Here is a 144,179-nt window from a genome sequence, read left to right on the forward strand (position 1 = left end):
CAACACCTTAACTAACTTAGCCTCATCATAAGGTAACAAAATTTGCCTTCTAGGTCTCCTAATATGTTACAGTGTTGTGTGAAAGTCTTGAGCCACCACTCGTTTCTCTATTTGATTAATTAAAACATGTGCAAAACATATAAGGCAAAGACAGAGTTAGTATGACTGCCTTTATTGTTCAACATAGTCTGATCTGTCTTAGGCAGCTTTTTTGTCTTTTCTTTAAGTAGTCTTCAGGAATAGTTCTCCAGGCTTCTTGAAGGACATTCAAAGCTCTTTCTTGGATGTTGGCTTCCTTTTGTTCTGTTCTTTATCAAGATGATCCCACACTGCTCCAATGATGTTGAGGTCCATGACTGATAGTGTTCCACTGTGTGTTTTTCTATCCAGATATATTCTATGGACAGTGTGTTTGGGAAAATAATCAAGATGAAAAGTAAAGCATTGATCAGCTTTGACAATATCCCCAACATGAGTGTCTGAAATGTACGCCTAAACCTTGACGGAGCTTCCCTTGCGTTTATGGATGGCTGTAGACCCTCACTGTTGTCCCTCTCTCTTGAACTGATATCAGTGATGATTTAAACCAAAAATTTGTCATTGGATTTGTCATGACATGACCTTCACTTGTCCAATTTCCTCAAATATTTTAAGGACACACTGCACACCATGTTGAGATAGATAGATAAGTTTTCACCTAATAACTCTTTGGGAATCACATTGTTGGTGAAAAGTTCTTATTTTATGTCTATCAAACTGTGTCACCTTTGGCATTTTTTACAGATTAAACTAAAAACATGGAAATTGTTGGGACTTTCCTCTAAAAACGATCAGGTATAAGAGCTGCACTGAAAATGAGTGAAAAAGCAGCCAATGTCCAAAGAAAAAACTTTGAAAGACCTTCAGAAAGTCTAAAGAACTACTGCTGTGATAAGTTATTGCTGATCAGATAAAACAAAAGAAAACAAATCACATGAAATCTTGTTTCCTTGGAAGCAAAATATAGAGAAATGAGGGGTGACTCAAGACTTTTGCACAGTACTAAATATCACAGTGTAAAAAAGGCATGGTGCGGGTGGGGGGAGTCAGGCGCTGAACCATTTCTTAGCGGAGTGCAGTCACTTCCTGGAATTTGTGCTGTTTGCCTGGTGATACTAAGAGCTAGCCGTTTCCCGTTTCCAGCCTTTGGGCCAAGTTAAGAAAAATTACTTTTGTCTGCTGCACATTGTGGCACACAAGTCTCCTTAAAATATTATAACTTCTACACGTTATACTTAATCCATTTCTACTAAAGCTGCCAAACGCTCAAAGATAACCTCAGTTCAGCTGCACCGTGCACCACGAACAAAACTAGAGCGTAAGTGCACCAGTTATCTTTGATCTACAGCATCATCATAAAAGTGACACGTGAAGTACGATGCATTTTTAAAGAGAATCATTGTTTCATACATATGAAACACATATGAGCGCACAGACTAATCTCCAATTATCGCAGTCACTGCGGTTAGTACAGAGAAAACACACACACAGAGTGTTGCTGCAGTACCAGGAACCTCTTCACTTTTACGCACACATCACCAGACTTCTCTGAAGAGAGGAACCGCGATAAAGAAAAAAAAAAGTTGACACGTACAGACCACACAATGACTGAGGGTTCCTGCAGCAGCCACAGGACCATAACATAAAGGTGCGAAGCGTAACGTCATAAGCTCCAGCAGATTACCTCTCACATGCACATTCAAGTCAAAAAGCCTCATACTTGGAAACATCCTCATTATATCTGCTAGAATTGCGGAGCGAAAAATGTTTCTTTTTAGAGAAATGACAGACATCTCCGTCGAAGTTTCATAGTGACATCGAGGTGGCTGTTTCACCTCTCTCCTGATGACTCCCCAGATTTTAGGACCAGATTTTGAGGGCCTGATTTCTCAGAAATCACCATGTTTCAAAACCAAATACATCTGAACTAAAATTGAATCAAATGACAAATCAGCCTTAAAAATATTCTGCGAATTCCTTGTGTGTGTGTGTGTGTTACTTGACACCAAACTCAGTCGGCGGCAGAAAGGAAATGCAACCCAAACATCAGTGGAAATCTTCCCACACTCTCAGAAACACAGAGGAGAACCTCCTCTGCTGTGCTAGAGTATTGAGCTGTGATTCTGTGAAGAGGGGAAAGAAAACCACAAGCAAAAGAAATGAGCACCATCCTCTCTCACTTTCTGTCTGCAAGTAAAACCTGAAGGGCACTCGGAGAGCACAGACCTCGACCAAGGCCGGTAGTCCACTATTGTCATTAGTGGACTGGGCTAAATGCATTTTTTTTTTTAAAGTGGATGCCCAAAGTGATCAAAAGCCAGACAGGTTTTTTTTTAGCTTTCTCAAAACAATGTTTCGATTAAGTGCAGTGGAAAAGTACTTTTTAAAAGCCAAAATCCATATGATAATGTGACTTGGTCTAGGGATCATCTGTCAAAGCTGAAAACAGACTGATCCACACACAATATAAAGTTTGTTGTATGGGGGTTTGAACACAAGGTCATGGACTGCCTGGTGATATAAAATGTATTTGTCTTGTCTTGAAGTGTAAGTGCTAGCCTTTTTATAGTCTGTAAATATCCATCAATGCGTCAACTTTATTCCACTTATCAGAGTCATGTCTACCAAGTGGACATGTTGGCAGTCTATTGCAGAGCTAGCAAGTCTGAGGATAATCTGTGCGCATTTTAGAGACATGTTTTCATGAAATCCAACGAAGGGATCTGTGAACTTGCCCTAATTAATTGATTTCAAAGGTACCTCATGTGCTACATTGCTTATGGCACAGAAAACACCATTTAATCAGTTCAACATTTGTAGCAAGAACATATTATATAAAAAGTGAAGCTAATGCTAAAACGCTCAGCCTAAACAGCCAATCAGTCGGCAGAGGATTTTTTATTAAAGTGACTACCTTTACTTTTAAAACTCGCCTGTTTAAATTTTAATATTGCTTAAAATTATACATAGTTAAGCCTGTTGCAACACTGAGTAACAGGTGTGGGCGGACTTGGCTGCTAGCTGGAAGCTAGGTGCCTCCTCAGCTAAACCCTCGTCAAACACAGGCCCAGAGAGTTGCCAGTGACTCCCTGCCAACCACCAGTTGGTAGGGAAAAATTTGTAACTCGCAAGTGGTTGGTGAAAGGTTGCTGGAAGTTCCGGGTTGTCACCAGGTGATAATTGTCCCAAAGCTGGTGCTGTCCAAACTACTACTGTGGTCACCAGTAGCTTGTACGGAAGGCGCTGATTTGTCGGTAAAAACTTACCTATTTACTCTCAGAGCAGTAGTGAAACTTGAAAAAGGATGACACAACGTAGGGAAGTATTGCTCAAGACCACTTAAAAAAAAACACACACACAAAAACAAAACAAGTCTGGCGCCTGGGATGTGAAATTTAAAGAAATGAAGTGCCATTTGCACAATACTGTAAATTACAGTGTAAAAAAGATCTGGTGCGGGCGAGCAGTCATGTGCCGAACCATTTCTTAGCAGTGTGCATGCACTTCCTGGAATGTGCAGTTTTCCAAGTGATAAGTAGAGCTAGCAGTTTCGCCATTACTGGCGTTGAACCAGGTTAATAGAGAAGACTTTTTTTCTGCTGTATATTGTGGCACAAAAATCCTTTAAAACGTTAGAAGTCAGCACCTGCCTGTACTGTGCTAATTATGATGCATTACTTTAAGCGTTAATGAGACTTAAATGCGTGGGTTTGGAAAGACGGTTTATCTTCAAAGTGCCTTCAAAGGAAGGCCTCAGCACAACTTTTACTTTGAAGGTGAAAGTTCTCCATTTATGTTTTTCATATTTTCACTGCTTGTAGTTTGTAGACAACTCTTCCATCTTCCATGCACGCTACTGGCAAATGGAGCTACTGACCAAACCAACCCCAGGCAGATGTTTGTTGTAACAGTGTGTGCCTCTATGCAACCAGTTTTATTCTAGCAACTACCAGCAACCACTTGCCAACTAGTTGTGGAATACACACTTTTCCCTAGCGACGGCTGGTTACCATGGAGTGACTGACCAGTCTGTAGGCCTGTGTGAATGGGGCTTTAGTAATCAATTTTGAGTGACTGCCAGCATCTTACATCTGGGTGGGAAATGCACATTTCTACCTTGCGACTGGAGGTTGCTGGATTGTCGCCGACAGGTCTCTAGGCCTGTGTGACTAGCAACCCGAAGGTGACCTTTCTTCTTTGTGGTGCTCATTCCTTTTAAAGCGTCATCATATTCTGCTGATGTGAAATTGGGATGCAGTGGCAGAAGGCTAAGCAGATTATTCCAGATATCCTCCTCCATAAAACACCTCTTTCTCCGGCACTCCCAGGCCTGATAAGATAAGATTTCTCAAATATAACCAGGGCCTCCTGCTTGAGTGCGCAGGGAAAATCCCAACAACTGTGTGTTTAATTGTAAAAGGTTGTACTCTGTACTGTTTTACACCATTTAAGCCTAATTTGCAGTATCTGTTGACCTAAAAAGCTAGCTAGCTTTAGGTGATAAGTATAAATCCAGCTTCTCATAACCTCTGGCTTTACAAACCATTGGATAATGCACATCTTTTATATACAGCCTGTGGCTTGCCCATCCGCCACCTTTTCCCTGACTCGTGAGTCAGTCAGCTACATAATCTCCTTGGCAGAGATAATATTAAGGTTCACACTGCAGTGTCACTGTAGTTAAGTAGAATAATTTATTGCATTTCTTTATTTAGTCATCTGTTTCAGTTCATTAACAATAATTACAGGTTTAAAAGCTCATAGCATTTACAGAGCAAACAAACTTGTCTCTCTCACACACACAGACACGCACACAGACACACACACAGACACACACACTCTACAATCAGAGACTTATGGAAGCTTGTGACTGCATGTTCTGGTAGAGATTGGTAGTGGCTGCAGGGAACATGAAAATATGCTCCCTACAAAGCCTCTTATCAACTCTCCAAACTGTGCCAAGCCTCTTCAGCATGTCCGTGAACTTCACTATCATTCGCCTGCTATTTACAGTAGCAAGATGGAAATAATAAGAGACCGTATTGCTCCGAAGTTCTCATTTTAGAAACTTGTTGAGGACTGTACAGTTAAAAAAATAAGAATGTTCCGAGCATTAAGACTTCAGCTGCGTGAGGATGGCACAGAAAAAGATGGTGTGTGAGCGAGGAGGAGGTGAATGGCAGGAAATTATGGGAATAGATGGACTGAAGAGTGTGCTTTAATCCTATAATTTACAAATCAAGTCACAAATTCAAGTTAAAACACACCAGTTTCATTCAAATTGATCAAACACTGCTGTTTGGAGAGACAGGTTACCCATTACATTCATTTCTCCCCTCGTTGGTTAGCTCTTAAGATTATTGCAGTAGTAAAGCTTCATTCATCTGATTAAAAGAAAAAGGAAAAAGAAGAGGAGCATGTGAGGGTTTCCCCCCGTGACACTCATGTGAGAGCTGTGACTTGTTCCTGAAAAAATTTATCTGTAATGCCACAAGAATAACGAAAAAATCCAAACACTGTGTTTTAGAAATTTTTGGAGGCAGTAAGCTCTTTTTAAAAATAACCCTCTTTTTCGAATTAAGGTGTGAAAGCATTCATCTAGTCAAAGCCAGATCCATGGAGAATGAGCTCACGTTAGCGTGTCAGGAGGAAACCAGCAGATACATTCAACCCAAGTGTTGTTTTGTGCAGACTTGAACATCCAACATCACTAACATTAACCTGTGAGTTTAATTCAACAAACCAACTTTTACTTTTCTAAAATAAACAATAAATAGCTTCTCAGTTAGCAACCTGTGTCCCTACAGACTCTCAGAGTGAATGAATAACTGAATGAACAGACTTGAGCTGTACTATTCCAGTTATTTTACAGCCCTTGAGCGATCCCGATCAGATTTCCCATTAATTCTTTTGGTTAGTCATGGCACCGATTGGTTATTCAGCTTTATGAATTAGATGAGATGGTGAACATTTACAATTTGAGACCTGCTCCCGCCTAGCTTATGCTAGAGATGACTTGATAAAATTTTTAAATGCGCTGCTCACTAAATGGAAAAATATGTAAAACCTACAAACACACCCCACCCAACCCAGCAGCAGTTGCACGGTGACAGAAACTGCTAACCCATCTGACTTGCAGTGGTGTTCTGTGTTTAGCATAGTCGTGAACACCACCGAAATGCATGTGGTGACCCGGTATGTGAAAATATGACACAAAAATAGGTCTTCGAAAAGTGCAGCTCGCAGAAGTAGCGTGTGGTATGTGTTTGAGCTCATACACAATCAGAATGAGTAAAAAACGTTGCTGGTTGCGCGCCTCGACACACATGTGCCAAATAAAGAAGAAAAAGAAGAGAAAAACACGAGTTTAGAAAGCACAGAAAGCCAAATGTGCTTTGAGCCCTCGTTGACCAGTGTCTGTTTTGAGTCTTTCTTCATGTGCAAATACAAAATGTTGAGATGCCTCCGAAAGCCTCTTGGACTATTCACATCACTTTCTAACCTACAGTTTCCATCATGAGCTTGGTATATTATCTATCACACTGGTGACTGCACGAGTACTGCATGTTCCTTAATCCAGCTCAGGTGAGTCTGGTGTTTCAGTGTCTAACTCTGCATTATCAGATTCTCCTGCTGTCACGCCTTCTCTTTCTTGCTCGAGGTCCCCATTGAGCTCTTTAAGTGTGCCTTCACCTTGTATTTCATCTGTTCTCTCTGGAACCTCATCTGTGGGTGTGACCGTCTCAGTCGTCTCAGTGGTTTCCTCTTTTACCGTTGCATCTGTTTCAGTCTCATCTATCGGCGAGCCGTCCTCCTCGTCTTTCCTAACCAACTCGTCGTCCCCCTCCTCCTCCTCCTCCTCCTCTGCAATAGAGGCATCTGGTCTCTGTAGGGACTGAGCTGCTGTGACGTGGCCGGTGCACAGGTGCAGGTGAGGTGGGTCGGCAGGCGGCAGCAGGGTGAGCGACTCGACGCTCAGGGTGTCTGCGCTGTTGTCGGTAAGGAGTGAGATAGTGGGCTGGGAGGCTGGGGTGAGGCTCGGGGCCAGGGCTGGAGCTGGGGTTGAGGGAGCAGAGGAGACTAATGTTACTTCTCCACCTCCTCCTTCACTTTCTCCGCCTGAGGATGAAGGCGGAGTGTGCTCCAAAAGTATACCGTCATCTAGGAGAGTGATAGAGAAGACAGTGAGGGAGCTAAACTCAGAGGCAGACATTTCTACGGATTAGCACTGGGGTATGATGTAGCTTGTAGCACAGTCCACACAGGGGAAAAGAGCAGCTTCTAATTAAAGGAAACAGATAAAAATACAGAGGCACTGGGTGAGTGTATCAAGGTCAATTTAAAGAAAGTTCATATCGGAAGTCTTTGCATAACAGACAAAAACCTTTCAGTGCTCCCTTATTCACAGGGTGTCAGAACCACCGCTAACTCTGCACGTTAGATTTGGCAGATTTTCACACTAGTGCCCTTCCTGATAAAACCCCAAATGAATCTGTTTCCTCCTGGGATCAAACCAGGGATCTTTCACTTGTTGGTTAAATTTGTACAACTGTACCATATTCCATTTCGGCAAAATTCAGTATTTTCCAATTCTAAAGGTTTCAGAAACCTTTAGAATTTTGAATATACACAGCCAATAGGAACCTGAGACCACTGAGGATTTGCATCAACTGGAAGTTGAGGCACACAAAGCGCTCTGTTTACACTGTAAAGAATCTGCCAGTCCCTGCTGACAAGGTTAAGACTATTTTCTAAGCCTCTTAGAGCCTAAATGTCCTCCATCATGGAACCACTGCACAATCTGATTTTAGTAGCTGTGGCAACAGGAGCAATACTAACAAAAACCCAGCCCTGACTGTATACTATAAACTACGATGTAGGCATACTTACATCGTAAGAGTGTGAGGTATGTTTCACAAGAGTAAACAACAACAGAAAAGCTGTTTTAGAGCAATAAAATAAACTAGACGAGTAAGTTTGTATGATTTGGAAACATTTGGTCTAGCCTACTCCATCTCCACCCACATTTGTCTTTAAAAAAACAAAAACAAAACAGTTTCATCTATTCAACTCCTGCATCACAAGCATCGCTGTTCTACTGTTATCAATCCCATCAGTGAATCCGATCAGAGCAGCCTTTACCTGCTTTGGTATTTAATTCAATGCTTCCCAGTTTATTATGTGGTTGGTGGTTCAATCATGGGCCCTTACATATGACAGTGTTATTGTGTAACTACTAAACCCCAAAAATGATCAATATATCATCAGACATGTCTGTGTAGAGGGTGCACACGCAGATTATAGCTTTTTATAATCTTCTGTGTAAAGTCCCTTAAACAGCTGATAAGCCTCACTGCTTTCTCTTTTATCTTATTCACCATTCAAAGACTGTCTCCCTGCACATTCAGAAGATGGCCATGCTGGAGCACCTCTTTTCTGACGCACAGGTCGTCATGCCAACGTTGCTTTGCAAGCTTGACTATTGCTTGGAAAGACATAAAAGTGGACTCATGAGCAAGAAAATGGCTGTTAGTCAATTTTATTTATTCGGCACCAATCCACAACAACAGCTGCTTCATGTAGCAGGAATCTACTGAATCTGCAAGGGAACAGTGCTGTGTTGTAACTATTTAACTGACGTGGGAGGAAGCCAATATGATTATTTACATTGTCACGTCGACCACACAAAGGCATCTATACGACACAGTGAAACACCACTGCCAGCTACTGTGGTTTTGGAGGTTTGTGTATGTAGTTGTATTATAGTTACACCCAAAACTCTCCATATGTCAAGGAGGTGTGTGTGCATGCATTGTAACACAAATATAGTTCCTCGGCACAATGGCGTGCTACAATAATTTGGAAAGGACTGAGTTCCTTTGTCACGTAAACGTTTTATTTAAATTCAGAGCATGTGTAATATAAGTTTGTCTTTATGCTTATGCCTGCAGGAGCTGTGGTGGTTTGTGTGCGTCCGTGTGAGCGTTACCTGCAGGACTCTGAGCTGATGTCGTGCTTGCAGTAACAGAGTCGCATCGCCCCGTGCTCCCGCTTCCACTGGAGGGAGGTGAGGGTGAGGAGAGGGGTGAGGGAGTGTGCTGGGGCACGCAATGAGCCACTGCAAACCCTGGAATGAGTCCAACAGACAGACTCTGTTTACCCTTGCCATGAGCAACTCAAACTGTCTCTTAAGTGTTCTCTGCTACAAACACACATAAAAAGAGGCGTTTTTAGTCCAATATTCTACAAAATAAACTAATTAATGTGGCTCGTAAAAAAGCTTGGGTAGAATTTAGAAACCTCTACGCTTGGGCAGATCCCACAGCTTGCAAACATTTCCCAAGAAACAGTGTCTGTTCTTGATTTAGAAAAGCCTTGGTTTTAACTTCATCTGCATGCTACGTATTTCCACAATGAATCCAGCTCATTCAGATGTTATTTTGCTTAACCTACATATTCCTCGCTCAGTTTCTTAGAAGCCCGTGGCTGTTAAATATTAGCATAAGGGTCAGCGTATCACAAGCATTTACTGATGTCGTGATAACTTTTACGTACCTACTGGGACACCTGTGGCCAAAGCCGATATGTTTTTGGATGTCTCCTTTTAAATGTGGAATCTCTTGAACATCTGAAGAGAATTTCTTCAAGTGTGACACCAACTTTTACTTTCAAGGATGAACTAATTAGAATTTAGTGAACAAATAAATAATAAAGTCAAGGTCACAGTGACCTCGAAGTTACTGTGGAGGGAAGCTTCATTATCTTGCACGACACTCCATTTGGATATGAGGGTGAACTGAGTAAAATCTGATGGTCAGTCAGACCTGCGGTCGTACCTCAGGATGTTCAGTGCTATTCGTTACACTATTTCACTGCAAAAAACGATGAAACTATGATTTCACTGCGACACTTTCAGGACATTATTCACCACCACAACACAGCAACAGAAGTAGCAGTTGTGAGCATATTTAATATTTGGCAGATACAGATTTGGTACCACTAGCCCTTTATACCTGCTTACACACTGCACACACTGGACTGACATGGTAAGGGCATACAGTCGTATTAATTCAAGCTCTAAACTGTTTCAGCTGAGGTAATGATACCGTGTCAAGATTTAAGAACAGGCTTCTTAATCTACCCCACGTGTTGCCCTCTGGAAAAATAAAACTATTAATTGGGTGTCTTGTAACTCCAGAGGAGAGTCTCCTGCTAAGGAGGACAAAAGAGTCGTATTCAGGAGCTGAAGATACAGTGAGTACAGTGATATAACTCACAGAAATCCATTGAAAAGGGATTATATTAGTGTACTCAGTGGGGATTTACTCACAGGGATTATATTACAGGAACAGACAGAGCGACCGCAGTAAGGCACAACAGTACGAACAGTATTCACTGCTTTATCGAGTGAGGAACCATATACAGGGAACTTCACAAGATCTCAAAATAGGCCTTGCCACATCACTGTTAGGTTTTAGAACCACATGGATTTCTCTAAGCCAATCAGCATAGATCAGGCTATGTAACAGATAGTGACATCATTGTTTCTAACCAATCAGCAGTAACCCACAGCATTTCAACTTCACAGTTCTTTTGGAATTTGGGAAATTCGGTTTTTCGCCCCTGCCCACTCTTTCATCTGTGGTCATAATACTGAAACTAACAGTGGTGGGTTGATGAAACTCACACATTATGTGGTTGAATAGTTGCCCTAAATGTTCAGATATGTGTTGTTTGTGTAGGATTTCTTGAAATGAGTGAAATTTTGGAATGAAAACGGTGGCGCCACATTTGATCGTTTGACACTTTCAACTAAAACTGGAAAGTCTATTTTTAGATGTACACCAGATGCATGCAGTAAGCCATACTTTGGGTATTAAAAAAAGATATCGCACATCATAATGTAGCGCTCAATAAGTAAATCCCAGTAAACTGGATGTTGCCAGAGGATTGTGTACTATTACACAATGAGAAATTCAACATATTTAGACATTTGCAAGCCACGAATAGTGAACAGTGTCATTATGTTTAGTTTTATGAGCTTATAACACCTTTTATTGCACTTACATTGCCTACACTGGTATCTTGTCTGCTAAAGTTGATTTAATAATTTAATATGTATGATTTATTTAGTTAAGATTGACTTTGTGTTCTATATTTACAATTTAGATCTCAGTATTTTTCAGTAGATCTACACTTCACTGTTAATGTTTTGTTTAAAGTGGGCTCAGTATAGACTTCAAAACGGACACTCTTTTTCTTTAAAGCCGTCTGCTCGGCTTCTTTATGGAATAAGGGAACTGCAATTCAATTCAGGTTTATTATAGCAGAAATCCCAACAATACCCAAGGGAACAACTTCTATGCTACAGAATAGAACATCCTGTATTTGAGAGTACACACATACTCAGTTTTAGAGTTGGAGCGATCTTAACGCTTTGAATATGAGTATAAATATCTCAGCTGGGTTTGATTTCTCTTGAACCTTCAGTTGTGTCACATTACAGCCTCACTAAGAACCATGAAGAAGTTAAGTCACTGGGCAGGACTGTACTTTGATGTGTGTGATATATTTGTGACAAGCAGACATGTCAGTTAAGGAAGTTAAAATAAACATTTCTATGTGTTTTCTTGTACATTTAACATGTAAACAGTGTATATTAACTTAATTGACCTTCATTTGTAACATAAAAATGTCAAAGTATTTCGATGAGCGCCTTGTAAAGGATGAACAAATGCAAGTAATATGAAGGGACTTTTCAGCTCAGTTCTGAAGAATCCCTTTTCTATTCAAAGCATCTAATCTATGTTTTTAGTGAAACCCTTATCTAATGTTCAACCCCAACACTAAAGAAATAAAAGCAATAACAAAACCATAGTACCACTGGGTCAGACGCTATAAACAGCTGGTCTGAGATAAAAGCTGAGACGGTATGTGCATCTGTGTGTTACCTGGTACTTTATCGACAGAGGCAAAAACTGATCTATTTGCTGTGGGATCATTTGGTGCCCGCCTAGACTGCTCGTAGAACCGGAAAGGCAGGCCGCTGGCTGAAGTGTTTGCAGTCTGAGCGAAACCCAACACCTCTGTTGCACTGGGCTGCACAGGCAGGTCCAACAAAGCTAAAGAGAGAAAGAAAAAGTGAAAGTGTAGCACTGACCCGTGGGACAGGTTCATGTTACAGTTAAGGATCTAGTGCAAACTCCAGGACACAATATACCCACTTGTCTTTAATACAATGACAGAATTGCACAAGAATCTTGAACCACTCCTTTTTATAATTTGTAAAGCCAGTGCAAAGACGTCATAACATGCAAACATACATGGAAATAGTATAAAGGATACAAGGAAAAAAATGCAGCTGATGCCAGGCAGAAGCTTTTCAGATGGTATTGCATGGTGGTACAATTGTTCAAATTTGGATTCATCACTCCATCAGACCTGTTGCCACTGACTTTCAGTCCAATTCTTGTGTAGGCACAACTCAGCCTTTTCTCCCAGTTTCCCTTCCTTAAGAATGGCTTCTTGGGAACTATCTTTCCACTGACATCATTTCTGATGAGGCTTTTTAAAGGGCACATTACACACCATACTCCAAGGGTTTGGATAAAAGAAAAAAATACATTCAGCAAGCCTGGAGAACTGTTGCTCAAGACTTCTGCAAAATTAAAAGCGAAAGTCTGGCTCCATGGAAGCAAAACAAAGTCATGAGTGACGGCTTTCTGTACAGTACAGTAAATTTTATTTAAGCAAGAAATGTTTTTGTATGCACAATTATATCGGCAATGAGTCAATCTGACACTGTTGTTGTGACCACACTGGCTATTTTGGTGAGGATCACATCCTCCTCAACTTTGCTGCATTAGCAAGATTTTATATTGTTATGAGTTTTGTGTAATTCTAAAGAATCTGGACTTCGGGGGGGGGAGAGTACAAGGGACTGACGGGTAAATCCATCCATATTTGCCAAAGGACTTTTTAGTAATTTTTGTGTTAAAGGAAACACCCACCACTTTAGCCAGAAGATGGTCAAACATATCCTGGCATAACAGCAGGCTTATTATAGCAATGTAAGAAATGACTTTGAGATCATCAGAGCGCCACAAAAAGAAAACAGACATACGACTGACAACTTTTTAAAAAAGGGGAAGAAATCACTTTTAGAACTTAGAAGAAAGCCAGAAGCTAATTCAGGGAAATGACCTACACTACGTCAGTTAAGAAAGAGATGAAATTTCACTTCTCTTGGACTGAAGTTTCCCAAACACAAAATTTAGTAAATTGAAATGTCTTTTAATAACTAACTAACTAACTAAATGTCTCAATTTCAATTTTGCTTAAATTGAATTTTAGCATTTTGTTGAGGCTGTGAAGCCTTCCTAATGTTTGCTTCAGTTCTGGATTACTGATTTAATTTTTCACTGTTAAATTCTCACTGTAGGTTACTTCTGTTTTTTAAGTTTCTGTTGGCCGTTTTACCATGTTCACCAGAAAGCAGCGACTTTCTGTTTTAAATAAAGTGTGTTTTCTTGTAAAAGTTGCTGTACTGAACAGTTTCACAGCAGTTTCTGGAAGACTTTCAGTCTCAGCGAAAACAAGCCACTAGCTTAACGAGAAAAGGGTCATTTTGGGTAAAAACAAAAGACTTAAAAGGTGGTTTTTCATTGTGTGATTTCTAACCGGCAATCCTTTGCATCTTCATCCGCCGGGCCTGGATACGGCCTTTGGCTAGCCTCTGTTTGGCGATGATGCAGCGAATGTGGTCTGCAAAGATGAAGTTGGCCTGCAGAATGGGCAGGGGCTTGGCGTGGGGGTTGGAGCTGGGCTTATGAATGACTATGTTTAACGCTCTGCTGTCGTCCTCAACGCCGGACACCTGCATGTCCTGTTGAAAGAGGACAAAAAATGCAAGATAAGATGGATCAAATTGTGTGAAATAGATCTGCATTTTAGTGTCCCCAGACGGACAACAAAAGCTGATTTCACAAAGAGTCAATAAACACTGAAACAGAAATAAATCCATCTGTAATGTCAAACCACTCAACATAGTAACAACAAACACACCACAAAACCCATCCTGCAGATATGTTTTCAACTCTGATTTAAAAGTTCAACATATTTTGGGCAAATGCATTTTTGAAGCGATTCAGCACGCTTTTTAGCACGCTCTTCAGTCCTCCCACCTTCATTGCAGACCGCACCAGATGCGCCAGCTTTGATTTCCCCTGGACAGAAACAGTGCCATGCCATACCTTACCAGAAGTAAGTAATTGATGTGAATGCCAAAAACCCTTATATGACAAAATTAATTAGTTTTGTTTTAAATGACATTTTTATAGGTTAGCATTCCTTTAATTTCTTCATTTTTGGGACATAGTTTATGACTATTTGTGTGTATGTTGGAATGAATGTCTGACAGTAGGGCTGATTATGTGTCAGTTTACGGTTCTGTGTGTTTTAATTTCTGCTGCTGTGTGGCTACCCGTTGATGACCGGATGGAAATCATCACACCAGCAGACAAAATTGTCAATTGGCAGTGTCATCCAAAAATGTAACAATTAAGTTACCTTGGTTATTGCTAGGACATCTATTTGTATAGTAAGTAAGTATAGTAGAGATGGACTCACTAAATTACTGGATCGGATATTGGAGAGAAATGAAAAATGTAATCCAATCCGAAGTATCACAAAATCACCTCACAAAACGCGCTACTTGGCGTAACCCAGCTCGGTGCATCAGAGCAGTATGTGTCACGTGATAGAGCGGTTGTTGTCTGCGAGACCTGTCGGCGGTCTGTTGGAGCATTTGGAGCCTCGCTACATGCTTCCTAACCGCAGCATTTCATCTCGGCGAAAACTGTCCCAGAGAAGTAAAGCAAGTGTGTAAGTTCATCCCTGAATGTTTGCATAGTATTTCCACGTTAAGCTTAACAACTGATATATTGAGCCACAGCTGGACTGGCCGTCGGAGTTCCATATTGAGGTGAAAAGGAAGCGATTTGTCCCGTACTTCAGCTAGAATTAAAAAATAGACACAAAGCTGGAGTTATTCTGTCTTTGCTGCGCAGTTGCATCTACTTCTCTCATTCTCTCCCCCTCCCTCTCCTGTTATTACTTCAAACATGAAACTGATCAATGATCAGCTGATCGGCTTTTCTGCCGCAAGTCCCGTCCACTTTGCCCACTTTGCGCTAGAAAGAGGAGACCAGCGGATAAACAAAAGCAGCGCGTTTAAGCGTGATCAGCTGTTGTTAGAATGTATTTAATATTACTTTCTAGTATCAACTGATGTTTGCTGGAGCCACAGCTGTAAAAGCTGCTGGTAATGACCTTGGTTTGGACATCTGGAGAGAGGGAAACATGAAGATGAAGCCAGGAGATGTCCTTACTGAATCATCAGAGCTGAACAGGTGATGAAGAAACAGGTTTACCTTTTAGGTGACATGAATGAGTTGAAGGGAAGTTATGAACTGTTTCTGAGAGACAAATAACACCATATTGGTTCCCTAATATTTTTGCTGGGAGTTTGCAACCCTATTAGTTAGGTAGGTAAGTACTCTTTAAAATACCAGAATAGGGAGGATGGTGTAGGTTTAAATTTATTAGACTGATCAATGTTGCTGAACTATAAAATGTTTTGGGTGGAGTGCATTTTTTGCATACAGGTATAACAGAATAGCTTCAGTCTCTTGTTTTTTAAAACTTGAGTATGAACTTATACAAAATGCAGCAAGATATTTATAAAAAATAGTTTTATTGATTACAAAATACACTATATCGGATTCATATTGGTATCGGCAGATATCCAAATCGGTATTGGACATTAAAAAGTGGTATCGTGCCATCTCTAAAGTATAGTAGGTGAACTAACACAGCCCTCAGGTATACGCCAGTGCTGATGGATTTGAAGATGGAGAGCGTACTATTAACCGTAAAACTTTTACCTGTTAAAAAGGATTAAAAAAATTAAATAATAAGAGGTGAGACAGGTATTTGACTCTTTCTGTGCTTTCTGTTAAAGCACGTGAGGCTGCAGCATGCTAAAACAATCAACAGACAATATACGGGCGTAAGCCTTGGGAATTTCCAGGTGTAACGAATAAGCTGAGTCATGCTGGTGCTTGCGTCATCTGTGTTCCTTTCATGCCTGCAAGCAAACTGTACATTGAGTTTAGCATTCTCATTTTACTAAAATGCTTCAAAACATTTCATGACAAGTTAAAGCCACTAGTATAAAATCACTATTTTCTTTAGGACACGATTTCTTTGTAATTGGAATTATGGTTATTTTCAGAGGACAGGAAGCGTATACGAGTCTTTCACTTCAGCTGCTGAAGACTTACCTGCTGGCAATAGTACGCGGAACAAAATTCTTACTCAGCATGACTAAGCATTTTCACTGAAACAGGTGAACTGCAACTGCACAAACCCTCAAGGTAACACTAAGAGCTTTACATGTCTCCTGTAAAAAGGACACAATGAACTGAGTATACAAAGAAAATGCCTGAGTAATGAGAACGCAACAAGACAGCAATACGAAACATCCTGTGCTAGAGAACAAAAGAGCAGAATTACACTGGAGAACAAAAAAGAGATAAATCAATATGAACAAGAGTGAGTAAGTAATGAGTACGATATTGCAGAAAAGAATTCATTGTTTTCACTCAACATTTAATTTCAACTGAAAAAACAAAACAACAAACGCGTACACTTTTTTTTCTTACTTGCAAGAGGCCGGCAAATTTGACGACACCCCATCCAAGGCGTTTGCTTTCTGGTTCCACCAGACTCATCTGGTACACATCTACAGCGAGGAATCTCTGGGCCTGTCCCCCATCTTTACTGACCACCATACAGGCTATCAGGTCACTGTTATCTGAAAAAGGGATCACAAACATAAACATCAATGTTTTTTTTTTTAAATGTTTTTTTAGAGCTTTTTTTTTTTTAACATATATAAAAAATGTAATCCATTTTTAAACTGTTTACAACATATTTAATATGGCATTTGTAGTTTGAGCCCAAAACAGCGTATTAATAATATGTATATTATTAAATAAAGGACTATTTACTTCTGCCAAAGTGTTTCAAGTTAGCTCTGAGGCGTTTCACACACACCAGTCAATGTCATGACTAGGGATGGGTACCGGTATCCGGTGCCACGATGGCACCGGTTCTGACATAAACGGTAGTAACCAGACCGAAAAGCAGCGCACATTTCGGTGCTTTTTTTTTTCCTGAGATGTCATACACTTTGAATTCTAGCCAATCATTTTACCTTTGCAAGCGCAGTAGGCGGGCCCAGGTACGTACGTTCTTTTAGAGCAGAGCTACAGATTAAAAATGCCCAAGGCAAAGCGGTCAAAAGTCTGGCTGTACTTCACAGCAAAAGATGCAAACTCAGCAGCCTGCAACAAGTGCTTTAAGGTGATACTGTGCAAAGGAGGTAACACCTCGAATCTGATGAACCACCTGGCGACGCATAGCGGGTTTTTTTTAAAGCCGAGAAATGCGCCGTATTTGATAGCTTGCTGCGAGACCTCACATCAAGCACATCTACTGCGGGTGGGTTGCCTGTTATCTGACCCGGAGTAACATCCCCCAAGAACCCGAAGAGTAGAGTCCTGGCCCCTAGCCCTGCCAGTGTAGCAGAAATGATGACGGATGATGATGGCAGCAGCAGCCGTTCTTCTCTGCGTGAGTAGCTTAATGTTGTTCGTGTGTAATTTACCTTGAGTAGGCTAACCACGTTATTAAATTAATGCATGTAAGGTAAACTAGCAAACACCGTCATAGTTACATGCGGCTGTCTTCTTGTTTGATGGCAGATACTCCCTTCACCCTGGCCAAAAAGGCTAAAATGACCAAAGAAAAAGTGGAAAACAGCTAAAAAGGGAAGGACCATGTCTATGGTATCAGATAAGAGCAGCAAGCTTGGGAAAATGACCTTCACGCAGATTAAATCCTGCAAACACAGATATCAGCTAATTAGTGCAACACAAACAGCTAAACATGAGAGGTTTTTAGACAAAGTTTGTGTTTTTTCCCATTGATTAAGCACTGCTTCCAGCCAAGAGTGATGCCATAAATCCCCTATAGCTGCAGAAAAGGCTAACATTGTTATCTTTTTACAAAAAAACAGCTAAACATGAGAGGTTTTAGGACAAAGTGTGTGTTCTCCATTCTTTAAGCACCGGTTCGAGCACCGTTTAAGCACCGGAACCGTTTCAAAAGTACCGGTTTGGTACTGGTATCGGATAAAACCTAAACGATACCCGATACCCTAGTCATGACATGTCTGTAGAGACAGATCAAACATTTGTCATGTCTCAAATCTTGGTATGTACTGACTCATGTCAAATGTATTTGTGTAGCACTGGAGGGCCTTACAGCAGGATAGAAAGAGGAAAACAAACATTTAAAAAAATGACAAACATATGTATATAGGTTATGATATAAATTACTTACTAACTTTGATGAAAATCACAAGCAAAAAGCAACCTCGACTAGACTTGTTTCCATGTTCAAAGACGTCTAGTTATTTACATCTGCCACGCTAGTGTTTACTATAGATGCGATTGTCACCACCAGTCCAGGTTGTTTCCACTACAACCTTGGTAGATGCAATGTCAAACACTGTGAGAGGACCCAGTCCTGTTTGTTATGGCCCCAGGACAGCTGCTTTACTCTGCAATGTGCATGGGAAGCTACCCACTAGAAATATAATCAAACAAAAGTTTAAGAGGAGGATACAGACATGATTTATTGATAAGCCACTTCAAATAATAAACTCGCTAAGTTTTAGCTGATCGCAGGTGTTCAGGAAGTCTTTTCATGCTCAGTAGAGCACGTGCTCAATGTTCTCGAGAAAAGTGAGAACATTGCAGTACTGGACATGCCAACTGGACACGATTACACAATGCAACGCAGTAGCAAAGCACATGACAATAATTGTTGGACAGGTATCGAGGCAGGTGAGATCTAATGTCAGTAATCCAAGTATTTAAATACAGTCATAGTAATGTCATAGCCAAAAGTAGTTGGATTACCATGGGAAAACTTTTCCAAGAGGTAATGAGGCTCTCGGGGATTGAGGTGAACACCCCAAGTAGTCCACACACCACATGCATGTGACTGTTTATTCACCAGAGTTCAGTCCCCAGAGTAGTGGGAAATAACCGTGCCACCCCCCACGCCTACCTAATTTCTTTTGGAAAGCTTGCCGGGTGAAAAGGTTTTAAAATATGGAGGACATTTAAAACAAGACAGTTTGGCCACTTAAAAAATAAAAAGGTGTTTCCAGAAAGTGTACCAGACAGCGTACAATATTTAGCAATAGCAATAGTTATAATATTTCATATGTATTATTAAACGCATATTGCACAAAGTCTAGGTCCTTAAGTATTTGGATAAGAGGAATTTTTTTTTGTAATTTTGTCCCTGTATACCACCAAACTGAATGTTAACTCAATGAATCAAGATGCAATTTAAGTCCAGACTTGCATCTTTAATTTAAGGAATTTAACAAAAGCATTGCATGAAGTGTTTAGGAATTATGGCCCTTTTTATACTCAGTGTAAGGAAGAGGGCTTCCCTACAAGTATCATTTGTATTGTGGTAACTTGTCCAGCACTTTCGGAGCACCTCTGCCCTTTATTAAAAGCACTTTAAAACTAGAAATTTATTTAGCACTACACTCAGTACCCCATTTTAAATCAGACATCTGACTGACAAGCAGTTTCATGGCCAGAAGAAAGCTGTTACCGTGTTATTCCATTATATATAAAGCTTTTAAATGACCTCGGATTTAATGGGCAGACAGTGGCAGTGAGTTGACGCACACAAACACACACAGTCAAAACACACAGAGTGCTTTAAAGGACAGTGAAGAAGCTCTGCTCCCACGCCTGGAAAACACATCAAGACACGATAAGCCCACATGTCCAGTTCTTCATTTCAGTTTACCACAAAACCTACTGTAAAGTAAACACGAAATACCGAACTGATGATCTGATGTGACACCACTGGTTTTGATCTAATTATCACCCACCTCGATTGACTCTAAATGTAAACCAGTAACATTAGACTGACGTACAACCCCCATGAGGAATTTCTCTTGCAGTCTCTCACACATCCCTTCCACTTGATATTTATGTTTCATTTTTATTCCTTAATTTGAATTCTCAAGTATTCTGACTAATCTACTTTTACAGTGCAACATGACTAATCCTATGAACTTAAAGCAACTCAGATTCACATATCTGAGAAAACTAGTGGCTTTAAATTTAGGTATTTAACAACAATATGCTTCTTACACAGGGCCAGCAAGCTTTTGTTGCACATTCATTCATACATGCGGCCTATTTAAAGATCAATGGGGATTGCCAAGAACTCAACAGTTCCTACTGAAACAGTGAGCAGTGAAAGTACCTACAGCTGGAGATACAGTCATCAATTTTCGATGGTAACACAAGGGATGCCGACAACCAAATGGTCAGAGAAACTAGGGGAAGTTCTGCACACTCAATCCCCAGAATAAACGGGGGGAAAAACCGTGCCACCCCCCATGCCTAACTAATTTCTAGTGGAAAGCCTGCCTGGTCAAAAGGGCTGAAAACATGCAGGACATTTAAAAGAAAACAAGTCGACTCCATTCATTTATCACTGAACTTAATCAGACTGAAATTACTTTTATTAACACAGACAACTGGCAGAGAAGGACTTTTCTATGAAAGACTTGAACCTTTGATCTATTAGTCCAGAAGAAGAAAGGTCTTCACAAAAGCAGTTCTTGTCCTACTTTTCTGATTTAGATTTTGAGGTAATTAGAATGAGACACGTTGGGCAAAAAAGCAAGATATGACTTGAGATGTGCAGCCAAAAAAAACAAAAAAACTCTAAACAAAATCAAACAGCATATGGCTGCCTAACTTCAGTATTCTCTTCAGCTTTTAAGTGTTCCCAGTTGGCTGTAGGCTGCATGAACAATACCCCTATTCACCAAGGTGAGAAGAGAAAAATGCAAAACACGTGACTCCAGTTTCGTTACAGGCCGTCTTACCCACAAGCAACAGCTGGTCACATTTCCAAATAAATATCAACATATATCATCAGTTCTGAGTTACATAAACGTATAATAATTTGTTTTACTCATTTTTTTCTACGTTGGTTAGGGTTACGAAATCAATACACCTACATGACATGTTCTCCAGCAAACTTGAAAAGTTTGTACTGAAAAAGGTCCTCCGTGGAGGACCAGTTTAGACTCGACGCTGGTTTCTGGAAACCAGAGAAGCACGAAAAATGAATTGTGAATGCAACTGAACATTGTTCACTTTAACTTTCAAAGGGTTTGGTCTTATTTCTTATGGCTGAGGTGATAAGAAGGATTTTTACTGTGTGGACCTTTACAGGGATAATAAACATTAAGCTCCATGTAAACACAGCCCACGTGAACTCTAAAGGCAATAGTAGAGCGCAGACATTTATCAAGGTTAAAACAACTCCATGCACATGCAACTGAATATTTGTGGCCTTACAATAAAGCACAATTATATACTCTCCCACTCTGCAACACAGGGTGTGCTTTGAAATTCACCAAAAATGTGGCCCAATCAGGAAGCTTTTTTCCTCCATTATCCATTGTTCAATATAATAAAGTTTGTCAGCCCTTAGGGGGCTAATTAAGAAAACATAAAGGATCCAACACACACACCCTACATTTTAGGCAATGTTCATGAATGAAAATGTCACACTTCCACTGTGTGTGTGACTATACAACCACAGATTTATTCCTCCAGAGAATATATATACTAAAATACATATATGCTGTGTAATTTAAGAGTTAGTAAAAAAAATGTTATGAATGGAGGCGGAGGCAGCCTAATGGTCAGAAAAAGAATTTTGTGGGTGGAAGGTGGCAGGTTTAAATCCCCCGTATACAGGAAAAACCCTCCACCCTGCATTATTACTCTGAGAAGTTGTGTTCTTAGTCAACCACCTTGCTTTAAAGACAAAGCAAACACAGGAAAATCTTTTAAACCATACTAGAGTAAGATATATGACAGAAAATCAAGAGGCATAAAACTACTGGGAATCAAGTCAAACCTGATATGATCAAGGCTCTGTTAAAGGCTATCTTTACCTTAATCTGCCACAGACTCTTGACTGGCATTTGGAATCATCAAAACATTCGTGGTTTCAACCACTGAATTAGACTTGAAAGCAAAAGCTAAAGGGAGCCATTTGGTTTCAATAGCTGTATTGCCATCTATTTGTCACGAGTGTGTTTGAGGCATCAGCCCGGCTTCCCAAAAGACGAGCGTGAAGAGACATCTTTCACTTATAGCTTGTTCACACAATCACAAGATAAAGAGATCACTTAACATAAGCCAACTGCAGCACAACTGTGACACTGACTGAAGGCAAGTTAAAAAAAACAAAGAGAAAAAAAAGACAAATTGCTGAGACACTGGTTTGTTCCATCCATAAGGCCACAGGTTTACATCAACGTGGTTTCCAAGCACCGACGGTGCAGCTGACTCAACAGATGAAATGATAAAACTATAAAGGCCGCAGCTCACCAATACTAAGGTAACAACCCCGGTGGAATTTATTAAGCCCTCCCCCTTTCCGTGGTAATTCTAAGAAGTCGATTATTGGTACTATCTTTTTAAGGCGATTAAGAAACACAATGTAAAAAAACCAAATACACGCCTGTGCAATATCAGAAAATTATCATTACAGATAATAAGACGTCTTGATTGTCTTAATCAACGACAGCAGTAAAGCCGACTCTGTGATAGACAACCTGAATAAAAGCCCCAGAATTTGCATAATAGAGCAGATATGCAGAAATGCTCATGTTTGGGGAACTACACATGACTACATAAACAAAATAAAAATAAAAAAACTACTTATTGATGAATAAAAATATAAAAATGGAAAGAAATCAAGCAAATACAACTTTATATCAAGTTTTTAAATACATTTATTATGTTATGTTTGCCCTTAATATAATTTTGCTGCTATGATTGTAGTAAAGTCTGCTTTTACTGACTCATTTTATCCTTTCTGTATGGTTTAGGGAGTTTCAGTCTGGCGTCTTTACTGGAATGTGTTAATTTGTAAGGGTTTCTAATAAAGACATGGCAACTGCATGCAACTGATATTGGTTTAATGATAAGAAATGGATTTGCCTTTGTCCTGGCTCAGAAACAGTATTGTGTCATTTGGCCTTTTCTAACATTCAAAGTATTAATGGCTTTTGCACATGCTGCTTAAGAAGCTATGCTGATGATTTAGTGTTTAGCAAATCTGTGTATTGCTTTTGGAATAACTCTGATCTTCATAAAGATTTCATGACGTGTTTATACTGCAAGCTGTTGTTGTGACTGTGCAGATTGTTACTTCTCTAAAGGTGCGCTTAGTCTCTCTCGAACTGTTTTCAGATGTTTGGTTTTCATATTCTGTTTAGATACAAAACCTGTACCAGCTAAAGAATACAGATTCTGCAATACTCCATTTCTTGAAATGCAATGTTTTTAATGCAGCTGCATGTGCACACGCACACACACTTATGTTGTTGTTGGTAGAAAGCGGACTTGCATCGAGAAGTGGTTTGCTATGAGGTTGACACCTGTACTCAGAAAACCTTGCAAAAAAAAAAAAAAAAGAAGAAAAAAAAAAGAGCCACAGATGCATACAGAAACACGTACACAAGAAATTCTTAAGTATGGATTTGCACAGTTTGAACATTTGCCGCGTGAGACACTGTCATCACTCTCGCTCGCATTACTCTGCAGTTATACTTGCGATCCTCAACAGCAGAGCAGAGCTAACCACGTGTAAGTTTCTATTACGTCTGCATGTAACAACTACACACCTGTGCACAATATGAGAAGACGGTTCAGGTTATCTCTGTGTAAGATGAACCTCTGTGCACAGGTGTTTGTGATTGTTCCTCAAGCTCGTCTCTGTGTTGCTGTGGTTGCGAGTGCTTGTATGTGCATTTACCCACAGTAGTGTGTTGCATCTGTGCTGTTACCTACTGGGTGAAGAGCGTGAGTGAGAGAAAGAGGGTGAGAGAAGAAATGTGACAATCTCGTGTCGTTATTCTTTTATCCTGTTGTAAGCATGGGAATAAATCTGCACAGCAGCTGTAGCTTGTGGTCTGGTATTACACAGTGTACAATGAGTATGCCTTTGTGTCTCTGTGTGCGTCTTACTGAGGTCTAAGACATCGTCTGTCTTGATCAGATCTTCAGGTCTGGTCAGAGGGAGCTGTGTCTCGGGTTCTCCTTGAAGCTGAAGTGATAAGGACCGCAACATGAAGAAAACCCGAATCGCCTGAAGAGAAGAGAAGGCCCACTCATAAACAAACAGGCACAAACACATACAGAGAAATTGCATGCTACAATAAACCTTCTGTCTAAAACTGGCAGTTTTAAACACAGGATAAGAATAAACACCCAACAGTGCTCCTCTAAAAATCCTAATAAGAGTTTTTTAGATGACGGATGCAAACCTTTGATCACAAAAAAACCTCCAAACCTTTTCTAAAATTCTTCTAAGTGAAAATTATTTCACTGGTTTGCTTCGATGTGCCACAACCCTTCAAGAAAAACTCAACTACAAGTCCTGATTGTCTATGTATGTCCACTGAACTTGGGTGTGTGAGTGGATTTTCTTTTGCCTGTCTGCTTCTTATTTGTGAGGACTAAGATTTCTGGAAGAGTACCAAGAACAGCCAGCATGAGCTACAACAATAGATTTCTCCAGGAAACTGTCACTGAGCTTGTGTGTGTGAGCGGACGCACCCTGCGTGTCTTCTCCACGTCTCCACAAGGAAGTCTCTTTACAAAGTCAATACCGGTCAGAGGAGTGCCAGTGGGTGGCAGCAGTATTGAGGCATCCATCATTAGATACTCCACATTCAGTGGCTTACTCTGCAACATAGAGACGACATTGTATGAGAACACCCAGACCTAATAGCAGAAAGAGAAATGTGCTTGCAAAGTCGGGCTGATGTTTCATTTTGAACAGGGAGGGGAGCAAAGCAAATATTAAACCTAACCCACCGTCATGCTCCTGTATTCGTCCTCAAACATGTCCAGAAAGATTTCTTCGCCCTGTGTTGAAAGTGACATTGAAAAGAAGTTTAAAAACAAGAGAAAACGGGGGCAGAAAATAAATACATTCAGTATTAAAGAAAACCATTTTGGGTGAAAGGCTTTCTGGGGATTTTTTTTTGTGGGTGCAAGTCTGTGCATGCAGAGTGTGAAAAAAAACAAACAGCATATGCAAGTGCACATTTTCCCATAGATACATGTTAAGTAACACTTTTATATATAATCCTGTGCTTGGTTTATTTGGGTCCACGGTCAACTGACCAAGATAAGGTAGATAAGGTTTCAACAGTGTAATGACATTCTTCTACTGTTGCACACAAGAAACAGAAAGTACTGTTCCCAAGCTAATATAACAAGCTTATGCATGCCCTGTCATAATAAACATGCTATTAAGAGCACAGGGCACACGTCCATCTCATCTGTCAATTCCCATCAAAAAAATTAAGGTGTAATATTAAACAGGATATCCAGGCCAGAAAGAAACAAGACACCGACACATGTTTACGATCTACAGAGTTCACGAGGACCTTTTTTGAGACATTTGATATGGTTTCGGTTTCTGTTTGACACCTTTACCTTTTGACACATTTGCATTACCTGCCTATGCAAAGAGTTTCTCTATGACAGTTTAATAAGAACAAGGTGTTCTTCTTCAGTGTAAAGTACATTCAGAATTGGCAGACGTAGAAAAGAACTGGTGACTTTTCTGACGTGTTCAAACACACCACCATCTTCTCTTTCAAACAGTGTATATTAATAGTGATATAATCAAAATAAATTGAGATTTTAAAAACTGAAATTAATATGCACTAAAAAAAAAACCTCACTTTGTAGAAAGCAAGCTGTTTCCTGCCCAAAAAGAACAATTTGTCAAACAACTGAAAGGCAGGTCTTTTGGCATAATGTACTATAAACAGAGACACGGACAGACAGTGCTTTTTTCCTATGCCCAGGTGTTTTTAACGTAACATTCACACAGGCACACTCCAGTGGATACATCAGGGGCAACTCTGGGTTCAGTATCTTGCCCAAAGACACTTTGACATGCAGACTGAAGGAGCCGAAAGATCAACTACCGACCTTCTAGATCGATACAGAAAGCTCTAAGATTTAAGATCATTGATCTGAAAGTGATGTTCAAACAGAAGCAGACTTTTCAGCTGAATAATGATCCAAAACACATTAGCCAAACAACCGATGAATTTCTCAAAAAGAAATTAAGTAAAGGTCAGATCTAAATGGCAATGGCAATTATATTAAATTATATAAAAGTATTATATAATATAAATTAGTAATTGTATTAAATTAAACTTCCTGTGCTTGCCACAAAAAATAAAAATACTGGCAGGTGCCAGTGCTACCAATCAGTCTCTAAGTAGACACATGAATGGTATAAATGTGAAAATCCTTCTGGAGTTACTGCATTTCAAGACTGTCAGAAGACTTGACCTTTGACTTTGACCTTAAGGTTGAGGACACTGAGATTCGAACTTGTCTGAGATTTTAAGTAGATGCACCGATGGTATCAATTTCAAAATCAGTCGTCTCATTCTTGATTTATCACATTCACAAAAGCGGGTGTCCACGTCGGCTCATCCAGCGGGGTGACAACAATAGCCTACCAGCCTTTAACAGCTGAAGGGTAAAAACACAAAGACCTGTGTAGGTTGAAGGTATTGTCTTTTAACATACTTAGCATTAACTTGGTTAATTAGCAGCACAGACAGAAAGCAAAACACTCAAATGTGTTATTTTCTGTTACTTTTTTTAGCTGAAGGATGACACAGACATGACTTTAACGGACCTAAAATTGATTTTCAAGTCAAAACCGTAGTGTGATCCATGGAATATTGATATTAAATTATCAGTATACTGCCAGCTTAACTGATTTTATTGCTTCAGCTTTATTTACCAAGTGTCTATGATTGCAAATAAAAGTGTGGAAAACTCTTGAGCTGACTGTTTGTTCTTTACTTTTTGTGTCCACGCGCATAGTTTTCTTGTCAGTTTTTATTTACTCATATTATGTGCCTTTCTAAAAGGTCTTTCAAAGCCAGTATCTGATCATTTTCAGAATCTTTTTTTGATTAACCACTTAACACGGACCAATGAATCATTCAAGAATTAAAAAAAAAACACCTAACTCAAGCTATGCCCCAGTGTTGTGTCCACATGAAGAACCAATTTTAATATTTATCTTTAGGCGCTTTGTTACTAGCAACCAGTCACAAAAATGATTTGTTCCTCTTTTTTACAATGCCTTAGGGCAGTAAACACACAAAATCAGAATCTCACTGAAAAGCTGTGGGGGGGGGGGGGGGGGGGGGGGGGGGGAGTACAAACAGGAAGGCCATATGAGAGAAAACCTAAATCACATTTCAAATGAAAGACTATGTCAGTCATTAATAAAGTGGGCTGAGTTTCCAGTTTCTAAGGCCAATGGTGTACTCATTTTTCCTCCAGAAGAATATTATAGCACTGCTGAAGTTTTTGCTCTTTGAACAAATGGCTTCCCCCTTTAGTTTTTGTTTAAATACACTAAATTTTATATAGCACTGTTTTAAAGATGATCAAATATCCTCTTGTCCAAATAAATTAATCTCTTCAAATTTGTCTATGTCCACTGGACATGTTAAAGTATTTAACTACAATTTTGTTTTTCTTTTGGTTTGTTTTTTTGTGGTTCATCAGAAAACCCTGTTCAAACTCACAGAACCATAAAAATTTCCGCTCTGACCTTGTAATTGCACCAATAAATTTTTTCTCTGTGAAGGCAAAACCTCCAAATGAACAAAAAACCAGCATTAAACATTTCTGAGTGGTTTTCCTTTGTTTAGTCACCAGATTTAAACATTTTTTGGTATTATTTTCAGTCACTTCTCTTCAACGTTTTCCCAAATGTCGCAAATAACAGAATCATGACTGATGCCAAAACTGATATTCAAATTATCAAAATGAAACAGAAAGCCAGCTACCGGCTATTTAAGCATGCAACTATGACATATAGGGTATGGAAAACACTTTCAGTTTTGTCTCCTATACAGTACCTTCAGAGAAATGGCTCCAGTTATTGTCAGTGTCTCATGCACCTACAATAAAGTCTTATCTCCAGAAGGTTTTAGTTTCATTTGTAAAGTTTCACTGTCAGACAAACCAGAATTTACCGGCAGGTGCTGATTGAACTTCAGTTCAGAGACTATTCAAGAAGGACTGGATTTAAAACCAGACTTTTTTTTAAACTTCCTATTTAGACTCCTTGTAAATTATCCTTGTCTGTCTGGTAGAACAACAAACTTTACATTGTACGAGTGCCAAAAATCTCTCGTTGCAACATTAAACACTTAAATGTTTAACGCTAATGTCAATGTTAATCGCCGTGCAAGTTCTTTACACTTTTTTCATGTTGATATACAATTCAATGTGGGGGCAGGTGAGACATAAAAGCAAGGCTCTTATTTTTGTAGGTTAGCATATGAATGAGTGAATCTGTGTTATTATGTACTCGCCTTGTAGAACTGTCGCAGTAAATGCAGACTCTCCTCTCTGGCACCCTGCAAGCACAAACATGACAGTCTGAACAGTCATTCGGGTATCTCACACACACAGACAGACTCACAAACACATACAAAGACTCACAAATAAACATGTAGCATGCAAAAAGCACAGTACAGATAACAGTGGAGGATACAGGGTGAGATAAAACTGTAAAGGATTTGCATTATATTTTGTGCTTCAACCGAAAGCAGTTTTTCCTCTACTAGAAGCTCAAGTCCGTATCTGTGTCAGATATCTGTGGTTTCATCTGCACAAAAACACTAAAAAACAAATTGCAAATCTTTTTTTTCTTTTCCCCCTCTTCATCTAACTATGTATTGTCTCTCAGCTAGCTGGTAACAGAAAGACCTATCATACCTCATATCAAATTTTTCAAAGCCAATAAGTGTATTTCCCATAACATGGCTCAATTCCTCTAAATAATTCTGCTATTGCCATTACTGGAAAATAACGCAGTATAATAAAATGTCAAATCTGCAATGGAATTTTCCAGATAAGTTGTTCTATGGACATTGATAAGATATAGTCTCAGTGAGCACCACTTATCCAGCAGCTTACTTTACTTGTAAAGGCAAAAACTGTGTTACTGACTGCTGTTCCTGAGAAAGACAGACATGTCAACAATACTTAAAAAAACCCACTAGTGAATTACATTCACAGGAATCTGTAAGTGTAATTCATAGGGGTGGGGGAAAAAATCGATACTGTGTAGTATCGTGATATTTTGTTTGCTAATAATGTATCGATACAGGGACAGCAGAAATCGATATTTTGTTACAAAAAAAAGTTTTTGTGGACTGGAACATGCTCTGACTTCCTTTTTCTGAGCAAGAATCCTGACATTCCTTCACTGTCCAAATGTGTTTAACTTTTTTTATGGCAGCAATAAACATGACAGTTTACTTATTTTCATTTAAGACATGTTTTATTTTAATTAAGTTTAAAACTTTTTTATTTAATGTAAAATTATATTTTGTTTTAATTTACTTTCAAATTCTTCAGTTGCTGAATGGGCTGCATAGTTTTCACAAATTTCATAGTTCAAAATAGCTATAATTGTACCAGATGGTTGCATTCAGTTAAGTTGGACTAGACTGTAATACAAACCGTTCAGTTTGTCAACAATATAACTGACTGAAATGAGAGAAAGACTGAGTGCAAGACTTTATTAGATAAAATGAATATTGATAAAGTTTACCTTTATGTACAGAATCTGAATATCGCAAAATATTTTTAAAAATTGCAATAATATCGTATCATGCGTTAAGTATTGTGATAATATCATATCGTGGGATGTATGGTGATTCTCACCTCTAGTAATTCAACTGTAACGTCAATGCTTGTGTGCATTTTAAATGCTGCTGTGATGAAAGTAATGATCTGAAAGTTAGTAAAATGGTTGATTATGGATGATTATAAGCTCTTCCAATGAGTTTAAAATGTAAGTTTTAGATTATATGGGCCATATGGCGGTGCAGCGGTTAGCACTGCCAGCTCACAGCAAAAAGGTCCTAAGTTTGAATCTAATCTGAAGTCTTTCTGTGTTGTTTCTCTCCTGCAAGAATCCTCTCTGGATTCCTCTCAAAGTCTAAAGACAAGCATAGTGTTTGGTAAATTAATAATCCTAAATAGACTGTAGGTGTGAATGTGAATGGATGTCTCTCTCTATGTGTTAGCCCTGCAACAGACTGGGGACTTGTCCAGGGATAGGCTCCAGCTCCCCTTAGACCCTGAATTAGGGTAGGATGAATTATAGCCATGGTCAGATCACCATCTGTGTGATATTAGCCGTTAGACCTAAATTAAGCAAACAGGAGGCTTGACGTGCAGCATGTGGTAGGGTTGCTGTGCTCCTGTGAGCTGATGCCCAAAATGCCCGTATAAAGGATAATCTTTTGTACAAATTTAACAGGAAAGCCAGTCTTGGAAAGTGAGAGTTTATAGCAGTCCAAAGCCTGCTTGTTTGGCTAATAATGCTCATAATGAGCACTTAAACCGTCAACATAACCATTTAAGCTTAAACAGCCTGGACCCCCCCCCCCCCCCCCCCCCCAAAAAAAAAGGTGTGTCTTCATTACTATTAAACTGTGTCAGAGGTGGGAAATTCTCCAAGCAGAAACCCCCCAAGTGATGTTTAACCGATACCAAAAAAACAGTTAGTTTCACCAAACCCGCTGCGAAAAATAAAAGCTTTTAAAATGACCAAGATAAGGTTTCAGTTTAAAATTGTGAATTTTGTAAAAGGAAAAGGAACTCATTGACAGCTGTGCAATTTCTTCCTAGAACTTTATGTGCGTGCAAAAAAGCAAAAAACAAAGGGAGTATTTACCATGAAGTGACAGAAAAGGAAATATAACTTCCCAGAAGGATGATCACAAAAAAACAAAACCCAGATATGTAAAACTGTGGGCTGCAGAAAAAAATGGATGTCAGTGTTTAAACGGGGGGCAGATGGGAGGTCTGTAAAAATATCATCAGTCACTAAGTGGCTCTAACCAAGAAGCCTTGCAGCTGTGAATTCTACAGAAGTGACACAATTACATGGAAAAGGGTTGTTTCACTCCTATGGATGACACAATTTTCAGCATTTCACTTCCTGCTGAGGTCCCGTGTTCCCTCAAGCAGTTTGTGAGAGTCATAAAGTCTGCTAACAGGACTGTTGAAATGTCACGGGAGCATGCTTGGGTGTGATGTACCTCCAGGCAGGCCAGATGAATGTCTTTGATAATACAGTTGCTCCCAGACAACACAGACTGCTTTAACAAAAGGCAGCTCAGCTCAAGAGTAGCTAGACGCACTTTACCATCTGCACACAAGTAAGAGAAATGCATAAATAAGTATCAAATATAACACATTGTTTCCTTTTAGGTAAAAAATCTAAGAAATGCATCACATGCATCATATCATGCAAAATGTCTATACATGGTTTGTGAGCTTTAACAGCTAAAATTTCTACCTCATTTGCATTTGCTGGGTTAGAAATTCTCGTAACAAATGTTTTTGCTCAGTGTGCCAGTGCATACACTATATGTTCAGCTTAGCAATATGCAAATAAAATGAACATCAAAAGAAAAGAAAAAAAGAAGGTACTTTTTTTCTTTTTTAAAGGTATGAAACACCACACCAAATGTGGAAGTGTGTGTGCGTTACCTGGCAGTGCAGCTTGGCTCATAACTCTAATAAGTCTTTCTACGAGGACCACGCTGTAAGAACTCCTCTCCTGGTCTGGAACTGGCAACTGCAGACGCTCCAGAAGATCAAGGTTGATACCTACAAACAAATTAAACAGAAAAACAAAGTAAAAGAAAATGCTAATTCTGAGCCACGAACAATAAGGCCGTCATCTTGACTCGTCTTTATTCTGGGAATCTACCGTATGTAATATGTTTAATTGGTTCGTCAGCAGCACAGATGGAAGGCAAAACACTGTAAGCCGTAGAGTTTTACTTCCTAAACAGCTGCGACACCACTCCACCTCATTTAGGTTTTTTCAGCTGAAGGATGACACGGACATTACTTAGAACCTAAAATTATTTATGAAGTCAAAACTGAGGTGTAATCATAATAAAGGAACCTAACTCACAAGATAAACCACTGCTGTGTCCACAAATAACAGACAAACTAGCAAAGAACCAATTTTAAATTGTATCTTTAGGCACTTTGTTACTAGCAGCCCGTTGCAGAAACACATCATTTAATCCCATGTATTTAGCTGAATGAAAAGATAACAGTTTGACAGGCAGTAAAGAGTATTTTTGCACCAAGACGCTGATTCCTAAAGACCTGTTTACCAAAAATGTGGAGTGTGTTCTTAAAAACTGTGAAGAAACTGAAGAAGTGGGGGACATCTGTATAGTGAAAAGGCATTTAATTCTATTCTACAAGAGAAGAAACTGCATGTTTTATGAAATAAAACTGAATCCTTATATGAAATAGTCTCAGTGGAAAGGTGACTTGTCAAGAAGCCATTCATAAGGAAAAATGCTGAAAAGACTGAAGTATGCTAAATTACAAAAGAACTGGACCAGAAATCCGTGGCAACAGGTCTGATGGAGTGATGAATGCAAATTTTAAATTTCTGGTTCAAATTGTTGTCAGGATCTACAGAGGTCTTCAGGAGAGAGGTACAAAGGTTTGCAGCCATCTGTAAAACAGTGTGGAGACTCAGTTCTAGTTTTTAGGTGTCATTTTTCCAACTGGTGTTGCAAATCTGGTCAAAATTTATGGATTTTGATCCACCATGCAATACTAAAAGTATAGATTTTTCCACCTAACATCGATCTCAAACACACTGCCAATGCAGTGAAAGCATATCTGGATAGAAATACACACAGTGGATCACTATCAGTCATGGATTGGCCTCCCCAGACGTCAACATTACTGAAGCAGTGTGAGATTACCTTGGCAAAAAAACCAAACAAAAGGCAGCCAATATCTAAAGAAGAGCTCTGAATGTCCTTCAAGAAACCTGGAGAAGTATTCCTAAAGACTACTTAAAGAAATCAGAAGAAAGTTGCCTGAGAAAGTTCAGGCTGCGATGAAGAATAACAGTGGACATACCAGACACTGACTCTCAAGCTGGTTACAACACAAACTTTTTGCTTCATGTACTGCATTTCCTTGTATGCCTTCACATGTTTCAATAAATCACTGCACCTATTTCCAAGACCTTTGCACAGTGCTGTGTAACACTGAGTGCTCAGGTAGAGTAGAAAAGCACTATATAAGAACCAGTCCATTTACCATTTGCTGTATACAAACAAATGAATCTACATGTATTTTAAAGAGAACAATCATACAGCCCTTGGAGCAAACAGAGGTCAATAATTTTCTTTGTTACTCATTATTAATTTACTTAAATAGAGAGACAAAAGCCTTATTATTACATGTCAAAAGGTTTATGCCAGGAAAAGGCAGGAGGAGATGAGAAGGGAGGTGATTAAGAGGCTCTAAATAAGAAACTATGCAGCTGTAGATTCTGTAGAAGTGATAAAAGTTACATGGAAAGGGTTTTTTCATACAATGTGAAATCTAAGAATGTCAGTCTTTAATTAATTTCATTAAGAATTACCAGATGACAACAATTGTAGAGAGTTAAATTATGACTCCTAGAACCTATAGAGCAAGATAAAAACCATCTTATTACAAAGTAAACATCACAAGCCTGCAAAGGAATATCTGGGTATGACAAAACCTCCTTGGAAGTGCTGTGGACAGATGATGTTAACAGTGAGCTTTTGCTTACCTTTGCTGTGTGAGACAGCGTAAAGCAGGCAGAGGACAAACAGCGCGTGGTAGTCGTCACTGGTGCAGTCAAGGGCACTGTACACCATGTCTAAGAACGGCCTGCAGGGAGCGAGAAATAGACAAAGAGAACACAGCTTCAGTTAACAATTCTGTCTTTCCCATTTTCAATTCTTTAGACTTTTAGATGAGGTTTACATCGCACTGCGCTCACGTATGTTTGTGTGTGTGTGTGTGCGCGCATGTACCTGCTCCTCTGTGTGTGTGTGCGAGTAGCTGCAGCTGTCTTCTCCTCATCAGTGATGTTCTGCTCTGTCAGCTCTGGCACCTTACACTTCTCCATCACCACCATTTCTATCTCTGCACAGATACACACACCGCGAGCTACATACTTACTACATAAATCTCCACATATTTGGAGAACCACCTACCTCACAGAGTATCATTCACATTCACATCACAAATTTAGCACACTTACAGACACGAAACAAAGAGGCTCTAAAACGTATGGACCAACTGAAGTGTGAAGGTCTTAAAACGTACTAAAGCTGCCAGGAAACCTCACATGTGTTCCTCACAGTATTTAGAGCAAGCAGGTTAAAATTACTAATTAATAGTAACACATCAATAGACAAAGGAATATTTAAATCTATTATGAAGAAAAACAGGTCTATTTTTAAACTTATTCTTTAAAATGTTGGTAGTTTTATCACTTGTTTTATCAGTCTGTTAACAGTGGTAGGTGTCTTTGTTCCATCCTAAATGGTACTCATGTCATTCTGAAACCATCTTCCCCTGCAGCCCATGACCACATTTGTGCTTTTAAAAAAATGAGTAAAGAAAAAAAAAAGGTTGAAGCTGTTAATGCCTCAGTATAAGTCAAAGCATAAAAAATAAATCATTTCAGATGCGTGAAATGGTCACATTTTAATATAGACACACACACACACACACACACACAGAGAGAGCAGGAGTGAGAGACAGGCGGAGAGATGAGGAGCACAGGATGGATGGTGTATCGCTGTGGGAACCGATACTGCTACATGGATTGTGCTCAGCACAAGATCAGTGGTAGCCATGATAATCATGGGGAAATTAAATGGTGCCAAGAAGAGGATGCAGCAAAAAGAGGGAGTCCTCATCTTAAAACAAGCTAAAGAGAGGGTTTCTGTTCTGATTGTGCAGCGTTGCCTGTTTTTTACTCTTGTTACTTTTGCCAGGAATCTTTTATTTCCTGAAAAAAAAAATGATGAGGTTGTATAATATAAATTTAAACACAGCTGCAAAAGCATGGAGATCACATTTAAGCATTTACTTGTAGCTGCAAATGAAAAGCAGCAAAGCCACCACATTTCCAGTGAAAAATGTCAGGTGTTCTTTCTTTAAAGAGTTCTCTCTCTTTTCTCTTAAGGATAATCAGAGTGCATGGGAGACCACATTGGATTTATGGCGGTGAAGAAACACTCACAAACACAGTCCTGTACTGCTGTGTCCAACGAGACACACACTCACCTTCCGCCGTCTCACCACTCGCTCTGCTTCCCTTAGAACTCCCACCTGCTCCTATTCCCTCTGTACCTTTTCCCTTTTCCCTCTCTCCTCCTCTGCCACTGTCATCATCCCAGCCCTCTTCTAGTCCTCCTCCTGCACTGCTGCTTCCGCCCCCAGCCCTTTCATCATCTTCCTCCTCGCCCAGGTTCTTGTAGTTTGGCCTCTTCTGTGTTCTTTTGCGGCCACGATGGCGGGACAGCTCCAGTGAGCGCTCCAGAGACTCCGGAGGCTTGATGAAGCGGCGCATACCTCCCGCACTTGCCTGGTGGATAGAAGCAAAACAGGACAGAGGCATGAGGAGAAAAGGAATATATCACCTGTGGATCACTCAGTTATTATTTTAGTCAACAGCACATAACCTTCAAAACTGTTTTAAACATAACATCACAAATGTACGAGCTGCAATCCAAAAGACCGATACAAAACTTTTCCATAAAAAGCCAAAGGAATTCCTGATGTTCTGATTTGTGGTCGATCAAATTTTTAAGGTTGCCTCACTGTGCACCTCTAGGCTGTTTTCAGTGCTGATGCTATTTTTAAAACAACCTGTGGAAGTCCAGTTCTGACAAGTTTCACATGTGTATCTGCAATGCAAGCCTGAACTTCTCCACTGTTTCAAAACAGAGAGCCTCAAGAGTTTCCTTTTGGAAAAGAAAAAGAAACTCAAGCTCAAATCAGAGGACCACAGCTGGTGTTGAGAGAAGATTCCATTGGTGCAGCTTAAAAATTCTTGCACTTTAAATGCAATGCGATTGGGGTAAAATGTTTTGATGGCTTGTAACAAAGTTTGAGTCATTTCTTTCAGATGCTTCAGGATATCAGAGTAGTCAGTAGTTATTACTCCGAGTCAGCAGTCTGACTCTATGCATAACCGTGTGAGCTGTTGAAAATGTTCCCAACTGCACTCCTCACCTGACCGAACATCTTTAGACTCATAAATTCTTGACTCCTATGCTCAAAGCTGCTGTTTGCTCTCTGGGTTCTAAGCTAGAGACCCAGCAATGATGACTGCTGATATGCATGTCAAGTATGTAGACTTCAAACTTCTGCAAAACAGAAATTTGACTCTGAACACTTGCACTTGTGTTCACAACAGGGCTTCCATCTAAAACAGCAGAGGCACAGAAAGCAGCCCAGAGGTGCACAAAGAGAAAGCCTTGCAGGTAGGGCTGTGCGATATGACCAAAATCTCATATCCAGATATAAGACATCTATCGTCCGATAACGATATAAATCACAAAAATGTAACATTTTCTGTAAATTCTGTGAATCTCGGGCAGCTCGACTTGCAGGAAGTGTTTCTAGCTGCGCGTTGTGTAGCTGGAGTCGAGTGTCTTAACCGTTGCATGAAACTACACATTTTTAGACATAAGTTGTAACAGCCGCCATTTTCTTTGTGAGTATTTATTACACGCTGCAGGGAAAAGCCTGTTCTAACGTTTGAGTCTAAGGTTTATTTTTTAGCACCTGACGGCTTTTTTTTAAATTCTCATCCGTAAATAATCTGCTCTTTCACGTGATACAGTTTATTTTGAAAAGTCTCAACAGGATCTTGAGCTTTATTGTGAAAGGTTTATGTGGAACATAAACAAGCGGACACGCGATGCTGTTACTGTCGTTGTTGCTAACCACAACGCATAAAAACAGGCGCTTGTCCGTCCGTAGTGTGGTTATATTAAATATAAGAGAAAGAGAGAACTTTAAGAAATTAATATAGCCACTACAGTGACCATCAAAACGATGAAAAAATATTGCCGTAAACAGTTTATTTTGCGACACCACAAAACAAACGATAGCGTAAAATGAAACGATGGACGTTTTTATATCGTCATCCGATATATATCGTTATATCGAACAGCCCTACTTGCAGAGCAATTAAAATCAGTTATGTAAACTAGATATCATGTATTTAAGTCTTTTTGGCAGGGCAAAAGATAGGCAGTGGTCCAAACAAGAGAAACAACAAAGGAAATCTGTCAGGTGGTAACAGGAAATGAGATAAGCCCCCCAAAAAAAATTAACACATGAACACAAGTATTTGCAGAAATTGCGTATTTAATTCTATCTATATATACTCTTACGTGTGTCTATTTATTGTCACACTAATTACAAAGTCTTACAGTAAACGTACACTGATGTTAATCAAAAAGCCACTTCCCACTTCATACATTTTTGGACTAGTTCCTCTCTATCACACACACAAAAACACACACTTTGAGGCCCTTCTGTGTGGCCATACTCGAACTTTGAGAAACCCACTTTCCACATACAGCCCCCAAACCGACACCAAAACGCACATGCACACAATCCCACAGGAAACAACTGGTAAATGATAAAAAAAAAAATGCTGAGCAGTGCTGTCAGGGCTGTCGCTTACAGTAAGTATAACATGTGTAATTGTGACAATCTTCCTGTTGCACAGTTTAATCACAAACTCCTTACTGCTGCACATGAATATGAAACTCCCGGACGTTTCAGAGACTGCAAGTAATCATAAAGCAGTCATTTCAAAACTTGATGATCCTCTAGTTCATTTTCTACATACAGCACTAATAGTCTAGTCTGACGGAGTTATGACTTCAGGTAAGATTACAGTTAAACAAACAGCGGACCAAACAGCTACGTTAAGAGTGGAAAACAATGTCTCATATTCATGTTGATGTAACGTCGACATGTGTTACCCGTGTTAACATTTCTGCACACCATGTCCTTATAGGTCAGAGCTGTTTTAGGGTTTTATAAACAGCTTAAATTTGTGGTTGATTAGCGTACGAAGCCAATAATTAGCAAATTAATCTATTAACTGACTGATTGATATTTAATGAGCAACTACTGTTATCAGCACTTTTTCTCTTTTAGAAATGATAAGAAAATGATGACGAGGTATCTTCTGAGATCCACGTTGATCCATGTATTTTCAGCTTTATGTTCTACCAGAGAAGCTTAGCAGGATTAAGTTGAAACAGCATCCTTCCTAATCTTTTATCAAACCTTGGTGCAATCCCTCACTGTTTGAAACAAGCCATTTGGCTTCCTTACTTTTTCCTTTAAGCCATCGGTCCTCTGATTGGCTCCCCTTGCAAATAAAAAAAGATTTCAGTATCAAGTAAGAGGGGCTCATGGGGACTACTTGTACGTATACTAACTGTGCACTTGCAAATGAGCAACCACTATTTCAACAACTCATTGCAAAAACAGGAACTACGGAACATCGTAAAAGGAACTGATATATTTCATTCATCCTCTGATTTAGCAATTAATTTAGTGAGTAATTATCAGATTATTAAGGAATTACAATAATGATGGTAGTGGCTATAAAACTAAACAAAACACACACTTTAATGGCTTCAGGGATGATGTGAAACAGGACTGAATTCCAAGATAATCCTTTCTCTCTGGTTTCATTTTGTGAAAAGATTCACCTGCTCTTACACCGAGAGGAAGAAAATATGCATCTCACACTGAAACTGGGTGGCCTGATTTCACTGAAGTTCTTGTGCTAACACAAACCACCAAACACAAACATGAGCACGTGACCACGTCAAAACATACACGCACTTACATACGAGCAGGTGTCTGAAACCATCCTCCCTATTCAAATGTGTGCCTAGGATAAACCCAGTATCAGTTTCTCTGCATCAACCTCTGGTGAAAGTATTGTGGATGAATCTGCAAAAAGCTGCATATTTATATACCGTACATCATTTAAAACCCTCGCTTTGGCCCTTTCTCCTCCATTTTTTCCTTTCTTTTTTATTAATTTCTTATGACACAAAGGTATTCTTGTAACAATTAAAGTCTTAAACATGTTGCCACTATTATTTTATTTTATGCTTTTTAATTTAAAATTCAGAAAACCTTAGCTGTTAGGGTTTTTTTCCATGCTTTAAAAATACTCACATACACTGTGTGTTACTGGTAGGATTACATTGTAGTTACTGCTAAAAACACAGTGTGTATTTTGTCAGAGACAAACCACAAACCAGTATCAGTGTGTGTGTGTGTGTGTGTGTGTGTGTGTGTGTGTGTGTGTGTGTGTGTGTGTGTGTGTGTGTGTGTGTGTGTGCGTGTGTGCGTGTGTGTGTGTCACACCTGCTAGCTGACTATATTCTGGTAAACCGCTCGCAGTCTAAACCAATGCTGAGAAATTAATGGAGGTCAGGGAGCATGCACGACATATCTACAAACACACACAGCCGCTTGAAAGTAGGGTGCCATTTGCAGGTCAAAAGATAAACCCAATTTTCCTGCACAGTAAACGAACTGCACGAACTTACGTTACGCAAAAAAAAAAATTACTGCCACATGCATGCAAATATCAAAAACATGTATCTAACTGGTGCACTTGCAAGTAAACACATCTACAAAAGTGTGAGAGAAAGAGAGAGAAAACACTTCTTCCAGGAAAGAGATCTGGGTTAGGTGAGCCAGCTCTGTCAGTGTTCCATCATGTGACCTAATTTCCTGCCACATCAAAGACGAACAGGAGGTGCCATTTGACCACCTGTGCAAAAACAGAGCCCATACCTCATATGTCTGCTGTTTTATCTACAATAAACCAATCTATAACACGGTACATGTGATTTAGCAGATACGCGTGCAACTTCTGAGTATCTACTTGGTATCTTTAGGAATAGTTAGTAGCACTTCCTCAATTAACCATGGTGATGTCACACAAATGCGTGGCATGCATAACACTTGTTCGCTGCACTAATATGCTCATTAGCGTTTTTACATGCACCAGAACAAAATGCCAAATACACTGCTGCAGGGTAAATGCCAGTAAATCACACAACCTGCACCGGTATCCATCTTATCAATGTCAATCAGTCAGAAAAAGAATAATTAATGTGCAAACGCAAATTTGTGTTGCCTAGTGGAACGAAAAAAATAAATAAATTACCCCCCGGTAAAAAAAGAAAACAGTAACTCATGGATAAACACAACAAATATGATTTGTTAATCTACTTGATTTTACTTAAAAGAAAAATACATAAACAGGGAAAGTGATCTTGAATGAATATCTGGCAGGTACGTATTTGGGTCTGGCTGCCTCCTGTTGTGGTACACCAAAGCTGTGAAGACATCACGCCTCTAGTTATATTCACTGAAAAGGTAGGCCGTTTCTTACAAGAGCCAGAGAGCTCTTGCGCGCGCACGCACAGACACACACACTCAGCACAGAGAATAACCACAAGGGTTCTCAGAAACGCTCACTACCTCGGCACACCCACCTGGCTGTAAAAGCAGATGGTCAAAAAAAAATGTAAGAAGCAGGGGCGGGGAGATGAAGGAAGAGAAACTGAATCAAGAGTAGAAAATGAGAGGTGAGGGGAACTGGATGGGGAACATTAGGTGATGAAAGGGGAAGATTAAAACGGTGGCAGAAAAGAAGAGGGAAATTACAAGAATATGCAGATGGAAATTAAAGGGCACGGAGCAGTAAAAGGAAACCGAATGCTGCTATCCAACGCCGTGGCAGGAAGACAGAGAGTACAACAGGAATCAGGAGTGTTCAAAAAATGGAAAGGGAAGAAAAAGAAAAGTCAAGTAATTTGCATATTGTTGCCTTGATGTGGGTGAATCATGGAGAAAACCATGACCCTTCGATCTCATAACCACCTACGCACACTTCTGGAACACAACTGTGTGTGTGTGTTGTGTATGTGTCCATGCGGTTGCTTCGTAGGTGTGAGTGTGCAAATTTCTTGTTTGTATGGTGTACTCACTCACAGTTTTACCTGTTACAGTACAGTACAGTTTACAGTACATTAACATATACAGTCAAAGTGTGTGTGGGTGTGTGTGTGTGTGTGTGTTACCGTGCTCTTGTGCGTGCTGTGAATATCTGTCGGTGTGGTGAATACAGACAGATCTCCGTTGAAAATAACATCTGCAAGGGCATTGACCAGTGGCTGATAGTGGATGATTAGAAACACCTGAAAAATAAGAACATAAACACAAAATAAGTAAAATCAGTATCTGGGCCACTAGAGCTGAATATAAAATAAATTATAGTGTTAAAAATTCATTTAGACATGATCATCTGCACCAACATGTAAGCATTGCAAATTACACAAATATAACTGGCTCCCTTTCGTTAACACGATTTACAGTCACTGGCCACTTTATTAAGTGTGTGTTAATGCAAATACCTGGCAGGAATTCATGTAAACATGAGCAAGGAATAAAAACAAAGCATCAAAATAGGGGAAAGGGGTGAGTTAAGCTACTGTGAACGTGGCATGGCTGTTGGTGCCAGACTGGCTGGTCTGACCATTTCCAAAACTGCTGATCTGCTGGGATTTTCCCACACAAACATCTTTAGAGTTTACAGAGAATAATCTCTAAAAACAAAAATATCCAGTGAGCAGCAGTTCTCTGGGAGAAACTGCTTTGTTGATGTCAGAGGTCATAGGAGCGTGGCCAGACTGCTTCGATAACTTCGGTAACAGTAACTCAAATAACCACTTGTTGAAAACTGAGCCTACAGGAGCATAGGTTCAACAAAATTGGACAACATAATATTGGAAAAATATCATCTGGTCTGATGAGTTTCTCCATGAATCCATCCTGCCTTGTATCAGCAATTCAGGCTCCTGGTAGTTCTGGTGTGGGAGAAATTTTCGTGCACACTCCCAGAGTATTGTTGCTGAGACTTTATGACTAAAGTGCACCCTGATGGCTGTGTCCAGAAGGACAACGCACCATGTCAAAAAGCTCATATAATCTTAAGCAGGTTTGTTGACCATAACTATGAGTTCAATGCACTCAAAAGGCCTCCACAGTCACAAGATCTCAATCCAGCAGCAACTTTGGAATGTGGTGGAACGTTAGATTCATATCATAGATGTGTAGCACCTGTAATGCTGTCATGTCAACATGGATCGAAATCTCAGGAATATTTCCAGGACTTTTGTTGAATGTATTCCATGCAGAACTAAGACAGTCCAGGAGGTAAAAGTTGGTTAAAGCAAGTAATAATAAGATGTAAGTAATAAAGTAAAGTTTTATTTCCATTATTCACATAATAAAGCTAGTAGAAAAGGCTTTACAAAGAGCAGCTTGACTGTATGACAATACACCACCGAATTAAGCAGCCACAGCAAGATTACGCTCACAAGAGTGTCTGCAGGCAGGTGTGTGTGTGTATGTGTGTGTAACTTACTTGAGACAACAGATAAAGGGACACCTGGGGGTTGATCTTCCGCTCTTCAGACTAAAGAGAGAGAAAGAAACAAGATGATTTAAGCTGATATATAATAACAACAAGAACATAATGTGTGTGATAATCATTTAGTAGTACGAGTATAACAGTCATGACCCATATTGCAAACAAGTAAACATTTATCATGTCAAAAGAAAAAATATTTGATTTAAGCAGTGTTTTAACTGTCTAATGTTCAACTATCTGCATTTATAACTCATAATTACGCTTTCACCTGGAATATAATCTTTTGAGCTCACCTTTGTTTTTTTATAGATATGTTAGGGCTGTGTGATATGACACACTGGATGATGAAACATTGTGCTGTTGCAAAACATGCTGCTGTTGCATACTGCAATATTTTTTCATTGCTTTATATGACAATTTGCAATAGTCACCACGATGTAAAATAGTATGCAGAGTTTATGAATGAGAAACAAAAATAAGCTGTCAGGTGCTCGAACTAAACTTTACACTTAAACGTTAGAACAGGCTTTCTCTGTGGCATAATAAAGATCAAGATAACTGGTCATTACAACTTGCATTCATAAATATATGGTTTCATGCATTGGTCAAAACACTCGACCCCAGGTATACGATGCCCAGCTGAAAACGCTTCACACAAGCCGAGTTGCCTCATTTATATTGGGAGTGTCTGCAATGCAACATACTATGCAAAAGATATGTGGAAGAGCAGAACAACACGTCTCTGAATGAACTTAACAGTGTGCTTGGACACTCTGCATTTGAGTCAAGTTTCCCGACAACCATACAGGAGCAGTAATGATCAGCCAGAGTGAAGAGTGAAGTTGTGTGTGGTCATCTAGTGTGTAAATTTGGAAGGGGTGGGGAACTCCAGGGCTCAAGGGCCGATGTCCTGCGGGTTTTAGGTATCACCTTGGGTCAACACACTTGAATCAGATGATTAGTTGGTTACCAGGCCTTTGCAAAACTTCAAGACATGTTGAGGAGGTAATCTATCTATTTAAATTAACTGTGTTGGATCAAGGACACATCTAAAACCTGCAGGACACCGGCCCTTGAGGCCTGGAGTTCCCCACCCCTGCACTACAGGATAATGCCACATAAGGCCCATATTTATTTCATTTTTGATTATTTACTTTAAATGTAAAAAAAGAAATAGTACTTTTCATATGGTGATTACATAACTATTCACTGAATTTATAGAAAACGCATTATAATGATATATATATAGTGTTATTGGGATAGAGGGAGAGAGAGTATTAAAAGGCTTACTGACCAATCGAAGCACTTTACACCACACATATGGCATACTTTCTATGTAATTTAAGATTTTACCAAATCATATGCAGGCACAGAAGACCATGCAAACTCCACATGGAAAAGCCCCTGAATGGTTTGAACTCAAAACCTAGTGGTAACCTCTATGTCACCCACACAGCACCACCTGCACAAACTGGCAAATACCTAACCGTAACTTCTAACTCATAGCTTTTCTGAGGTGATCAAGCAAAACCACTGGTTAGTCATTAATCAAGCTAAGAAAAAAAAAACTACTACTGCAAACTGAACATTTTTCAACGTTTTAATTTTTCAACTTAATAATTAGCTTAGGAACAGAACCATACTACACTGCATGTGTGAAATGAAAGGAGGAAACATCTTTAACACAACACACACTTCAACTTTGAACCTGTGAACATCAGTCTAACCAGATGTATTCAGAAATGCACTTCAGAGTAACGTACCGTCTCAGGACTGACCAAAGAGTAAACATAGAGTGGCAGAAAGAGACGGTTGAGGAGGTGGTCGGTTAAAACGTCATTAAGGAATTCACAGTTGATGATGAGGATATCATTTAGGTAGTGGAGGTGGTCAAGGTGCTCTGCTACCAGGTCACTTAGCTTCCCCCTGTTTTTATGTCTAAGACACAGCAATGACAGACAGACAGAAAATAAATAAATATATATAACATAGAATAATAAGCATGAGCCAGAGCAAGGCTTCAAACAAGGACACTGCTGACATCTAGAGGCTACAGTGAGAAAAACACTTACTCTTCATCTGTCTGTACACACTTGTCCAGTTCGATGACGTGGCTGCCGATAAACCAGACCAAGTTACTGAAATATGGGACTGCGGTCTTATCTCGAATGTAGTGCAGCATGTGCTGGTTGTCCACTAGAGAGAGTAGAGGCATGGAGAGTTATTATCAAGGTCAGTTCCACAAATACAAAGACTCATTCATGTGTACACAAAACATGTGATCCTTGAGGAATACCATAATATAACCAGATAATTATACACATTTAAAAGCATATTAAAATAAAGGATGATCTTACTAAAAGATAAAAAAAAAGTAATTATTAAAAAAAAATACCCAAAGGGTCAAAATACTATCAATATCAATAAAGCCAGATGAATTTCCCTTTTATATGTTAATTAGTCAAGAATAAAATGCTTTGCCAATCAGTTTTTCCTCTGTTTAACCCAAGCTTGTGGCCTGAGCTTTCCAGATGCACCCTCTTGAGAGGTGGCCAGTTTAGGTAAGACCAGTTTTCACACATTAGGTGTGTTTACATATGTTGGGATTACCACTGTATTGGTGGAACGAGTTTGCATCAAACGGGTGCACAGTCTGATTTACTGCTTTAAGTTATGCTATTCAACTGAGGCTTGCAAATTTAAAGAAGAAGAAAAAATCTTTGAAGAATGGGCCTGACCTCTTCGGTTTGCTCCCAACTTCTGCTTAGAGAAAGGCAGCTCAAGGATTATTAGCCACAATTAGAATTTGACCGATATTTTTAAGGCTAATATTGACACTGATATTTGCTGATATTTTATTTCTTCCAGGCAAACAAAACAGAAAAAGTTTCCTAAACATCTGTTATTAGTAAAGAGTCATTTAAGTTGTTAACATTCTACTTGGATCATTTGTTCACGTGTTTTGTCAAGAGGCAGGTTGCAGAGTGCCCCCTGGTGGCCAAACTATGCAACATCAATGCTGAAAGCATGGCTGAAAAGTATTTCTCCTCTGTCTTTACTACTTAAATATTAATTTATTGGTCATTAAAAATGCTGATACTTCTGAATCATCAAATAACTTTTATTGATAAATCGGTCAGGCTTTAACCACTGCACTGCCTGCAGTCAGATTAGATTGAGGCTAAGCCATGTCTTGGGGAAGAATACTAGAAAATAAGAAACTATCTGTCCTATTGCAGTAATAATTTTTATTTCTATTATATTGCGAGCCTTTCAGTGTTAGAGCGCAGATTTTATTTGGGGCAAATATACACAGAACAAAGTGAATTTGTTCACAGTTAACTGGAAGGTGAAAATGTTTTTTTAAACCTGACAATCAATGCAATCAAAGTTCTGCAGGTCTGCTTATTTAGAAAAAAAACTTGTTTAAAAAAATCTGGTCAAGTCAATATGGTTTCTGATGCTTATGGGTCCAACTGCAGAACTTTAACAAGCACAGTTACACTGAACTCCTACAATAATAGACTTTTTTGTTTTTGTTTTTGTTCATTTAATCTGAAGTAAGAACCGGCTTCACTTTAACATAGAAGGGTTTTTCAGGGGAAAACAGACGATCAAAAGAAACACAGAAGTAAATGTTCTTTTAAGTGTTGACTTAGGTGAATGACAAAAGCAACATCCTGTAGTAAACACCACCAGTCGCATTATAGTAACACTTTTTCATGGAAAATCAAAATGCAAATAAAACTACATGGTTATTATACTTCCAATCCAGACAGGTCAAATTGAGACAAGTAATGCATGAGCAGCCAAATTAAATTCATGAATTACACAATGGATAGGGAGACACTGACTAAATAACCACAGTGATCAAAACTGTTGAGCCCATCACCAAAATAAAAACCAACATGTGGGGCTTAGCTGAAAATTAGGTCATTGGAACAACAAACCCAAGTAACAAAATGAGACTGTTTTTTACTGCATGAATGAAGTGGATGATACAGAATGATTGAAAAGTATTGTGATGACACTAATACCCCATACATTTAGAACAAATACACCATTAGGAGCAAGCAGGGCTGGGTAACAATTCACATTAAAGCTCCCCCCAAAACCCCCAGACTTAGTTAACAGACAAATAAAATTTGAATTTGATTTTGAATTTGAACACTATAGAGCTGAGGTGTCTTGACATCATTCAACACATGAAGAAGAGTAACTGTAAAGAAACTGAACAGGATACCAAGCCCTGAGAAAAAGACTGAATGAATGGAACCAACTTACATGAAACTGGAGTTAGGCAGATGGGACGCGCAGAAAGAGGAGGAAGAGGGAGGGGAGAGACAAAAAGAGGAAGAGTGGTTGTTGATAAAGGAGGGGGGGGGGGAAACAGACACAGGTTCAATGTGAGTAAAGGGGCGGCTGTGGAGGGGTGGAGGCTGGGAACGACCTCACAAACATTTATTAAAAAAAATAGCAAGGGCACACCTGGAAAAGGAGTTGCATATGTAATGTATATATTTAAAACTTGTTTTGGGATTTTATGGAGGATTATGTGAACAGCAGACACTGAAACAAGCAGCCCCCACCCCCAAAAAGAACAGTTACATTACTTGAAAAATCAGCGCAATAAGAAAACTTGATTCTACACAATGACTAAATGCTTCGGGTTCTGAATTAAATCCTTTTTCAGGTGGCCATCTGTTGCAAGACATGTCCTAAGGAATCATTAAGGAGCATCAATACGAAGTAACCTTCACTGCAATATTTTTAGTGTTGTGATACTCTAAAAATCCAACTAATTAAAACGATTAAATCAGCAAAGGGTTTACCACAATTAAATTATTATTATTATGCAAGTGTAGTAGGCAGTCTAAAATTCAGATGTTGTGGGTGGTACCATGACAATTCTCACAGACTTGAAGTCAGAGTTGCTACATTAAAATGATGCTTCCTCTTTCAAAGATTCCTTATTAAAGCATAGCCCGTGGTCAGTTTAGCAATGACACATCCCCTATAATACTACATTAATTCATAAATGACTTTTGTTCTTACATTGTTCAAACAAGTTGTACCTTTGGGAGTTAGAATCAGGATGTTATGGACGGCGGAAGAAAGCCATGTTGTACAGAACAAAGTGTTACATGCGGGACGAGACGGACAGATACGGACACAAAGCAACAGCTTGTGAGACTTTAAAGCCTTTACACTGAGCAGCTGTTTCATTTAAGGTGACAATAAGCATGACATGTACAGAGAAGCCAAAACCATACAAGGCAATACCAGCTTCCCTGCAATGAAATGCAGACAGCTTGGACGCACAAGGAGCGCACATTGACGGCAGGAAGGAGAAACACTGCTGCTGAAAAAGCCGCTGAAAAAGTGTCGATGTTCAGACTGCTACTGCTTTCTGTAGTCTTTCTGAAAGACCTGCAGCCCCCCGCATGACAGAGCTACAGGTGAAGGGATTTCAACACCTAACTGTGCATGGTGCTGGACTGTGTGTACTGAAGAGTCTCTTTACAGTATGGTGATTGTAACGTTTATTCTACCACGACTTATTGTGAACTTTAACCCTGTGAGTTGAAACCTCAGGTAATTTTATTAGAACCAAAAAAACAAAACAAACTACAACAAGTCTGCTATTTTGTCTAAAATCAAAATGTGTCTTGTTTATTTTTAATGAAATCTTAAGTGTAAAAGCATTCAATTAGCTTTCCAGGGACTATAAAGAATAACACGAGAATCTTAAAAACATTAAGAATAAATAGTTTTAGGGCTAATGCCTATAACCAGGAAGATATCCAGACCTTCATGTGCATCCACATTTACAAAAAAGTTTGGATGATGTACAAAACGTAAATGGTAAATGGCCTGTATTTGTACAGCGCTTTTTTTTACTAGTCCCGCCTAGGGACCCCAAAGCGCTTTACACGTCCAGTCATCCACCCATTCACTCTCACATTCACACACTGGTGGAGGCAAGCTACAGTTGTAGCCACAGCTGCCCTGGGGCAGACTAAATAAACACAGAATGCAGTGATTTGCAAATCTTATAAATCCAATCTTATTTTATTCACAGTAGAAGACAGATTCAAACCGAACACTAAAACCGAAAAGTTTAACTCTCATAAAAAACACTGAATAATGTTTAATTTGATGGCAGGAACAGATATCAAAAACGTTCGAAGAGGGGAGGAGGTAAGAAACTGGTAGAGTAATTGGTGCTACAAAGAAACAGTTGGAAGAACATTTTGCAACTAATTAGGTTAATCAGCAACAGTTGAGAATTAAAAATGTGCCGATGCAATAATGTGCACAAGAAAAAAGCAAAACAAAATAAAATCCCTTGTTAATAAATTTTTGAACAATTTCAATGTTCCTTAATGGAACATTAGTCTTTAAATATTTCACCATCTACAGCACATAATATCAGAAGATTCAGAAAATCTGGAGAAATCTTTGTGTGTGAGCGCCAAGGCCAAAACTCTGAATTCGATGCCCGTGATCTCCGGGCTCTCAGTCAGTGCTCTATTAAAAACAGGCATAATTCTGGCCTCAGGCACGCTTCCAAAAGTCACTGTGTGTGAACACAGTTCACAGTGCCATCCAAAAACGTGGGTTAAAGTTCTATCACGCAAAGAAGAATCCAAATTTGAACAGATATGATACAGATGCCCCACATTTTGAAACATGTTGCTGCCATTAGTGTTAGAATATAATTATTGGTTTATGAGATCTGCAAATCAATGGTTTCAGTGTTACCAAATTTTTACTCATTATCCCCAATTTTTTTGCAACTGGGGTTGCATGTTGACCCTAAATAAGCAACAAAACATTAAAAGAAAGAAAATTTGCCAGACTGCTTTTTAGTGTGTATTTGTTACAGTGTTACCTGTCAGTCATGCTCATGCACCAGAAGCAGCAGCAAGAAGAGGGAAGAACAGAGAAAGGCGGTGGGCAGTCCCAGCATCCCGTGAGAGTGTGTGGATGTAAGCAGCATGTGCACGTGCGTATTCACGGCACTCACCTTTGTAGACGTTGAGTGTGATGGTTCGGACTGCGATGCGGACCATGCTTTCAGGGTGGTTGAAAAACTTAATGGCCTCGGTGTACAGGGCAAAGTCATTAGTGTGCTGTGTGTGGGAGACAGAGAGTGGGCGCTGGTGAGCAAGACAAGGCACTGCACCATTTTGTTCAGGATGCAAATGACCACAGAGAGAGATAGAAAGCTGCTAAAGGAGACAACAGTGCTGAATTTTGAAGGTTAAAACTTAACAGGAGCAGTAATCTTATAACATTACTGTTGTTTTAATGAGAAAATACTTAAAAAAAAAAATACAAAACACTGTTTTGTGAGATTCAGAGGGGTCCACTACAAAGCTAGATTAGTAAGTTAGTGAGCTATGTTGATTCTAAAATCAAGAGCTTTCTGCATCATGTAAGTGGCTCTCTTTCCCCCAGGCTAAATCACTGTAGAGTTTCGTTTTAAACTGGCTGGAAGAACCACTTTTTTTTTTTTATAGATTCTCTGCTGCAGTTTCATTTATGCAATCTGTTAAACTGAAAATCACTAAAACCAATTTGCATAAATTTGGTGGTTCGGAAAATATTTTTTAAATCTTAGTATCCTTGATTCTAATCTGCTGCTTAGTAACAGCTGGAATTGGAGCTACTAGAACACAGTACACACATTCAAATTCTAATTGATTTGACTTTTACGCGCTGACAATCTAAAGCGATTTCTATGTCTCCTTTATTAAGCAGTCTGACAGTAACGTTTAAACTGGATACTATTATATCTTAAAGTTTCAAAGCTCTAATGTGCAGCTGTCAACATAGAAATAAACAGCACAGCAGAGAGTGCACTCAGTAATAAAATTAAAATTAAACTGTTATTTTATTGCTATGTGTGCTCTTCAGATTAATGATTTTCTTCAGCATTAATTTCTTGGCCTTTTGCAACACCGTTGAAAGGTTTTTATTTTTCTTTACTTTGACTATGTCTGATTGGAAGAGGTGGCACTCAAGTGTGAAGAAAGGGTCACATGACCTGTGGAATGCTCCTTTTTATATGAGCGTGCACAGAGCCTTGACTAGAGAACCCAACTTAACAGAGACCTTATAACCACCGTTGTGATACCAATCAAGCCAGCTAAGCTAAAGAAAGCCCAGCTGTGTCAAACGTCGCTTGTAGTATATCCCCCTGGACCACCTCACGTACTGCTAGACTCATAATAATCTTGTGGGCATTGCAGTGTTGTTTGTTTTGCCATTAACTTTTCAAGTTTTCATCTTTTAACTATAAAATTCTAGTATTGGCATAACAGTTCCTACAAGAAATTTGAACAAACCAATGTACTTAACTCTGAGCATAATGAGCTTAACAGCAGGGACTTCTTCTTCTAACCACAATAAGATTTTAGAAGCTCAACACGTCTCAACATACCAGCACGCTCCACTTAGCTATTCTGCACAACAATCTGATAACTCTGGATACTACTGTTATCTCTCTCTGTGCCAGTGCCCGATTGTCCACCCGACCATTCCTCAGTTGCTGTGACCTCCAGGCAGTCATAGCTGCGAGTCAAGCATTTAAACAGTCACCCAGAAGTCACAGCAAATGGGGAGTTCTGAGCCTGACACCAAACCCAAACCGACTTTTTGCAATAGTTTTAGAAATGTGACTTGTGTAGTTCTGAGAAGGAGGATAGCTGAGCAGTTATCAAACGGCGCCATCTGCAGGAGAATAAACTATAGCTAAGACTCCAAAATATGAATAATAATGATAATCAGACTAATAGATTAATTTAAAATATTTATATAACATATAATAATATAAACTGCTTAAAAAAGGTTTTAATTATTTTTAGAATAAAAAAATATATTTGACTTTAGACCAACAATGTGTCAAGTTAGTTATTAACACTAGGTATTTGTTAACACACAAATTAAAACAAAAATGTAATAGTTAACTTAAAAAGACATAAATGTTCTCAGATCTACACAACAGGTCTGGTTTTGGCTTCAGGGGTAATGCTACCATCAACAGTACACCAATAACTTTCCCCAGCACAAAGAGGCCAAGGGAAAGACTATAGATATCGCTGAAACATCAGAGGTTAGCAACATCACAAATGAATAGCGTGGTCAGAGTTCTTGAAAACAATCTAAAACCTCATTTGCAAACAAATGACACACAAACACACAATATGTATCATATAGAAAAATAGATTTAGAAACAAGACCAAGAATTAATGTGTTTGTGCCACGTTCTAAAAATTCAGTTATTTGCTGTGTGCAGTATCTCTTAAATCAATGCTTCTACACAGGAAGCCAGTATTTTGACAGAGAAAATATGCTGCTGATTTGCAGAAGCTCTGTTTCTATGTTCTGCTGCTAATCTGCATGTTGGGATAAGCACACTGATAAGCTTTACTGGCAGAAAATGCATGTGACAAATACGGTTCCAGACTGAAACTTACTTTAAGTATTTTTATTTGTTTCATTGAAGGCATTTCATTTCTAAGGATTGTGATTTTATAACAAAATCAACACAGGCACAAGTTCAAGTGTTGTGCAGTAATTGTGATTATATATACACACAAAAGAACCACTCAGATGCCTTATTTTTTCCTGTGCAGTCTACAGCTTCCTCATTAAACCACAAAAACAACACTGCACATGTGGAAACATCCTGCTCGGCCTGCTGGTGTAGCTGCATGCTACTCTCTGCCCCTCAACTGAACAGAGTTCACACAATGAAAAGTATGCCTACAGCAGGGCAACAGGAAGTCAGTACTACAATTCCTTTTGAGTTGATTTGTCAGTGGGTTGCTAAGAGAGTTTGAAAAGTGGCAAAATGTAATGACAAAGTTAACAATAAGGAGGTGAACTGAAGTTTGCACAACTGTCCCCCAAGCACTATTTGTATATAATTTCATATTAAAATAAGTGCATGTGTGTAGTAAATTAGATAAAGTATTATATGTATTCCTTCAAATTACTTACTGAGGGGTAAAAAAATTCAATTTTTATCATTTGCAGTTTCAGACAGTTGGCTGATATTACAAATTTGCTTCATTGCACACTGCTTCCATCCTTAGTGTCTTATGTTTCACCACTTCCTTCCCTCCCTCGTATCTCTCATAAAGATATGCAGACACTGAGCAGAAGGTTCTCCGTGTTTTGTTAGCCTATCTTTTTCCTCTCTCACATCATCCTTTCTCCCCCCCGTGGCCTTACCTCATTATAGAAGAAGTGCACGGTGTGGTTGTTAAGTTTGAGTGACAGGGTCTTAAGGAAGGAGATATAATAAGCCATGATCTCCTCATCCGAGAAGTCAAACTTGTGGACAATAATGGAGTTGACGTGGTTGTTTGATAAGAGATAATCTGTAATGAGAAAGGAGGCGACACGTTTAGGGTACAGAGAAGAGATGGCTTTTATTAAGCCTCCAGACTGTCATGCAATTTATCTAATAGCTCAGCATTTACAGAAAATGACACAGAGTTAAAAGCTGAAGGTGGACTGATTCATTTCACTACCTTAGGTTTTCTTTCACTGTTATTGGAGCAAAGGTGAGGTAAAGCTCTTGTGGTGACTGCAACACCTTGCTGAAATACCAACTTTAGTTTATGTTTATAACAACCCATTGTGAAACGGACAGTATATAATCTACTAAGATTTTGGTTCCCCAGTAACAGATTTAACACTGTCTGTGAAGTTGGATTTAAGAAATAAGTGCTGAAAGTTAAAGTTTTTAGAACTTCTTTAGTGCCATCTTGTGCCAGTTACAGACTTACATTAGTTTATGTTACCTAACCACCGTTAGAACTGATAACTCAGTGGAGTCTAAAAGGAGACTAAAACTTAAAAATCAGTCTAAGGGGATCACTTTTGTACTGCCCCTCACTGCCATGTATTAGCTGTAATATTCAGTTTTGCAAAGCACTTGTAACCAGCGTGAAGGACAGTCTGTTCAATCAATGTTTGACCATGTGGTAACCTGTTATGTTGTAAACTGTTTAGGTGTGCTTGGGAAAAGAGAGACTATTTTATTGTATAAAACAGGCCTCATTGACTTGGAATTTTGACTCCAGCTGGTTGGTCCAGTAAACCAACTGTCACCTGAGAAAAACAGATTCTCCTTCACACATAGCTCATTTACAAAGTGCTTTATAAACCTGAATATTGTAGCTAACAGGTGGATTATCCCATTTCAGTGCAGCTAGCCAAACAATGAAGAACCCCTTACTGCTTAACAGACAGAGAGTTAAAGTACAAAGTATAGACTTGGTTTGTTAACAACTGAACATAAACTGTAGTACTAGAAAACACAAGTTAAAAAAATGGAAACACGATTAAAGTTTATACGGTTGAAAAGAGAATAAAGGGTTAAAGAAGCTAGCTGTGATTATGTTTATTTCAAGTATTTAATTAATGATATAAAAATATAAAACAACGGCTTGCTAAAAATGTGAATACGAAGTTGTATATTATTAGAAATGGTTAATTATTAGCTGTACACATTTAAAGTACATATAGTTATATTAATGTATGGATAAACTGTGGATTTGTTAGCTAACAACACAAACTAAATAGCTAGAAACATAGTCACATGAAAGAAAGTTTTCACAGACTTTATACCGTCAGTGCTTTTTTTTAATTTTTTTTTTTTTACAAGGTAAGCAGTAGGCAGTTGCAAAAAAACAGGAAAAGAGTAAAAGACAAAAGTGGAAATGACCCCCTTAGACTTCTTTATTTTTCCCTGAGTTAACGGTTCTATCAATAGTTACCTAACATAAACTAATGTCAGTCTATTAGCAGCATTAGTCAGAGAGTGAAATGATGGAATACTACTTACATAGGGAAGTCTCATGGCTAATGTTTTCAAAAAGTATATTGAGGGTCTGGAGGAGCTGGACACACACGTAACGTCCAGACTTCTGACGGAGGATGTTCAAGAAGAAGGCAAACATGTTCTTCTCCAGGAAGAAACTGGTCACAGACGGAAGACACAAGCAGGTAAAAAAATTTAATTCAAGTTGACTGAATAACATAAGACCATCATAAAATGGACAATGTCTCTTAAAAAAAGAGAGAGACATTACCCTGCTTACTAATATTATGGTTAGGTGTTTATTTATCATTTTCATACAGTATTCTTAATTTACAGCACTGTGCACTTGAACAACCTCTGAGTGTTGGGTAAAGACTTTTGCACAGTACTGTAATTCTTATTCTTATCGCAGTTGTTCTACTCACTACACCCAAATGCATCTCAGCTGACTCTCACTTTACTTTCCAGAATATTTCAACACTGTTAGACCATCATAATTTATGTGCAGCAATATACTGACTTTCTGCACGTACAGACCGCAAACTTCACCTTTAAAAAAATGATCTCAGACTAGTTTTTTGTTTAATATTATGCTCTCATTTTAGAGAAGTAAACACTTCAGTACTTTGCATCATAGAAACTGGATAATGTTTAAAATCATCCCTTTGACAGCAGAGTAAGATGTCACTTTAACTCCCACATTAGAGTGCCACCTTCATATCTGTACTTAAAAGTGATGAATCGCACACTAATACTTGAACTGGGACTTACTCAAACACAGAGCTGTCATTCTGGTCCCCCCAGATGAGGATCTCTGTGATCGAGCGGATGGTCTCCACCAGAAGGTTCCTGTTGTGATCTGTTACTGTTGTGTTTTTTGTCAAGACGTGGTACATATACCTGATAGAGTTACAGAAATAAGGTGAAAATGTGAAAGAGGAGGTGACAAAAGCCATTTGTTTAAATTTGACTGAAGTCATTAACATTCACATATCTGTATCTAAACGTAGCAGGACAAAGATTGCACTGATCTCGTGACATTGCAGAAAGCTGTTAGATAAACCAAATAACGTTTCAAAGGAATATTGACAGATGCAGTAGCGCTGTTACTGGCTAGTGCAGTGTAATAACCACTAACCTAGAAACTTGTGCACACAAGAGGTTTCCCTCATTTTGCCTCACTAGATCCCTGGCTCGGGATTTTATGTGCTGATTCAGGTTGATCGAAATCACCTCTCAATGTCATGCACCTGTTGGTGTTAAACGAATGCATGTTTTCGTACTCTGGTAAAAGCCAGTGTTTTCCAGCATGAGCTCTTTTAATTCAGCCTCCATGCAAGCTTTATAAAATTGGTAAATACAGTTCTTCGTGTATTAATGATATTCAGATTAAAATTTAATTTAAACACTTAATTTATCGTCTAAAATAGTGTCAATTCTGTTTTTGTCTACAAGGACCACATCAAATTTTACTTACCTCGCAAAACATAATAAAAAAATCCAGTAACCCTTGCTTTATTACAATTTGATTGAATAAATGCATTTACACACATTCACTACTGCTAAATATTTGGCTAAATATAACGCTGGTAAATAACGACTGTCGTTTTCAACCAGCGACCACTTAGGCTAACATTAGCTTATTTCATGCTAACTACTCACTTCAAATGGTCCAGGGAGTGGATATTTTTCGCTTTCCCCTGTCCTCCAACCCAGCTCCGTGACCGGCCAAACATGGTTGCGGTTTTAATGGGACTGCAATTTTGCCGGGCGCCTTGTTTTGCTAGTGTTAGTGTTCGTATCTATCCATTACACCCACTTTGCCGTTCGGCTAGCTGCTTAGCAAACAGGGGGTGATAGGCGGTGATGGCAGCCACTGCGGGGTCATTACGTAATAGCGTGGGCAAAGGGAGTTGTAGTTCTTTTTCCTATGAGAGGGTTTACAGTAGAACTGAGAAAAACTACAACGAATGACTTCCCACGCTATCAATGATGGTTAAAGCACGCGACCATAACTGTTATAGTGATTGACAGCTCTAAGGCCAATCAAACGCCGACGCTTTGGTTGGTTGCTGGTTGGGACTGTTTTGATGCGGTTGGCAGAAATGTTAAGACGGGACATTATAAACTTTAAATAATTCGACGTGTGTTTTTGTGAATAGTTAGTCTCTCTCTGTCCGTAAACAACAAGTCCGCAGTAGTTTTCTTGTATTTTTTTAGACTGACTGCTATGCTACTTTTTTTTTTTGTTTTTTAGCTCTAGCCACCAGCTGGCATGGCGTGAATTCAACAAACTCACGGAGTCAATGCCAAGAATGCGTCGAGCTAACTGGCTGTGATATTTGAATGTGTTCCTCTGGTTATAATTAGCTATGGACTTTATGTTGTTTAGCCCGCATGATTTCCTGTCGTTTTCTTCTGGACCGTACAGATAAGCTACCACATTGAGGGCTTCCTCTGAATCGTCGTTGCAGGCCAGAACGGGCCGAAATGGATGCCCCAATCCCAGCTACCCACACAGACTTCTAACGCTGACAGCAACAACTTCAGGCCACATACACAAGAACCCCTATCCGTGGCTTTCTTTATTTTCTATGACACACCAAATTTATGCCCAGCTAGATTCGGTGGAATCGCTCCTGGACGAACTCCCATATATGTTTTATTTGGGCCTGTTCTTTGTCAACGTCCTGATCCTCTATTATGCCTTCCTGATGGAGTACATCGTCCTGAATGTGGGGATAGTATTCCTGCCTGAGGATATGGACCAGGCACTGGTGGACCTCGGGGTGCTGTCCGACCCGGCCTCTGTTCCCTATGATACGGACACGGAGCTGGATGTGTTTGAGGGATATCTGGAGTGACAAGGCGGACCTGGAAGGAAAAAACGGAATAATCAGATTTTGATAATAATGTTGCTGGGATCAAGAGGTCAGGCTGGTGCTCCCTGGTCAGCAGTTTGTTGGGAAAATGCCTCAAAGTGGTTGCTTCTTAAGCTTTTTGTTCAGAGAGGCATATCAGGCAAAAAGTAAGCAAATGGCACAAGTGCAGTCAAACGTTTAAGTATTTAGACAGTCATAGTTTTGCAATTTTGATTCCCTACACCAGGACACTGTGATTCAAGTACAGACTGTCAGTTTTTCTTTTGCATTAACTTTTTAGGAATTACAGCCTCTTTTTATACATAGTCACTCATTTACATAGGCTGAAAAGTAGTTCTTCAAGTGTTCATTTGGTGATGATTTCCATGGGTTCAAGACTTCTAGACAAAAGATTTTTATCCATGCAGTTCTTGCATTTAAAATTTAAAATCCAGTTACTTTCGAAGCTCTGAACACGGAGGACTGCATAAAAACAGCTGTAGTTTCTAAACTGTTAAATACTTTTGTGCAATCCCTTACTTAAAGCTGAAAGTCTGCGCATGATTGTTTGATTGTTAAAATCCACCGTGGTGGTGTACAGAGGCAAAGATTGTGTAGTTGTCCAAACACCTAAGGACTGGATTGTAACAGTCAATAAGTAAGCACCATATATTCAGTACACTTTAACAGCCAGTATATCTGTTATAAAGTCAGATTTAAAAATCAAGCTCTGCCTTTTTATGATGCAGTAAATGTTTTTTTGTGTCTCTAGGTTGTCTCGACTTAAAGGCAGGTAGCCTGAGGATTCATCACTTGCAGACTTATGATCTGTGACTGTTTAATGGAAAGAGCACTTTGGGAAGGCGTGTTCCCAGCAGAATATCAAGCAACCACAAGAGGTTAGCGCTGGCCTCTGCTACCCTCGCTTTGGATACAGCGAAAATGGAAGCACAGCATGGTTCAGGAGAACGGAGAGAGACAGCTGTTCCCTTTGGAAGAAAAAGTAATGTTGCCAGGGATGTGGATCTATCCAGGAACTGGAAGTTCACTCTAAAGGCAAAATGTGTTTGAAACTTGCCGCATCAGCCACGGTGTGATGTCCTACAATGTGACATATGTCAGTAGAACTGGTGAAGTGCAGGAAAACAATGTCCAATAAGTGTGATGAATACTTAATCACTCACAGAACAACTTAAGTCACCGTTTTATCCTCTAATACAGAATCCAATTCTCTCTTAAGAACATCCTCGCGGAGATTTGGGTCCACTAACATCACCCTTACTCTCAGAAGCACAGCTAAGAATTATGGAAGCACTGGTGAAGCATAACACTGTCTCTGGACTGAGGCGGGGAAGATGTAGGACATAAAAGCGCTGTAAACTTTTTAATATTGTCACTGCGCCATTCACCACAAGTCAGAGAGTATTAAAGTGTCGAGAAAGAGGTATTTCTTTAATGCTGTACCCCTTTGTTTAACCTGCATCGCTTCAGTAATTAGGTGAAGTGGTGACCACTGTGATCACAGCTGGCCAAACCTGTCAAATGTCTGAAAGGGAGCCTCTAAAGAAAGGCTTCATTCTTTTCTTTAAAAAAACCAAAAAAACAATTTACTGAGAGACGAGATGCATTATGCTGACCGTCTTCAGAGGATTTTGAGTCAGCTGTTTAATTCCTTGTGTTCTCCTGCTTGTGCTGTCACAAATTTAGAGCTGCTTTTTATGAAGTGTATATTCTCAACAGCAATAATAAACTGGATTCAAGCAATGGATCAGTTACATAGTTATACAAATGAAATGGTTCACAGGTAACCATTTCATCCACGAGCTTGGCCAATTGTGGATGGGGAGAAAGTAAATATAAGTTGTCTATATTTTGCTAGGCAGCTTTTCACAGAGATTGCTGGTGCTGGTGTTTTCCCTCGTCAGCACTCAGTATAGGGAGATAATAATCCACAGCCACCCTGTTTAATTAACTAATAGGGGGAAAAAGGGAATAAAAAGTCTTGCTGTGATTCAAGAACATGGATGAAAACACAAAGTAATTTAAGAATGTTTTTCAGAGAGTTGGCGCCAGAGTTTAACAAAAAGCCGATCATTGATACCTGATACCAAATCGTTATTTATGTGGATTAAGGCCTTGGTGATATTTTGGTAGTTGTTTTTGTCAAGATGTCCATAGCGGAGTTTTTTTGGAGGGTAAACATGTGTTTGGAAACAGTATTTAGATCACAGGGCACTAAAACTCAGGATACTAATAAAATATATAGTATGAATACTGTGTGTATTCCATACGTTTATGTGGAATTTAATCAAACAGGAACAGAATCAATACGAGGTAAGGCTGTGAATAGGAGATAATATTTAAGGAAGTGTGTAATCTCGCTGTCTCATGCTGTAAACAATTTTAACAGGCGGCTTTCTTTTCATTGACCAATGTCAGTACAACAGTGCTTCTTAGTTTTGGTCTGAAAACAGTAGCATCTGAAGCTGTAACAGATTTCCTAATTTTGTACAAAAGTCAGTGGCCATGCTGTTTCCCAGGCATGCTACCCTGTTCAGGGCCACCATCATCATCATCATCATCTCGCGGGCAACATACAACCTGTGCTTGTGTCGTCCCACCGCATCAGCTTCTTTGCAGACATGCACATGCTCAAATGAACTGTAGAGTTTTATTTTCCATTGTGTATTTAATAAACTTTGAGCGAATGCCAGCTTGTAGCCTCTTTCTTTAAACCATCAGCTTGTGTATTTCTGCAGGTGCGAGGGTTTTATTAATAATCATGTGCATCAGCGTGATGTCATATTGCTTTTTAACCACAAGAGGGAGTGAGTGCAACAGAGAACAGCAGCAGTAGCGTCAAATTGTGGGAATTCTTTGAAGTCTCCACAATTCGATGATGGAAATCCCCAACAATGCTAAGTGTTCAGATTTGTTAGAATTTGCAAAGCGTGGTGGGAGTACGCTCTGCATGATAACTGCCAGATGTGACGGCCTGTTATTTGATTCGACTCTGAGAAGCGGTGCTGCCAGGAACTGTAGATGGACATTTGCTTACTTTCAGGTCTATTCATAATGTGAATCCAGTATTTTCCCTTTCTATTTGTTGAGATTCAATCTCGACCCAGTTCTTTAATTACCAACAATTCATGCTTCACGTGTGAGATTAGTAATGAAGTATCTCACAAATGTAATTTTGTTTTTTTTATCACTTCGACGAGTGCGCACGCAGAGACTGATGTTCTTAAAGGTCAGTTTGCATCGAAATGGAGAACAGAAACATGCAGTTAAGGAAGTGAAAAGAAGGGTTTTTTTCAAAAAACCCACTGAATTCAGTGAACACAGGGGCATCAGTGGAAAGAAAACACTATAAAAATAGTAGTAGGGTGACAGTGTCAAAGCATTTTATTATTATAAAAGGAACCAACAATCAGTACTGTATAATTTATAGCCAGAAAAACACACCGTTATCCTCCCCCTCTCTCACACACACACACAGCACCACAAATACACAAATAAAGGCAGATAATGTCTGTGAAGGTTCTCAGTCATCCAGGTCATCGTAGTCAAACTAGCTTGCAAAGAAAAGCGTCTGGACTTCTTTAAGTTACTTGAAGACGTTTCACCTCTCATCCGAGAAGCTTCTTCAGTTCTAAGGTCAAATGGTGGAGAGTCCCAGATATAACCCTAGTGGGAGTATCCCCCCCACAGAGGGACAAAAGGACCCCCTGATGATCCTCTAATCGCCTGAGCCAAGGTGTGAAACTGGGTGTGGGTCCCAATCAGCCAGAGTTTCAGGTGAGCTCTTTGTGAAACCTGGCCCCACCTTATCATGCGAATTCCTGAGGTCAGATGGCCCAGGATGTGAGTGGGCGTTAAGGTGTCTGGGGAGGGAACTCAAAACTGGATTATAGATGGCAGAGAGTTGGTGTCGTAAACCACCGCCTCTGTTCAAAGATGGTCGCTCACAGTGGACATAGATGGCTTCTTTCACTCCTCTTTCAAACCATCTGTCCTCTCTGTCCAAAATGTGAACATTGGCATCCTCGAAAGAGTGACCTTTATCCTTAAGATGCAGATGGACTGCTGAGTCTTGTCCTGTGGAGGTGGCTCTTCTGTGTTGTGCCATGCACTTGTGAAGTGGCTGTTTGGTCTCTCCAATGTAGAGGTCTGGGCAGATAATGGCAAAAACTTGGACAGACAACTATAAAAAAAAAACAGCCACCTTTAATAACAAAGGGTGACTATAAAAGTGCAATTGTGCTTTTTGAAGTTGAAAGTACTGAAAAACAGTACACACACACACACACACACACACCTACACACACACACACACACACACACACACACACACACACACACACACACACACACACACACACACACACTTTGTAATGCAGATAGTGTAATGTTATGAAGAACCAGCAGCAGAGAACAAGCAGCAAGTACGTCAGTTGTAGTGCAATCTCAAGTTTCGCATAATCATTTGTTTGTGTCCTTTCCTTGCAAGCACACACGTTGCTTTGCATGCATTGTGCAATTTAAGTATACATCATGAGATGCATGATGAAAACAGTTCATAAGCTTGTAGAGAGGTATTGCATTTTAGTGCAATAGGATGCGGCTGTCCTGCTGAATGAGTCTCTCAAGCACACCGAAGGGGATGCACTGGTTCCACATCCTGGGATGATGAAATGAGATGAAACAGGGTAAGAAAAAAAAACACAAAAAATTGGAAAAAATAAAGATGTGTGATGAAGTAACATGAAAGAGCTCCTCACCTTAAAGTCTTAACTTTTGTACAGTTTCTTAGGCTGGCTCCTAAACTCTGTGCGCCGACATCTGTTAGTTTGTTAAACTTTACGCTGTCAAAGAAAAGTGAGACAGAAGTTAAATGTGTTTTAACAGAAAAAAGCCTATAGCACAAATCCAGACATCGCAATATGTTTTGTCTATAATATGAATACATGAACGCTAAAAATAAAACCAAAGCAGAAGTAGCAAAAAATGTGGAAGTGCTCTTTGCTTTTCACTTGAATTCCCAGTGAACTTCTGTTTGAAAATGCTTCATCGCAGAAATAAACATTTTTACAACCTGGTATAAAAACAGCTTTGGGACCACTGTACCGGGCAAAGACAAAGATAACCTACATAAATATAAAATGCAGTTTTTAAGTGATTTTTGATTTATTAGGGAAAAAACTATTCATATGTCACGAGGTGGAATGGACAAGTTTAACTGAGTGTTTTTTATTTTGCATGTGTTGATGTGTTTTATTAGTTTCAATCTTTTAATAATGTACAGCAGGGGTCCCCAATCCCAGTCCACGAGGGCTGGTGTCCCTGCAGGTTTTAGATGTGTCCTTGATCCATCACAGCTGATTTAAATGGAAAAATGACCTCCTCAACATGTCTTGAAGTTCTCCAGAGGCCTGGTAATGAACTAATCATGTGATTCAGGTGTGTTGACTCAGGGTGAGATCTAAAACCTGCAGGACACCCGCCCTCGTGGACTGGGATTGGGGACCCCTGATGTACAGTGTTTTATTCTTATGGTTTTATTGCATGTTTTTATTGTATGTATTTGTTCACTTGTCACTTGAGACTCCACCCCCCTCCTGATCACTAATTGGACACACCTGGAAGGTCACAGAGGAAATAAGAGGGCCAATAAGAGGGCCTGGCAGGACAGAGACAAGGGAGTGGACACCGGAGGAGGGCAGCAGGACGCCACCCTATCTCCTCTCACTGTGAGACTATAGTGCAGGTGAGACACAGCAAAGCAGCGGGCAGAGTTGAGAGCTCTGCCCATCCGGAGTAAGTCCCGAGTGATACCGTGCTAGAAGAAATCCAGTGATAGGAAAGAACAGTGACTGTCGCTGCCCCCTCTCTCTTCTGGCTAGGCTGCTAATAAATCTTTATTCTTTATTTTTTTGTGCTATTCGAAGGTGTACTTTGTAGTGTATTTCAGATCACCGTCCTACTGCAAAACCAAAGGATGCATGTACTTAGGGCCAGGAACTCCTGGTTGGACATTCTCCCTCAGGTCTATCTGGTAGAGAGCCGAATTCATGGTTCCATCAATTGCAGCAAGTCTTCCAGGTGCTGAAGCAGCAAAGTAGACCATCACACTACCACCACCATGTTATGTTCTTTTAATGAAATGCTCTGTCAGTTTTACGCAGATGTAATGGGGCTCAAACCTTCCAGAAAGTTTAGCTTTTCTCTCGTTAGTCCACAGAATATTTTCCCAAAACATCATCAAGAAGTGTTTTGGCAAACGCAAGCCAAATCCATCTGCCTTTAGTCAGAGCTCTACAATGGATGCTTTTTGTGCCCACTGTCTTCCTTTTTGATGAATTATGAACTCCGCCCTTAACTGAGGGAAGCGAGGCCTGCACTTTAGATGTCGTTCTTGTGACCTCTTGGATGAGTCACTCATGTGGTCTTGGAAAGTTTCATCACTATTCTAAGTTTTCTCAAGCTGTGGATAAGAAGCAAAAGCAAGCAGTGGAGTCCAAGAGCCTTAGAAATGACGTTATAACCTTTTTCACATTAATTTGTTTCTAAATTGTTGCTTTATATTGTGGGATGATGTTGCTTTTTGAGATCTTTTAGCCTGCTTCACTTCCTCCGACAAGTTCTTTGTAATTCAACAAGTCTGCCAGTAATCAGCCCTGAACGTGGGTAGTAAAACTGAACTCAGCTTTGTCATTTAAAAACTGCATTTTGTATTTACTCAGATTATCTCTGACTTATACCAAAATATGTTTGATGATATTTATTTAAGTGTGATAAATATGCAAAAAACTAAGAAGTCAGGAAGGGGCAAGTAAGGTTTCACAGCATATTAAAGTGATACATTCTTAGGGGTGTGGCCACTTTGACTGACAGGTGAGCGTCACCTACAAACCTGGGCCTCCTGTCTGCTGTCATCATGTCAGCTAATTCAAATGACTGAACTGCACCTCTCAGTCATGTTTGTCATGCTGTAGTGTAATTTTTAAAATTATGTGTACATTACTTAGCACTAAACTCGTAACTTGTCTCACTGCAATACATCTGTACAGTCTATGGAAGCACCTTGATATCCAAGCTTGCTAGACTGACTCACTTTCATCACAAGCTAAAGACCCCTTCCTGACTTTAAGTAGTCACTGGTGCCTTACTGTGAGTGAAAACATAACCAAACAGCAAGCGAAAAAGGACCTTAAAAGTATATAAAAAATTAACTAAGTGAAACTGAAAAATAACTGTCAAACAAATGAGTTGTCTTGTGGTCAGTTCCCATCCACACCCAGTCCCTGCCTGTGTAAGTGGACTTTGTCAGTCTTTTAAACGGGAAGACCTTTTCTAAAACAGAACCTTTTACACAGAAATGTATAAGAACCTAATTCTTAGCCATCAATTCCGAATAAAAATGTCAAGTCTTACTCAAGGTCAGTGAGGGAAGCCATGTGTGGGAGAACAGCTGCTAAACTCTCTGCCCCTTCATCAGAAATCATGTTGCTGTAGACACTGGAAAAAATAGCAAGATAAAGAGGGAAGTGAAATTATGTGGGTCAAAAGTAAGTGCCACTTTTAGGTTCCTCTGTAGTCTGTAGGCAGATGTTACCTTAAACAGTGCAGATTAGGCAGGTCCTTCAGTGTGGCTGCTAACTTCTTCACACCCTCGTCTCCTATGCAGTTCTGTGATAGACTGGAAACCAGAAAAAAACACACAACTAAACACACGTATCAAAACTAAGTTAAAAGCTAGACTGTGATGTTTTTTGGGGGTGTCATGGGAGCTCAACTAATTGTGTTTTTATACCACCAATGACAAATACTCACTTAAGTATCTCCAAAGAGGGGAGTGAGACTAAAGCACTGGCCAGCTTCTCTGCTCCTTCGTCCCCGATCTTGCTGTTCTCTAAGCTAAAGGTGGTGAGAGAATGAGGCTGTCAGTTACTAGAAACATCTCATAAACACAGAGCGATGCCTTAAGCGTAATACAAATAGAAAAAGTGTGCTGTATACTTACTCCAAGTGCTGTAGGTTATGCAGCCCTGGCAGGAGATCCCACAGCTTCGGAAGAACCAGAGGACCATTATCTGGACCAAGTCTACAGGGAACAGTGTCATCATTATCGTCACCAGCTTCACAGTGATAACCATAATAAATTCAGATATCAAACATCTGAGCTACTTACTCAAACTCCAGCTTGTGTAGCTCTTTAACTGCTGGCACGCCCTCAGACAGGATGGAGTGAGACTCGCTGGAGCTACAAGTGAATATAACACGTTTTCACAAACCAGTATGTTGCAATGTAAATCTGAATGTGTGTGCGTAAGTGTGTGGTGTATTACCTGTCTGATAGCCTCTTGTGAATGTGTATGTTCACCAGCTTTTCCAGGTGCTCTATATGACACACCTGTTTAGCTTTCAAAGGATGGATTGTGAACTTGGACACTGCCCTCTGGAGGAGACTTTCTTCGTCACTCTGCTCCAGCAGCTCCCAGAGGGTGATGGCGTCAGCAATGCATGACCTGGAGGACCCACAACACCGTGTTTAACACTGCTATTGGTGCTGGTAAAGATCAGTGACTATCAAGTCACAAAAAAGTTCCCAATACTATCCTTTAACCATTTATATCCTGAGGATTGAGCCATAAAAATGTAAAGAAATACAAAAGATTACAAATTTTGTATTTATCACACAAAATATAGCCACAGTTTGTGGGATAGTTGTAGCAGGGTAGGTTTTAGAGCTGTATATAAGCACTACCTGTATGTGTTGATGTTGTTGAGGCCAACCAGAGCTTGAAGTCCACAGATCTGGATGCCAGAGTCCTCCAGGTCCAAACAGAAACTTCTGCCTTCAGTTCCCCCCTGTTCAAGTGCTTTCTGAACAGTGAACACATCTGGCGGGCTTAGTTGAACTCCATGAAACGTCAGGAACTCTGGAAGATTTGCTGCCAGGTGTGTCACCAGCCGAGTCCTGCCAGCTTCTCGGCCACCATCACTGTACGTAAAACTCGCCTCGTAGACGTAGTGGCATGCCTCCAAGATTTGGGAGGGAGTAAGGTCAGCGTAAGAAAGCCCTTCCAGGTGTTTTGTTACCAACCCCTGCTTGTTAGCCACCATATCTCTAAAGGCTGTCTCTGTATGCGTGTGGAATCGCTGCAGTTCTGTCCTATTGTGGAACAAGAGGCCAACTGCAAATCGCTGAGTGAGCTCAAGTTCCTCCCTTTGAGGTCGCCGACGACCTTTCCCTCCAGACTGGAAAGGGAGAGTCTGGAGAAAGGACCGGTCTGTTAAAGTCCTGGAGAAGCAGAAAGAGAAAATGTGTCATGGGAGATTGGGGGATTCTAAAAGTCTGAAAGTGAAAGAGAAAATAGACTGCAAGTGGAAAGGCTTTCATTTTTAATCTAACAGCATATAAACAGTGGATATTATGATATTTTAGCCCTACTGGCTTTTGATGAATCTGTAAACGGTTGATTTCTACCTTGACAAAGCCAGATGTACTCCTGCAATGTAACTCTGAAGGAAAGGGTTGGCCCACAAGAGGATCTGGTCATTTTGGTGATCAGTTAAATCATTGGTGGTCCTTTCACTGTTTTCAGTCCTCTGTTCTGTCTCTCCAGCTTCTGTCTCATTTTCTCCTTCCTCCTTGGTACTATTTGAGAGGCATGGACTCGCTCTCAGCTGATGAGAGAGAAAGAGGCCTGTTCTCAGACCAAATGCCTTGACTTTGCCAGATATGTCCCGTCCTGTGGGAAGGATGGAAGAGTTGGCTTTGACCCCTTCCCAGGCCAAAGAGCTCAGCTGGGACAACAAGTCAAAGTCCTCCGTTACGACTTCTCCGCCACTGCTCCTGAGATCCTGATCCACTTTGTCTACTTGCGCCTCCTGTTTTTGTGCCTTTTTTGCCCTTTGGGTGCGAGAGGAAGTGCGTGCCTGCGTTCTGGACTTCGCCTGATTATTTTTCGAACACTTCTTCGCCTGAGAGGTATTTGAAATTTGTGTCTCAGTGTCTCTTATGGATTGTGCTTGAGCTTCGGTGTGCGTGGGAGTACTCCTGCCATCTTTATCCATTTTTAAACACAGCACCTGATGACAGAGCCCAGTTAAAGTTCTTGGTAGGACATCCACACTTCTAGACTGCTCTAAAATCAAGCACACCAGCCGGCATAGTCCGGGGTTCCAGCAAAGGAGATTTAGGTAGCTCATGCTTTTTAGACTCTCCAAAGCTGATTCTCTGAGGCCAGGATCAGAGAAGTACTGGGACAAATATGTTTCCACATTTGCTGGGGTAAACCCACACATCTCCAGAAGGCTGTCTGTACGCCTGAGCAGCTGGCTGGCAGTTCCCCGTGGCCGGGTGGAGAGTAGAAGAGTGCAGCCTGGAAGCAGGACCCTTTGAAGAATGGCAGAATACAACTGCCTCACTGTGAAAGTCTTTGCCTTGCTGTCTTTTTGCAGTGAAGCTGTTAGGTCTTTTTCCTGAGCTTGAAGTAGAGTTTCATAGTTCCGCAATTCATCAAAACCATCAAAAATGATGAGCACACGCTTAGGGGCTGCCAGGATTTGAGCATACACTGCTTCTGGGTCCACACAGGATGGGGCAGAGGAGGAGAGGTTGAGCAGGAGTGTCTGAAGACTGTAGACCGGCTCTGTCACACTGAGCTTTTTGCCATCTAATAGGAATACAAAGTCAAACTGAGGGATGCAGTCTCTGGACCAATCAATACACAGCTTCTTGATCAGAGTGGTTTTTCCCATGCCGGCATTGCCAAGCAGCAAAATGTACCGTCTGGATTTTTCTCCATTTGAACCATCAAAGATCTGAGTGGAAAAAGATAAGCAGGCAATGAGTTTAACAAGTTTTTTTTTTTTTTTTTAAATTTAATTTAATTTTTAATTTTTTTTTATTCTTTTGTGATATAATCTGTCCAGTAAAAGTGACGCTCCTACCTGACTCAGTGCCAGCATGGTTTTTTGCCGATCTGTGTCTCCCTTGATGACTAGCTCCTTGTCCAGGCATTTGTTTGTATTTTTCCCAGAGCGAACTACCTCTCTTTGGCTCACTTGAACATCTACATAATGAGAAGACAGGCTGAGGCCCGCCTCCATATCCTGGTAGGTTTGACTCATGTGAGCTTTGGCTTCTTGAATGTAGTCCTTGACATTCTCTAAAAAAAGAAACAGGACTGAGTACCAAGCTGGTCCTCCACAAACCATTGTATATTCATGAGATCACTGTAGACGAAATAAGAAGAGATCCTTAAAAGCCATGCGGTAACTTACGTGGAATATTAAGGACCTTGGGAGACTGAGGAAGAGGTGATTCCTTACATGGAGACATTTCTGAAGTGGAACAAAGCATAAAGTTTGTCACATGCCAGAAACTCATAACCACAAGGAGGAAGATTTGAGACAGATACCGATGCTCACCATTGCCTGGGGATACAGGTGAGGTACAAGTGGGAGACATGGCTTTGCTAGCTGCTTCTGACAGAGAACCCAGTGGGGACGAACTCATTTGGACCGGAGCGACTGTGCCACCGACTACAAACAAAAGAAAAGAGAGTGAAATGACTGCATCGACACACAAACAAAGCAGATGTTACAGAGAGCAGTTTCCATGTTGTCTCTTAAAAGGCAGAAGCAAAACCATAATGAGGAACAACAAATAGCACAACACCACCAGAGAAGACAAGAAGTAGAGAATAGCATGCACACATGGACAGTCACACGCAACTGTCCCAGATAAAAGATTTAACCTTTTTTTACTTACCTGGGGAGAGTGGTGGTAATTGGCATTTGGGGGGTGGTGACACAGTAGGAACTATATTAGAAACAACAGTTAGACCATGGACTACTTGTACAGGGTGTGCACAATAATCAGTACACATTAAATAATTAAAGATGTCACTGACATGAATAACACGACCACCAGTGGACAGAAACAATGATGGCAAATCAATAATTACGATTGAAAATAACTTTTTTTGCATTGTAAATAGACATGATTGTGTTACAGGTGTGTGATTGCTAATCAAGGCTGTAGCTAAGCCACAGTTTTTCAGAAGAAGCTTTATGGTCAGATTGCCAGGGCAATTAAAACTGTACATCAACTCATTTTCTTTCCATAATGCTCAACACCCCTAGTCTGCAGTGTCAATAAAAACGTAACACCAGAAGAGTCACAAATGTCACTTCCTGCTGGGCTATGACATAGCAGTACACAGGAAACACTGTTAACTCTTGGCATGCCGGTGTTTAACTCACCTAATATATATGTAGGTGTAGTGGCGCTGCCGGGGAGTGGAAACCTAATGAGCGGAGGAGGAGGAGAAAGCTGGACTGGATTTCCTGCGGAATCTGAGATAGTGATAAACTGAATGGGAATCGCAGAGCTTGTTTGGGAAGGGTAGACGCGAAAAATCCTTGGTGGAGTGGCGGTGGACATCGGTAAAGTCTCTGCCGGACTCGGCCCTGATGCGGGATCACTGCCTGCAAAACAACCAGAGCTGGCATCAGTTTCTGGAAACTGGTTTAGTCAGCCTTGAGAGTTATCAGAAAGGGAGTTGGAAAAATGACAACAAAGGTTTGTTTTTCAAAAAAATATTTACGGTCACAAACATCCTCATTGCAGAGTGCTGTCAAACTTGTTACTCAAAGACAATCGCATTACGTATTTACTTTGAAACTTAATTTCTTTGTGAAAAGGCGTTGCACTATTTACCTCCTATTGAAAGTTATTTCTTACACTACTCTGCATTACTTCACCACTTCATCCCAGATGTACTGTCACACAATTTCCATCCAAGAATGAAATAATAAATCTTACATTCAATATCTCCAAAAATGATTAACTCAATAAGGAGAGGATAGATTCGATATTTGCTCTAAACCATCACTTTCTTGCCCTTTTGTGCAACAGACAGGAAGTAGTGTTTAACCTAATCTTGAAAGGTTTCACTCTGCTCTGTCATTTCTCTTATCATCATGTTGGGTGATCATGCAAGTGCAAATGAAAAGGGAGATTAAGCCAAAGACAAATGGACCAAAGTAAAGTACATTACTCTGCAAATACAGACATGTATACTTAAATTTGAGTGTCCTATTTCTATTTGTGGCGTAGTATTTCATTCTAAGCTGAGCCATTAAATCTCTTCAGTGACCAGCAGCTGTTGATGTAAATGAAAATACATGCTCGGGTTTTTTTTTATCACATTGCGTGGTAAATCGGAACTATAAAAAGCACCAACCTCATGTGAAGCGGGGTGGGTAAGGTGCGAGTTCTTCTTCTAATTCATCAGCGTAAACTCATGACTTACAACTTCAAGTTCCTGTTTGTTTTTGTTTTTTTACAAACTAACTGGTTCATGCACATCGGTGGAGAACTATCACCCTGTGATCCAAAAGTCTAACCACTGAAATTTCATCTGAATTACCTTTTTTGTAAAAAGTCACTCTCACATGCACGTGCTGAAAGTGGCTCTTTTTCATGCTAGCATTTTACCTTGGAGCTATTCAAGGGATATTTGTAATATGATATGATATGAATTGCAATATTTGACTTTAATAACCTATCTTGCAACCCTGGTAATCCTCTTTCAACTCCTATCCTGCAGAGTTTCACTTTTTCAGATCAACGTCACTTACAGCGCTTCAAGTTTAAAGCTCCAGATGTTGCCTCAAAAACGGTTTCAGTTTTCAGGACTCACCTGGCTCAACAGCTGGCTCAGCCTGTGACACTTTGGTTTTTGGTTGACCTGCAGGAGTTGAAGAACCAACATTACAACATGACAGCAACAAAACATGCTCAGAACATCCTTAATATGGAAATCTTTTACTGTTACTAGAGAATGTTATTTGTAAACATATCCTTTTCTTTTTGTACCAGATGGTAGTTCATTTTCATGTGATCTTCTATTAATAGTATTATTCCAGATTTGATTAGCAAAAAACAAAACCCCCCTAAGCATCTCTTAATATAGTGATATGAATGGAACCCTGTGGCTGAATTTTAAGGTCTGAGTTATAGTAGGCTTAAGAATGTGTCTATTCCACTGGGTCCCAAATGTAATGTGGGTTGGAAACTCCATCATTTGTTAAACAATCAGAGGAAGACTGGGTTAGTCACCTGATGGTTTTGGCCGTTTTGCTTTGGGGCTTTCATCGGAGCACAGCTGTGGCTGAGAATCTGGAGAGGGAAAAACATGTAAGCAAGCCTTTAAACAATAAAGTGAAAATGACAAGTTAGAATCCTAAAATTAAGTTTTATATAACAAAAAGATGCTAGTAGGCTAGATGCTGTTCTTTGTGTAGTTACGAGCCAATCATTACCTCTCGGTCTTTTTCTCCTTCGTGATTGGCCTTTTGCTTTGGGTTCCTGTATCTGCTCAATGCTGTTGGCGATGGGTACCTCAGCTGCTGTGGGGAGGTCATCAAAGGTCCACGGATGAGGAACTAAAAAAAGTCAATGTAGCATTTAGCAGATGCATTTCATTACTGAATTAAAAATCAGTAGCTTTTCAAGGCATCCTGTGACAGTTAGATAAACAGTAGGATTTGATTGACTTTTAAATTATGGCATCCAGTTTTTATTTACATTGCCACAGCGTCCCAGTTTTGGGGGCAACCAGGATGTACATGGGCTGCCTTCATTTCTTCTGTAGATACTAAACAAAATGTAAAGACTGGACCAGAGTCCGGTCCATTGTCTGTGGGCTTAATCACATTTGATGATGCTGTGAGAGGTTTACATTTTATGGGCCGTGCATTTACAATATGCTGGGTGGAGATTTTTGTGTTTGTGTACTAAGATAACAACAAAGGTGTTTAAATGTATATTGTAGTAGATATTTAGTTTAAGAAGACTGTGTAGTCTAGTCACTATTGTTTATGTACAGGGGCAGATCTACTATGGTGGCATGAGGTGGCATGTGCCACCTTAAAAAAAAATCTGTTGCCACCTTTAGTGTCACCCAAGTTTATTCAAATAAGCTAGCATTAACACTTTGAGCCTAGCTACAAGTAACACTGAATATGAGTATGTTGCATAATGTTACCCGATGCAAGACCTGCAAATGTGTAAAGAAATGGCTTTGATTTTGCTGATTTCCATGCCACCCTAAGAAAATGTTTCTAGATCCGCCCCTGTTTGTCTAGCATGCTAGGTTGTTAGCACCATTAAGAAATGCTGGCATCTTTTTTTTTTAAGCTGAAGGCAAACCACCTCACATATCCAGTAACCACTGCTTCTCTGCGCAATGATCGATGTTAATGAAAATAGTTTTTTTAGTTGCATGAAAACACTGTTGCAACTAATGTAAAATTTTAATATTTACTTATTTAAAGTTTACTTAAGAAATTTTACTTTTACTTACTGATAAGTAAAAGCTATTACAGCTAATACTTGCATAAAACTTGCATACAAAAATCTATATAAATATAATTATTTGTACTCTTTATATTGGATAACACTAAATTAATACATGAAAGGGTTTAGGTGACAATTATAAATAATCATAATTACAATTATAGTGATTTATGACACCCTGTGCACATGTTTTGTTGCTGCAAAAGTAATGTGGTCCCGTTCAAAGACCTTTGAAGAGATTCTGCTAAAATCTTTAGGTTCATATTTAAAAGATAAAACAGTAACTTTGATGGTCAATTACTCTTACAGAAAAAATAATCAACAAAAGAGACGCTTATCTTATTGCTAGATTAGTCTTATGCAATATTAAGCATTATGTTGGATAATAAAGCCAAATGGGTCATGGCAACAAAGTGCCGGCCTTCAGACTGGAGCAGTAGCCTAACTCTGCTTTGTGATTAGGTCATCATTTAGATGGTTTTTTTCTTAAAGGTTAATTTATAACTACAGACTGAAATGACTGAATTACTTGTTGGCGTCACTTAAGAAACTCTAAATTTCACTGAGCCCCTCATCCTGAACGTTCAGATGAGGAAGTGAACCTCCGACTGTGACACTGAAAAAACACAAACATTTCTTTACTACTGCGTTTGTTGTGTTTTGTCTTCCTTCCTCATTATTCGGGAAGGTCAAAACAACACTGGTGCATTTCTACAACTAGATTACCACGTTGTGGTTGTAGGCCTCCACCACTCAGACCTATGTAATGTGTAAGATTCCTACACATTACATACACTGGAATTACCCAATTTAATGGTGGTAGTTTTAATGTTATGCCTTACTGTTGCTTATAGTTTAGATTATGGCTGTCCAATATAAGGCCCAGGGGGGCAGAATTGGCCTGGCAAAGACTCTGATCTGGCCCATTATGTATGACTTTGAAAATGTGAAGGGTGGCATAAATTTTGGACTTTTAATTGTATTTTGTTACACCAAAGTAATAGAAAAAATAATTAAATGCCAGAAAAGATCCATTGTTTTTACTATCCATTGTGGAAATGTAGCAGTTTTAGCTGAACGAGTCCTTGTGACAGATTTCCTTCATGAGACTCACCATGAAATGAATAAATTTACAGGAATGATTCATGTTCTCTGTATCTGACCAACAGTGTTGGGGAGTAACGGAATACATGTACCGCCGTTACGTATTTAAAATACAAAATATGAGTAACTGTATTCCGTTAAAGTTACCATTTAAAAAGGTGGTATTTAGAATACAGTTACTTTGTTGAAATAAATGGATTACACTGCGGTACTTCCCTGTTTCATATTGTCGCGGGTCAGGACTGTTTGGGTTTTGTTTGACAGCTACGTTCTGTTGTTCCAGGCGGCAGCGTTACGGTTGCCATGGTTACAGGGTGACGCTCTCTCTCTGCGTGTTTCCTGGGTGAGAGAGGCCTTTTTGTTGTTGTGCTAAGCTAATAGGCAGAATGCTACAGGTATAGCTCTAAAGAATGTAGCATCATAGGCAGTGTAGTCCGTGCTGCAGGGAGAATGGACTGCCATACACGTTATGTGTCTGTGAGCAAGCGAGGGAGGGAGAAAAAGGAAAAGTTCGAGCTGTCATCGAGCAAAAACGGGAGCTGGAAGCATGTAAATATAATAATAACCACTGCAGCCAAGAAGAAAGCCTGACGAGCCCAGTTGTAAGTAAGCTATTAAGACTCGACTGTACACCGTGTTCGTGTTTTCCTCCAAAAACAATAAGTTCCGTTGGAGCAGCCTTTCAACGCCTCTCTCTGTCTCTCGCTAGCAAAGTTGACCCAGACAACAAAGTAAAGCTAGTTTTCGGCTACGAGCCCGACACAGAACCCACCGTATTAGCCAGAGGTCCCTTTACTACGGTTCGGAGCCGCGGACCTTCAGTAACAGTAATAAAGCGCAGCAATAGTACATTCATGTAGTTGTAAACAGCATGATAATATATTAAGTAATCCAAAGTATTCAGAATACGTTACTCTCATTGAGTAACGTATTCTGAATACGTTACAGAATACATTTTGGGGCATGTATTCTGTAATCTGTAATGGAATACATTTTAAAAGTAACCTTCCCAACACTGCTGACCAAATGACTACTAGTAAATAATTAGTAATGACACTGATACTTTGAACTTTTGTATTAAATGAATTAAGTCATGACTTATTAAGAATCATATTTGACATTTGTGTGAAACTTATCATCATCATAGCTTAAGATCATAATAACCATAACCTTTGAATATCAACTAATTTTACGCAGTTATTTTATGAGTCCAAGTGATTGTCTGTGACTGACATCAGAGATTCCTGTCTTCATGTCTTTATCACTGCCATGTTCTTTGTTTTCTTCTGTTTTTCCTCATGTTTCTAGCTCTCCTCCCCTGTCTGTATCTACACTAGGATTTAGATACAAAATTAACAGTGAAGTGTTCTTTTTTTTTTTCTTTTTTTTTTTTAGGACATCAAATGAAGAACATATTTAGCCTTATTATGTTATGTGGGCTCTGTTAAACACTATGTGACAACAGGTACAAAGTAACAAAAGGAGGTTCTTACGGCTGTCGGTGAGTTCTAAGTAGTCAAAGAGGGAATCAACATCTGAAAAAGTGCACAGAGGTAATTATAGTTAGATAATTAACTTCACATACATGTGAGACATGTAATAGAAAACTACTATGTGTGTTTTTACATATAGTACACTACACATGAGTAAACACATATAGATGTTTGGCTGCCACTTACCCAGCAATTTTTCATTTATATCATCAGCCAAATCATCTGAAAAAATAACAATACCATCATCAGATAACAGAATTTCAGTTTCAAAATATAAAATATGTAAAGTTGATGTATTCATTATACAACACTGCCTCTTTTAAATATGTTGATTACTAATTACTGATGGAATAGATTGGATATTAGACAGTCAATATTCATTTATTGTTTATTATTTATTATTAGCCCTGTGTTACATGCTGTTTTTCAGTCTGTTTGTTTAAGCTTTTACTGTCCTGTGCTGCCTTCCTGACAGTAACAGCTGGTTCAGTGAAATATTCAATCATATTTTGGGGTGTTGGACCACCCCTATCTCAACTGTTAAGCTACCAGTGGTACTAGTATAGTTTCCAAAGTGGATGGATTCATCAACTTCACTTCAACTGAACAGAAAGACAATGATCCCAAACACATGAAACCTAGTTCTGGAATGATAAAGCAGGTTAACTTTAAGTCTCTGCAATGATCCTCCCAAAGCCCCCGACCTCAACCCTACTGAAAGTGTTTGGACTACTAAATAAAATTCACCAATTCTTCCAAGAATAACTGTCAGAAATCTAGCAAGAATTAGCAAGAACTGCCAAAAGCTTTTGGTAGCGTTTTAATGGTTGAGGTGCACCTTCCTAAAAGACATTTAGCTATATAATAGTGGTGGAGTATGCATGTATTTGAGCCTGTATGTGAACTTTTGACCCCGTGTGGATTTGAGGAAAACAAAGATAAATTCAAACTTGTGCACCTAATTCTTGTTTTTATAATTATTAAAGTTGCATGCAGCACAATCGTGTAGAGCACAAGTGTATATATACTGTTTAAGATTAAACTGCATTTCATTCAAAAGTTGGTGTTAAAAATGTCTGCTCACAGATAGAAAAATAGAAAGAAAGGAGTGATAATAACCATCTGTGTCTTCTATTTAGAAGTGTTTGTTTGTGTTTTCACTGCCTCAACACATAATTCACCTTTTTATTATCAATGCAGAAAAACAAAGTAGTGACAATACAAACCTATCAACAGATCCGCCAAGTCCAAAGGGACTGCGATGGGATTGGGATTCACTTCCAGCATCTTGACATCTGGTGACACGCATAGGAAAGAAATCAAATATCCTGATTGGTTATTATTATATTTGTAGGTTAGAGTGGAGTTGAGGATAAGCTGAATAAATGTTGGTAGTTAAAGATCGAGTACACGGGGATGCTTTTGTCAAAGCTGCAATTCCCTCAAGCTATTCCTAACATAATGGCATCACAATAATGGGTTGGACAAAGACACCCTAAAAACACAATGCCTGTTGTAATAATAGTAATGTGAGAAAACAACAGAGGATTTACTGAAAGAGAAGAAAGTAGGAAAGCAGGAGAAGTAAATCAGCTTCCTGTCAGTACACGATACACTACAGTATCCGGCCACAGTCTGAAAAACCATTAACACCTTGACTTTATCACTGTATGGTTAACTGTTCAAACTGTGTCTACAAATATACACTTTAACTCTGGGGGGAAAAAAACACCTGTGCTGGAATTTTACTTGTGCAGGAAGCTCAGGTAAACCTGCTTGCAGAGATGACTACTGAGATCTTTTACAGCCTAAAGACACCTTTAGGATAACCACGATGTGGACAGTAGAAAAAAACCCAACAACACCAGAAAAACCAAAAAGCAACTTTTTGCCCTGATGAATCATTACTTGTACAATAAAACACTACACTGACTAATTCTACAAATCACCCAAATTTGAGCAGTTAACCAGGTAGTTCACGACACACACCCACACACACACCTTGTTTATTAAACCGGACACAGAGGTCTACAGTCGACTATGGACTTTCGACTCACACCCTTGTTTAAAATTTGTCACTGTTTTTCTGAGAACCACTAAAAATAAAGCAGTATATATGTGCCCATTACCTCCCTGAATAAACAAACAAACAAATAACAGTGCAACCAGTTGAGGCACTGATCGCACACAAAATATGTCTCTAAGGAGGAACTTGGGAACCTGAAGCACACAAAGCACCATGCTGTCTGCACAACTAGAAGAGCAAGACCTTAAAAACTAACAGTGAAAAATAAATATTAAAAAGAAAAGAAAAGAAAGAAATATTTTGTTTAGTCCTGAGTGAAATTCTTTGTCCCTGCGCAGTCCCACACTAAATGGCAGCCAACTACTACCAAAATATTTTAAAGGTTACATTGAAAGAGATTTTCAACAGTTAATGTACTTCAGTTGCCCGGAATTCCCCGCAAACCCCCAACTGGACTTACTTTCACTTACGACAACGTCTGATCTGTTATTTTTGTGCATTGTACACGTGTGGGGGTCTATAATGGTGGGTGCGACTCCATCTGGTCACACAAAAGCATAATGGAGTTGATTCTTCTTGTCATGGCTGAAACTTTCAAAGCCAAACGCAGAAAATCAATGCAGGTGCTGAAGCAACCGCTCAATTAAAACTTTAACCTAAATTTGCTTAAAAATTATTAAAGTGGCCCCTGTAAATTAAAGACAAAAAGTGCTGGAAATCCCCGAGAAATCTTATTATTCTTTGCCTGCGCACTTTAATGAATGCGCAAACCCAGCCCCACCGGAGCGCACCGTGGCTGATATTCCTACCTGTCGGGTCTCTCTGGGTGATGCTCAGGTCCTGTAAACGCCCTGATGTGATGTATAGTCTGTGCGTCTCATATAAGTTCCATCAGCCGCTGCATATATCCTCAGATGACCTATACACTGAGAGCGCGCAACCTGCTGTGGCTCACAATGCTTTTGCTTTCACTTTGCCTAACATGCCTTACCAAAAGCACCAAGCCGTTAAAGGGCGGTTCTGTGTGCAGAGTGGAGTGCACCCTGCATCTGTTTTAGGTCTGTTTTAACAACAACGGAAGAAGCAAAGAAAACGGCGCGCCACGAGGGACCAGTTTATGATGAGGAACAAGGGTGATGTAAAGCAAACAGGTCACTGTGCGTTACAGTCCACAACATCCTCAAATATCCCTTTGTTTTTGTTTTTCCCCGGGCAACATGAGTGTCAAAGGGGGGCTCAACTATTTTGCAGGCTACTTAGCTTCATGTAGCCTGCATGGCATGTTTTGATGGACTTTTAATTAACCTCCTAGGACCTGGCATCCACATATGTGGACATCACATTTTGGGTTGTCTAGACCAAAATACTACATTTTGTTTTACAAGGGCCTGATATCTAATTACGAGGACATTATACTGCCACTGTTCTATCGAAATTTAAAGCCAATGTCCTCATATGTGGATGTCAGTTTTCTCAGAAACCAAAAGTTTTTTTTTTTAAATTACGTAAATATTTGTTTTTACATTCATCAGGTCCCAATCAGCCCAAATAGCAAAGAGAAATTAAAAATGCATACAATGAAAGAGTTCGGGTCTTAGGAGGTTAAAGCTTGTTGTTTTAGTTAGGTAAACTATATTTCTCCCTCATTCCTGCATCGGAAGTCTTTAGATCTGAAGATATAACTGCACTTGACCTCAAATCTAAAGCTTGACCTTGCACGGGACAACAGGCATCAGTAGCTCAAAAATGGATCACATTTTGCTTTAATCGCTTACTGTTTAATTTTCTTATTAATATTATTATCATTAATAGTCATCCCCTTTTCTACATTCTACAACTATGACATTGTTTTCTATCCATTGCTAACAGTATGCTAAATACTGTATGTTCATAGTTTGCCTTTTGGGGATCACAGTGAGGTGTTGTTCAGTTTCTGCTCTGTGACCACCTTAAGATAACCGAAAAACAACATCAGCGTTCACTGCCAGGCCTTTGGAATTGACAAGGAAACATGGGTAGTTTTCAACAGTGGAGTGGAAAGTACCCGCTCCACCTCCACCTCCACCTCGCCGCAGCCAGGCAGATAAACCAAATAGATTGTGCCTTGTTGCCAGACACAATTGCATCAGGCTCATACCATTCATGTCAAGCTTGATACCAGTTTCTCCACACGGTTACATAAAAGAGGGAAGGCATTTTAAAAACAATGCATTCGTTTTACAGAAAGTCACATGTCTGTAACTAATGTCGCACTGGACTACATTTATTTCCTTGAGACTTATCATTACACTAAGTTAACCAACTGGATTTTTTGTGTTTGATGCTTTCGGAGAGATTTCTGTTTCACACAGGATGAGTAATATAAACACACACAACACATTTGAGGTTAAGAAATATGTGGGTAAAGACAAAACGAGGGGGTGGAGGAATTAAAGTTGGGCCTCTGTGTAATTCGGTGGGTTAAGCAGGTATGCCAAAAGGCTATTCCAGTAGGCAAGGATCCATTGTGGAGCATGCCACTCCCTTTGCTCTTTGTCCCCCCTTTCTTATCATAAGGAATTCTAAATGCCAAAAAATGCCAACAAGACACTCAGGTACATCCTTTTCTTTCCATTGTAGATTTGTGTGGTGTGGTAGACAAAAACTTGATCTTTTTATTCATTTTAAAGCTGCAGCAGTAACAGAACTAAGCAATGACATCTACCTTTTAACAGGGCAAAGTTGTAACACAGAAACCTGAAGCTGAAACTAAAGCTCCACCCTTGTAACCGACTCAAGGTGGTAACCTCTACCAGGCTAAACATTATCAGAAAGCGTTCTTTGCCAAACTGTGTGCAAACCGAAAGTAGGTAACCACAGCAAAGCTGAACATGGCCGATTACTAGTCAGACCGGCTTCACCTTCATAACAAATCTAAAGAATAACCCTTTTGTCAAGCCCACGTGAAAAAGTATTCACACCTTCATAATGTCTTAGCTTTTCGTTGCATACGAATATGACAAAGATAACTCAAATGAACTTTTAAATGATGATTTAAACGATTAAGGGTAAAAACGTATTGGCCGTCCATTCCACCACTCTTCGAGAAGATAAGGCTTTTGTGGCAGTTCTTTAGATGTTGTTCTGGACCTCCGGATCTCCTGGATGAGTCGTTGATGCCCTCTTGGAGTAAGAGCATTTGGTAGGTCGTCTGTTTCTGTGAAGGTTCACTACTGTTCCACGTTTTCTCCATTTGCGGACAATGTCTCTCACTGTGGTTCAGTGGAGTCCCAAAGCCTTAGAAATGTCTTTGTCTCTCCAGGCTGACAAACCATTTCTTCAGATCGTAACATGATGTGTTGCTTTTTGAGATGTTTTAGCCTCCTTCGGTTTATTGGACAGGTTCTATATAAGTAGAGTCTTGATTCAACAGGCCTGGCAGTAACCAGTGAAATTAAAACTAAACCTTGGGGATTATGGGGATACTTTTTCACATGGGCCTCAATACGTTTGGATAACTTCTTTTTCTTAGTAAATGATCATCATTTAAAAACAGCATTTTGGTCATCTTAATTATCACATTTGTTTCACAATCTGAAACATTTAAGTGGCTTAAATATGCAAAAGGGGCAGCACGGTGGCACGGTGGTTAGCACTGTTGCCGCACAGCAAGAAGGTCCTGAGTTCAATTCCAACATCAGGCCGGGGTCTTTCTGTGTGGAGTTTGCATGTTCTCCCCGTGTTTGCGTGGGTTCCCTCCGGGTACTCCGGCTTCCTCCCACCGTCCAAAGACATGCAGTTTGTGGGGATAGGTTAATTGGATAATCCAAATTGCCACTAGGTGTGAATGTGCGAATGAATGTGAGTGCGAATGGTTGTCTGTCTCTGTGTGTTGGCCCTGCGACAGACTGGCGACCTGTCCAGGGTGTACCCTGCCTCTCGCCCTATGACAGCTGGGATAGGCTCCAGCACCCCCCGCGACCCTGAAAAGGATAAGCGGAAGCGAATGGATGGATGGATGGAATATGCAAAAAGAAATCAAAAGGGGGGCAACAACTTTTTCACAGCACTATGCTTTCTTGACAATGGCATATTTACACCTAGAAGTCATAAATTTGCAGCTGTTGTCAGAGAGTGAGTAACCAGCGCGGGGGACCTTGGAAATAAAAAAGATACATGTGTTTGGAAGCTCGCCACATCCTATTTTTAACTGGATCCAAAATCAGAATGTCAAAATGAAACTGAAAGTGAACCACACCCTAACCATCAACTCAAGTCCTGGCAGGAATAAAGCCTGGGGCAGGCTTTCTGTTTCCAAACAGACCAAACTGAAAACACCAGAGGATAAATATTTGTCCCTGCCCTGTGCTGACGCCTGAATGAAAGCAGCTTTTGTTCCTGTAATCCTGGGCATTTCATATAAATGATAAATTATAGAAGGAAAAAGAAGGAAAACCAGTGAAAGTTAGAAGCATCTGAACAGAAGCTTAAATGAAACTTACCACAGTGTGACTCCATAGTGTCCTTTATGCCTGTTATTCCATCTATGTCCCAGGTTGCTGTTCCATAAACATTTTCGGTGACCCCTGCCATCATGTCATCTTCCGCTGTAACTGAAGCATCTTGTGGTGCAAACGAGGGACTCAAATGTTGAAAGGTAAATTGTGCAAGTGCCGAACCTGCGCCACACTCAGGCAGACAACACAGGTCGTCTGCAGTTTCGCCTGGCCACCACGCATCCAGGAGGCCCCCCATATTGTCTGTGACGTTGTTGTTTGAGTCTGTGGCTTCACAGGCTTCCACAGGTGATGCATTTCCTCCTTCTTCGAAGGTTTTAAAGGGATCCATGCAGATTCCAGGTGTCGCCACCTCATCATATAAAGGGTAACAGAACTCCTCAGGTGTGTCCTCAGCATCCAGCGTGAAGCTTGCGTTAAAGTTGCCGGTGCACGCACCGAGTGTCCTGCAAGCGGCTGCAAGCTCCATTTCCTCTTCCAGATCTAAAATAGCACATTGTGCTTTGCCGTATGTCACTGTGTTATCACTAGTTGAACATCCAGTTGTGTTATAATAAACTAAAGGCTGTAACATCCTCCTTCCTTTGTCCCAGTGCTGCCACAGAGGTACAGCTATCCGCCTAGCAGCCTCTTCAATCTGCTCTAACCACTCCCTCTCAATCTCCAAATTCCCCTGATTTACCCTTTCACTATCACTTACCAGCTTCTGCATTGAAGGTGCACTTGTCAGCAGTTCAGTTATTTCATCACTTAATGAAAGTCTGCCATCAAACACTGTGGGTACAGAGTAGAGCCTTTGTGTGGGGTAGTGTTCGTCCATTGCTGTCCCCTCCCTCAATTCCTGAATGAGTTTATCTCTGGAAATAACTTGATCCTCATATAGTGAGCAAGTCTCTGGCTCCAGTCTTGTGCTGTAATGATCATCCACTGATGGGACAAACTTTGATCCTGCCAGGTGGTAGTCAACGGAGGGAGACTGTGACCCACCTTTCCCTACCTTAATGAGCGGTCCATGGCTGAGATGCTGGTGGGTGCTAGATGCTCGAGAAGCAAATACCCCATCGGCCTCATCAGATCCCGGTATACACCCTGATTCCCCGCAAAGCAGCTCCGGCGCAAGCCCATCAGTGAATCGATGCAGACCCAAGCTCTTGCTGTACGCTTCTGAGATTATCTGCTCCTCCACCAGACCCTCCAGCAGAGCTCGGATCTGAGCAGGTGAAGCCCAGGTCAGAGCCGAGCGGACTTCGTCCAGGACCTCCTCAAAACGAGCCATGACAACAGTGTCGGCTCCCTGGGCATGGAGGACTAACAATAGAAGCAGCGTATTGGAGTTATTTGAGTTTGTTCTTTATTTTTAAAGAGACTCTGTGATTTTATCCGGGAGGCGGTCGCATGAATGGTAGGAGGTGTTATTTCCCAAAGCCAGAAATGTTATTATTGGTATCATAAGGAAGTGAAGTTACACAAGAAAAGGAATCTGATCGAAGACATTATGGCAGTCTCAAACTTTCATCATCACACATTTCATCTTTAAACAAAGTTAAAGTCCTTTTTTTTTAACAGCTGGTTTAATATTTTGCACAAATTCGATTACATGGCTGTCATGTTTCTGCTTTTTCATGTTAAGAAAGAGGCAGTGCCACATTGCACACTTTCTTCTGCACAAGTGGGCTGTTTTTCAGCTCAATCACACATGATAGATTTTATTAAACTATTTAGTTATGATTTGGGGACTTAATCACCAAATAATCTCCAAGGCTGCACCTTTACCTATTTGTCCCCTTAAGTTCATAAACAGAACAAACACAAAATTCACACAGAACCCCCCCGAATAAATGTAAAGCCTTCTCTGCGGGTCACATTGTGATTGCGAAGGTGCAGTCTTTGTGTTTTATGCACCATACTGTGAAGTTTTTTGGCAGGGACTAGAACCGGTTTGGCAAAATGTGACCATGTTTAGCATTGCTCATTTGCTTAGTAGAAATTGCGCTGCACCTTCTTTCTGTACCTGAGGAGCCAGTTTGTTGTTAAGTAATTGGGAGTCAAATGGTCTTATTGTTTATTGGTGATAAAGATTTTTTTTTTTTAAAATAATGGAAGAAAAAGCAGTTTTACCAGCTTTGTCTCACCTTTCCAACCGTTTCCTGGAGTGTTTTATTATGAGTAAATCTAACTTTACTCACAAGCTAAAGGTGAAGCTTTACAGGTATGCTTTACAATAAAGATATTACTCTTTTATGTATCATAACTGTGGGAAAGACATTAGCTATATGAGTGTGGTTATGATTGTTTTGTCTGCTTGCAGGATGCAGATACAGTTTCACATGTATTTTCTGCTTAGCTCTGGAGGAACTACAAGTGTGGAGAGTGTAGTGCACATAAGGACACAAACACACACACAGACTGTGAAACAAAAATTTCCAAACCAGACTGGTCAGTACACACCTGGCAAACCTGATGCCACACCACTGATACTAAAACAATTCAAAGAGCCAAAAAACAAAGAAATAATTTGAATACTACAACGCAAATGAAGCGAGTTTAATGAATGGATGCTGTTTTCATTTGGTCATCGGTCACATCAATAATTAGACATGAAGATTTTAACACAATTATGAAAAGACCAAATACAACCAGTGGTTCAAATTTGTAAAATGACCACATATTTATGACAGTTGAGAATGTGAAAAATCACCTAACCCTAAATGTAACTTTTGATCTCTGACGCTCGCTTTGAATTGCAAAAGTTGAACTTTGAACATTTTTCAATTAAAAAAAAACCAAACAACTTCTTTTCCTGGAGTTCGATGCCAGCGTTGCCACACAGGTATGAAAATGTATGTACAATTTAAAAATAATTCCAGAAATCTGCAAGTGTACATCTTTAAAAAGTAAAAAACTGTTTGGTTTAGCTGTTCTGTACCTTTAAGCAGCCCCTGCACCATCATCTGTACAGTAATGCACACATATGCACAGATATTGTTAAAATTGCACTTTCTGTTCACAAATGCAAGAAAATGATTTGAAATCAGCATATTAAAAAATAACAACGATGTGCTTTACTACTTTTTTCCCCAGCTTTTAATTTGTTTTCAGCAAATTCGGGTATAATTTCAATTATGTTTTCAGAACCTACCTGTACTTCTTTATACTTCAAAAACAGGAAGTATTTGGAGGGGATAATATAAACAATCTGCTCATTTGAAATGCAGAAGCACCGATATTAATGACGAAATAAAATCCAAGTTATTTTTTTCCTTTGTTGGCAGCTTAATCTGCACTTTGATCACAGTAACCTGATGTCATAAAGAGTTTAAACACAACAAAAAACCAAATTGCTGACCTCCTCTTAAAACAAGCATTACCACACCTGCTCAGGCACTGTGGAATATTTTTATATTCCTTTTCATCTACTGAGGGGATTGACATAATGTACACAAAAGCACCTGAAGCAAATGACTCACTCTGAGCAAATACAAGCTTAATGATGCTGTAGGAAAAAAATGGATCCTACAAACGATATTGTCAGTACAGGCAAAGAGTTTTCTGCTGCATATCTTTTCCTTTTTGCCACAGAGCTTCATTCATTCCACCAAAAACGGATAAAAAACCCATGCAAACGCCAAAAGTTGACATCTTGCATGGCCGGGCCTTTACTACCATTAACAGTTTTACTACCGTTTGTCTAACCTGCAGCTGGCAAACAGCCCACGACAAATGTGCTGTTAGTTAAAACTACAGTGCTCAAAATGATATTGCTTTCCTTCAAAACAAACAAAGAAACATACATGTGTAAATCATTGTAAACCCTGACAGCCTCATAAAGATCATTCCATAATGAGTGCATTCATATTCAAAACGGGCACAGGTGCTTATTTGGATGATGACTTTATTTGTTTTATGAAATGGGAAGTAATTTCAGTTTCTACAGACTCTTATTATGTATTCATTTCATTTACTCTCAGTAGTTCTTCAGGAAATACTGCTCTGGCACAGCAGCATCTGATCAATGCATGAAACCTATCACTGAAAACAAAGAATGATAAGATTTCTCTGACTGTCTAACAGAAATGCTGCGATTCTGATATGTACGAGCTCTTGTGCTCTTCGTGTGCCTCTTATTTGGTGCCCGTCTGCCGCCATGTGATCTGCTCCTGTATGGATGCCATCTGATGTGGTCAGGTTGTGTTTTGCTCCTCTGTTTCCCTGTTGGAGCAGTAATCCTGGATGGCTTTGGGGGAAAGAGAAAGAGGAGAGAAGAGAATGATGATGATAAATGAGATTTGATGAAGCTGATAAATAAATGTGCGTCAATTGATGGTTTCCGTGAATCAGCTGCTACGCAAACCGCATTAGACTCCACAAACTTGATCTCATGCTTTAAGCATAATTGAATTTCGATACAACTCCCACTGTTCCTCTTTTGATTGGCTGCTTCCCATTTATACAGCGACCGCTTCCTCTTTCATTGTTTAATCAGGAATTGAGCCGTCAGCTAAATGATCCAGTCATCAAAACCGGCAGGGGTCTTCACTGGAAGGAGGAATACGCCTGACTGTGCATCTAACTTCCTTCTTAAGAAAAATGCAAACTATGACGTATGAGGTGCCAAAGGGTTTGTTTATGATGTGCAAATAAAAGGGTGGGAGTCGTAAAATGCAGAACTCTATACTTGGCACATCTCCTGGATCCCTGCTTTGACTATCTGACCACTGTGTGTATTTACAACTGAGAGAAAACAAAGTCCACATGACAGCTCTACAGTAACATCCTGAGCGGTGGGGATAGTGTTGACATTGCTGCAAGTGAGCTGAGAGGATTTCTTTTTGGTTCTTGTTGTTTTGGCAACAGTTTCACACCATCTTCCCATTCACCAGTTTTGGCATCCTGTGACTTCGCCCACTTCTCAAAACCTCTATTCTATTTGCAGGATTGCCAGCTGACGGTCAGAAGGGGATTTCCAGGCAAGTCCAGCTGACCTTGACGGCTACACTTAAGTCACACAAGATTTGTTTTGGCCTTTCATGGTTACTGATTGTACGATGCTCATTTGTGTGGGTCTCTTTCTAAAAACAAACTCACTTTTCACAATTTTCTGGTAGACTTCCGCAGCGGGGGAGTCGGGCACCTCGCTCAGGAAAGACCTGCCCTCGTCACAGCTCCGTGCTATCCTGGGATCTAGAGGCACCTTTCCTAAGAGGGGTAGTTTGAGGTCTGCACACATTTTCTCAGCTCCCCCGGTTGAGGGAGGGAAGATCTGTGACGTATTCTACAAGGAAGAGTTTAAAGAAAAAAATATGCATGGATCAGCTAGGTACTTTCTTAATCTACACATGAGGAATTTAGGATTGATTAACTGTGTAAACACGACATTTTTCCACTGGGAATTCTAGCTCGAAGATCAGGCCGTAACCCGGAAAACTAAAACACGCTGCACAGAGAGAGAGCAGATTTAAAAGGGTTGCTTAAATGGCATCTCCCACTCTCCCACATTTTCTTTGAAGTGTGGTGATTTCACTGTTTAGTGATAGGACAGGACGTTGTGGTCCTGTTATATCATCTCCTCTAGGCTCAATCTCCCCTCCCAAAAATAAAATGTCAGATGTTGAATAGAAAGGAAACGGCACAAGGCCCTCCCTTAAAGGGATGTAAGAGCCTCGGGAAATTAAATCTAAAAGGAAAAAAACAAGACATAAAAATGTAGAGAAACAGAACTTTGTTGATTTGATTTTGTGAGTGCAAGGTGTGCAAGGTGAGCTTGCTTGTGGTTGTGAAAATGAGTGCACTGTATCCTGTTCAGTGTATCTGCAGTATATCTGCACAGGATAGCAGGCGAAGCCTCCTCACAACCTGTTTTTTTTTTTGTAATGAGCTAAAATAGCACAGATGCGAGCACATATTTCAGACCTCGTTCCTCTTTTCTGTGTGCTCCATTTCTTTACTTACCAGAACTAATCAAGCGTATGCTCGCAGTGCTTGTATACATTTCTCACCAGATTAGATCAGATTTGTAATTTTCTTTGTCAATGTGGTTCTCGTTTTTGCCCAATTATCTTATCCAAAAAAACAAAACAAAAGACAAAAAACATGTAAAATGAACAGAGACATGGATCTGGTGCATTTTTAGCTTATCTGTGCTTTGCACAGGTGTGTGTGTGAGAGTGACCTTGCATTTAGGGCAGACAAAGCCGCTCATGTTCTCCACCACCCCGATGATCGGCATCTTAACCTTCTGACAAAATCGGATCTCCTTTCGCACGTCCTGCAACGACACCTCCTAGACAGACGTGGAAACAGGAACCACAGAAAGAGAAAGGCAAAAGTGAGGGTTGAAGTTTGTGTGTATGTGTGGGTGGGGAGGGGGAGCATACGGTGGACAGGGAGGGGGACGCAGGACGTCTCACACACACACACACACACACAAATCAGTCTGGCTTGTTTGTTTGGTAATTCCCACCGGGTGTGTGTGGTCGGTCGTGGGTTAGTGAGATCAGGCGGAATGAGGAAGTGTGTCTGTTGCTTTCTGACTTCACCGCACTGAGCTTAATCTAAGAAGCAGGAAATTGGTGCTTCATTTCACCAAGTGCAATAAGAACTTTGACACAGCTTATGGTGAGGTCTTCTTAACTGAACACAAGTAGAGTAAGCCACATTTATTGACAAGGCGCTAAATGTTCGCCACACTAGATCCTGGGAAGAATCATCAGCAGGAAACATGACTGACAGAACTAGTACGGCTGCCGGATCACAGTCTTTTTACTGTCTGCATGCAGGACAACATTGGGTTAACCTCCAAGTATTTGTGTGTAAATATCATGATGCCCTGCTGGCAGACATGTTGCTGCCCGTTCAGCAAAAACACCGCCCTGTGCCTATCCTGTCTGTGGCTTTATCACACCAAAATCACCTTTACAAAACAGGTACCAAAAGTACGTGATGTCAGCAGGTGAAGCGAAACACTTTTGTGCCGAGTTGACTTCCTATTAGATACGAAAATTTATAGGAAACGCGCCGTGGAAGACAACAATAGAAATTATTTTTATTCTGCACAGCACAGTTTGTTGTCTACAAACATGCCTGTAAAAAACCTGTATAACATTTTATTGTGCGATGGGCTCTCGCTTTTCTTTTTACGATGGTTTCATGATGGAACAGCATCCTCTGTTGGTTGTGGTACGCTAAAAGCATCTCGTGAAATAAAGCAATTCATCTTCATTGACACTCGGCCACAGCGCCATGATTATGTGGAATTGCTTTATTGCCAACAGTAACAGCACCTGCACAACAATTGTCTTTGTCCCTTATAATCCAACCTATTAAACCCTGTCATATCATATTTTTAAAACACTATTTTTGTGCATTAATGTGTGCATTCTAAGAAAATCATTAGTGCGAGTGGATTCACTGTAAAGCCCTTACTCTGGATGATCCACGGACTTGTGCATTTGCTGGTGCAAAATTCAAATTTCATCTGTGTTTACGTTTCATAGTGGGCTGAAAAAGCAGGGGTCTCAAGGACATCCTAAACATGTCAGTATACTGTAAAGCCATAAAGGGGGAGCACCACCAATTCCACAAACCAGCAGCAGCATTAGTCATAACAGAAGGCAGCTGCATACGGCAAGATGCAACGTGCTGAGTTTTTTTTGTGGTAAGCCAGTTGCCTACCTGTGGTTTTCAGAGTCAGTACTACATGACTGAAATGACTCAACTTGTATACAGAAGTTCAGGTTGTTAAAATCATTTGGGGGAAATTTAGGGAATCACCAAGTGAAGTCCGTTGGACTGAAAGCAGACATATCTGTAGGTCAGATTTAAATTTAAGGCTGATAGCAGGTAGTTTTCATAAGTATTTGGATACATGTTTATATATTATTCTTTTTAAAGCTGCAATTGTTAACGTAAAATAGCTGAGCTAAAACTGAGTAGGTTTTTAATAACACTGAAACCTCTGAGTGAGAGTTAGAGAGCTTTTAGGACACACAGCTCGAGCTATGCAGCTAAACGTCGGGCTGCTAAAGTTTCAGTTTCAAATGAGCTCACAGATGGTTCAGAGTTAACTGAAAGATGCTGAAGTTTAGCTGCAGGTGTGTGTGCAAGCAATAAAGGGGTATCTTGAAATATAATGACTGGAATTTCCTTGTCTGGTTGTCTTTCTAAGAACTATAACTGACAGCATATTCAAACAAAAATGAGCTTTTCATAAAGTTGGAGGTTTTTTCCTGTGAAAAAGGAGCTTATCGTTCCTGCCGTCGCCAAGTGCTCACTCACATGGGGTCGTTTGATTATTGGGGTTTCTTTCAATAACATCGTTGAGATTTACAGAAATAAAACTGAACTGAATTTCCCCCAAACTGCAAATATAACGGTGTGCAGAAAGAGTTGAACGCGCACGGGCAGAAATGTTGAGAGCGCAAACAACACATTGCAAGCAAGTGCAAATGCAAAAAACTGAGCAAGAGGGGCTGCTATTGTGTGTGTGTGTGTGTGTGTGGATAATAGCAAACACTGAAATACAATTTTGCACGCAGCTATGAATTTTGCTGAAATTCAATCAATTACTCCTCAAAATGCAACACTTGCGCTCAAATTTTTTTTACGTGCCCTCAGAATAGTGGCACAAAAATAACCCCATACTCTAAGCCCTGGATAGCTGAAGTTTTAGCCACTTTGCCTTTCTTATTTCCATGTTCAGCTGGGTGAAGGGGCTTTAAGCATCTGATTAGCATTAGGTTACAAATGTTTTCATGGTGGTCATCCTGGAGTTTGTGTGTCTTCATTGAGCATGACTGCCTATGTGTGAAAACAGACATGAACATGAAACCCAGCGGCTCATAACTGGACATGTATGAGGATGATTGGCTGCTCATCAGTCAAACAACATCTGAGAATGTTTTATAAAAGCAGGTGTGTACAAAGAGGGAAAACCCTAGATTGCACCACAGCAGTGTTTTCAAAGGTTATTGACTTTAAAAAGCTCCCATAGAGCACTTCATATACTAACGTAAACCTGCTCACACTAAAGCCGAGACTTGTACCTGTGGTGTGGTGATGATGATGGCTCCATCAACATGGGTGGCGCTTAGGTACTGGACGATGGACAGGTGTTCGTCAGAGGTGCCGGGTGGAGTGTCTACGATGAGGTAATCCAGTTCCCCCCAGTCCACATCCCTTAAAAACTGCTTAATGATCCCTGATTGGACACAAGCACCACACAGGTTGTTGCTATGTGAGATCTGGAAACGTGAGCATCTCACATACACACATCACATAACCGCACCATTTTTCTTGGGTCCTCTCCAGATCACAGCATCATCGGGACTACTTAGCAGGAAGCCAATAGACATGACTGCCAGGTTGTCCTCCACATACTGCAACACAACGCAGAGGCCCCTGTTTTATTATGCTTAAATAAAGAAAATAATTTTAAAAAGAAATAAATCGTTCAAATCAGCTCACCACAGGGGACCATCCAGAGCCACTCTGGTGAACCTACACAGGAGACGACAGAAAAACAGCTCAATCTTTGTGTCCACGTGAGATTATGATTAAAATGTTGCACCTATATATATAACAGCCGTTTCTGACAGCTGCCTACTGACTTACTTGCTCTCCCTCTAAACCCATGATCCTTGGAATGGATGGACCACAGATGTCTACATCAAGCAGGGCAATCTAAAAAAGGAAAAAGAAAGTGGAAGCATGAAAAGTTGGAAGTCCAGTATAATGAAGGCAACTGTCTCCCTAAAGGCTACACAAGGCATTTCCTGTCTGCTTGACTGGGCAACACATCAAAACAATGGGGCTGTATCCTAGCACTAGGAGCCATCCTAAAGCATTGCTTTATCAGCATTTTCTCTGAGGAGCTGCTAAAACTTTGGTGAGTGGAATGTTTTGCGAGGGAGTGTCCAGTTGATCCCCTTACTATGGATGACATCATTGTGAATGAACCTTTGTACTCCAGTGGTTTATGGGTAACAGTCAAAGTTAAAAACTAACTGCTAAGTCTAACATGAGATTTTCTTTCAACTAAGAAATAATGATTTACGCAAACTACACTACGTTTTCATATGTCATGTTCACCTATATTCAGCCTAAAAAACAACTTTATGTAATACAGTGGTTCCTTGCTATAACGCGGTTCCTTTACCTTCGCAGCCTTGCTGTTTCGCAGATTTTCTTTGTGCAATTTTGCATGCTTTTTCCCCCAGCGGACTATGTTCTGTGTCGTGATTGGCTGTAGCCATTGTCACTCAATCTCGTGCCGTGTCTCCTCTACAGTACAGAATGCGTTCAGCTTGTCAAATTTACATAAATCTTCGATCGCCAGCAGTGTGACTCTGAAGTGCTGCACTGTATGTTTGTAAGTTTTCTCCCCAACAAACACAACAGCGTCGACGAAACGTTTTGCACCGTCAAAGGCAACCGCGGGTGCCTTTGGTTTCATTCTATAATACTGAAGTTATTTTTCCGAGGTTTGAAAGTGTTTAAACAAGAGAGAAAAGTGTGAAAATGTTCATGCCATCCTGTATCAACAGTGTAGTGACAGGTTTCACAGCCTTAAAACATCTATAATAATTGTTAAAAATAAAGTTGGCTACTTTGCAGATTTCACCTATTGCGGGTTATTTTCCAAACATAACTCCCGCAATAAACGAGAGACCACAACAGAAACTGCGCACATCATGCCATTGGCGCAGGAGGTTGGGAAGCGCATCTGTAACCAGAAGGTCACCGGTTCAATCCCCGGGCTCTCTGTCCTGGTTGTGTCCTTGTGCAAGACACTTCACCTACCGCCTACTGGTGTTGGCCAGAGGGGCTGATGGCGCGATATGGCAGCCTCGCTTCTGTCAGTCTGCCCCAGGGCAGCTGTGGCTACAACTGTAGTATGCCTCCACCAGTGTGTGAATGTGAGAGTGAATGAATAATGGAATTGTAAAGCGCTTTTCTGCCTTGAAAAGCACTATATAAATCCAATCCATTATTATTATTAAGTACATTCAGGTCTGAAGAGCAGGTTTTGGTTTGATCATTAATTCTGGCAAACTGCACAGATATTGCAAATTCATCAAAGTATTTTAAGCCGTGCAGATTTAAGGAAAGCAACATCTCTGGTATCACTGGATTGCCAGTTTGACACTAACAAAGTGTTATTAACAGAATATTTTAAACAGAAGACAGTGGTGTACATCTTATGGAAGAAAGATGAGGACAGACTTCTTAATGCAAATTAGAAAATTCTAGAAAAATGTCCGACAGATGTCTAAAAAACTGATTCTCCCACACATTATATCTCCGGGTGAGACAGCATTAGTCAATATGAGATACTTTTTTTTTTTTTTTAAAGAAATGCACATAAACTTAACAATATATACAATGATTTCTATTGAGATGCCTCTGATGCAGGACCGGAGCCTGACTTTCATTAAATTTAAAGTGCTGTTGAGCACTTTGCCATCAGAGGCTAAGATATTACCACCAATATTAGAAACTTTACTCTGAAAACAACAAGGAAACTTTACTCTTTAAGAGCAAAGAAGAAATTTGTTAGATTTAGTTCTTCAGCCTTCCTGAAGTCTTTCAAAGTTTTATCTTTGGACACTGGCTGCTTTTTCACTAATCTTCACTCCTGCCCTTCTCCCTGATACCTCTCAGAGGAATGTGTTTTTGGTTTGTTCAGCCACTTAACACTGACCTATGAATCATTCAAGCATATTTTATCTTTATGCACTTTCTTATTAGGGGCCTACCACAAAAACACATGATTTGTTCCCATTACTTTGGTTGAATCCACAAAAAATCCCCAAAACAAACACAAGACAATTTGACAGGAATAAAATAGAATTTTTGCACCAACATGGTGATTCACAAATAAACCCAGCAACGGCCTGACACAGGACCCAAGATATGAATCTGCCCCTCCAGTTTATCCATCTACGGTTCATTGAAGGCTCATCATGGTTTCAGTGAAACGGTGGCTGTCAAGAAGCTACTCTTTGGAAATGAGCTTGTGGCAGTAATTTGATAAGAATGAGAGATACTGTTAGATAAATTAGGACAAGAGGCTAACATATTACCTCCAATATTAAAAACTTTACTGTGGGGGAAAAAAACAACTCAACTCTTCCAGAGTAAAGAAGAAATTTGTTAGATTTAGAAAGTGGATATGTTCAATAGTTTATCAGTGGATACGAATAAAAAAAGCAGAATTATGCTGAATATTGTTAATAAGTTGTGAGATGTAGGATTGTCTGCTTCTTTTTAGTTCGTTGCTGCAATAATGAAGTGAATTCTTATAGATTTCAAAGTCAGTTTATGATGATTTATGATTTTCTCTCTCAGCTCATTTGAGAAACGGCATCAGAAAAGTTATCCAGCACTTCATTTCACGCGGGAGATAGAGCAGCAGATATGGAATTAAAATATCAGATAACTGATGCAGATTTACAGCTGAAAATGTTTTTATATAAAACAGCGATCACACCACCTGCCTGTTTGTACAGGTCCAATAAAACTACTGGTGGCGGCCACTGGTACCCCTCAGCCTCCTAGCAGATACATCTGTGGTGCCAGTTTTAAAATCCTAGTTGACGTCCTTCTTGAGTTATCGCACATGGATGTCCATGTCGCCGTCCGGCAGGAAGCCAGCAATGCCCCCATTAGCCTTTTATGGCTGCAAGTTAATAAAAACTTTAATGACTGGGTAATGCTTTAATGAGCTCTGTGTTAGCCGTGTCACCAAGACAGGTGTCAGTGATAATGCCAATAATAATAAATATTTGTACATCAAAGGATGTACAAATATCGAGTGTCAAGTTCGCTGCTTCCAGCAAACATACATGTACCACTCACTCTGCAACTGATGCAAGACAAATAAAAACATTAATTTGATTAACATTAATTAAACACTGTTGCCATGTTCAACTTGAAACTGTGAAAGCTACACAAGAAACTGGCGTATAAAGAGATATATCTCACAGAAAAACTGCAGGAGACATAGACTAATAACCTGAGGCATCTAACTCCATCCTACTGGTTAATATAATCTATCATTGTTTTGAATGTGACTAATATATTTCTTCCTGCATTAAGCTGTGGCATCTTTTAGAGTGATAGCACTGTGTTCCTTGTTAGCGCTGAGTTTCAATGATCGATTTTCCAATTCAAATCAATTTTAGCTTGAATAAAGTGATATTGATTTAAACCCTGAATTGATTTGTAAATATAAATGTATTTTGCCAGAAACGCCAGAATCTCAGGTTAAAGCTAAAACAGCAAATGAGAGCAGGTAAACAGATTCCACACAAAGCTCCACACAGTGAGTTGTCGGCTTTCTCACCCGACAGCACGTACACGGACACGCCGTCGGTGCTGATAGCTCACAGCTCACTGATTGTGAAGCTGCAGGTTTTGTCTCTCTCAGACCAAAATTCACTGAAGCAGCAGCAAAAGAAGATCCTTCTTACTTTTGCAGTTTTTCTTCCACCACGATAAAAATCACACTTCATGCACAGCTCTTTCTCTCTCTCAGTGTACTTCAAGAACAGTTTCCCATCTCAAATATCTGTTTTCTGCATTATTTGCTTGCTTATTACGCACCAGTTGTGTACAGCGTGTCGGCGACAAGGAAGCCTCATTTCTGCTGTTCAATACTGAAGAAATTTAAACTTTTTAAAATTATACCAAATTGCAAAACGTTTAGCTGTGCCTCTAATAAAACCTCTGTAACTTTGCTCTGCTTCACTTCAGCAGCATCAGGTAATATTCATATGTTGATTCATGTTTTTTTTTCAGCTTATGATCTACTACAGAATATTTTTAATGTTTTTAAATTAATTTAATCATCTGCTATAAAAAGCCAGGCCAGGAAAACCTTCATGTTTTTCTGCGTTTTATCCTCAGTTACTTTAACACAAAGGAATCTGCTGTGATGCTCACACCTCTGATGAAGTCTCACAAAAGTCAATACTAATAAATGATCAGAATGAAAATATTTCTGACTGTCTGAGGCAAAATTTCCCAGATTCAATTAAAATCGAAACCCTGTGAATCCGAATCAAACCGATTTTAGAAATCAGTGACGACCCACAGCCATGTTCCTTGTGTAATACAATTTACTTTCAGAATTCAAATATATTGTTACTCTATGTCTGCAGTGACCTCTAGTGGTCAGTGTATTTTAATGTTTTATATGAGAGCATCAGGATTTACACACACTAGCTACTTTGGACACCACTTGTTAATGCAAATATGTAAATTTAATAGCCAATCACACGGCAGCAACTCAGTGCATTTAGTCAATGCAACCTGCTGAATTTCAAACAAGTGGCAGTTCTCTGAGTGAAAATGCCTTGTTGAGGTCAGAGGTAGAAGGAGAACGGACCAGACAGCTTCAAGCTAACAGGAAGGGAACAGTAACAAAAATAACTACTCATTAACCACTCGTTGTGGGTGGCTGTAGCTCAGGAGGTAGAAATCATCTCAAACTCGATTCTTGAACATGACAATTACTGATATTCTGCATTACCTCCTTTGTGATGTCACTTGCCAGAGCGTGAGCCAAGTGAGCGCTAAAGGTGCTCTTCCCCACACCTCCTTTTCCAGACAACACGAGGATCTTGTGTTTGACTGTTGACAGCTTCTCTCCTATCTCTGCTATAGCTGCAGACACACGGGAACGAGATGTTTTAAGCTCTTAACTACTCCCCTAATGTATCTGCTGAAGCCCAAATATGTATCAAAATATTAAAGTGATGAGATAATAGCACACGGTCTTACCAGGGTCAGGGGCTTTTGTGGCTCCAGAGGCACAGAGTTTCTGGTTGGGACAGCCCTGGCATGGTGCAGACTTGCCGGCTTGCTCACTTGTTGTACCCGGACAGTCTAACAAGGATAAAACAGAATCCAGTCATCAAGATCTGAGCACCTTAAAGAGACCTAAATATCCTAGATCTGCTTCGAGTGGTTGTCGTTAAAATAAAATGCCCTTGACTGTCTTCAATATTCTTTCAAAAATGCTTTCAAACAGATGTCATCATAACTTTGAGATTTTAATGATTTCTTTAAACTGTTCCTTTTCCACAGTGGGACAATTGTACAGCACACATCTGCCTTTAGAAACAATAACTAATTGCACAATTTTGGAATTTTCTTTAATCCATACAGGGTCAAAAATATACATGTAGCATCAAATATATACACACACACACATTCATTTTAATGTTTTATAAATGATGCTTAAGGTTCTTGACAAGGCCAAGGCCTGTTAACTCATTAGTGATCATGATTGACTAAACCTAGTAGTTTGTTGTTGCTCACATAAAAATGATTTTCTTTGACAGCATTCAGTAGACTGACCAACACTCAGAACAATGGGAAAGTCCCAGGAACTCAGTGAAGACCTAAGAAGGAGAATTTTAAATCTACACATATTGAGAAGGTCTCTTGGAGCCATTTCTAAACAACTGCAGCTTCCAAGATCTCAGTTTAAAGAATTTTATGTAATTGCCAATTTTGCCAATATCTGAAAAAATACCCAAACCGTGACCCTCAGGTGAGAAATTGGTTCAGATGTTCAGGAACAATGCAGGAACCACTAAGGATCAAGCCTGCCGTAAAGTAGAAACTGCTAAAACACCAGCATCACTGTTCACAGTAAAGCGTTTTACTGTGAGGGTGCCAACTAAGAAAGAAGTCCCTGCTCCAAAATCCACACCTTCAAACTTGACTGAAATTTATGAAGCGGACAAAATTATGAAGGAGGATTACCTCCCAAGTCTTCAACTTTACCTTACATCAGCAGCTAATCTGGTAGCAGTTGGGTGTTCTAACAGGAAAATGAAGCCAAACACACAAACTGGTTTTGGAATGGATAAAGCAGACTAATATTAAGTCTTCCCGAAGCCCCAACCTCAACCCTACTGAAAATTACTACTTTAAAAGCCAGGTCAAACAAATTTAAATGATCTCTAGCAATCCTGCCCAGAAGAGTGGTCAAATATCCGGAAAGAACTGTTCTAGAAGATTCTTGATGGGTACCTTATTACATCTAGTTTTGCTAAGGGATCGTGTAATACCAAAAGAAAAGCTGCTCTCATGCGATGGTCCTTTAAAATCATTTATATGCAGCTTAATATAACATTCAGCCAAGATACTACTAAAATGACTTTATTAAAACGTATTCACATAATAAATTATACAACTGCGTAGAAGACTGTCATTGTGACTCAGCAAAACTGGAAGACGTACTGCGATACCCGTTTAAATTCCCTTGTGTGGATATTATGCGCATTTTGACCACAGCAATAAAAACAAACAAGCAAGCTAACAAACAAACACACAAACAAACAAACACTTTAGTGATACATCAAACGATGTCTGATAAGCTTCTAAATAAGCATTACATTCAACTTTCCGAATATCCCGAATTCAACGAATAAATTCATTAAATTAAATTACAACACCTTGAAAATTAATTTATCTAAAACATCCTTATTAATATCCTTTCAAACACAGACTCAAAGCTATTAATGTTGATAATTCCAACAGAGATAACGGAAGAGGAACAACCGCCGTGTGTTTAACAATCACCGCGACCTTACAGTTAAAAGTAAATTCCTTACATCCACACACAACTTGAACAACATGACTGAGGTATTAAAACTCAAGAAAAGTAAGTTTAAGGGCTTACGCTCTGGAGCATTTTCTGGTACGTCTGCCATGTTTGCAAGGTGTCCTCCAATTAAAGTCTTCCCCTCCAAACGTTCCGGATACGCAACGTGAAACGTCGATTCTATTCTTGTACAGTTTTAAACAGTTTTATCGAGGGACTGTGACAACAGCACTCAATGTACTCAATACAGTACTGAGCACAACAATAAATATGGAACTAAATAAATAACTACATACATACATACATAAACAATAGATATATCATTTGTACCGGTCTTGTGAATACAAACACTCAGGATCGGTTTGAGGAATTTTTCCTTACATACATCAGCTTGTGAGGCTTTATTTCGAGCATGTTACAATCGTAAAGCAGCTAGATAAAAACTAAAACAAAACAAAAACATAAGAAAGGGAAAAATGAAAAGGATAGGACATAAGGAAATTATAACAAGAAAACATGATAAATTAAAGAAGCAGGAAGAAGCATATTTTTATTTAATCCAGTATTCTCCACTATTTGTTATTAATTATGATCACTGTTACTTCCTGTTTATATCTTGTCCAAATCCCGCGAAAAGCAACAACAACACACTGGCCACTAGAGGTCAATGTAGACATAGTATGACAATTTCAAATTCTAAAACTACTACTGCAACCGTTCACAAGATTTTCAAAAAACCTTGAGGTCAAGGTCACTGAGATTTGAACTCTAAGATTTTTAGTGAAGGCACCTCTGGTATCAATCTGAAAATCCTATGGTGTGCTGTCGGATTCAAAAGACTTTCAGAAAACCTGATCTCTGACTTTGACCTTGAGGTTGAGGTCACCGGGGTTAAAACTCATTTTTAGTAGATACACCTGTGATATCAGTCAACTTAGGTGTACAATACTGATGAGGTAAAAAGTTTCACCGTTACACGAGGAAGACAACCCTATCGCTCTTAAAAATGCCACAGCTGCATCAAGGAGGCAATTCATTTGTTAAATTATATTCACAAAGATGTTAAATTACACTAATCAGTAATAGGATAGAGTTAGATAGCCTCAGGTTATTAATCAATGTCGACTGCAATTTGTCTGTGAGATAAACTTTGAGGACAATTTGTGATTGTTTGAGTAATTCTTTGTTGTAACAAAGACATATTAGCATTTTAACAATTTATTCATTAAGTGAATATGATGGCCTTTCACACAGATGTGTTACAGAAGAAAATAACTTTTGATAATGACTTTTTCTATCCATGGATGGGAATTGTATCACTAGAAGCTAACAGAGACACATGCTGTGGTAATGGTGGACCTAATGTAGTTAAAATTTTAATTAATGCGTTATCTTATAATGTAAGATAATATAATGTTATAAAAATGGTGATAATGCCACATTTCTATGGGAATATACACAGTACACGGAGAAAAAACCTAATGGACTGTTCTAAAACAACTTGTGTGTCCACCAGGGAGCGGCGTTGTTTTAATTATGCTCCAACATGTGCTGGGGGTGGGGGTGTGGGATATAAATTTTCAGGTTTAGAAGTCTTGAACTGAAGTTGCAGGTGTGGACAATTAATTTCTCGTAAGGGGATATGTGAGAATCATGGACTGTTGTGGAGGGCCGGTACAACACGAGATTAAGAAAATTAAAATTGAGCAGAACTCAGTTCAACTTATTGTGTCTCTCATGTGACCCCTTGAGAAAATGAATTTCCCACTCCTGATTCATAGTGTATTGTAATAGCTTCCCATATCGATCCTGGAAGGAAACACCAATCCCTTTAAGGTTGCACCAGGAAGGAAAATCTGCCAAATCAAACATAGCAAAGCCAACAGTAGCCACTACTGAAGTCAAAATATTTCTGACAAACCGTGTCGTAATCCTGTACAATTAAAGCTGCTTTTTATGGAATTTCCATGTCACTGTTTTCATTGTAATGACAATAAATTTGGGTACATGACTAATAATATATTGAGAAGTCCAGTGACTCAGGAGGACTGTAGAATTCAGTGACTGTAACCTCAACAATACAGCTAGTGTTCATCTTAAAATAGACCAAAATGACAAATCACAAACATTAACTTTGAAATATTTACTTTTAAACTGCAGATTTCAGATATAAACCCTTTTTCCTCTTCTCATTGTTCATGTGTATTACACACCACATTAAGTGGGTCTTCACAGTTCGCAGCTGTTTGTGTTCAAACACGTTTAAACTTTATGAACAAGGCTGCCTTATTGGCTCTCTGGTATCACAGGAAAAGGTGATTGTTTGCGAGAGTATCATTTGTCCGCCTTTGTAACCGCGAAACAAAAGAGATATGTTGTTTGCTCCAGTATGTGCATGAGTCCTTGGATATGTGTTGAAAGCCAAAGTAGTCTAATAGCATTATCTAGTACTGTTATAGTAAGCACTCATTCATATTTCTAAGGTTTTAACCTGTGTGTCTGTGTGATTTTTCAGTGTATGTGCCTTCCCCTCCTCCAACTGTTTGCAGTGTTCAGACTTTGTAATGTGATATTTTCTTTGTGTTGGCCCTCCCTTTGCTAACTGTCACACTTATTCACACAAACCATTAATAAGCTTTGTGCACTGCTTTGACGTGTGTGGCAGCTTGTTGATCTGCTCTCAGACATGTTTCTGTGTCATCTAAGAAGAAAGGAACACAGCTAAAAATGACTGCAAATTACACAGAAAATAAGTGGAGCACACGAGATGCCAAAAGTCAGTTTCACTAAGACGAGCCTAGTGACTGTAATGACTGTATGAAGAGAAAAACAGCATTACAACTAGAGTGTACTTAAGATAGCTTTGATGTCCTTCCTGTTTCCTTTTCACAAGTCCTCCCCTGCCCTTTACACCCTTTAATGTCAGGAGTCTAAGTGTTAAAATGGTATAGAAAAGACACTTAAAGCTTGGCATATCCATGATTCAAAAAAAAAAAAAGTTATAAAATAAGCTGTCATGTTGCAGGGGTGCATAGTGCCAGTCTGTTTAAATGGTAAATATAATTGTACATCATCTTTGCAAAATATAGGATCATGGTTTCACTGGTGCCAGTGTACTTCTTGTGCCAATCACAAGTCCTGATAAATGGGGTGAGTTGCATCAGGAAGGGCGTCTACCCTAAAGTCTTGGAGGAATCAAAAACACAGATCATAAAGAAGGAGATTTCCATACTGGGACAGTTGGGGCCTGGGTCAACAACAACTGCCTCAGGTGTTGTTGACCAACAAGGTGAAAACCGTACTGTCAGCCGAAGATGGAGGAAAAGGAAGAGAGTGGGAAGGCATGTTGGGGTGCAGTGAGAGAGGAAAAGAGGAAGATGTCAGAGGATGTTCATGGATGTAGTGTTTGACTCAATGTGTTATGAATGTGTGGTCAATGCGCCACACTGTGTAATTACAGTGTAATTGTGTGATAAATACATCAGTGTTTTTAACAAAATATTAAGAAGACTGATAATATGTCTGTGAATGTAAAACTTATATTTTAAATAAAAGTTTAGATTTTTCAAGAAGTTTTTTGTTTTTACAACACTCATAGGACAGTTGACTACACAACTGTCCTAGTTCTCATCTACATAATTACATTACATGGTTACATAATTTCGGCAGCACGGTGGCACGGTGGTTAGCACTGTGCCGCACAGCAAGAAGGTCCTGAGTTCAATTCCACCATCAGGCCGGGGTCTTTCTGTGTGGAGTTTGCATGTTCTCCCCGTGTTTGCGTGGGTTCCCTCCGGGTACTCCGGCTTCCTCCCACCGTCCAAAGACATGCAGCTTGTGGGAATAGGTTAATTGGATAATCCAAATTGCCACTAGGTGTGAATGTGCGAGTGAATGAGAGTGCGAATGGTTGTCTGTCCCTGTGTGTTGGCCCTGCGACAGACTGGCGACCTGTCCAGGGTGTACCCCGCCTCTCGCCCTATGACAGCTGGGATAGGCTCCAGCGCCCCCCGCGACCCTGAAAAGGAGAAGCGAAAGCGAATGGATGGATGGATGGATGGATGGATGGATGGTTACATAATTTCCTCTGGGCTCAATTATTCACAAATATTCTCTCAAATATTGCAGTTTCACAAGATAATTTACTGTAGAAATTACACTATCACTGTACTAAAGATAAAATTACAGTATTAGTAGACATATACACACTTTAAAAATTACATTATTACTGCAAAGAATGGTGTAAAGATTTACAGCACCACTACAGCATTTAAAAAAGTATGTTCCTGTAAAACATTACAGTAAAAACTAAAAAGAATTACAATATGGTGGCTGTGTTTTACAGCAAGGCGATGTCAACCCTGCTGCCAGTTTTTAGCTGTACAATCTATAGCTTTTTTTTTCTTACTGTGAAGACATGCAGAGGGTTGGTGCGATAGAAGACGATGCCAGGGATAGGATGAGATCGAGAAAGATGATCTGCTGTGGGGACCTTTAAAGGGATTAAAACTATGAACGTAGGATGTGCAAACATAAAACAATTTCTGTGAATAATTTGAATGGTGGAAAGATGATATGACAAAACATGTGTGTGTGTGTGTACTATTAACCATCAACAAACACCATTACGTGCAGCTCCTCTGGGCATTTTAAGTATATGGGGCATTATGTTTTGGTAGCTTTTCAGTGATGACACCATCTTCAAATCTCGGTATTACACAGGCAATACGAGCTGACCAGATACCACATAATGAAGTCAGGCGGATTTTGTCTATTCAGCGAGTGGTACACACACACACACGCATGCACACACACGCACACAAGCACGCACGCACACACGCACAGACAGCCACAGAGTTACTCAGCACAAAACTCAAGCCATCACACTGGGAGCAGTACCACACACACATTTACACAAACGGCCAGTCTTAACATAACTCACAATTTTCCTATTAGGATTAGTAGAGGGAGTTTTCTGTGTGTGTGTGCATGTGTGGGTGTGTGTATGCGGTGGGCCAGAGATGTCACCCAAGTGAAGAGGAAAGAGGAAGTAAGCTGTTTAGAAAAAAAATATTTGGGTGTTACCAGGATATGAAGTTAACGAGTCAGTGTGAAGAAAATGAAACACAGTTGGAAACAAAGTGTTTGTGGATTTTATTTGAGGTTTTGAAGGGTGAACTCTTCACTTTTTTGTTTCCTAGAGTAAATCAGTAAAACAACGATTTGTTTGACTGAGCTGTGGTGTTATTAATAAGAGTGACAGAGCAGAGCTTGCGTCTATAGATACACTTCCAGAAACAGAATTACTTAGTTTTGATTTGACCTCGATGATCTTCCTGCTTCAGATCTTCCCTCTTCACTTTTTTTTGTTTGTTTGAACTCCTCCTCTTTCTTCTTCTCATATGATATTCTCAGTTGCTATAGACATGAAAGGTCATCCCCTTGGAGACTGTCTTAAACTGTACCCACATGGCTTCTGTTTCTGGACATTGGCAGAGATGTGTTTCTTTTAAATTTAGTAAACTCAAAAGTGTCTCACACATTTTTGCCTTTTTTTAAGGTTCCTTCAACACTAACAGAAAAAGGATTGTTTGTCATTTTGTCAATGCAACGGAAATGCAAAGTAACCCACTCCCACATTAGGATTACATACAGGCTATGCAAAACAGCTTCACGACACCATAAGGATTACTTTGTGTATGTGTGTGCATAAATGATTGTGGATGTTGCCCAAGGGATAATGCATGCAAATAAATGATGTTACTCTTCTAAGCCATATTTAATTAATAGTGTACACTGAATTGATGTATGCCGGTCAATAGATGAGACAAGTTGCGGCTTAACTTTGGGTCACACTCACTGTGTGACGAAATCGAATAAAAGTATATAACAAAAAAAATAAAATAAAATAAAACTGCGCTCTTTATTTGCAAGAGCCACGCCTTGTTAGTGGCAACTCCCTTTGTTGGTCCGGGGATGCAGACAGCTACACACTTCTCCTGGAATGCATGGAGTCTCCATTCATTAATTTGCACTGACAAATACACTTCCATGGCTCTTGACCCACTCCACATTTCTACAAGAAATAGCTGCAGTGATTTATCAGAGCATTAAAAAACCCCAAAACAATTTGTGTAATTCCAACAAGCTTTCTAATGACGTCTTTATTTTTCAGCACAGCATGAACTTTCTCACGGCAACTTTCTTGTCATTTCTTTAAGTACTCTTTTGGTATAGTTCTCCAGGACATTTACATTTGGATCTTGGCAGCCTTTCGTTCCGTTCTTTGTCAACATGATCCCACGCTGCTTCAATAACGTTGATCTCCAGCCTCTGAGGAGGCCAATCCATGGTTGAGCTTGAATGACACACTGAAGGAGTTTTCCATTTATGTGCATGGGATCATAGCCATGCTGATCTCCAGCAAACGAAGCTGTTGGCAGCCAGATGCTTTCCATATGGTATTGCATGGTGGATTAAAATCCAATGGCGCTTTTGTGTGTTCAGAATTCCATCAATTTTGACAAGCTCCCCAACACCACTGGCTGAGAAACTATAACAGAGCCTCTGCTGTGTTTAACAGATGGCTGTAGACGCTCACTGTTGTACCTCTCTCCAGACAAACCTTCGACACACTGATGATGATTTTACCAAAAATTCCAACTTTGGAACAACATCCCTCTGTAACACCAGCTCTTGTTTAGCTCAGGTTCTTGTGTAATTTAGCATACCTCAGGCTTTTCTCTCTGTTTCACTTGCTTAATGATTGCTTCTTCAAAGCCACCCTTCCACTGGGACCATTTCTGATGAGAACAACTGAAGGGCTGGATGCATCTTCGAGATCCTATCTATAGGGTTTTATCCTATTTCTTAACGGCATAACTTTTAAACTCTATTCATTCAGAATTTTTAGGCCTTCTTTCGTCTTCCACTCGTCCAGTTTACTCAAATTTTCTAAGGGCACAGTACACACTGCGCTGAATTTTTAGATGATAGTTCTGTGGGAATCTCTTTGTTGGTGTGTTATCTTTGGTACTTTTGAAGATTCAGCTAAATAAATGGGAAAAAAATTATGTGTTATTGTAACAGGCTGCTATTAAGAAAGTGCCTAAAGAATAAGACAAAACACATTTTGCATGCAAGGGAAATATCCTACACAAAGAGAAGCAACAGCGTTATACATCATGTACATGCATTTTGTAGAGGGAGAAGAATTTCAAATGGTTCTTGTGGTTATTTTGGTCGGGCTGTAGCCGGAGGAATCCCAGACATCAACTCTTGATACTTCCATCCCCCAGCCTCCATTTCACCCACTAACAACCCAAACCACTGACCACATGCACCCCCTGCTCCCAGGACCAAGCTAATTAAATGGTGCCCCCCCAAACAAAATGACAACACTGCCATGGCATCTGCTTCGTGTTCATAAGTAAACACGGGTAATCAGAGGGGCTAGTAAACTGGGGACTTTTGTAAGACACAGACAGTGTAATCATTGTGTGTGTAAATGTGAACTGCTATAATAATACCTCACCTTTGACCTGCAGCGTCCACCACAGTGCAGGGGGATGACACACACTCTCACACACACACATGCACACACAATTTAATACCATGTCAGAGCACATTATCCTGATTTATGGAGACTTCCTTTTAGCCTTACCTTAGATTAAGCCTTCTACTTTACAGCACGTGTCCCAAAAAAGGAAGCTGAGCCGCCAAAACACAAGTTGGAGGCCGTAACAGGGGTCACGTTCACTAAAGGGGGGCTGGCTCGTGCCCCTTGCTTGATTCAGCTGTCTCTGTCTGAGCAGGGTGCTCCAGGATAACCATTGTTATCTTGCTTGGTCTTTCTGGATTCTTTATATGTCTTCTTGTACTTGGGTGCAACAGTTGAGGCTGGGGGGGGGTTATCTTTGTTCCAAGGACCCAAGGACAGGAAGACGGTTGCGTATGCGTGTGTGTGTTTGCCCTCGCGTGAGATAGTGTTTATGTAAAGGAAGGAAGATTAGTTTGGCCAGCGGCCTATTTCTGGCCACACAATGTTAGACATAAGAGTATTTTCACTGCGTTCATGTACACATGATGAGAAATACTTTTGCAAATGACAAATGCAATATTTGCCGTTTGCGGATTGTGTTGTCAGTCTGATATCAGGGAATACGCATGCTAACAGGCATGGTAAGTTTTGTGTTTCGCAAAAGGAATTTTGTGTTTTGCTATTTTTGGACTCACAAATTCACTTTCCAACAGCCGAGGGGCACAAAGGTCGAGCACAATGAAAATAGCTTGTCCAACAAGAGCATTTTGTCATGTAACAGCAAGTAACTGTATATTTTTTGTATCTATAAACATGAAACTTACACACATTTTGAGCTTAGCTCACTGGATTTCTTAAAGGGACAGTTTTTCTTTTGGAGTATAACATCATGTCGATTTAACTTCTGGGATATTGATCTGGTCAGTTAAATAGCAGAGGGGGGTTGTTGATCAATTTAAGCTGCTTTTTTATTAATGAAATTACCAACAGGTGCACTAGAGAAAAAAATGAGACAAACCCCAACACAAAACTGGTTTTACGTGTGGAGGCCACTCACATTTTTCCCTCCTCTTCCTTTCTGACTTTTACTTCACTCATTTATGCATTTGGCTAGGGTCAGAGTCACTACTGGTAATATGATGAAATGCCTGGATCCTACAGAGGTTGCACAGGTAGTTCAACCTTGCTGTGTCAAGAGCATGGACTTGATTGAAAGCTGGGTGTGGTGGGTGTGGCGGTAGAAGGCTCTTAACTCACCAGCAGTACTGTTATCTGCTTCTTTGTGCAAGAGTGAAAAGGATGAACACTGCCAGACTAGTGTACAGCATCTGGCTTTCAATATCACCTTGATCTCAAAATATTTGTTTTGCTAATAATTAGGTGATTAGACAACATGCCCATTGTGAAAATGCCAGGAACCGTGTGTTTGCATGTATGCATATTTTTGCTAGTGATCCATGTTCATTAGCTTAGAAAGAAATTGCTGATAAAACCTGATGACTAACCGTAGATCTTCAATGTTGGCCTTCTTATCAGACCTACAGTTCCAGTTGTCATTTCCTTTTTGGCCCGTTGGTTTTTTTATGCATTAGGAAGCCGCAGACCTTTTGCTGCCTAAATTATGCAGTCGCTGCTCTCGGTTTCTTCATTTTCTGTTTTGTGTGTACTTTTTTTAGGCTCTCTGTGTCTGAAGTTCTGTGCCTCCTGTGGCCAGATGCTTACGCAAATGAATGGAAATCTAGGGATGCAAATCCAATGGAAAGTAGCTTGTGTTTGTCTGTTTGTGTGTGTGTGTGTGAAGTCTTTTGGCTTCAACCAGATTGTCCTAGCTAAACCAGCTCACCAGGGTGGGGTGAGAGAAAGGAAATAATAGCAGGAAAAGTAATGACAGGTGTTTTGCTGCTGAATTATTTCTCTTGCTTATACTTGGCATCTAACACAGGCTGGTGATAGCAGCATAAGGATAATTCTAACACAAATAAGACGGCGACTTTTCATTATGTCTCTGAAATTGTGCAAACCCCCAAAGTGGTCCTCCTCTTTTCATTTTAAACAGGGAGCTTTGACTTCTAAAACAGGAAGCTTGGATACATTTGTGACTTTCTTTATTGTGCAGGACAAACACTGTACAAGTATGTTAGAGGAGTTTTGGCCCTCCTTAATTGAAACTCCTGGATAATATTCTGGTATTAGGTTACTTCGGTCAGTGTTTGAAAGGTCTGGATGACACACAGCTTCAGCAAACTGAAAAAAAATATGATTGTTTGTGTTGCCGTGTAATTCTAAAAGCAAATGCAATTATTTTAAATGTATCTGCATCAGTGTCAACACTGCCTGAGCCTCTCCCTCCGTCTACCAGAGGAAAGGAAGGGAGGGAAGAGAGAGGTGAAGAAAAGAGCCTGACTGCCAGCATTGTTCCACAATCACATCTTTCTGACTGCTTTCTTTCTCAATGTATAATCTTCTGCATATTTTTCTCCCTCACTAATAATATTGCTTCTGTACAGCAGTATCTTCTATCTCTTGGCTTTGTGTAGTTTTTTCCTGCCTTGTTCATTCTGCCTCCTGCTGATTGCCTAGAGTAGCAGGAGTGACCGCGGACACACAGACACATACACTCTTGTACACACTATGAGAAACAGGAACAGAGGAGGTGGGGGTGCTTCCTGTCTGGCTGGAGATCGTTGTGTTTCTTTGTGCCTGTGTGTGTGTGTGTGTGTGTGTGTGTGTGTGTGTGTGTGTGTGTGTGTGTGTGTGCGTGCGTCTGGTGTGCTTCTAGTGGTAGAAGCACTGCAGAATAAAACGAATTCGAGGGGAGTGGAAGGATTTCAGTTTTCATGGTCACACACAGCATAAATGTCTTTGAATGAGTATTAATATGATGAAGGTCAGAACAGAGTGCACAGGGAGGCAATTTTGCATGACTTGTGATTAAGTGAAGAACAATTTTTAAAGGAGTATTTGAGTTTCTTACAGTTTAGACTATTTTGCTATCACTCACAATGTTTAAAATAAAGTGTAAATGCAAAATTTAGCTGTTGGGTCTCTGGGACATGAGCAGCAGTACTAACAGTGCATAATTCACAGTGGCCTTCGCAGTGTGGGCTGGGTGTGTCTGTTTCTGAAATGAAACTGTTAAAATGCTAGTTTTTGTGAGCAGGCTGCTCTCAAGGCAACTGGCCCATGACCATATGCATTTAAATAAATCTATAATTTTATGTTAATCGTGCAGAGATCATTGTATTTGGCACATCTGTTCAACCACTCTTTAACACAAATATCAAATCAACCAATCACATGGAAGCAACTTAGTGCATTTAAGCATAAAGACACAATCTAAACCACCTGTTGAAGTTCAAGAATGGGGAGGAAAGATGATTTATCTGACTTTAAACATGGCATGGTTGTTAGTGCCAGCCAAGCTATTTCAGAAACTGCTGATCTACTGGGATTTTCCAGCCATCTCAGAGGTTTACAGAGAGTTGTCTGACAAGAAAAAAATATCCAGTGAGCTGCATTTGTCTGGGTGCCATACAATGTTGATGTGAGAGGTCAGAGGAGAATGGCCAAGCTGCTTACAGAGGACAGGAAGGCAAGTGTAACTCAAACAACCACTGGTTGCCATAAAGGTGTGCAGAAGATCATCTGAATACACAACATGTCGACTGTTGAAGCAGATGGGTTACAGCAGCTGAAGACCACACGATGTGACAGTCCTGACAACAGAAGACTGGATCGGATTGCTCTTAAGGATTGTTTGGAGTCGACTGTGTGGGAGGTGATCTGTGACGACCACAGAGAGGACATCGACAGCCTGGTAACATGCATTACGGACTATATAAACTTCTGTGTGGATAACACCGTGCCTACCAGGACTGTGCGGTGTTTCTCCAACAACAAACCGTGGATTAACCCAGAAATTAAAGCCATCCTTAAGCAGAAGAGGAGGGCCTTCAAATCCAGAGACAAGGAGGAGTTGAAAAGGGTGGAGAGAGAGCTGAGAGGACTGATAAGGAATGGAAAGGACAGCTACAGGCAGAAGATGGAGAGCTTCCACAAAACAACGTTGGTGAAGTCTGGAGAGGCCTCAGAACCATCTTGGGCCACAAAGGTCAGAACTCTCTGCCTGGGAGGGATGTGAGGTGGGCAAATGAACTGAATCATTTCTTTAACAGATTTGATTCAGCCATGAGGCAGTCTCCAACATCGGCTGCAGACTCACCCACCCCCACTACTGCTGTCTCACCTCTGACACCTCAGACACTTCACACCTCCTCCACTCACCCTGCTCACTCCTCCCCACCCCCAACAACAGCATCCAATGCACACTCAACACAAGGCTCCAGTCTGTCTCTCTCAACCACCCAGGTTAGGAGGGAACTGAGGAGGATTAAAGCCAAGAAGGCAGTGGGTCCAGATGGCATCAGCTCAAGGGTCGTCAGGTCCTGCGCAGACCAACTGTGTGGGGTGATGGAGCACCTCTTCAACCTGAGCCTGAGGCTGGGAAGAGTTGCACAGCTCTGGAAAACCTCCTGTGTTGTACCAGTGCCAAAGACTTCACGCCCCAAGGACCTCAACTGCTACAGGCCGGTGGCTCTGACATCCCACCTGATGAAGACCCTGGAGCGGCTGGTCCTAGCTCAGCTTTGGCGCCTGGTGAGCTCATCACTGGACCCACTTCAGTTTGCCTACCAACCTGGCATTGGAGTGGATGATGCCGTCATCCACCTCCTACATCGTTCCCTCTCTCATCTGGAGACCGCTGGGAGCACTGTGAGAATCATGTTCTTTGATTTCTCCAGTGGCTTCAACACCGTTCTTCCCACGGTCTTGAAGGACAAGCTGGAGAACTCAGGAGCAGACCATCACCTCACTACATGGATTCTGGACTACCTCACTGGTCGTCTGCAGTATGTGAGAACTCAGGGCCGTGTGTCGGACAGGGTTGTCTGCAGTACGGGGGCCCCACAGGGAACGGTTCTGGCTCCGTTTCTCTTCACCATCTACACTGCAGACTTCTCCCACAACTCCACCCAGTGCTTCCTGCAGAAGTTCTCTGATGACTGCAATAGTCAGCCTCATCACTGATGGGGACGACAAGGAGTACAGAACTGACCCAAGACTTTGTGGACTGGTGCCAGCTGAACTACCTCCAGATCAACAATGTAAAACCAAGGAGCTGGTGGTAGACTTCCACAGGCACAAACATCCTCCACTACAACCACTGAACATCCAAGGTATGGACATTGAGGCTGTAGACAGCTACAGGTACCTTGGTGTTCATCTGAACAATAAACTGGACTGGACTCATAATTCAGAAGCCCTCTACAGGAAAGGTCAGAGCAGGATGTACCTGCTGCGGAGACTCAGGTCTTTTGGAGTGAAGGGCCCACTCCTGAAGACCTTCTATGACTCTGTGGTGGCCTCAGCCATCTTTTATGGTGTAGTCTGCTGGGGTGGCAACATCTCTGCCGGGGACAGGAAGAGACTGAACAGGCTGATCCGAAGGGCCAGCTCTGTTCTAGGATGCCCTCTGGACCCAGTGGAGGTGGTGAGTGACAGGAGAATAGCGGCTAAGCTGTCATCCCTGTTGGACAATATCTCCCACCCCATGCAGGAGACTCTGGCAGCACTGAGCAGCTCCTTCAGTGGCAGGCTGGGGCACCCACGATGTGGGACGGAGAAATTTCGCAGGTCTTTCCTCCTCACTGCTGTCAGACTCCACAACAAAGACTTTTGCAGCTGATCAAACCCACACATGTTCAATAAGCCTGCTATATGTGCAATTATTTTTCTGACAAAGTTGTACTTTTGTATTTTCTTACTCAGTTGTATATAGCATTTGTATTCTATTTTATTCTAATGTATATATTATTCAATTTTATTCTATTGTATATAGTATTTTATTTTATTTTATTGCATTCCAATGTTTTCTCATTTCTGCTACATAACTTTTGCTGTAACGAAACAAATTTCCCACCTGTGGAACTAATAAAGGTCATCTTATCTTATCCAACCTCATTAAAGCGGTTCAGACTGGTGGTGATGGTGGAATAGCGTGGGGGCTATTTTCTTGGCAGACTTCGGGCCCTTTAGCATTATTTAAACACCATAGCCTATGTGAGTGCTGTTGCTGGTCACGCCTGTCGCTTTATAACCACAGTGTAATGCACACACACTAGACTAACATAATCTTGAAGTGGTTTTTTTGACCATGACAATGAGTTCACTACTCAGTTGGCTTCCCCAGTCACCAGATTTCAATCCAATGGAGCGCCTTTGGGATGTGGTGTAATAGAAGATTGACATCATGGATGTGCAGCAACTGCATGATGCCATCATGTCAGTATGGACCAAAATCTCTGAAGAGCCTTGTTGGATCTATGCCACAGAAAATTAAGTCAGTTCCAAAGGCACCATGCTAGTACTAGCAAGCTGTAACTAATAGAGTGAGCGTATGTCCTCGTATTGAATTTACACTTCCAAAAATGTTGGGATGTCCATGTTTTTTATGTTGCTACGTCACTTCCTCTGGAGGAGAACAAGAGCAGTTGCTGTGGTTCACAGTCTCGGGCCCCATTTGTCATATTTTTTCATTTCATAATGCTCCAGGTCTGAACCACAAGCAGGCCAGTTTAGCATTGCTGCCACACTGCTGTAATATATGCAAAATACAGTTTGGCATTGTCCTGCTGAGATAAACAAACAAAACATTATCTGAATGGCAGCACATGCTATCACTGGGGTGCAAGCTAACCATGCCATGTCCACTAACTCCCAGACAGACCACTACAGATGCTGCTTTTGAACTTCTGGATCTTGTTTTTATACTTTTTTTCTTCTTTCTTTGGATGGTTAAGATTTAACCCCATTAGTGGATGAGGGTATTCTTATTTAAAGTTTGAAATTATTTGCAAATCTTCCCAAACAGCTTCACATCACATCTCACTTTTGTGAAACATGGCAGCAGTAAGAGAGCGGAAATCTAATTCTGCTTTAGTAACACTCTTTGCTGCAGGGTTTTGGGCGGAGATGGGTTTTAGCTTTTTGTTACCACCTATATGTCTACAACAATAGCAGGCCACTGATATGTGTCCATAGTGACATACTTGTAAGTGGGTGTGTGTGTATTTGCATGAGTAAGTCTCTCATTTTTGTCGTATGTGTGATGGACACCCAACACCTTGCATAGAGGTGAAACCAGTTTGCATGGTGTGTTTATGCGTTATAGCAGTGGTATAGGGGTCGGACACCTGAGGGCCTAAAGAGGATGGGACTGCTTTGTTGTTTAAACAGGCGCAGGCTTTGGATGTGCGTGCATCTGCGAATGTGTGTGTTTGCTGTGCAACAAGGGATGTTGAAACGAACAACAAATGTTCACCAGGCTTAAACCAAAGCAGGCAGACAAAATAAATTGAAAAAATACAAAAATGACCAAAACATCCTGGAATATTGTTTTTAAGTTGCTCTCTTAAAATTGTAATCTGATGCTTTGCTTAAAAAAAAAAAAAAGCGCATTTCTGTGGTGACACGCTTGCTGAAAGGAATCCAATAAGGAGAAAAAGTAATGCCAGCAAATGAGGGATAATCCATTGTATTAATTGGAATGTGGCACCATCAGCTCCACAGCAGATTCCATCCATCCTATCCCGTCCTGCACAACACATTATGTGTGCATTCTTTAAAAATATGCATACATTATTTGCAAAACAAGGGAAGCCCAGTGTTTTCTTTGTCCACAATAACCTTCTTCTCACACAGCAACATGACCTGAGGCTTTATTTTAAAACGGTCCTGGCAGCTTTCCTGCCCAGCCCTGCCCTCTTTGTGATAACAAATAATGGCATCAAGATACATCAAAGTAATGAATTTCTTCCAAAAAGCTCTTGAATTGTCTGTTTTAATTATATCCATGTTTAAGTTTAACCAGGACATCCTGAACACACATTCATTTCAATGAAAATCTTACACTGTCTGGACATGAGCTTTGAAGCTTTATTTAACCAGGATATTAGCGTTATGCCTCTAAGCTCCATTTCCTTCTATTGTTTTAAATCAGTGGAGCTCTTGAACGAAGCAGCCCAATGCCATGTGTCTGGCTGGCATAACACTGCTGCCTCACTATGACCGTGATGCTTAATATCAGCTCTTTTTGCATTTGCAGCCATTGTCACACTGGCGGCAGTCACGAGTTGCAGCTGCCAGGAAAATGCACGGAATTATGAGCTGCACAATGAGCTCGGACAATGCCTTCTTCATTACCTCGTGCTTGTCTTTACCAACTGCTTCCTTATGACCACAGGAAAGAATTCCACCTTGTCAGAGCGGTTACGCCAGCCAGCAAGGCAGTTTAGGCAAAGATGCCCTAAACTCACGATGTAAGATTGGCGGGTATAAAAGAAGTGGTAACAAGAGCTTCTGGGCTGAGACAGATGAGTAAGGTGCTCCAGCCTCTAGCTTGGTATGAATACTGGAAACAAGAAGAAGCTTTGTCCAACAATATAGACAAGAATTATGGCACCATGATCTTTAATATTCCAGATCTCTTCATGCAGTCTTGTTATCGCCACACTCTTTAAGTAGACATTGTTAATTCTGATGTTCAGCTTCTGACTTTAACCTCATATCTACCAAACAGCCTCTATGTTTCATTATCTCATCTACATCTTTGCAAGACACCATCACACATAAATTGCTAGATTGTTCTGTTACATTAGGCGAATGTTGCAGACCAATGGAACTATGCTGACCTTAACTAAAACAACATCAACTGCATACCATACCATACAAAAATACATTAAATTACCAAAAGAATTTGCACATCTGCCTTAACACACATATAAACTTGAGTGACATCCCATTCTTAATCCATGGAGTTTAATAGGATGTCGGCCCACCCTTTGCAGCTATAACAGCTTCAACTTTTCAGGGAAGAAGAGTTCCCATCCATCCATTCACTTCCACTTATCCTTTTCAGGTTCGCAGGGGGCGCTGGAGCCTATCCCAGCTGTTATAGGGCGAGAGGCGGGGTACACCCTGGACAGGTCGCCAGTCTGTTGCAGGGCCAACACACAGGGACAGACAATCATTCGCACATTCACACCTAGTGGCAATTTGGATTATCCAATTAACCTATCCCCACAAGTTGCAAGTCTTTGGATGGTGGGAGGAAGCCAGAGTACCCAGAGGGAACCCACGCAAACACGGGGAGAACATGCAAGCTCCACACATGCAAACTCCACACTCCCCTGGCCTGATGGTGGAATTGAACTCAGGACCTTCTTGCTGTGTGGCAACAGTGCTAACCACCGTGCCACCATGCTGCCCAGGTTCCCAAGATTTAGAAGTGTTTATGGGAAATTCTGACCATTTTTCCAGAAGCAAATTTGTGAGATCAGACACTGATGTTGAATGAGAAGGCCTGGGTTACAGTCTCTGCTCTAATTCATCCCAAAGATATTTTATTGGGTTGATATCAGGACTTTATGCAGGCCAGTCACGTTCTTCCAAACCAAACCTGCTCATCCATGTCTTTATGGACTGTGCTTTGTGTGCTGTTGTGCAGCCATGTCGGAACAGGAAGGGACCATCCCCAAACTGTACAACTCCTGAAAAACAACCCTACACTATAATCCCCCTCCATCAAACTTTACACTTGGCACAATGCAGTCACACAAGTACCATTGTCCTAGAAAACCCTGACTCGTCCATCAGATTGCCAGGCAGAGAAGCATGATTTATCCCTCCAGAGAACATGTCTCCACAGAGTCCAGTAGTGTCTGATACACGGTATTGAGCTAATTTCAAACTCACATGGACTTCGGAAGTCTGTAGCGACCAAGTCGGCAGAAGGTTGGTGGCCTCTGTGCACTGTGAGCCTCAGCATCCGTTGACTTCACTCTGTATTTTACATTACCAACCAGTTCATGTTGTTCCCAATCGCTTTCACTTTGTTTTAATACCAATAATAGCTGACTGTGGAATATTTAGTAGTGAGAAAGTTTCATGACTAGATATGATGCACAGGTGGCATCCTATGACAGTACAACGCTGGAACTCACCGAGCTCCTGAGAGCGACCCATTCTTTAAAAAAATGTTTGTGAATGTGGAAGTGATTGGAACACCTGAATTCAATGATTTGAATGGGTGAGTGAATACTTTGGGCATTATAGTGTATTTTTGCATGACATATTGGAGTGTTAGAGATTGGTAGTGCTTGTCAGCAAACAGACACAGGGCAGGACTCTGATTGCAAAGCAGCGACTTGTGAGAGCTTAAAGAGGGAGATCTCGTTTTCTGTGCTTGTCTTTTCATGATTGCTCTTTGTGTGGATGTAAACCGTGGGCCTTCCAAGAAGCAGTTGTTTTAAATTTGTGGCAGAACCTAAGAGAAAGAACTTTTAATTATAACAAGCTGTGGCAGCCCGCCAAGAAAGCAGTGCTATACTTGGAAACCAAACTTTATGAGCAGAAAATCCAAGCGCTGCCCGCACTGGGCCTCAGAGGTAAAGTCCAGGAATACCACAACAATGAAAAAGGAGTGATTAAGGTGGATAAGAATACAAGGGGGAGGGGGTGAGTCAGCAATTACAAATATTTTGACCTCTAAAATGAAGGAATACTAAATTAAAGGAAACAGAGTCAACTGTTTTCCCGCTCCTCGCCCCTTTTCAGTATTCCTTCTTCATTTCTTCCTTTCCTTCACTTTTCATCCCCTTTTATCTCTTTAATTTCCTTTTGTCTCCCTCCCTGTCCTCGGACTCCTTCCGCTTGTTTTTTCTCATTCAGACTGTAGCCATGTGAGGAAATATAAACTTTCTATTTTTTTTCACCATACTTTTCTTTTCTTTTTCCCGCCGGGCCCCAAATTCCTGTCACCTATCAACGACACGCGCGCGCGCACACGTAGACCTCCCAGTACATCGAGTCCAAACCACACCCAGCTCCAGGTCTCCCTCCCTCGCGCGCTCTCGACGGCCGGGCTAGCGGACGTGCATTTGTACTTTTTTTTTTTTTTGATTACTAGTGAGAACGACAGCTGCTGTTTTGGCACGTTGGAGGCTGTTTCTTGCGAGTATTTTCACAGAAGAGTTGTTTTTCGTGCTTGGACCAAATTCGGTGAGCGAACTTTTCTTTCCTGATAACTTTTATTTTAAGTTTAGTTTGGCGCTTAAATGCCAAACGGAACTTTCTATGTGGGAGCTGTGGCATCACTCAGAGGAACTTTATGTGTTTGAAGTGCAGCATAACGTGTTTACTGTTCTAGAAGACAGCTGTCTAAAAAAATATAAATAAATACATTAATTAATACATCAAAACGACAACAACAACAAAAAATATATATAAATATAAAAAAACAGAACCTTAAAAAATATATTTTATGGTATGTCTGTTTAAGCGTATTTGGACATTCGGCCGTCTCTTACTGTTTGTTGCAGGGTTTAAGGGTCCCTTACTGCTGTGTTTTGCCCTGTGGGTATTTTTACACAGATTGTAACTCAGCTCCAAGTTCAGACATTGGAAATAAAAGGGGCGTTGTCAGCCACTTTGATAATGTGTGTGGGAGTAAAACGTATTTTTAAGTCCAGTGAAAGAAACGTTAGTGTGTTGGGAAGGAGGATAAACATTTCGGTTTTTCTTTCGTTTTTTTCAATGGACGCTGAAAGTATGCGCCTGTGAACTCTGGGACTTAAAGATCGGGCTTCCTGCAACATGACACAGAAGGCTGTTATGTTGCTGTGGTTGTGGTTTCCGGGACTATGCTTTATATATGTTGCTTATAATATATTTAAGGGGTTCCATCTAAATGCAGTACACACACTGTAATGCCTTTATCCCTGTCTTTAAGTTTTTAATGGGATCCCTGTTTCTCTTCATGCCTGTCGCCCTCTTGTGGATAGAAAATAACATTAGACTATGTTATTTTAGGGATCTGTGGTTACAGATTTTTTTTTTTTTAGCTCCAGCAACAAATAAGATAAAAGTATAGAGAAAGATATGAGGACATATGAAATGGGAGGGTTACAGTTGAACTGCAATAATGTGGATACACTAGTTAAATTGGCGGGAGGGGGCTCTGTCAAGTTGCAACACGCTCCTGAAAATAGGAACTGAGACATCAAAGCATTATTTACTCCAGCCTCAATGCCACTTGTGGTGTAGACCATGCTGCAATCACAATATGGTAAATGCTAAATGGCCTGTATTTGTATAGCGCTTTACTTAATCCCTATAGACCCCAAAGCGCTTTACACATCCAGTCGGTCATCCACCCATTCACACACTGGTGATGGCAAGCTACATTGTAGCTACAGCTGCCCTGGGGTGCACTGACAGAGGCGAGGCTGCCGGACACTGGCGCCACCGGGCCCTCTGACCACCACCAGTAGGCAACGGGTGAAGTGTCTTGCCCAAGGACACAACGACCGAGACTGTCGGAGCTGGGGGGCTGCAAGGGCTGCAAGGAGTGAAGCTAAACGTGGCTGCATTTTGATGGATACCATCATCCCACCATATTGAAGGTGGTGTGTTTTCATCCCATCAGAGTCAAGTTTTAGAGTGCAAAAGGGTTTGGATGTATAATTCAGGCAGAATAACTCCTGAAGCATTTTCCCTCTTACACTTATGTTTTGTGACACGAGGTAGCGAGCCGCAAGCATTTCCCCTCATACCGAATGTGGCACGCGGAAAGACATGAGTGACATATGATAGGAGGGGAATTAGACAGCGGGCTTATGGAGAGAGTTTAAGCGTCGCTGATAGATGAAAGTGATTAGGGAACAAGTGTGAAGTGACTGACAGAAGAACAGAAAAAGATGAACAATATAAATAAATAGGGATGGAGATGTGAGTGGAGGTCTCCTTTTCATCTCTCTGTCAGGTGTTACTTAACCTCTCTCTCGCTCTGTCTCTCCATGTGGAAGTTATTACTCAGCACTGTCACATTAGGAATGTGTGAAGAAAAGCACGTACACACACACACGCCCGCCTAAAAACCATGTTAGCGTCCAACATGAAAGAATGCCTGTGTTGAAGTATTTGAAGCCAGAAGGAAAACAGTTGTGTATATGTGTGCAGAGTCTTCTTATTTTTTGGCTCTTTTGTAACTTCATGTTACCCTTCTCTAGTACTCAGAAAAACTTGATATTGTGTGAGTCTTTTTGTCTATTTGGGATGTGAATACGTCATTTGTATGCATTCACAGACAAATAACACAAATAACCACCGAAGTAAGTGGTCTATCTGCAATTTCATAGACTGTATTGTACACTCTTCTAATATTTTAGTATGGATGGCAAGGAATAGAGCAACAGTCAGTCCAGAGGACCACTTTTATTGAATATTTGAAGCCTAATGTTGTGTTGTCCCATTAAAGCTAGTCCCTGAAAGATGAAGCCAGGTTGGGTCTCCTCAACACAGACGTTTAAAGTCTCACCAATCCTTGTTGTGTCCTTCAAATTCAGTCAGATGCTGCATGATTTTGAGTCATTTAAATCCCCCTAAAACAGCACAGTACTGTTGACTTGCTACACAATATACAGGGTTTGGTCTACAAATGTAGCCAAACACTGTCCCTAAAGATGAACTAAAATGTTTCCCCATGTAGTAATTGTAAAGATGCATCTGGAATGAAGCATCATATCTAAAAAAGACCTCTTATAGATACATAATGCTTGATTTCTGCCATCGGTCCTGGGAAAGTGTACCTTTTGTAAAGATAAGCCAAAGCTTGGCCTGTAAGTTGTATACACACAGAAAGATTTGGTTCCCCTTTGCTATAAGTGAATCTTATGATATATAAATTTAACATTATGACCAAAGCACTGAAAATGAGTCTTAATTTCTCATGGAGATTGAGTTTTTCATGAGCAAATGTTTTTTAATTGTCAGCTTAAGCTTCTTTGAATATTTGTGCATATACAAAAAGGAGTATTCAAGAGTAAAGGCAGATGAGGGCCAGAGGGCTCCACTGGAAGTCTTCTATCCCTTCTCGCTTCTTTTTTTTTTCCTGAATCCAATTTTCCATGGCCAAAGACACAGAGAGAGAGATAAGTAGAGAGAAAGGGAGAATGGGACAGTGAGAGAGGCGGGGGAGTGAGATGCAGAGGCCCAGTTAAGTCTGTGGCTTTGTGTTTTATGAAAAGAGGGAAAAAAAGGACATTAAAAGTCAGCATTTTCCACCAGACAAGGGAATCAGTCGACATGAGCACACACATATACACACTTGCACTCTTCCACTGACTGAGTCCCCCCCAGTCTCCTATTATAAGGCTGAGTGGAGAGGAGGAATGGCTTCATTTGTGGTGTTTGTCAGCGTGTGTGTATCTGTGTGACAGGGAAGGTAACTGGAGTTATCTGTCATTGTGTTTCTCTGCTTACACCTAGCCGTATGCCAGACTTTCCTAAAGTTAAACACAAAGGGAACTGTCACATCTTGTACAAACAAAACACAGGATAATATACTTACTGTAAAATGACCTTAGCTTTTCTCCACATCAGCAGCAGTATAACTAAGCTTCACTTTGTTCTTTTTTCCGACTAGAGACTTTCCGTGGTCATTTTTTTTGTGCTGAGAAGGTCTCACAAAACTAAATCCCCTAAACCGTGTAAACCCACTTTGAATAGCTCTAAAAACACTAGCCTCACAGGGAAAACATAACAGCAAAAATTCTGTAGGTTACTCTTTAGCAGCTACATTTCTCTTGTGAACATAGTGAACATCACATCTTACTTCAGATTACATTTGTTAATGACCACGACAAAGATGCTGTTACAATAGATTTGTTATTACTTGTTCTGGTGGCGCACACCTCACAGTTGAGGCAAATAAAATCTGTCTGTTATGATAGATAAGGTGTGACAAATTGTGCCGTGTTGGTGAGAAGCAGATCAAAGAAGCACGGCTAATGCATGCAACATGAATGTGGATAGTGTGTGTGTGTCTGTGTGTCAGCTGTTGCCTGATGTCAGAGGAACGACAATTCACACTCTACTATCAGCGCTGAGGGAAACCCATTAGGGTCGCTGGGAGTGCAGGGTCCACATTAGGCTAATGTTAGGGTATGTTTGTAGTAAGTGTTGTTTTCTTTTCTTTAATCATGCTCACGATAATCGGGGGCTGGCAGTCAAAGTAATGAAGATCTTTACAGTGCAAGCACTCACCAACACAAAAGACACTTATTTCATTTACTTTCAATTATCTACATTTTCCTTATGCGAATCGTATGTTTTTCTTATATATAACTCGGCTCCCAAATTTTTGCGATTTTGCATTCTGTGTATGTGTGCATACATCAAAGTCTGCACGACTGTACTCAGTATGTGCCTCTAGGGTCATGTTTTCGTTTTTCTGCCTTCCCTCCATTTCCCTCCAATTGGGTTCCCTTCCTTGTTTCTCTGTTCCCTCCCTCCTCCCGTGCTCCTCCTCTCTTTGCTGAGATGAGAAGGCAGCTGCAGACAGTAGAAGATCCAGCTGTGTGTGCCCACATGTGCATGTCTGGGGGATTATTTTCCACTCCAAAGAATGTCCCTGCAGGTCAGATTAGGCTCAAAGAGATGCATTGCACTGGAAGTGAATTAAATTATCTTTTATTTTTAACTTTGGCCGCCCTTTTTCCCCCAAATGTCTTTGATGCTTACTTCACTGTGCTAGCGTTTCTCTGTAAAGTCAAAAACTAAAATCAGAAACAGATTTATTATAAAGTGTTATATGTGTGCTACTCACTACTTTGTGTGGATATTGAGAGAGCTGGCATACAGTAGCTACTTTATATATAAGGTGTCACATATAAACACACAACGACATCAAACTACCATATAAACGCAGACATCGCAGGCTTTTATTGCCTCAAAGCGTTTATGTTGAGAATAAACATTTTGCAGGCTCACGTGCGACAGGATTTTCACTTCCATTTCTTTGTAGTTTTTTTCCCTCACAACCTCTGGTCTCGGTTTAAATGAGTCTTACCAAGCCTTTGTCTTCTCCAGTTTGATTTTCAGAACAGTATCATTATGATCTTTTGGCTTGAAAAGCCCTTACTGTTTGCATACTTGTTGGAAACCTGAACCCTGTGCTTTTAGATGGCTGTTGTTATTTTCCCGCTTCCTTTTTACTATTTACCACCTGGTGCCCCCTTCCCCCCTACTCAGACAGGGAGGACCTATCCTTTGGCACATCACACAACCACATACTCGCACACAAAAACGGTGACCTGCTTCCTGTTGGTGGGCAGAGACTGTTTTTACTGTGACTCCATTTTGGCGGGGAAGACTAATTCCTCTGCAGTCTGGCTGGGGCTGTGTGTGTGTGAGTGAGATTGTGTGTGTGTGTACACTCACATGCTTTTAAATATGTTTGCGTCTGTGCCTCGTAAGCTTCTGATCCATAGGTGGGAGGCACTTCCAGAAATCGAAATCATATGTTTTGTTTTATGTGCGTTATCTCCACGGTAGAGTTTGATGTGTGACACTGTGTGACGCAGATGCTAGTCAGTATGTGTTTCAGAAATGTAAGCCTACATTTGCAGACACATTATATTATAAAGTGCCATTAAAGCTGTGCTGTAAAATGTCACAGTTGAATTGTAGATTTTCCTGTCTTATGTGAGCATTTGCAGCCAAATAACCGAATGATGCTGACAAGGCATTTTTTTTTATGCTGAGCGAAACTCAACCCTGGATTAACTCACACATGGTTTTCTGGGTATGCTTGAGTTTGTTTTTGTTTTTTTCTTTTTAATAGAATCCACAGTTTTATTCACTCTGAGGAATTTGTCTGTAGAATACACAAATAAAAACTAATGAAAATAACAAAATAAAATAAATCAGGCGCAACCTTGCAGAAAGAGAACACAGTAACTTATTGTTGAAATAACTGCCTGTTCAGACACAAATACGTCTTATCCTAACAGATACACCCAACCTGTTATGACTGTCAACAGTGATTTGTGAAACCATACACTTCTGGACATTTAGTTTGAATCATACTGCTACAAAGGCTAAGGTCACACTGCAGAAGAAGAAGAATAAGCTGGTATTTGAACCCGCACACTGAGTGCCCTTGGTTCATTTGAAATATGTAAACTTTACGGAAACGTATCCACGGCAGTGCGTCTTGATTTACTGGCATTCTTTTTATCAAATTTGTAACTGATAATTGTGTATCATTGTGTTGGTTAATCTCAGGTTTGAACAAAACACAGATTTACACCCCCCCCACCAAAAAAAAAAAAGTTTACTGCTGAGTCCTCGCTGCCATAAAGTCTGAATGAAGGCCTTTAATCACTGCAAAAGTATACACTACACTCCCACACATTGTAAATGTGTATATATACTGTGTAAAACACCCACTCTTTCTTTGACACACATGTACGCATGATTTGCTGGACAAAACACAAGATGTGTATTTTCTTTAATTTAAGGGAAGACTCTGAGCCTGTCTGACTGTTTCTTTGACAGCTGTTTGGACACAATGTAACAGAATATACATAGACGGATTGTAATTGAGGTTTTTAGCGATGCTTTATCTACATATTTTCTAAATAGTTAAAAAATCCTGTCAGTGCTATATTATTATACATTTAATTTCTATACATAATTTATATTTTGTTCTGTATGTATGTTATTCTGTAGATATGGTAATTACTGCTTGCTTTTCTTTGAACGCTGATATGGGACAGTACTCCAGTTTCATTGTACTATTGTACAAGGTATGACTGTGCAATGACCATAAACAGTTAAAGACTGTGTTGACATTGCCAATATTAGTTATTTGACATTATATGTATGTTGGCACATATTAGCTCATAAATTAAAATGGAAAAAATAAAGATGACACGGGAGAAACGCCCTTCAAACCATGAGTGCTGATCTTGCTTAGTTTGTCCACCATGCTGCAACTCTGCACTCAACAGTCAACGATGACTAGTAATCGAGAGTAATCGACCACTTTTGACAATAAAGGAAGATTATTTTTAAACAACATTGTCATATTATCTTAGCTAGGACTCATGAACAACTACATATAACACATTTTTGGGACATCTGTTTCTGTTTTGTGTATCTATACGAGCTGAATTTTTACATCACCATACATTGGTATCGATCATGCATGATTATGATGATTAAAGAAGATTTCTTTTTTTTCATTTACTCAGCTATTACACTCATGTTGCTTCCAACAGGTTCTTTTCATGTGAGCGGCCTTGATCCATTCCTCACTATCAGTCTGCAACCCCGCCTGTCTGACAGCCAGCATAAACAGAAGTGGTTCCACCAAAACTGACAATCAGCCAGTGGGAGAAACAAACAGCGAGGGCAAACGGCCTGCAGGGTATTTAACCAGTTTGACCGACAGGTGACAAAAAGCAGATAGAAGTTAGACGGAAGGGCAGTCATGTTGATCATCTTAGCTTTCATCATCCTCTTTCATCTGGCTGCAGCCATCCTGCTCTTCGTTGCCACCATTCACAATGTAAGTACACACTGAAAATAAACACTCCTTTAACATAAATCATTTCACTTTTTTTTTAAACAATGCTTGTGTCTATCCCTGATGTAGGCGTGGTGGGTGGTATCAAGACCTGGCGTTAACATTATTAGTGACTTATGGTACGCATGTAACACCACCTGCGAATCGATTGAGGACAGTCACACTGTGAATGCAGGTAAGACAGTGTGTATACTTCCTATATCTCTGTAAATGTATGTCTGGCTATGCTACAACTTCTAACTTCTCTCTCCTCAGCTTATCTGCAGGCAGTCCAGGCTACCATGATCCTTGCCACTATATTGTGTTGCGTCAGCTTCTTCGTCTTCATCCTTCAGCTCTTCAGGATCAAACAGGGAGAGCGATTCATTTTCACAGCCGTTATCCAGATATTGGCATGTATGTAAAACACATCTAACTTTTAATGTTCTAATGCAACTTATATCCACTATCCGTGTGTATGATTTCCATCCTTCTTCTCATCTCTTCTCTCGTCTCCCAGCTTTATGTGTGATGATCGCGGCGTCCATCTACACGGCCGAGAACAAAAGCTTTCATAAGCATGACCTTCAGGAAGGCTCATTCGGCTCCTCTTATGTTGTGGCGTGGATCAGCTTCCCCATGACTCTCATCAGTGGCCTCATGTACCTGGTGCTCAGGAAACGCAAATAGACATAATAGGCTTTATATAAACAATATTCAAATTCTATAAATGGAAACTTGAACATATGTGAGTACAAACAAACAATTTTTCTCATCTAACATTCTTTTTTTAACCCTTATTTTTTATTTTCTATTGGAATCTGCTTCAAATTCTGCATCATTTCAAATCACAGGTGCAAATCTAGAAAACATTTAATACTTTTTTGGTCCATCTTGTGCATGACCTTCTTGTTCCTGATGGTACATTGTTCTTACTGAGTGTGGCAAAGATGACTCTTCGGATTCAAGTCCTTTAGAAACATGGCAGTCCAATTTTCCCCTGCTTACGTCTGTGGCAGCCACTGCAGTATGTTTCTGCAATTATCTAAGGCGAGAAGTGCACCGTGATTCACATTTGATCTGCAGTGCCTTGTTTAAACAGTGTAACCTTACCTTTGCCAGCATGGCACACTGTGCTGGTTTGCTCCATTTACATAAGGTCAAATCAGCTCGATGCAAATGCACACCACAAGAGCCTAGGTGACTTCATCACCCATCCACTGCTCTGCATAGACGAGGCTCCAGAGGACCCTTGCTGCATTTTGTGAGAACTTACCTTCACCTTCCTCCCTTTCCCTTGGCAAAAACACAGCAAGAGAGCTCTGCTTTGTCTCCCCCTGTTGTGTCGCTGTCTCCTGCTTTCCACCAACTCCAGTCACAGGACTGTTTTATCCAAAAGGATAATAGTGGAAGAAGGAAAAAAGTGTGGAGGCTTGTCTGACTCGGGGACATCTCCTAGACTTGCTAAAGGCTCTTTTTTTTTTTTTTCTTTTTGTGAATCTATAGTTGACAGACTTTATTTTGTACATATTTGCTGTGTGTGTATAGTTAAGGCTAGACTCAAATGATAAAAATTTTATCTATAAAATAAAAGGCATATAAATAAACATATATTAACCACAGCATAGAAGTGTAGTGAATCAGTAGTTAGAGATACAAGATGTAGGATTTTAACCTTTTTGTTATGTTCTTATGTTACTTTTTGTGTTTTCGTGGAAAGGAACCAGTGATTTGCTGTGAGATTTGGGATTTAAAACGACATAGAAATGTGTAAACTTCAAAGAAGAATGAACATTTCTTTGTTATTACTATGCTTGTTTCGTTCACAGCATCTTTGAAGCTATTCTTTTGAAACCACTGTTTATTAGATTATAGCATCATGCGACTGGCGATGTATGAAGTAATTACCATATTTTCCCCCTCTCTGGCTGGGTTACTGCTTGGTCCATTACTGGAACATTTCTAGCATTACTCATGTGCCAGCTTTTAATAGTAAGCTAGATGTTATACCTGCCAGCAGTTCCTTGCATTACTTTAAAAGAACTGAAACCATCATGGGCATCAGCGATTATAGTTGTGCTGGATTACTTCAGAGATGCACTGTGCTGTTTTTGTTGTAAAGAGAAATGTTAGATAAAGCTTGGAACACAGAAGTTTGTAACCTGCTAACTCCCCAGTGATGAAGATTTAGGGGAAAAGGCGTGGAATTTAAGTTATTTAGCTTTACTATCCCAAGTCGATACTTGAAAATGAACAAAACAGCGTGTTAAAGGCCAAGATTACCATGTTATTCATGCGTTTTGTCAAGTTGTCATCATTAGTGTTTCACTTGGTAAAAAGCCTCTTGTAATTAAATGCCTTTTATCAAAAATGTTTGTTAATGTTGACTCTACTTTAGTTATGATGTAATGATTTTTAAAGCAGACCAATATTTAACTGTGGATAAATCAACGTTTTGAACATTGCATCTGATCAGATAAGTTAAATTAACATATTTTCCCAAATGTGTGTGTTGTTATTTATTCATCTAAATTGCTTTGGCATGAGTCGCCCTAGAAATGTCCGCCTCCTCAGAGCAAATTCCCCCCTTTAACCAAAACAAATAAAAATACTCTGGTCTTTTCCTTTTAAGAAGTCATGACCCAGTTATAGAGAAAAACTATTCGTAACAAGTTTTGTGTGTTTTTGTTTTTTTTGAGTAACTGGGTTATGATTCTCAGAAAGCCATCTTTAGCACCACAAAGCAATCACCTTGTTATCTGGTTTTATTTTATCCAAAGAAAGCACATTTCTACAGCAGATGGTGCAAAAACTGGGCAACTCATACCAAATCAGTCTTGATGGCACTACAAAGTAAAAGATGAAATACAGTTTGTCCCTTTCATTTCAGTTGTAGATATTCAACATAAAACACATTATCTTTAGAGTGAATTTATTAGTATACTTTTCTTGTAGTGTGTTTTATACCCATGTAGATGTCATAAGGTCATACTGGCAGAAGAAAATTGAGTTGTTGAAACCAAAACTGTATTTATGGGAATTTCTTTCTTTTTTGCATCTGAAATATTTATAATGTTTAATGAAGTATTAATTCCAAATTGATTTAAAGTCTCATGTTGCTCCATAATGTTGTCAGTGTATATTTTGCTGCGTGGAGTTGTTTTCCGCAGGCTAGCAGTTTTTCAATTTCCAGTTTCTGCTTGTTAAAGGCTCATTTCCTTGTATTGTTTTAAAAGCCAATTAAATTACAATATACTAGTTATTTTATCCTCTGTTGCAGCTTCGGTGATTTGTTAACATTTTTGTCATGTGGTCACATCATCAGATTGAACGTTTGTCTGCTACCGACACCTAGTGGACCGGCAGAAAACTACATCATGTGTACGAGCTCGTCTATTTTATTCTTCGAGCAGCACACTGGTCAAACATCCAGTAGATTTATGAACAAATACTCAGCCCCAACACATCAATTTATCTGTGCTTATTTTGCTTTTATCTTTCGAAAAATGCCTTTGATTAAATAAAACATATTTGTTTGTAACTAGTGTTCTCCTGGGTATTAATATGTGCATACGTACTTGCTCTCTTGTCTTTCTCTTTTCCCATGTTGCAGTGTACTACTTTCCATATTTTAGGCTTCATGGTAAACTTTCATGGGAATTACACTTAAGATTACCTCTGCGTGGAACAGCATTTTCCCTATTTATTAAACCTGCATTTTTTTTTTTATCACTTTTGTTTCCAAGATGTCAGACGAATGAAGCAATGATGACAAAGTTTAAAGGTGTCATTGTTGCGGGGGGGGGGGGGGAGTTGCAGTTTTGTTTCAGGTTTTCAATTAGGGAAGAAAAATGTGTCCAAATCTACCAGGCCCTGTGTGAGAAAGACATTGATTCATCAGGTGTGATTTCTGCAAGACCAAGAAATCAATTAAATTTAATCTTACGTCACTTCCTCTCTTTGCCAACATTGCGACATTCAGCATATTTGAATGATACGGTTAGCGCCCAGTTAGCTCCTAGCATTTCTCTGCAGCTCTGCCTCCTTTTCGACTACCGGGACGTTTAAACAATGGATAATCCGTTTACAAACAAATTCATGCTTTTCTCCTCAACAGAGAGCGTCCCCCGATTGAACAACAGCGCCGTGAAATAAGAAGAATGGCGCCTAATGACAGAGTTAATAATACAGACTTTGTAATATCTCACGTGTAGATTCATCAGCCAGATGGAGTGTTTACTGACAATTGACAGTGATAGCGGACAGCATCATCACTATTCCAATCAATCTTCTCCACACAGACACGCATAAACACACTCGACTATCACTAAATCAAATTTAACACCCGTTTGTAATTGGGCTAATTCAGTTTACAATAGGGTTCATTCGCTCGGTCAGCAGGTGGCAGTATCCTCTTATACTGGGGAGTAAACCGCCATTAACCTTTTTTTTTTTCTTTTATTAGTAAAATTAACATACAAACAAAATGCACCATATATTACACATTCAAAGAATAAACATTCCTTACATATTAGCAACTTTCATACAAAGGAAAAAGAAAATATAAAGATGGGGTCATATAATTTAACAGATTATTAACTCACTAAATCAAAAATCTTCCACAAAGGAAACAAAAAAAGCAGCCTTTTTCTTTTTAACTAAAGTCAAAGATTTAACCAACAGGTTTAAGTCGTTTTTCCAGTACACTAGTGTTGGTTTGGTCTTAAAAAACGACATTTATGTATAAATTGCTTGCTCAAGATTAATAAGATATTAACACCATAATTACCTTTCTTTTCTTTCAAAAACACTCCAAACATTATCATATTTAAGGTAAATGGGGTAATTTGAATCCCACTGGAATAAAGCCAGGTATGAAAATCCAACCAAAATATTTGTATAAAATTGCACAAAAAGAATAGATGGTCCAAATCCTCCTCTTCTGTTTCACAAAATACACAATTACCAGTTTCTATTTTGAATCTATCACCAAGGAGTCTATTTGTCGGGTAAATTTTATTCAAAATTTTAAATTGGACTTCTTTCCCTTTAGGAGGGATAGGGAAGGTGATATAATCAGTTCTTATTCTTTCAATTTCTTCCCTTTGGAAATCTTTTAATATGTATTTACGTCTAAGTAAATTTGGAGAATAAAGACTCCTTAATGAAGATCTTAGAAACTTATTATTGCATTTAACATTACAAAATCGAATACCATCTATATATAATAACTGCCATTACGGTCCTATTTGCACGGTCCAACTTTGCACATGCGCAGTACGGATCGGGAGTCCCGATCCGTAACTATCTTTTTATTTTTCATTTTTGTCTACATTATATTGAAATATTTCATTATTGGAAACATTTTAAGAGACACTTATTATTGCTTGTTTGTTTTTTTTTTATTTATATTTTGCACACATTTACAATCTCTCATTGGGAGACAACATTGGTGCAACAACATCTTGAAATGTTTAAGTAAGAAAACAAAAGAAATAGGAGAAGACTAACAGAAAAACAAAAAACAATATAAATATTTGTGAAGGCCATTCTTATGACATTTAACAATATCCTTTCCGTGAACACTTTAACATACATGCGGCTTACTTGGTACACCAAACGAAACATATTCATTAAAAGGATAGAAACTGGGTCCCATTTTCACATATCAAAGCAGCATCTTTACATGAATCCTTCACTAATTCTAAAGATGACAAAAAAGACTTTAATTCAGTCTTCAATGCATTTAGAGAAGGTCTTTTGTTTTGCCATTTACACTTATGAATATGGTATTTGCCCATAATTATTACCATATTGTGGAGCATGGCAAGTTCCTTAGACGGATCGCCATTATTGTATAAAACCTGTGTTATAACAGTTAACAGTGGGGTCATCCCATCTATTCTTACACTCAACCAGTCTACCAAATCCTGCCAGAAGTCAGTCGTTACTGAGAAGGAAAAAAACAAATGATCAATACTTTCTTCATTTTGCAAACAAAATCCACATGGCTCCACCTCAAACCCAAACCTTTTTTAAGCATTTCAGCTGTTGGGTAATATCCATTAATTATTTTAAATTGCATTTCATTGTCTTTGGGGGGCATAGGCCATAGGCACAAGTGTGTATATTTGTTCATTATTTTAACGTTACTCCCTTTTAATTTTGTGTTACTGTTAAAATCGTGAAATAATTCATTTTTAAATATATTGTTTATGATTTTATTATTACACTTTTTATTAGTTAAAGGAATCTGATTTAGCTGTAAAGAAGGTAAACTAATTTGTCCCTTAGAGTAATATAAATAGCCTTGTATCAAACTTAACAGAGGTAAGGCCTTACAGACCTTGTTATATTCTCTAAGGGAACACTGAATGTTAAACTTTGCATTGAAAACACCCACTGGGAGAAACTGCCCCTTTTCATCAAGTAAATCTGTTATAAACTCTTTAATGAACAATGACTTCCTATTAATTGCAATGGTCCTGTTATTCCACAAGGAGGAGCAATGTGGCGTGAAGTTATGGGCAAAAACCATCTTCCAATAAGACAAGACCTGCTTATGATATTCTGACAGTTTCACAGGCAACTTCAATATATCAAAATCACATTTCAGGAGAAAATCCAACCCTCCCACCTTTTTGAAAATATTTTTAGGGATATGGAACCATATGGAGTCAGGTTTCAAGAGGAAGGCTTTTATCCAGTTCATTTTAAATACTCCAATTGTCTTTATACCACCTTTGGTGTAATCTTTGACAAGTTGTGATTTTTTAATGTAATGTGTTTTATTGCGCCAAATGAATTGATAGATTATGGAGTTAATCTTTTTAATACTTTTCGGGGTAATGTATAATGAGTAAGCTGGATAAACCATCTTTGAGACGCCCTCTGATTTGGATAATAGATTGCGTCCAAAAATTGTGATATCTCTCATTAACCAATGATTTAGTGTTTTGGACATACCATCAATTTTGTCTTTTAGGTTTTTTGACTCTCTAGTTTTGATGTCTTTATTTAAATAAATGCCTAGATATTTGACTTCATTTTTCACTGGAATTGTCCTCATGTTATTTTCCAAACAATCATAAAGTGGCAAAAGTTCACACTTCTTTAGATTCAGACACAAGCCTGAAGCTTTTGAAAAAACTGAAATTACATTCAACGCTTTCTCAAGTATTAATTTATCCTTTAAAAATATTACTGTGTCATCTGCAAACTGACTTATTTTCAGTTCAGTACCAAAAATATTTATTCCTTCCATGTCTGAATGGTTCACAATGAGGTAGGCCATTAATTGAGTGCAAAGAATAAATAATTTTGGAGAAATTGGGCAACCCTGTCGAATTCCACGGAATACGTGTATCCTAGGTGTTATGCCTGGATTGAGCGAAACATAACTGTAAACCCTCCTCTTGTGTTAGCTTTCTGTTATCATCTCTTATGTTAACGGGTCGGTTTTGACCCATGAATTAAATCAGTTATAAAATACACTAAAAACAATAAGTGATCATCCAATTTGTTTCTCATCTCTTGGTTATCTTGTTAGGCTTCCTTATCCATGAAAATGTTGGTTTTAATACTTTTGGTGTGGGCCTGTGGGTCTTTTTTTGTCACTATACCCCTCGATTTCGATTAAAAAAAATTGTAAAATTAACCTCAAGAGAATCATATTAATAAATAAAAGGTTTTTGTGTTACCTGACTATTACTGAGGGGTATAGGACACATCTCTTAAATAAATCTGTTTTATTGATTTTTTTCATTTTAAGATTAATTACTAAAATGACATCTATGGTGTTACGGGTCAATTTCGACCCATAGATATTTACATCAAGAAAAGACAAAAAAAATGTTGTTTTTTAGCAGTAGACCTTTAATATAAACTGAAAAAAAGAAAAAGTCCACTCCTTTCTTTTGGTTATAATCATGGGTAATTGTGGGCTTTTTATCACTTCCCAATGATACAGCTACATCTTTGTGAAGTTCCCTTTGTGAAGTTCTTGTCCGAGGTCATAGCTGGTAAAAAATAAAATAAAATATTACAGCTGATATTGTGATCCTGCAGTCCAGTGGTCATATCGAGGACCACACATTTTCATTGTTTCTTCTCGGGGGTGCCACTCACAGCTTTGACTGTGAAAATCTGTACATTCCAGCCATAGTTGGTTTTTGCATCACAGGCTTCCCAGTTTTTTCTGCCGTATTTCCCTGGCTTACTGGGTATGTATTGCCGGTAGGGGCATTTTCCTCGAAAAGTGGACAAGACGTTCATCCACTGTCACCTCTGGCCCTGGGATGAACATCAGGGGAAGAAGCTGCACCCATCTCTCCCAGACATCTATGATGGGAGCAAGCTTGTCAGACCTCGGTCTGGTCTCTCTGTTGTCAAATCTGAGGACTCCTGAATCAAAATGATATCAAATGTGTGAAGTGACATCGTTGCCCAGAAAATGATCAGATGTGTCTGTGTCTTCTGGATGATAGTCCACATTGTCTTCCTCCTTGAAACCTGCCCATCTGAATCGCTATGCTGCTCTGTGTCCTCTCCTTCATTTTCACCAAAAATATGATGCAGAACTTGGCTCACTGTGAATCTTCTTCTCATTTTTGTATGCTGCAAATTGTAAATGTGTACTCTGGAAGTCAAATGGCCACTCAAATGAGTGAATTCTTGACATGTCCCGTCTTTATTTTGTTTTGTTTTTGTGCAGGTATACTGCAAAAAACACGCAAATTAAGAATCCCCTAAAGCTCATATGATTAGGAGAGGAGCTTGCTGTCAATGTTTTAGCTGACAGTGCACTTATGATTTCAGTTTTGGCTTTAATTATTGCTTTATACTCATAATATTATACCTGGGTCAAAACCGACCCTAACAACACAAAGGTCATAATTTCAACTAGGGCATTTTATAATTTAGTGAAAATATTATTTTTTGTGTTATTTTGTAGAAATAGAGGTTCCTGACGAAGTCAAAAAGCCTTGATACAATAAACAAATGTTTGTGATTTGTTTTATGCATTTGAAATTTAAAATGGGTCGGTGCCGACCCTAACACGAGAGGAAGGTAAATCTGCTTGAAGAACAGTTTGATCACCTTGCAAAATTTGTTTCCAAATCCAAAAAGTTCTAAAGATCTAAATAGAAAATTATGGTCTATTGAATCAAAAGCTTTAAAAAAGTCAATAAATAATATAAAACTTTCTGAATTGATAAAGGATCGGTAGTCAAACATATCTAATATTAATCTTATGTTATTATGAATCTGCCTTCCTTTAATAAACGCTGATTGACACTCATCAATTAGTTTGGTTAAGACGCTCTTAATCCTATTTGCATATGCTAAGGCTAATAATTTGTAATCATTACATAAAAGTGTTATGGGTCTCCAATTGTCTAGCACTTGTAAATTTTTGTTTGGTTTGGGCAATAAGGTTATTAATCCTGTTTTCATTGTTGGGGATAGTTCTTCATTTTTTAAACAATCCAAAAAGGCATTAAATAACAAATCTTTAATGTCTTGCCAAAAAGTTTTATAGAATTCAATTGTTAGGCCGTCAATTCCAGGCGATTTTCCATTTTTCATTTGTTTTAGAGCTGTTTCTAATTCAGATATATTCAAATCTTCTTCTAACCATATTTTATCTTCCTCTTCCAATTTTTTTACCTGGTCTTTAATGTTGGGTTCAAATATTGAGGAGGGGTACAGGAGGTAATCAACTTTCAAAATAACAACACTGATCCAGCCAGGTGAAGTCAAACGATGATTTTAATGCACACCACAATGACTTTTAACACAGTTTAAAAAGAACATTGTCTCCGTCTCCACGACAGATGCTTCCTGTCAACCTTCTGACTTTCGCTTGTCGTCTGGAACACCAGACCCAAATCCTGCAAGAGACTGTTCCTCTTTTTGCAGAGACAGCAAGAAACTGTTCCTCTTTTTACAGAGACATTTTTGCAGTTGCAAGCAAACATGATTAACCTCTCACCTATATATGAGTCTATCCACTGTGTGTGGGTGGGTGTGTACGGGTGTGTGTGTGTCAACATGAAATGCACTCAGTTTCACCTCTCACCTCACCAGCTGAACCTTGTAACCTTTTCCACCAGACAGAAGGCCAGCACGTACACAACTGAAACTATATGTGTAATATATTGAATAAATGTTTTAATCAAATGAATGCCCCTACTTCAAAGCTTAATAAAAAGGATATAAATGACTAAAAGATAACAATGAATAACCTGGTTAGTGTTGGATTACAATATTATTTTATGCCATGTTAGACCCCTAATTAAAGATTGTGAATTATTATGTAGTTTTAGTTTGCATTATTCTCCTGAATTAGAAGAAGGTGATAACTATTACATTTGTTAAACTGATTTGCATTACATTAGACTGCTGATTTATTGTGAATGAATGATATTGTTTTATGATGCATTATACTGCTGAGTTATAAGAAATACTGTTCGCAGAAAGTCATCGCCTTATTTGTCTGATTAGAAGAGAACAGAACATACTGAGAGGTTTTCTGCCCCATCTCAGCAGGAGCAGATAAACAGGGAGCCAAGGTCGTAGCTTAGGCGCCGTGTGAGAGAAAAATGTGAATGTTTAGACCTTTATGATTAGGTGGGGGCCACTAGAGTTTGATCAATGCTCCACCATTTGGAGATCTGATGCTGTCTGCACACAGTGTCCATCTCCCACGCGTGTTTTCATTAAATCATCGTTTGACTCAACCCGGCTGGACCAGTGTTGTTATTTTGGTTTTCCTCCTGTATCCATCCCCAATATTTGAATCCGTGACATTATTCAAATAGCATCCTCCCCACAGCTCCTCAAAGTAACTTTCACAAGCACGCTCTGCAAAAGCCTGCACTTCCTGTCTACTTTGACACAGAGTGTACTCAGAGTTAGGCCTTTCTTTTATCAGAATCAGCACTTACACATTTAAGATTATAACAAGCATTCAAAAGCATTTAAGATTATTGATTTAACTCAACAGTTTAATGTGGTTATAACTGCACCTGTAATAAAGGCTAATTGGGTACCAATATGTTTAAACATCTGAATACAATATCAATACTGCAGATTGTATTACTAATGCAATGGTAATGAGGATGATTATTAACAATAGCAGCAAAAATATTTCTCTAATCCCCACATATCATCCCCTCATATCAAAAAATATGTCTGCATTCTCTTTTTCGGTTCTTGGTTTATACAGATTACTATAGAATATGTTAATTTCCTCACTAATTTGGTTTGGTTCCTCTCTCATAGTGCCATCCTCACTCAATTTAGTTATTTTTTTCTTTGTTTGTCTGCGCTTCTCAAGACTATAGAAATAAGATGAATTTTTTTCCCCATGTTCAATCCACTTGGCTTTAGACCTTACATATGCTCTTTTAGCCTTAATCAAGTACACCTCATCTAGTTGATTTTGTAAAGATTGTAAACATTCTGACTCTTCTGCAGTCATACAAGGCCTACCACATAATAAATGTATTTGTTCGATTAGATTTTTCTGTTTACATATGCGTAGGGCAGACACTTTCTTTCCCGTTTCTATAGCTAGTTGTTTGACACTATATTTAAACCATTCCCATTTATTGACATTAGTCATCATCAAATTGTTAATTTCTAATTGAATTTTTTAAACTTGTGTACAGAAATCTTTGTTTTGTAATAAACTATTGTTATATTTCCATAAATTCTCAGATCTTTGTTGTTTACGTAGAGATAATGAGAGACTTATCAGACAATGATCAGTAAGTGGGGTTGATTGGGTTTCACATTTAGTAACATATGATGATACTGTTTGGGAGACAAGCCAATAATCTAGTCTTGAACATACGTTCTTATTTGTTGGACTAAACCAAGTGTATTTCTTCGTATTTGGGTTTGTCATCCTCCAATAATCCATCATATTAGTTGTTGTACAAAAGTCACAAATAATGCTATCGTGTTCTGGTTGTTTCCCTCTCTGTGGTTGCCTGTCAAGCCATGAGTTAGGTGCCAGGTTAAAATCGCCTCCAGTTATTACCTGGGTAGAACCATATGTATTACTCCAATTTGCAATTAATTTACTTAAGTTTAACATCATGTTTCTATTTAGAGACCTGTTATTGTATCCATACACGTTGATAAGATTAATTTTCTAGACTCATTGCTTGTTAACACTTCATTTGCAGTACTGTTTAATCCTGTGGGTGGCGCTAATCGGTTTTTCCAAACCGCCAATAAGAGGAACACGAAGAAGACGAAAAACGCTAAGAAGAAATCAAGCACCATAGAAGGTACTGCCGCTATAAACACTCATTTAATTTTTAACTCTCTGTTTTGAAACTACGGCATGTCTATAAACAGCGACTCTGTTGCTTTTTAATGGTTTGCTAACCAGTAGACTGGTTTCCAGTGGTTTCAAATAGCTAAAAATTAGCGAGGGGTTTAATCCATTTTTAAGTGTCATTGTTCAGTGTTTTTTTTGTTTGTTTGCTTTTTAAAGCATCATTAAATGATCCAACATTACGTAAGAGCGAAAAAAGTTAGCATTGTGTGCAAAGAAAATGAAATTATGGCTCATAATTATTAGTAGTAGTAGTAATAACGGAGCCCTCACAGACACGAGCAGCTTCCTGTATAATCAGATAAGCACAGGCAGCTCCAACCGAGCTCAGCGCTGTATTACTGCATACACAGCGGGTTTACTGGGGAAACTAGAACCAATACTCTAAATACATTTTGCAGCATAATAGGAGTGAAAAAACAAAAAGCTGCATTGGCGGTTGTTGCAGGCACATTATAGCCAGTGTTGGCAGCTCCTCAGTAAGGAAAATCGCTATTGTCTTTTAATGTCCTAAAAATCGCTGGATTCATTTCCAACCCTGCTCCTTTATCCGGGCCTGGACTGGCAAAAGTGACCCGAGATTGGCACTCTGGTGGAATTAATTTGTGTGTGTGTGTTTATAAGTAGTTTTAAACCTTGTGATCCACAAAACAGCATAACAGTAAAGGAAGAACTGACTGCGTTACAGTCAGTGCGGGAGCAGCGGCTTTGCTCATGCGCGATTCATTTGCAGTTTGGACGCACAGGTGTGAACGTCTCCTGCCCTGATAGCACTGCTAGTAGTGAACCTGGCAAAATGCACACCTCCTGATAATTCCCCTTTCTGTGAGTGTAGAGAAGCTGCATATTTAACCCCCGAGACCTTTTAATTTACAGGAGTGTAGGTCTGTCACATTAAACAAATGTTGGTGTAATAAATAGTAGGGCTGCAACTAAATATTATTTTGGTAGTCAACTAATCTGCCAATTTCTCTTTGATTAGTCAACGATTATTTCAGTAACTCTTATCTAACGTGTACTAGCCTCCATACCTCACGTGCTCAAGTCTGCCCACTTGTGAATATCACTCCGTCTCATCCCAGTGCAAATTAAAATAATGATCTGGGAAACATGTGAATTGAAAAATAATCAAATGAATCTATAGGATTACTCAACATCAAATGTCAGGTAATACATATTAAAGTGCTACTAGTATTTAATTTTAAAAAAGTGCAAATAAGAAATTAAAAATGGCAAGCTTTAAAATAAACGTAGGTTTTCAGTCCAAAGTAACAAGTTAACAAAGTTTACAGATGATTCATTTCATGAATTCACGATTGCAGTGGACATGCTCTGGAGTGACGCTTGCTCTAATCTTTGAGATGATGCTCTCTGTCATGTCTTCAGTAGGGATAGGTATCGTTTAGGTTTTATCCGATACCAGTACCAAACCGGTACTTTTGAAACGGTGCCGGTGCTTAAACGGTGCTCGAACCGGTGCTTGAACCGGTGCTTAAAGAATGAAGAACACACACTTTGTCTAAAAACATCTCATGTTTAGCTGTTTCCCTCTTTTTCTTTGGGCATTTTAGCCTTTTTGGCCAGGGTGAAGGGAGTATCTGCCATCAAACAAGAAGACAGCCGCATGTAACTACGATGGTGTTTGCTAGATTGGCTAGAATTCAAAGTGTATGACATCTCAGGGAAAAAAAGCACCGAAATAAAGCACCGAAATGTGTGCTGCTTTTCGGTTTCGGTACCGTTTATGTCAGAACCGATGCCATAATGGCACCGGATACCGGTACCCATCCCTAGTCTTCAGCCATTTGACAGGTGCAAGAGCCTCTGTACAAGACAAACTCATCTATACGCCTATGCTTAATACTAGTAAAACAGAATAAGAAAAGACTGCTACTACTTACAAATTTGGTTGTCTATGATAGTTTCACAGATAGTGTAGTGTTCAATGCCAATTACACTGTTTAACTGATTACATTTATGATTAATTACTGATATGGCCCAACTCACAGATTAACAACCTAACATTAGGTGGAAGAGGTTTACTATTCACAATAGACGATAATATTAATGTGAGAAAACGACCTAGGAGACAGTGTAGCTACTCTTGTTTAATGTTTTTGTCAATGGAAAATTGTATTTAGTAGCCAGTATAATCTTTTAATGATATAAGTTTGCATATGGTAGAATACTGCATGTAATCATTTGTGTTTAGAAGTATATAGTTGGTGGCATATTGAAATAATGTCTCATCCTAGGAGGTCTGTAACATTCCAGGGTGTTCTGGCATTCACCCCCACATCCTAGGAGCATGGGAAAGGTCGTACCTTGTCTTATTGTTTTACGGTAGGATTAACGTAGCTATGTCAGTTTTAGGCTAAGTGCCTTTTTTACATATAGATGAACTGTTGGATTTTCCAGACCAGCAGGTTAAGGGAAGTCGTTTATGGGGTCACACTCTGACACACACACACACACACACATACATATACACCTCCACATTCCAATGTAAGGAACAAACGCTCACTGAAGTATAAAGTCTCTCATTGCTAGTCTTTGAGGCTCACTCTTGTGTGTGAGCTCAGAGCTGCCCTTGCTAGCAAGAAAATCTGTGTGTTTCTCCTCTCTGATTCTCAGATGAAGAAGTGTTTTAGAATATATCTCTTAACAGTTTTACTGTCTCATTTCACTCATTAGATAAAAAAAAAACGTAACCCCTGAAAACTGACCCAATCAGAGTTGATGTCACAGCTCCAGAGTGCCAGCATATCAAGTGCTCGTGCACTGCAGTGTTGCTGTCGAAGATGGAAAGCAGTCTGCATTTAACTTTGTTTTTTCTTTCTTTTTTGTTTTCTGTGAAATGCTTTCAGATTTTTAACAATTCTTAGTTTCCATTTTCTGCCATTTTGCCGTTTGTGCAGCGTTCTTTTTCGTTAGCATTAAGTGTAGTCTTGGCAGACGATGTTGATGATACTGTCCCAATAGCTTCCTGTAGTATACTGCACTTACAAAAACACATTTACGATGTATTAGTATTAAGACGTGCTGACAATAAAATTATATGTCAAAAAACATTTTATAGTCAACATCATTGATTATGTCAACGAATCGTTGCAGCACTAATGAACAGAAGAAACCTGCATCAGGGCTCTTTAAGCTTACACTGTAAAAAATAAAGAAATAAGAGGCTAATACTTACAAAGGAGTAAGAAAACTTTAAAATTGATCAAAATACAGTTAAACATCCCAATTTTATGCCCTCCTTCTTTGAAATGTAAACATTTTCCAAAGCTATCCAGTGATTTGGTGGGCTGCTTTTGGCCCACAGGCTGTATGTTTGACATCTCCGCTATGAACCTTTTCTTGAGGCAGTAAAGGGATTTTAGGAGCAGAGGGCAATATTTAGATACTTTTCATTCTTGAACTTAATGTCTTACCTTGTTTTCATTGTATGATAATCATGATTGGAAACGGCTAATGGGTAATATACATGTAATATGTTAAATGTTGCAAGGTATGGGCAACATTTTAAACTGTTTTAATGCAAGTACCTTTCATTCTTTCTCTGCAAGGCACAACCTATGAGTTACACTCTTGCTACTTGATGCAGAGTTACACACGTCACTAACTAATGTTCAGTTTGTGCGTCTGGATGAAGAATGAAGAGGCGACCCCTGACTCTAGCTTCTGCTGGAGCCGATAACATGAAGATGGACTTCTCCCAGTCAGAGGTAAGAAACAACGTTGGAGTTTGTGTGACTGTGTTAGTTCTGCACTCGCAGGCAGTGAACATTCCTTACCATATAAGGAAACCAGAACCTTATATGCAAGTGGGCCTGCAGTTGGAAACTAGAGCTAAAAAGCTTGCCCCAAATTCCTACATTTAAGGATTAACAGAAAAATATCTAATCATGCAGTTCAAGACAAGATTTACAAATTTTAAGCACAACAATGACAACTTTTAACAAAATCACTCTAACAGACTGTTGCTTTTTTGTGCATGGTTGTAAATGGCATTTTATCTGCTGGATAGCACTAACATCTGAGTCTACTGCATGCAGTTCTGCCCTTTGTTTCTGTTAGATAAACATCTGTATACAGTTGTGTGCACACAATTTAAAAAAAAAAAAAAAAAACACATTAAAAAAACAAACGGTCAAAACACTGTATTTTTTGTTCATTAACAGACAATCATTTTTAATTGATCCTGTGTGGATTCCTGTTAATTATGATATGTCTAAAATTTTGGGCACCCTATTATGGGAACACTTAAGGGGAAAATGTTCTACTCCTGAACAATGATGTAAACAAGACTTTTTGTAAATTATCCCAAGACATTCAGGCGATAGCTTTTAGATTACATTCACAGCCCCTTCCTGAAAGAGCCTTGAAAATCTGTAGATCATAAATATGCTGTGTGTGCAAGACGGCTACAAAATATTTTTTTTTTTCACTTGAAAAATGAACACAGCAGTATACATGTGTTTTTGCGTACAGGTGCAAAAGCTGATGGAGCAGGAGGTTCCCAGTGCAACTGAAACTAAACTCCAGGGTTTAATAGAAAGTATTCAAAAGCTTGAACATGGAGTGAACTTTGAAAGGTCCATTGAAAAACTTGAGGTCAGTACTGCATATGTTTACATATCTGTCCAGTTTTTAATTAATGGCATCTCACGTGTGGACATATTCATCGCCGCCCATTGTTTTCTTTTTTTTTCGGTCTTTCTTCTTGTCTCTCTCCATGCTTCCCTGTTTTAATGTCACCAAGCTATCTTAAAATCAGTCTCTAGGTCTGTCATGTTCTTTTTTTGTGCATTTGTTCCTAAATTTTAGAGCAAGCGGTAAAACTTTTGGGCATCTATACTTAGATGCTTTGCTTCTTTTATTGATTTTTATGCTGATTTTTTTCCCTTTTTTTCCATATGAGCTTACCTGCGATAGCTTCTGGACACTTATAGATCATTAGGACTAAAGTGTTCTTAACAGAAACAGCAACATTTTTATAGTTACCTTATCCTCAGCGCTCCGTGTGTCTGTGGCCTAGACACAGCTGAAGCCTGATTACAGCGTCTGGGCACCGAACAGCCTCAATAGCCTGGAAAGGTGCTAACCGCTAGGCTAACTAGCAACAAGATGCCTTCCCTCTCCACAGATGACTACCACAGCCTCCTGCAGAAGATTGCAGTACTGGAGACAAAAATTCATCGCTTAGAAGTAAACGTGGAGGTAAATGGACTGTGTGGAAATGAAACAACCTTGCCTTTGATTCAAAACAATGGCGATGAGCAAGCTAGTACACAGCTAAGGAGCACAGATAACATGACCAAGAAAGTAGACTTTGTGCACTATTATAAATCCTCAAGCGATAATCCCCCCCTGGACTGTCTTGGTGCAAAACCAAGGCATAAATCATGTCTTCTGGAAGGGGGAGGACGTATCACAGGCAGAGCACAGCAAGCTGAAATCTCTGAAACCGACTGGCCTTCACTTCCTACGAGACAGAGAAGCTCTTCTACTCCTGTATACGAGAGGAAACAGGACTGGACAACCGTGAATAGGAAGGTTAACAACAAACCTCCAAAACAACTGAATGTGAAACTGCAGAACAGATTTGCTCCACTATCAAAGGACCCTGGATCTATATCGGACAACCATCCATCTAAAAGTAGCGAAGTAAGGTCTGAAAATCTGTTGAAAAGTAAAAGGCCACAGGGAAAGCTAAAGGCTAGGCCTGAAACTCTGATTGTGGGTGACTCTGCCGTAAAGGATGTACAAAGGATGTGCGGTAAGAACACTAAAGTCCTCTTTCCTAAGGATATGGTCAACAACCTGAAGGAGAGAATTCTTCAAATTGCAGATGAATATCCAACTGTGACAAACATTGTTCTGCATACAGGGTCAAACGATGTGTCCAAACAACAGTCTGAGGTTCTGAAGCGGGACTTTACTGGATTATTAAATACTGTAAACTCTCTGAATGCAGCTGTATTCATCAGTGGACCTGTGCCGCCGGTCAGAGGAGGAGACGAGAGATTCAGCAGGTTGTTTACACTGAATAAATGGCTCATATCAGCATGTACTGACCACTCAGTGCATTTTATCAACAACTTTAATATTTTTTGGGAACGCAGGCATCTATTTAAAGCAAATGGATTTAATTTTAACAAGTCAGGGGTGAAACTGTTCACCTCCAACTTGTTTTATTCCATACGTCATCCATCTGTGCTTGGTGCCAAGGCTGAGATAAACGAGGAGTTATCTCATAAAGAGGAACAAACAGTACTCCAAGAACAGACAAAGCCCAGCAGAAACCTTGAGGAGGAGCTCCATCTGCCCCCACCTGGGAAGAGCCTCAGAAGGGAGAGACATCAGAGGCAAGAAGAGGGGTCCCTATTTGCCTCCAACTCTCTCAACAACACCAACGACCAGGACCAGGGACCACGACCTTCCCCAGTCCCCCAAACCCCTGACAGGCCATCACCCTCCTCCCCCTCCCTTTCTCCCTCCTCCCCACACCTGAAATTCACTGAGGCGATGATGGAGCGGGTCAATGCTGGGCTCAGATCTACCCCCCGGCCCAATCCCTTTTTGTCCCCCATAAACCCCCCACCAGAGCAGCCAAAGGTTCGCCATCGAGCCCCACCCTCAACAGAGCAATCGAAGTCACATTGCCCAGCCTCGCCCCCCTTAGTTCCTCCTTACCACCTTCATGCCCTGTCTCCGCAGTCTGATGTGTGATGTGTGAAGGGTCCGGGCTGCGAGGATTATGGCAGTGGCGACTTTTCCCAGGAGAAGCTGGGACCCTGTTTACTAGAAGGTTTTAAAATTTCTGTACTTTTAGGTGACAGAAGGAGACATGTGGCCTGGTCAAAACACAGAGAGCTGCACTCTAAAAGATCTTTAAATATAGTAAACATACCTCGTGTGCCACAGACTGCTCCCAAACACGAGGGGACAAGTAATACCTCTAAAACACTTAAGTTGGCTTTATTAAACGTTAGATCTTTCGCTGGGAAAACATTTTTAATTAATGATTTAATCACTGAGCACAGCCTCGATTTTATGTTTTTAACTGAAACTTGGTTGGACCAAAGTAACAGTGGAGCTGTTCTCATCGAGACGACCCCTCCTAACTACAGTTTTATCAGTGAGGCCTCACTGATAAAACTGTAGTTTGAGGGTGAGCAGGAGAGGAGGAGGGGTTGCGGTCTTATTTAATGAATCATTTCAATGTAAGCAGCTGTCTCCTGGTAGCGGCCGGCTTTGAAAGTGTGTTTCTATGGATAACTCCAAATAAAAATGTTGATCGCATTAA

General features: G+C 39.8%; 7 protein-coding genes across 14 annotated transcripts in view; 4 read left to right on the forward strand and 3 right to left on the reverse strand.

Moving 5' to 3' along the window:
- Positions 1-4,714: 4,714 nt before the first annotated feature.
- clec16a (C-type lectin domain containing 16A) lies at positions 4,715-56,410 on the reverse strand. 2 transcript variants are annotated; one of them, XM_087839669.1, is made up of 23 exons: positions 56,198-56,410; positions 55,307-55,435; positions 54,560-54,693; positions 52,939-53,087; positions 49,724-49,829; positions 44,766-44,889; positions 44,457-44,631; positions 42,688-42,738; positions 41,342-41,458; positions 35,547-35,781; positions 34,217-34,328; positions 33,970-34,070; positions 31,875-31,994; positions 31,421-31,530; positions 28,676-28,720; positions 25,119-25,169; positions 24,858-24,986; positions 24,267-24,387; positions 16,764-16,915; positions 13,720-13,924; positions 11,991-12,161; positions 9,029-9,166; positions 4,715-7,200 (listed from the first exon to the last, which is right to left on the reverse strand). In XM_087839669.1, the coding sequence occupies exons 1-23, from the start codon at positions 56,269-56,271 to the stop codon at positions 6,611-6,613; spliced, it is 3,339 nt and encodes a 1,112-aa protein (XP_087695795.1). In that variant the 5' UTR covers positions 56,272-56,410; the 3' UTR covers positions 4,715-6,610. The 2 variants fall into 2 exon arrangements, with proteins under 2 accessions (XP_087695795.1, XP_087695794.1); XM_087839668.1 differs by having other exon boundaries at positions 35,481-35,781.
- A 167-nt stretch (positions 56,411-56,577) lies between these two features.
- Positions 56,578-60,104, forward strand: dexi (Dexi homolog (mouse)). The gene is made up of 2 exons (XM_006798045.3): positions 56,578-57,563; positions 58,169-60,104. Exon 1 carries the CDS (start codon positions 57,130-57,132, stop codon positions 57,397-57,399), a length of 270 nt encoding a protein of 89 aa, XP_006798108.1. The 5' UTR covers positions 56,578-57,129; the 3' UTR covers positions 57,400-57,563; positions 58,169-60,104.
- A 1,859-nt stretch (positions 60,105-61,963) lies between these two features.
- Positions 61,964-83,167, reverse strand: ciita (class II, major histocompatibility complex, transactivator). 2 transcript variants are annotated; one of them, XM_006798046.3, is made up of 22 exons: positions 81,877-83,167; positions 76,596-76,664; positions 75,556-75,591; positions 75,370-75,411; positions 71,737-71,859; positions 71,534-71,593; positions 71,115-71,162; positions 69,673-69,897; positions 69,179-69,229; positions 68,836-68,949; positions 68,689-68,748; positions 68,356-68,573; positions 66,887-68,226; positions 66,164-66,700; positions 65,745-65,924; positions 65,588-65,659; positions 65,420-65,500; positions 65,230-65,313; positions 65,012-65,095; positions 64,831-64,914; positions 62,178-62,261; positions 61,964-62,077 (listed from the first exon to the last, which is right to left on the reverse strand). In XM_006798046.3, exons 1-22 carry the CDS (start codon positions 83,165-83,167, stop codon positions 62,002-62,004), a joined length of 4,959 nt encoding a protein of 1,652 aa, XP_006798109.3. In that variant the 3' UTR covers positions 61,964-62,001. The 2 variants fall into 2 exon arrangements, with proteins under 2 accessions (XP_006798109.3, XP_087695796.1); XM_087839670.1 differs by having other exon boundaries at positions 68,689-68,949.
- A 2,599-nt stretch (positions 83,168-85,766) lies between these two features.
- Positions 85,767-98,656, reverse strand: nubp1 (nucleotide binding protein 1 (MinD homolog, E. coli)). The gene is made up of 10 exons (XM_006798047.2): positions 98,585-98,656; positions 96,673-96,777; positions 96,422-96,555; positions 91,501-91,569; positions 91,354-91,386; positions 91,175-91,265; positions 90,933-91,087; positions 88,061-88,171; positions 86,977-87,163; positions 85,767-86,125 (listed from the first exon to the last, which is right to left on the reverse strand). The coding sequence occupies exons 1-10, from the start codon at positions 98,613-98,615 to the stop codon at positions 86,073-86,075; spliced, it is 969 nt and encodes a 322-aa protein (XP_006798110.2). The 5' UTR covers positions 98,616-98,656; the 3' UTR covers positions 85,767-86,072.
- Positions 98,657-117,055: 18,399 nt separating this feature from the next.
- emp2 (epithelial membrane protein 2) lies at positions 117,056-128,056 on the forward strand. Its single transcript, XM_006798048.3, has 5 exons — positions 117,056-117,164; positions 124,229-124,518; positions 124,606-124,711; positions 124,792-124,932; positions 125,036-128,056. Exons 2-5 carry the CDS (start codon positions 124,441-124,443, stop codon positions 125,203-125,205), a joined length of 495 nt encoding a protein of 164 aa, XP_006798111.2. The 5' UTR covers positions 117,056-117,164; positions 124,229-124,440; the 3' UTR covers positions 125,206-128,056.
- An 8,714-nt stretch (positions 128,057-136,770) lies between these two features.
- Positions 136,771-144,179, forward strand: part of atf7ip2 (activating transcription factor 7 interacting protein 2) — a 16,502-nt gene continuing 9,093 nt past the window's right edge. For 2 of the 6 annotated variants that reach the window (XM_087839675.1, XM_087839672.1), the window contains exons 1-3: positions 139,123-139,210; positions 140,523-140,595; positions 141,362-141,484. In XM_087839675.1, the coding sequence (XP_087695801.1) occupies positions 139,176-139,210; positions 140,523-140,595; positions 141,362-141,484 (231 nt within the window). In that variant the 5' untranslated portion in view covers positions 139,123-139,175. Of the gene's footprint in view, positions 136,818-139,122; positions 139,211-140,436; positions 140,596-141,361; positions 141,485-144,179 lie in introns of those variants that run through there. The other 4 variants (XM_087839674.1, XM_087839673.1, XM_006798049.3 and 1 more) reach the window with 4 other exon arrangements.
- LOC148102907 (uncharacterized) overlaps positions 141,492-144,179 on the forward strand; it is a 5,443-nt gene continuing 2,755 nt past the window's right edge. Inside the window, exon 1 of the mRNA XM_087839671.1 lies at positions 141,492-144,179. This exon is cut by the window's right edge and continues 2,755 nt beyond it. Within this exon, the coding sequence (XP_087695797.1) occupies positions 141,998-143,602 (1,605 nt within the window). The 5' untranslated portion in view covers positions 141,492-141,997 and the 3' untranslated portion in view covers positions 143,603-144,179.

The sequence above is a fragment of the Neolamprologus brichardi genome, chromosome 4 (assembly GCF_056152115.1).
Source record: "Neolamprologus brichardi isolate AB-2024 chromosome 4, ASM5615211v1, whole genome shotgun sequence".
In the NCBI taxonomy this organism is placed as follows: Eukaryota; Metazoa; Chordata; class Actinopteri; order Cichliformes; family Cichlidae; genus Neolamprologus; species Neolamprologus brichardi.

Coding starts and splice junctions, on each gene's coding strand:
- clec16a (XM_087839668.1), bottom strand. CDS start 56,271: ATGTTTGGCCGGTCACGGAGCTGGGTTGGAGGACAGGGGAAAGCGAAA. Junction 55,436..56,197: donor CACTCCCTGGACCATTTGAA/GTGAGTAGTTAG, acceptor TAACTCTATCAG/GTATATGTACCACGTCTTGA. Junction 44,890..49,723: donor CACACTCAACGTCTACAAAG/GTGAGTGCCGTG, acceptor TACTCTCTCTAG/TGGACAACCAGCACATGCTG.
- dexi (XM_006798045.3), top strand. CDS start 57,130: ATGACACACCAAATTTATGCCCAGCTAGATTCGGTGGAATCGCTCCTG.
- ciita (XM_087839670.1), bottom strand. CDS start 83,167: ATGGCTCGTTTTGAGGAGGTCCTGGACGAAGTCCGCTCGGCTCTGACC. Junction 75,412..75,555: donor TATAAATGAAAAATTGCTGG/GTAAGTGGCAGC, acceptor GCACTTTTTCAG/ATGTTGATTCCCTCTTTGAC. Junction 65,501..65,587: donor CTACACAAGCTGGAGTTTGA/GTAAGTAGCTCA, acceptor TGTTCCCTGTAG/ACTTGGTCCAGATAATGGTC.
- nubp1 (XM_006798047.2), bottom strand. CDS start 98,615: ATGGCAGACGTACCAGAAAATGCTCCAGAGC. Junction 96,556..96,672: donor CACAAAAGCCCCTGACCCTG/GTAAGACCGTGT, acceptor GTGTGTCTGCAG/CTATAGCAGAGATAGGAGAG. Junction 91,570..96,421: donor CAAGTGACATCACAAAGGAG/GTAATGCAGAAT, acceptor TTCCTTTTTTAG/ATTGCCCTGCTTGATGTAGA.
- emp2 (XM_006798048.3), top strand. CDS start 124,441: ATGTTGATCATCTTAGCTTTCATCATCCTCTTTCATCTGGCTGCAGCC. Junction 124,519..124,605: donor TCGTTGCCACCATTCACAAT/GTAAGTACACAC, acceptor TCCCTGATGTAG/GCGTGGTGGGTGGTATCAAG. Junction 124,933..125,035: donor CGTTATCCAGATATTGGCAT/GTATGTAAAACA, acceptor CTCGTCTCCCAG/CTTTATGTGTGATGATCGCG.